Genomic DNA, 141,181 nt, shown 5'->3' with positions numbered 1-141,181 from the left:
CTTAACTAAACACAAACAATTTATTCGGGTATATTGAATCACAATATAAAAGTAGAAGAATGCATTCATTCACTCATTCATTATTTTTAAGCTCTCACCCAAGGACATGTGCTTTTATAGATTAGAGAGAGAGAGAGGAAGGAAGAGGGGGATGGGGGAGGAGAGGGAAAAGGAGTGGGAAAAGGAGTGGGAGTGGGAGAGGTGGGGTGGGGGTGGGGTGGGCGGGGGAGAGAGAGAGAGACATCAGTTGGTTGCCTCCCATATGCGCTTGTACTGGGGATTGAACCTATAATCTGGATATGTGCCCTGACTGGAAATCGAATCCGAGACCCTTTGGTGCATGGGATGACACTCCAACCAAGCCACACCGCTCAGGGTTAAAAGTAGAATTTAAAATTAGTGATTGCATTCTACTCAAGAGCATGAGAAAAGAAGTTAGTTCTTTACCTATCAAGCCTTCTGACATACGATTTGGTGATCTCATTTTTTGGGCAAGTATCCAAAGGGAAGTTTTTTTAAAGGAAATCCTCTAGCCACCTGAAAATTAACTCAAACTGTAGCAAAGACTGAAACCAAGGGAATCTGAATTGGGAGGCAACATTAGAAAAATAAAGTTCATATTAAATATGACGGTTATCTTGGGTGTTCCACATGTGGGAATTTCTTTACCAGGGTGGTATGATACAAATTTAGTATGTTTGCTCAGCATGGCCTCTGATGTCTAGGAAAGACATTTAAATACTATTTTTATGCTGATTCTTATGACTCATAACTTTCATGTTCTCTCTACACATTTCCTTTTAGGTCCCTGAAATCCAATTTCTAATCCCAATTCCCTATTGATCTTATGTCTTGAAAGTCAGGGATGACTTCCTCCTAACTAAAATCAATAGTCTTTTTGTTGTTGTTGTTGTTAATCCTCACCTGAGAATAGTTTTTCCATTGATTTTTTTAGAGAGTGTGGAAGGGAGGAAGTGAGGGGGAAGAGGTGTGGGGAGAGAAAGAGAGAGAGGAAGGGAGGAAAGGAGGGAAGGAGGGAGAGAGAACAACAACAAAAAAACCCCCACCTCACATCGAAGGGAGACATCATCTGGTTACCTTCTACATGCACTCCAATCACGGCCAGTAATTGAACCTGCAACCCAGGTACATGCCCTTGACCAGGAATTGAACTTGCAACCCTTTAGTGCTTGGGCTGACACTCTAACCACTGACACACTGGTCAGGGCAATAGTCTTTTAAAAAATATGTTCTTACTTATTTTATTTTTTAAAATGTTTTTATTGATTTTAGAGAGAGAGAAAGGGAGGAGAGATAGAAACACTGATAAGAAACATCAATATTGATCAGCTGCTTCTTGCACACCCCCTGCTGGGGACTAAGCTTACAACCTGGGCATGGGTCCTGACCAGGAATTGGTGCATGGGTTGACATTCAACTACAGCGCCACAGTAGCCAGGCAGGGCAATAGTCTTTTTATTGCTCCCCAAATTTACTCATGGTATTTGATGTCAGTGGTTACCCTATCTTGAAAATATTCTTTTGGTTTCTGTGATCTTGTACTTTCCTAGTACTAACCAGAACCAGGACTAGGGTGAAGTGAGTGAGGTCCTTAGGGTGCAAAATTTAAGGAGGTGCTCATTTTCAGGGTTATGGGAGTGCAAGGTATTCAGACTAAACATGTCTCTGAATATCAAGACTAACTATATTTATTAGAACAAAGAAAAGAATAAAAGCATTCTGTCTCATTACACTTACTGTTTTTCCATGGCAGAACATACGGCAGAGATTTGGGAACGCGCATGCCTGAAGCCAGGTTACTCTTATGTTCCATAACTATGTTGCTTGCAGGGCTACAAAAAGAAAGATAAATCTGACTATGCCAGCATATCTGTATTCTTCAGGCAAGCACACACAAGACAATCAAAATGTGTTTTTTTTTGTAATTTGGGGAAAAACAAAACAGCCTACATTATGAAATGTAAACACATTTCCATCAAAACATTCTTGCAATTAGAATGATTACCATTTCTCTGGAAAGCCCACTGTTCTGTACAGGCATTAAGATGGGTCTAAGTATTTTCATTTCTTAGAAATTGAGATAAACAGTAATGCCATCTACTGTTCAGTTGTATGACAAACACATCAACTCACTCAATAAACATGAGATAAAATAAAATGCCAAGACAATTATACCAAGGGCAACAAATCTCAAAGAACTGAGAAAAAATTAAAATTGTACCAATGAAATTCATTTTTAAGTTTTTCTATCTTAGTGAACACACTTACAAAATAAGGTACACTTACAATTACTAGCTGACCTCAGGAGCCAAGAAATAAAAATGGATAAGTATTCAATTGGGGGGAAAAATGAAGTCTAGCATTTCATTCCTTTATTTTCTAATCCATAAATATTCTCATTTGGATTTGAAATGTGATCTAAGGGTTAAAGATCAAATAATAATGAGAAATCTTATAGACTTCAAAATTATATGCAAAATCAGTGGGAAGAAGAGATGCAATTTTTCCCCCTACCCAACAGGTGTTTTGGATTCTCCACTCTTAAACAAACAACTTTTAAGATTACTTTTTCCTTAAACACTAGTTACCAAGAGTAAAAATGATCCACGTAGTATAGCTGGGGATTTTTTTTAAGCATTAAAATAATATGAACCTAGTAAAAAACTCAACTAAGACATAATATCTGGCACCACTGTCTCCTTTGCTAGACTATAAGCTAGTATTTCTGTGTTCCCACAGTGATTAACACAAAGCATGTAACCCTTTTATGAATCAAGGAAGAAATAAGAAAAATAATCCACCAAAACAATATCTAGACTAAGTTACTACCAAGTAACGTCATCAAGGAAAGAGATCAATTCATGCTTCGGTGGCTGTTTTTGGTAACAAAGCACTCTGATTTGGGGAGACAATGCTGGGAATGAGACAATTTCATTTACCTGTTCTTGCCACAGTAGTTGGCTGTGCCCCAGACAAATGGGGTGCTGGTCTGTTCCCACAAATCTGCCAAAGGAAGCAAAACATAGTTTGTGGTCTTATAAGACACCAGTTTATGCTAGTTTAATTTGTAAGATGGGAAATAACACACCTAAGTTTAGAGAAGGAAGTAAAAATTGATCAAGTACCTTGCCTAAGTGACACAGTAGCAGGAATTTAATTGAAGAATATAAACACAAACGACATAAATAATAATAAACGTGCCTAGTAACAGCCAAACACAGATGGCATAGCACAATTTATGGAAAAAAACAGATGTAAAGAAGTGCTTTTTCCAATCAAGAAGGGAGAGGCTGTTCCACGTGTCTGCACAAACATACAAATGTGCTCGTTTTGGGGCCCAATAAAAATAACAAAGCATTCTGAACAACATGGCATGTTCATAAAAAAGGAAAATCTTCCTTCTGTCTAAAGCAAATGACTTGAGATTTAGATATTGTGCAGAAAAAGATGCAGAAGCACTTACCTTTATCCCAGTCTTCATCACAAGGAGGGCACTGCCATGTGCTCTCAACCAGAGTCTCTTGTCCAAGGTTCCGGGTTTGGTTGACTGAAAGACAATAGAGATTTTGACATGAGAACGGGACATTGCTAACTTATGTTTAAAGGGGTTAGTGGCCAAAGATGTTGCAGGGTAGCCCAATGGGTCTTTGTTTCTCAAAGATATACAGAGTGGTCTTATCCCCTTGCTGAGAGAGCACATGAAAGAAACAGCAGAAACAAATATATTTATCATATCTGTGGTAAAAGGATTTTTTTAGTTAGATGAATTATTGGTAAAGTGAATCAGGCTGTTTAGAAGAGAAAGCATTCTGACAAAAACAACCTGACATCCTTTTCCTGCTGAAAGTGTTCTTCAATATGGAAAGCCAAAAATCAAGGTGACAATGTAGGATAACACAAATTTAAAGGGGCTAACCTCTAGTACCAAAACATTTTAGCTAGTCTGTCTTACCAATGTCTTGCTCTATACAACTCTTGTCATCACAGCTTGAAATATGATGACTGATTTCGGTCCGAGGAACCTGATGGCGAGCATTGAAGGGACAAGTAGCCAATTTGTTTGCGACATCAGGATGATTCTGTGGAACAAAAATTAAGGGGTCTATCAATTCTCTGGACCTCTTAAAAGTCCAAGGGGCATGGCTCAGCTTTATCTATAAATGGCTCCCCTAAAATCTCTCAATAAACTTGTAGCTTATCTATGATAGGTAAATTCATAGTAGAAAATTAAGAGGAAATTTTTTATCACTCATACAGACCATAAAGTATCTCAAAATCATCAAAACGTAAGTCTCTTTGTTATGACTATAGAGACTGACAGCACAGATTTTGGGTTAAAGCGGCTTATATGGAGGTAAAGAGCAAATTTAGAATTGGGTATTAGAACTACATCTTCTCTCCCTGTGTCTCAGAGTCATGAGATTCAAGTGGCACAGCATGTAATGGTAGAGCTCTTTGGATGTCTTTGAAAGCTGGTATTGAGGATACACAGTAATGCTAAAACACATTCCCAGTCTGCATTGCAGTAGTGTCCCTGTTACTGCAATACAATAGGGCTGGAAAATAATTGTTGGAAGGGAGCTGCAGAAGAAGCAAACCAATGATTTTTCAGATTAACTTGGGAACACTTATTTAAAGTAATGATGCCTAAAATGAGGCTCTGCACAATTTGACCTTTATTTCAGTTATTTCACTAAGGAAAAGCCCAAATGATAAGAGTCTACTCTGCTGACCAAGTTTCTTATTAAAACAAAGTATTTAATGTTACTCAAATCTTATGGTAATAAAGCAGCAATTAAGAAATTTACTTACTAGGAGAAGAAAAAGATATATCACACAATACTAAAAAGAAGTAAAAATAATGCGAAATGGGGAGAAGGCTGGAAAAAAAAAATAGAGGACGGAGAAAATTGTGAGGGCATTTGTCTCCATGATTTTTCTAAGGGATATCAGGTATTCCAATGCAAAGGTTTTGTGGCCAAAGATTAAGAGCATTAGAAGAGGACATTGTGGTGGTATCTTCAGATGCATATGGTCCATGTTCAACTTTAAGGGATATTTGCTCAAAAGATTAAAAAAAGCTGGAGAAATAAAAATCGGCATTATAATCATATCTCCAGGACTACAAGAGAAACACTCATGAAAGGATGTTAATACATACATAAATTGTATACAGTTTGGATTAAGTACCAAAACTGTTTTCCAAGCATCAGTCCTGGCAGAACTTTGGCCTCTGTATCTGACATCAGCACTCTAACAATCTTTCAAAGTGCCTCAGTTAATATACCAGCATCAAAGTCATTTACATCAGCTAAGTATACAAAAGAATGACCAGAGAAGAAACTCTAATAAGTTGGTTTCCCCCCAGCCCTCAAAGATGCTGTTGAAATTTGGAAAAAGAGTTATTTTTAGGAATAAGTTTTTATTGGTCTAACTAATCTCTAACTTCTCTAAAATTTATAACCAAAAATATCAGAAATCAATGTATTATTGACTCAATCCTTATCAGGACAATGAACGCATCAAATTCACAAGGCAGAAGGGATTTTCTCATTGCTAGCAAAAATTAGTTTTTCTTCTTTTTACAAAGGGAGAAAGATTCCAGAGAAGCCATTTATCACTATGGGTGCTTATCACTAGTTGGGGGGGAAAAAACCAAAATAGGAAAAAACTTATGTACCCAAGAAGTAAACAAACTCCTTTCTATAAATGTTGGTATTTAATACAAAGGTAGATTCCCAAAACAATTCTGGCAATTTAACACTTATGTTAAAATTATCTGATATTTACAGAATTTGTTTTTTTAAAAAAGAACTGAGGGCATCACAGGGCAAATTATGAAAATATCCTACCTTTCTGCACTTGATAAGATGATAAGGAAACCTGCAGGCTCTGATCTGGTGGTTTCTATCATAGGGACATGGTAATAGCTTTTCAGGGTCCAGGGAATCTACTGAGATAGAGAGAAAAACAGGATATGTATAAAGCTTAATAGGTCTTTGGATAACTACAGGATTATAGGCACAATGTATTTTCTTTCTTTTAAAGCATTTTATTTATTTAAAAATATTTTTATTGATTTCAGAGAGGAAGGGAAGGGAGATAGAAACATCAATGATGAGAGAGAATCATTGATTGGCTGCCTCCTGCATGCCCTCTACTGGGGATCCAGCCCGAAACAAATGCAAGTGCCCTTGTCCGGAATCAAACCTGGGACCCACAGGCCGAACTGGCTAGGGCAGGCACAATGTATTTTCATGTTTTTAAAAGGCACAATGTATTTTCTAACAGAATCTGCAACAATAGAATAAGACAGTCAGAAAACAACTTGAAATTTAAATAAAAGGGTAATTAAACATTTAACTCTGATAAGATAAAATTGTGTTAAGTCCAGCAAAACCAGTGATCAAAGGATAAGGTTTTAATTCATATTTGGTTGTACTTAAATATTGCTGTTTTCACCCAGCTGGTATGGCTCAGTGGTTGAGCATCAATCTATGATTTTTGGTCATTTGATTTTTGGTCAGGGCACATGCCCAGGTTGTGGGCTTAATCCCCAGTGTGGGGCATGTAGGAGGCAGCCGATCAATGATTCTCTCTCATCCATGTTTCAATCTCTCCCTCTTCCTTCCTCTTTGAAATCAATACAAATGTAAAAAAGAAAAAAATACTGACGTTTTCTTTGTTGGTCACCCTTACTATTAAACAAAGTTACATGACATGACATTCTCTTTTCCATTCCTAAAGGTGCTAATTCAGGGTCATTTATATTCTAGCTAGCTAACCAGAGCTTCCAAACCAGTATGCTGAAGGTTGGAATGAATGGTGTGCCAATATTTCAATGTAGGGGTCCACACACAAGTGTTCCCATACCCCAACAGTCCCAGAGCAAGTTGAGGATAGTTACTCCCACTCAAAAGCATCTGTCTATTTGCTAGTATGCCATGACATGAAAAAAGCACTGTTCTATATCAGTGATATGTTCTATGGAAGACTGAGAAATATTCGTTGATAGATTACTTCTTTTTCACCTGTCTGCTTTAATTCACTACTACTTTAAGTAGTTCCTGATCTTGGTTACTCAAGTTACCTCTCAAATGAAACCAATACCTTTATAAGATTAGTTTTACCTTTCATATTTTAATGCATGAGAAAAAACCAGAATTCTTTAATTTAGGGATTATCAAATTCGCCATATTAAAAACAGAATAATCTGCAAACACAGAGCCTCCTGAGGTTAAGAAACCTGCAGACATATGAAGCCATTATGTGAAAGAAAGCCCCTAACCTATATCATGCTATTTAAAACTACCCTTAGAAGGCTATACTTTCAGGGATTATTTCCATAGTTTGGAATTGTGGAAATTTCTCTGAACATGTCTCTCAGAGAAGTTTCTCTGAACATGTAACTACCCTTAGGCTTTACAAGTTGCCCAGGCTGAGCCCCAAATTTTAATAGATTGGTTAAGGACAGGAAATTAAATGGTTAAGCACATTCTCAGTATATTATGATGAGAAGCAACCTAATAAAATGCTTTGTCCCCACTGAAGGCAATGATAAAAGTGAAATAAGATAAACAATTTACATTTGATAAAAGGCGTATAAACCAGTAGACTGCTATGAAAATCAGAAGCTAGTGGGGAATTGAAACAGACAGTTTCACTGGAAGAGTGGTAAACATGGAATAAATTGCTAACCATGACCATGATGTAAATGAGCCAGAAAGGTGACGTGAAGGACAGAATGAATAGGAAGAAAAAAATCTTAGAGGACAGGCAGGCTTATTATGCCAACCAGGCATATCCTGACCAGCAATCTTTTCATCTGAAGCTTCAGGATACTCAGGGTGAGTTCACAGATGAAATTCGTATTAAATCCTTTCATTTAGTCCATTCCATCACTAGCAAATGTTAAGCCATGTCAGCAGCAGACAGACTGGACGTACCTTATGATTCATACACACTTTACTGCCCACACAGTGGCATACGTCAGACTTGATAATGATAGTTTTCTACCATAATGCTTTACTTTTTGGTCTCTAGTAATTTAGGTTAGCTCTAACCTGTTTTAGATTTAAAATTTTTATTTTCTTTTTAATTAAAAAATTTTAAATGGCTATAAAATATATGCAACATAAAATTTACCATCTTAACCATTTTTAAGTGTACAGTTCAACAGAGTTAAGTATATTCACATTGTTGTGCAACCAGTCTCCAGAATTTTTAAAAAATAAATCTTTATTGTTCAGATTATTACAGGTGTTCTTTTTTCCCCGCCCCCATAGATTCCCCCTCCACCTGATTCCGCTACCCACCCCATGCCCTTACCCCCCGCCACTGTCTTCATCCATAGGTGTAAGACTTTTGTCCAATCTCTTCCCACACCCCTTAGACCCCCTTCCCCCTGAGAATTGTCAGTTCACTCCCTTTCTATGTCCCTGTTTCCATTATATTCACCAGTCCATTCTGTTCTTCAGACTTTTTATTCACTTGATTTTTATTCACTTTTTATTCACTTGTTGGTAGGTATGTATTTGATGTCTTTTTGTTGTTCATAATTTTTACCTTTACCTTTTTGTTCTTTTTAAAATTTCTTTATTGATTAAGGTGTCACATATTTGTCCTTATCCCCCCATTCCCATCCCACACCCCTCCCCACGGATGCCCCAACCCCCTGTTGAACTTAACCATTGGATAGGCTCATATGCATGCACACAAGTCCTTTGGTTGATCTCTCCCCCCTCCCCCCACCCTCCCCTATCCTCCCTCTGAGGCCTGATAGTACGATCGATGCCTCCTTGTTTCTGGTTCTGTTCTTGTTCATCAGTCTATGTTGTTCCTCATTTCCCCTAGATGAGCGAGATCATGTGTCACGAGAGATATACTTATAAGAACTGAATGTGAGACGAGCAATAATAGTTATGCTGACAGGCAAATGAATCAGTCTGTAGTGAGTTTCTTTCTGGATCAACAGTTCTTTAGAGACCCAATTTCAATGTCTACCAGTTCCTTATGTGTACATGTCAGCACTGACCACTCAGCTCTGGATGGTGGACAAATGGTGGTAACGGAGGTCCGACTCCCTCTGGTTTGGTCTCGGCCGGACCCAGGGGCACGGCTTCACCCGGACTCAGGGGCACGTGGCCTCACCCAGACCCAAGGGGCGCGTGGCCTCACCCAGGCCCGGGGCCCAGCCTCACCCAGATCCAGGGGCACACGGCCTCACCCAGACCCGGGATCCGGCTTCACCCGGACCCAGGGGCGCGTGACCTCCCCCGGACCCAGGGGTGCGTGGCCTCTCCCAGACCCAGGGGCGCATGGCCTCACCCGGACCTAGGTGCGCGTGGCCTCACCCGGATCCAGGGACACATGGTCTCACCCGGACCCGGGGGCACGTGGCCTCTCCCAGACCCAGGGGCGCGTGGCCTCACCTGGAGCTAGGTGCGCGAGGCCTCACCCGGACCCGGGACTGTTCTTCCTCTTCTTAAAGAATACACTTCAGCATTTCATGTAATCCTGGTTTGGTGGTGGTGAACTCTTTTAGCTTTTTCTTATCTGTGAAGCTCTTTATCTGACCTTCAATTCTGATTGATAGCTTTGCTGGGTAAAGTAATCTTGGTTGTAGGTTCTTCTGTTCATCACTTTGAATATTTCTTGCCACTTCCTTCTGGCCTGCATAGTTTCTGTTGAGAAATCAGCTGACAGTCGTATGGGTACTCCCTTGTAGGTAACTAACTGATTTTCTCTTGCTGCTTTCATGATTCTCTGTCTTTTGCCCTTGGCATTTTAATTATGATGTGTCTTGGTGTGGTCCTCTTTGGATTCCTCTTGTTTGGGGTTCTGTGTGCTTCCTGAACTTATAAGTCTATTTCTTTCACTAGGTAGGGAAAGTTTTATGTCATTATTTCTTCTAATAGGTTTTCAATATTTTGCTCTCTCTCTTCTTCTGGCACCCCAAAAATTCGGATATTGGTATGCTTAAAGTTGTCCTAGAGGCTCCTTACACTATCTTCATATTTTTGGATCCTTTTTTCTTTTTCTGGTTGGGTGTTTTTTGTTTCTTCATATTTCAGATCTTTGGTTTGATTCTTGGGGTACGTTGATCTACAGTTGAGTTTCTGTATATTCTTTATTTCAGACAGTGTATGCTTAATTTCTGACTGGTCCTTTTCCATTTTTTTGGCATTCTCATTAAGGTCCTTGAAGGTCTCATCAAGTTTCTCAGCAGTTTTTAGAAGATTCTTGAGTAACCTTATAAATGTGGTTTTGAACTCTATCTTGTCCTGTAGCTTGCTTTCCTCCATTTCTTTCATTTGTGACATGTTTCTGTGTCTCCGCATTTTGGCTGCTTCCCTGTGTTGATGGAGCAGCTTTGTGTGGTAGGTGACCTATAGGGGCCAGTAGCTCAGCTTCCCCAATCACCTGAGGTGGACGCTACTGGTACACCCCTTTGTGGGCTGAATGGAAAGTCTTGGTGTAGTTAAGCCTTGATTGCTGTTGGTACACTGGGAGGAATTGTCCTCCAGGCCAATTGGCTGTGGGGACCCGCTGTGTTTATAATGGAAGAACTGCTGCGCTGGAGACACACTTATGGTGCAGGCCTTGTTTCAGTGGGGCTTTGGTGCTCACTGAGTCTGCCTCTTAAATGTGTCACTTATGGATGTGAGGAGTTGAAATCTGTGTCTCACACTGACCACTAGGTACACTGGCTTCTGGATCTCCAATGAGGTGCAGGTCAGCTACTGTCTGATGCCACCCTGCAGGAGCTACAGCGAGAACTACAGTTTTCTCCTCTTTGCTTGGGATTTGGAGGTTTTGGAGCTGTCTGAACCGGATTGCAAGTTTGCTAGGTTAAGCTGCAATAGTGAAGGCCATTCATATGCAAAAGCTGCTGCTTGGAGCTTGGGTGTGTTTGTAGGTATGCGGGATGGGGTCTCAGGTCGTCACTAGGCTAGGGCGTGGCAAGCAGCGATGGCTGGCAGCCAGCCATCCCGCGCCTCCGACCGCGTCCCTGCGTCTCGCGCCCCAGCGCAGCAAACAATCATTCCCGCGCGCAGCTCTGCAAGGAAGCCACCCTCACTTTCCGACCTGATGGCAGACAGTCCAGCTTCTCCCCGTAGGAGTTTGGGTCCCATGCGTCTCCCCAGAAACTGGATTTCAGAGAAATCGGGAGCTTGTTTCCCTTTGGGTTGAAGAAAGCAACACCCGCTGCCAGCCGGGATCTGCCGCCAGCCCGGATCGCACGTGCTCCATACCTCAGCTTTTCAGCATTTGTGCACTGAATGCTCTTTTCTCTTTCTTTCTAGTTGTAGAACTCCCACTCAGCCAGCCCTCCCGTGGCTCTGGGTGATAGATATTTTGTCTTTTAGTTGTAGTTTTGAAATTGTTGTGTGAGGCAGCAGGTTAGGTATTTACCTATGCTGCCATCTGGGGTTCCCTCTGTCAGAATTTTTTTCATCTTGCAAGACTGAAACTCTATATCCATTAAACAACTTCCCATTCCCTTTTCCACCCAACCATGGCAAACACTGTTTTGTTTCTGAGTTTGACTAGTCTAGATATTTCATCATAGTATTTGTCTTTTTGTGACACTTATTCCACTTAGCATAATGTCCAAGTTTCCTCCATACTGTGGTGTGTGGTGGGATTTCCTGTACCTATTTTTACTTAAAAAAAAACAAACAAAAAGAAACAACAACATCACCTGAGGATATGTTTATTGATTTTATTTTTTTTATATATGTATTTTATTGATTTTTTACAGAGAGGAAGGGAGAGGGATAGAGAGCCAGAAACATCGATGAGAGCGAGACATCGATCAGCTGCCTCCTGCACACCCCCTACTGAGGATGTGCCTGCAACTAAGGCACATGCTCTTGACCGGAATCGAACCTGGGACCCTTCAGTCCACAGGCCAACGATCCATCCATTGAGCCAAACCGGTCAGGGCTGTTTATTGATTTTAGAGAGAAAGAAAGGGGAAGAGTGGGAGGGAGGGAGGAAGAATAAGAGAGAGGAAGCGAGAGACAGAAACATTCCTTGGCTGTCCCCAACCTAGGTATGTGTCCTGACCTGGAATTGAATCTGTAACCTTTTGGTGTATGGAACAACACTCTAATCAACTGAGCCACCTGGCTAGGGCTGCCTTTGTTTTTTTTTTTTTTTTTACTTAACGTATCTTTGTGCTCCTTCTATGTGAATCCATATAAGGAATATTTCATTACTGCAAAGGAATGTCCTGTAAATTATTTTATTTTTAAAAAATATATTTTATTGATTATTTACAGAGAGGAAGGGAGAGGGATAGAGAGCTAGAAATATCAATGAGAGAGAAACATCGACCAGCTGCCTCCTGCACACCCTCTACCGGGTAGGTGCCTGCAACCAATGTACATGCCCTTGACCGGAATTGAACCTGGGACCTTTCAGTCCGCAGACCGACACTCTATCCACTGAGCCAAACCAGTTTCGGCAAATTTTTTTTTTTTAATCCTCACCCAAGGATATTTTTTCCATTGATTTTTAAAAAGAGTGAAAGGGAGGTGGGACTGGAGAAACATTGACTGGTGGCCTCCCGTACACACCCTGGCTAGGGGAGGGGCTGGGAGTGAACCCGAAACTGAGGTACATGCCCTTGACTGGGAATCGAACCTATAACCCTTAACTCTAACCACTGAGAAAAACTGGCCAGGGCTCATAGATTCTTAATCATTTCTCTTACTGATGGACATCTATGTTGTTTCCAGTTTTTACTATTATCTACAACTAGAGGCCCAGTGCACAAAATTCGTGCATGGGGTGGGGTCCCTCAGCCCGGCCTGCACCCTTTCCAATCCAGGACCCCTCGGGGGATGTCTGACTGCTGGTTTAGGCCCGACCCCGCACCAGCAATCGGACATCCCTCTTGCAATCTGGCACTGCTGGCTCCTAACCGCTCACCTGCCAGCCTGCTTGATTGCCCCTAACCACCTCTGCCTGCCAGCCTGATACCCCTAAGTGCTCCCCTGCCAGCCTGACCGCCCCCTAACTGCTCCCCCCTACTGGCCTGATTACCCCTAAACACTTCTGCCTTGGCCCCTGCCACCGTGGTTTTGTCTGGAAGGACATCCAGAAGATGTCCAGTCTAATTAGCATATTACCCTTTTATTAGTATAGATGCTGTGACTAACGATCTATTATATACTTCTTTGCGCATTGTATGAGTATTTGTGTTTGGCAGATACCTAAGAGTGAAATATTGATGTATATGCCTGGGCAAATAAATTATTCTAGGTTTTGTTTTCTCAGTGCAAAATTTGAGTGTTAAATAAAGTCATTTTCAGGTCTCTTTTGGTTCTACACTTGTGTGATTCTAGTGCTGGCTCCCTCTTGATTTCCTTGGCTATCTAAGAATCCTAGATTGCTTGGGAAATAAGAATATTCCCTAGGATTTCTTTAATCCTAAAACTCAATCTACATCAACAATATTATGTATACCATATTACTCCTCAAAATAGAAAGGAAACACAGGTGTCCCAACTGCAGCCTTTTCAAAGCTTGATGATGTCTCATACCTCTTTAATTATTTAAATTTTAAATATTTTATTTCAAATTTGGGCACTTCTCTACATTACTATCACATAGACTGTTTCTCTTCAGCAGTTTAGGAGAAATATGAATCTTTGCCACACATTAGAAGTCCTGTCAGACATAAAATTGCATGCAAGTTAACTTATTTTCTAAAAGCAAGAAGTACATACTGTAAGTTTCTTCCATGTTGGAAATGAAGGAGCCGAATCCAAGTGCTGGGGAGGGGGAAAAAAGCAGTGGTTCAGTGAATCAGAAATGAAATGTACATAAAGGTGGCCCCAAGAGGTTGAGTCAAACTGGGATTGAAGCTACCCAAATTCAATATGAGAAACCTTTAGTGCCCTCCTCCCTCACATATTTCCTCCCCTTTAAAGCATTCTTTGTTACTTTAAAGCATTTCAATATCATTGCTTAATTCACACTCTTGGAATAAATTATAGGGCTCCCAAATAGTTAAGAAAAACCACATCTGACTACTAACTTAAAATGTATTGAGGTGATGTCAGTCTCCTTTAAGTGCCATTACAGTAGCCAATCACCATTTACCATCTGTTAGGGTTTGATGCTGTTTGACATGAGAGGGCAAATCAAGACCACAAAAATACTATTGTTTTAAAAAAATACGGGATGGAAAGGCTGCCAGTCTTGCTCCCTCCCCGCTGACAGTTGGGAATGCTGGAAGCCTGTTAAGACAGTCTGTACACTCAATCCATCCAATATGCTCAGAGACATAATCGCTTACTATTTCAATGACTTTTCTTAAACATGATCAGGAAGTGCCACACGTTTTCCACTGATGCTTTACCTCCCCTCTGTCCCCCAATCTCCTATGCCAGTGGTCGGCAAACTGCGGCTCGCGAGCCACATGCGGTTCTTTGGCCCCTTGAGTGTGGCTCTTCCCCAAAATACCACGGCCTGGGCGAGTCTATTTTGAAGAAGTGGCGTCAGAAGAAGTTTAAGTTTAAAAAACTTGGCTCTCAGAAGAAATTTCAATCGTTGTACTGTTGATATTTGGCTCTGTTGACTAATGAGTTTGCCGAGCACTGTCCTATATTAAAACGAGTAGACTTGGTTATTTAATCTCTCCAGTTAACATTCATTCCCTCCATGCTTTGAGGTAAAACTTCTGAATGTTAGGACTTAAGAACTTCCCATTTTATGGATAACAGAACCATAAAAGAACAGGTCTGTAACAGAAATGTGGGAGATTAAAAGACAAGAATTGGTTTTGCAGTTTGAATTCTCTTCTACTAGAGATCCCTCCTACTGCGCACTGGGATTAAATAAACTTATCATTATGGAGGGAAAAACCTAAATGTATATAAAACCATCCTGTAAGAAACGTCTGAAAATTGGCCAGATTTACAGTTATTGCCTCTGGAGCAAGCTCTCCTATAATTCCATACCCCTTCCCCCCATTCTATGACATAGGCAGCCTTGGAATCCATGAAAAGAAATACCAGTGATCAGCTGGAACCCTAGTTTAGTAATTGGCTGCAGAGCCCAGTTGTTAATTATAACCATTAGTGAAAATGTCGTAAACATGTTAGTTAGTCTGGATTAGGAAATTCTGACCTTTCTTTCGACATGTTTTACTTGTACATGGTCACTCTAGACTTTTAAAATCAAAATAAAAGCGGTTTGGAAGGAAGAACCAAGTATTATATTCCTTGATTTTAAGGCATTTAAAGGAATGATCACCAGATTCAACCACTTGTAGGATGCCATCCTATCCTTTGGGGGCCAAAAGGCTAATCACAGCAGGTAAAGGCCACTGGAATCCATAGCGGCATCATCAGCCTTGTCCATTTTAGTATCTTCAACTGTTAACCGGCCCTTTGTGTCTTTTCCCTGGTACTGGACGCGGTGAAACGGGCAAATGACACAAAGGAGTTCTAGTTTGGGGGTGAACGTAGTCTGAGGTAACCGGTTAAACCCAACAGAGCTGGGGGCTCAGGAACATAGCTTTTCCTTCTTTAAACAGAACATTCCGAGTAGGTTTAAGAAGCAATGGGACGGCACAGGAGAGGGGAAGGTGGCTAACTTGTTTGTGGACAAGGGAGCTCGGGCGGCCCTCGAGGGGACGAAGCCGGGAACCGCCGGTGGCCGAACAGCGGCGCGGAGAACCGCCAGGCGGAGGGCAAATGACACAAAGTAGTTCTAGTTTGGGGTGAAGGTAGTCTGAGGTAACCGGTTCCATTCAACAGAGCTGGGGCTCAGGAACGTCGTTTTTCCTTCTTTAAACAGAACATTCCGAGTAGATTTAAGCAATGGGACGGAACAGGAGAAGAGGGGAAGGTGGTTAACTTGTTTGTAGACAAAGGAGCTCGGGTGGTGGGCGGCCCTCGGCCCTAGGCCTTCGGCCCTCGAGGGGACAAAACGGGGGAACCGCCTGCAGCCGAACAGCTGCGCGGAGAACCCGCCAGGCGGAGGCTTGGGCGTGAAAGGGGAGAGAACAGATGGAGAAGGCGCCCCGGCACCCAAATTGAGTGGTTTGGGGGCCCAAAGCCAGGGCCGCGACGACGTCCTCCTTACCTGAGTCAAGACACCCTCTCCACACAGTCGTCTCCACCCCGCGCCCTAGCAACGCTCCCTTCCGGCGCCTGACGTTAGGGGTGGGGCCTCACTTCCGGTGACGTAGCCTCACTTCCGGTGACGTAGTCTCAGCGCTGGCTTGGGCTGGCGGCGCAGCCATTGTTTTCCTTGGTGCTCCCTCCTCTGGCCCTTCCCAGTCTTCAGATGACCCCCTTCCCTTCAGGTCCGTCCAGCTGGACTCCGGGAGGATGGCGGCCTTGCGTGGGTGGAATGCGCTTCTTCCTGGGTTTTGCGGTGGCCATCTTAGAGAAGAGAACGAGGGCTTAGAAATGGGCCTCTGAGGAGGGAATGGGGCAGGTTGGAAGTGGGATGCTGGTTGGAAAGAAGCATTGCTTATGGAAATGGTCTAGATAGAAAGGTAATTGAGATTTCGAGGGGAGAAATGAGGAACATTGTAAAGGCGATAAGCAGGCAGATCAGCCAGAAAACCCTTTACCGAGGACAGGAATCTAATTGGTTTTGTATGGCACAAGTTGTAGAACCTCAAAAGTCAGAAAATTAGTAAAATCTACCTGAGAATGCTTGGTAGGACGATGCCCTAGTCTCATTAAAGCGAGTTTTAGAGTTGAGGCGAGAGCCCTAGCTGGTTTGTCTAGGTGGATAGGGCATCAGGGTCCCAGGTTCATTCCCAGTCAGGGCACATGCCTGGGTTGCTGCTAGATCCCCAGTAGGGGGCGTGCAGGAGGCAGCTAATAAAAACAAAACATCATTGATGTTTCTCTCTCTCCCTTCCTCTCTGAAATCAATAAAAATATATTTAAGAAAAAAAAATTGGAGAGGTATAGAGGGTCAGAAAGTTATGACTTGATAGTGGGCATCCAAACATTTATATTTTGTGAGCCTTTGTTCTGGAAACTGATCCAATTATTTAAAAAAAAATAGTTCTTGTCTCTAAGGTGGTTAGGCAAACAGGCCCCAAAGTGGGTTAAAGTTTAAATGGAAGTACAACAAAAGCCAAGAAGTGGTCGAGACTATAAATTCGTACTAGGAAGAAATCAGTGGGGCCTAAAGTGACCAGGGAAGGCTTTATGGAGAAAAGGGACTTGTGGCCTTTGAAGATTAGACAGGAAAAAAAAAAAAAAAGTGTTGACACTACAGGTAGATCTGGTGATGCTATTTTGCAAAACCAAGAAATAGAAGTGTGATATGACAAAAATTTGTGTATGGTCCGAGGTGTAGGTGGCAGTCTGGGAGATCAGTTTGAATGCTGAAATATTGTATTTTTGGAACATTTGCCTGGTTTATAGAGCTTAAATGTGACTTAGGAGAATCTATCCTGACGGCAAGGAACTGAATATGGCTTCAGTGAAAAGAATCATGGAAGGGAAGCGTTTTATTTTTACATGAATAATTTGTAAACAAATGATCAGTTGTTTTTTTTTTAAATTATCAGCCCTTAGGCTGAAGAGAGTGTGCTCTACAGCCTTTGATTCATATTAAGATCCTAAAAAGAAATGTGTTAATGGAAGTTGGGCCAAGCCATTCTTGTCAGCAGATGATTCTTAATCTTGTCTGTGTATTAGAATCTGGGGAGCTTTTAAGACATAGTATGCCAGTTTCCCATCCTGGACCAATTAATCAGAAAGAGCTGGGCATAGCTATTTTTAAAAGGCTGCCCAGATAATTTTAATGTGCAGTTAGTGCTGAAAACCACTGACCTAGGCACTGTTTTGAATTTATAAAAGCTATTCTTTCACCTGGGTGCCCAGGATGATTTCTATGAAGAAGCAGCAAGCTGTTAAAGTGCTTCTTAAAACATAATTGCTAAGAGTAAAAGCTTCATTTCAGGCTCAGCACAAAGCATTTTAGAAAAAGCTGCTGTTTTGGCAAATCAGTTTTAGATTGTTAGGAATATCTTAAAGTAATCTTTATGAAATCCTCAACCTCTGAATTTATCTCAACATCATTCATGCAGATTGGTGGGGCCAGAGTGATTTTAAGTGAAATGTGATTTTTTAAAAGGCTTTAAATTGCAGGAATCTGGTGAAATTGTTGACACTGTTACTGTGACCCATAAGTACTTTTCATTCAGACACCTGCAGATCGAAATTTCAGAGGAAGAAAAAGCTAAAGGGTTTGAAAGGATGGCGAATGGGTACCAAATCAGCATCTAAAGTCAGGCTTCACTGCATTCAGTAATGCCTTGTCCAGGTGACAGGATCCTCAACTGGTAAAGCTGTTCTATGTAGCACTGCCGGAAACCATTCAGTTTCACTAAAAGAGAGATGTTGACAGGAAGCCAGGAAGGCTGGTCAACAACCTTAATTGCTCTAACCACTCACCCTTTAGTTGAGACATTGTTAGCTGAAGCAGCCCCCACCTCTGTTTGTCCTATGTAAATTTCTGTTATTTCCTGCCTAAGGGCTATGAGTAAATTTCTGTTATTTCCTGCCTAAGGTGTTTTTCCCAAAGCCTCAATAAAAGGGATAGCAGGGCCAGAGCAGAGGAGTAGTTCTCCCACTAGAGTTGGACTACCGCCTGGCCCCCCATATCGCCAAATTGAATTTCTTCAAGTCTCCTTTCATTTGTGTGTGACCCTTCTCCAGAACTCGAACCCTGAACTAGAACCCTGAACCACTCAGGACGTGGAAAAGGGATTCCTACATAGCACCAGTAAACAAGCCCACCAACTTAAAAAAAAATAAGCAAAAAACCCAAACTGCCTTTTAGTGGAGATTTTGAAATAAAAATGCACCACACATTTATTCTTTCTATTTTTAAATGCTTTGTTCATTTCTTTCCAACCCAGAAAGTTCCTGCTTTATCTGAGATCCCTGCTGAGCTTTTTCAGACTTTTTTTTTTTTAAAAAAGCCAAGTTGAATGTCTTTGAAAAGGAAAATACAACGAGAAACCAAGGCATTTACACAGGGTCATTCTAGGAGTTAGCTGGGATTAATACCCTAAATTGAATCTCATCTGTGCTGGTTCTGTCTGGTGATATATGATATTTTATTATATACTAGTGGCCCAGTGCACAAAATTCGTGCACACTAAAAGGGAATTAATTAGAGGAAATATTTTAATATTGCTATTTGCCCTTTCTCTATAATAGAAGTGTCAGAGATGAAAGAAAATTAGTAAAATGTATATGAAAATCTCCCTCCTGTCAGAGTCTGGGGCATGCCTTGGGATCTAGAGTCAGGTCCCCGCCCACCACCTGCATGTGCTTCAAAAATGCAGGAGACCCAGCCCCAGCCAGCCCCACCCACATTGGGTGAGACCCAGACCCAGCCGACCCCACCCCCATCAAGCCCCTCTGGGTGGGGGGTGCAGCCTCAGGTCCCCCGTCAAGTCCCACTGGGTGGGGGGCGCAGCCTCAGGTCCCCTGGCCTGGCGCTTGGGCGAGGGGCACGGCCTGAGTTCCCCATCAAGGCCCGCCAGGCAAGGGGTGCGGCCTTAGGTCTCTTGCCCTGGCCAGGCACCATGCAGCCTCAGGTCCCTGCTGTTTGGCCATGATGTTACAGTGTCCCAGCTAATTTGCATATTCCTCTCTTATATAGATAGACTAGAGGCCTGATGCACAAAATTCGTGCATGGGTGGGGTGTCCGTCAGCCCAACCTTCACCCTCTCTAATCTGGGACCCCTCGGGGGATGTCCGACTGCTGATTTAGGCCCGATCCTAAATGGGCAGTCAGACATCCCTCTCACAATCCAGGACTTCGGGCTCCTAACCACTCGCCTGCCTGGTTGCCCCTAACCACTCTGCCTGCCAGCTTGATAGCCCCCTAATTGCTCCCCTGCCAGCCTGATTGAGGCCTAACTGCTTACCTGCCACCCGATCACCTCCAACTACCCTCCCCTGCTGGCCCGATTGCCCCCAACTGCCTTCCCCTGTGGGGCTGAGGGGACTGGGGGACTCTGGCTGGATGAGGCAGGGCTGAGGGGACTGGGGGACTGAGGCTGGATTAGGTGGGGTTGAGGGGACTGGGGGACTGAGGCTGAATGAGGCGGTGCTGAGGGGACTGGGGGACTCCAGCTGGATGAGGTGGGGTTGAGGGGACTGGGGGACTCCAGCTGGATGAGGCGGGGTTGAGGGGACTAGTTGCTGCCATCTTGTGGCTGTGGGTGCTGCCATCTTGTGAGGATGTGGCAGTTAATTAGCATATCCTCGCTTTATTGGCTGTGATTGACACCATCTTGTGAGGGTGTGATGGTCAATTAGCATATATCCTCTTTATTAGATAGGATTATATAGTCTTATATTTTGGAATTAATAATTATTAGTTAAAAACAAACACTCTGGACTAATGAGTTAAAGTACATATCTCTAGTGATTGGAAAAAATATTTGTTAGAAAATCAGTTTTCTCGGCTTTTATTTATTTTTATTTTTTTAAATTTAAATTTTTTATTGTTTTAAGTATTACATGAGTCTCCTTTCCCCCCCATTGGCTTATCCCTGGCTGCTCCCACTCCCCAGCACGTGCCCTCACCCCCCTATTGTCTGTGTTCATTGGTTATGCTCATATGCATGCATGCAAGTCCTTTGGTTGATCTCTTACCCTCCCCCCCCCCCCCCCACACACACACCTTCCCTCATAGGTTGGACAGTCTGTTCAATGCTTCTGTGTCTCTGGTTCTGTTTTTGTTTACCAGTTTATATTAATTATATTCCACAAATGAGTGAGATCATATAATATTTATCTTTCTATGGCTTATTTTGCTTAGCAGACTGCTCTCCAGGTCCATCCATGCTGTTGCAAATGGTAATTTCTCCTCCCCCTCCCCCTCCCCCTTCTCCTCCCCCTCCCCCTCCCCCTCCCCTTCCTCCTCCTCCTCCTCCTCCTCCTCCTCCAACAGCAGTGTAGTATTCCATTGTGTAGATGTACCACAGTTTTCTAATCCACTCATCTGCTGGTGGGTACTTAGGCTGTTTCCAAATCTTAGCTATTGTAAATTGTGCTGCTATGAACACAGGGGTGCATATATTCTTTCTGATTGGTGTTTCTGTTTTCTTGGGATATATTCCTAGAAGTGGAATTACTGGGTCAAATGGAAGTTCCATTTTTAATTTTTTGAGGAAACTCCATACTATTTTCCACAGTGGCTGCACCAGTCTGCATTCCCAGCAGTGTACGAGGGTTCCTTTTTCTCCACATCCTTGCCAGCACTTGTCAGTTTGTTGATGATAGCTATTCTGACAGGTGTGAGATGGTACCTCATTGTTGTTTTGATTTGCATGTCTCGGACTCAGCTTTTATTAATGAAGGAATTTGAGTAGTCCTTGAGATTCTTTAGACACTTTCAGTCTTTTAGAAAAACCCTATGAAACTTAAACTTTAACCCATCAGAAGACTAAAATATTAAATTTCTTTGTTTCTGGTTCGAGTGTTGTCAACAAAGTCCTGGTTTTCTCATCTAATTATGGTTTCTGGTTGGTAGTTAAGTATATAATTAAAAATAGGAAAATTATTCAATAAATTGCAGTTGCAAAAGATTTCAAAATAAACGATCTATGGGGGAAGCATTGCTTTACAGGAGGGTGAAAAGTTGGGGCTGGTTACAACTTTTTAGGCAAAGTAGCAGGGAGCCATTCTTCCTTAATATTTCTATGATATAGGATGTCCCAAAAAAAGTATATACACACTTTGAATAATTATTAAGGCAGTGGTTATTAAAATACATTTTATTTTCAAAATTAAGTAAATAAAAATATGTTAAGATGCCAACAATGACACAAATTGTTACCTAAAAACATGACAATTAAAATTTCTCTAAAGTTTGTTTGTTTATTTATTTACTAGAGGCCCGGTGCATGAAATTTGTGCATGGGAGGGGGGGGTTCCTCAGCCCAGCCTGCACCCTCTCTAATCTGGGACCCCTTGGGGGATGTCCAACTGCCAGTTTAGGCCCAATCCATGGGCAATCTGACATCCCTCTCACAATCTGGGACTGCTGGCTCCTAACCACTCGCCTGCCTGCCTGCCTGATTGCCCTTAACTGCTTCTGCCTGCCAGCCTGATCACCCCCTAACCACTTCCCTGCTGGCCTGATTGATGCCTAACTGCTCCCCTGCAGGCCTGATTGCCCCCAACTGCTCTCCCCTGCCAGCCTGGTTGCCCCCAACTGCCCTCCCCTGCCAGCCATCTTGTGGTGGCCATCTTGTGATGACGTCATGTGTGACGCCACCTAGGCTTTCATTATGTAGGATTTGAGATAGGGAGGGTGGGAGAGAAAAACATTGCTTTATTGTTACACTTTTTAAAAAATATATATTTTATTGATTTTTCACAGAGAGGAAGGGAGAGGGACAGAGAGTTAGAAACATCGATGAGAGAGACACATTGATCAGCTGCCTCTTGCACACCCCCTACTGGGGATGTACCCGCAACCAAGGTACATGCCCTTGACCGGAATCGAACCTGGGACCCTTGAGTCCGCAGGCTGACGCTCTATCCACTGAGCCAAACCGGTTAGGGCTACACTTATTTATGCATTCATAGGTTGCTCCTTTTTTTTTTTAGTTTCCTTTTTCTTTTTAATTTTGTTCATCATTTATCTATGCATACCCTCTTCCACCACCACACACCGTCCCTCCCCACAGCAATCCCCACAGCATTTTCCTGGTCAATAAGTTCTCTCTCTCTTTTTTTCTTTCTTGCTCAACCCTCCCAACCCCCTGACTTAATCTTCTTTTTAAAACAATCTAGGTTTAAAGATGAGCTGAGGTTAGGAGAGAAGAAGGAACATGAAACCTTCTAATGAACAGACAGACAGGAGGGCAGGTGGGCACAGGGTGGGGACCTCCAGGTCAGATCTTCTCTAGCTTGGCAATGAGGTCGACATAGATTCTGACCAGCTCATCAGTTTCTTTAGTCTTTTGTTCCATGGCCTTCTCCAGCGAGAGGACACACATCTGCTCCTTCCTCAATCTCTCCTGGAGGGCCAGGGCCTCTGCCTGAGCATAGGTTGCTTCTTATATGTGCCCTCACCAGAGATCAGACCCACACCCTTGGCGTATTCAGACGACGCTCTAACCAACTGTGCTACCTGGCCAGGGCCAAGATTTTACCAAAGTTTAAAAAAAGATTTAATAAACCTTCTATCTGTTGTTCTTTTTGCTGTTGTTAATTTTCACTTGAGGATATTTTTAGACAGAGTGGAAGGGAGAGGGAGAGACAGAGAAATATCCCTGTGAGAGTGAAACATTGATGTGAGAGAGACACATCGATTGGTTGCCTCCTGCACATGCCCCTACCAGGGCCAGGTATCCAGCCTGAAACTGAGGTACGTGCCCTTGACCAGAATCAAACCCTGATCTTCATTCCACTTGCTTATGTTCCAACCACTGAGCAAAACTGGCTAGGGCTATATGTTGTCTTTTTAATCCACAACTTCTCTGTCAGTTTTTCTGACCTATGGGTAGAAAGAGTACATTGAGGTGGTGTCATTTTGATAGCAAGTTTTTCCCCCCGTTAATCCTTACCCAAGGATGTTTTTACTGTTGATTTTTTAGAGTGAGTGGAATGGAGAAAGGGAAGGGGCGAGAGAGAAAAAGAAACATTGATGTGAGAGACACACATCAATTGGTTGCCTTCTACCCAGGGCAGGGGAACGAACCCGCAACCTTTAGGTTTGTGGGCCGATGCTCTAACCACTGAGTTATGCCAGGGCATGATAGCAAGTGTTTTTATGGAAGGCATATATTTGATGTGTTGTGAGTAGCATTTCAAGTAGAGTTCTAGACAGTTCTTTCTCCAAAGTCTGATTTAAAGCTATCAGGACTTGCCCTGCATTCTGTTATAAGGGGAGGAGGACTTAGAATAGAAAATATGCTTAAAAAAATCCTCACTCGAGAATACGTGTTGTCTTATTTTTGAGAAAGAGGAAGAGAGAGAGAGAGAGAGGGAGAATAATTAATGTGAGATAAAAAATTGTCTTTCATATGTGCCCTGACCAGGGATTGATTGAACCTGCATATTTTTGGTGTACAGGATGACTCTACAACCAACTGAGCACCCTGGCCAGTGCAATATGGTTTATTTTTTTAAAGAGTAAAAGCTTGTATAAGAATCTTTGAAGATTTAGAGTACAACGTTAGTAATATTACTTAAAACTATGTTCATATGTTAAATATTATGTTAATGTATGTTAAAACTATGGTATTAGTTAAAAAGTTACTCTACCTTTTCTGTAGGATTTATACTAGTAGTTGTTAGGATGTTGATCAACCATAGTCTCTTTTTTCTTTGTCTCTTGAGTCACTTGATAAAAACAGAGGAAGGAGATGACCAAAAGAGGAAAGTTAGTTGGAAACCAGAACTAGAGAATTAGTCTAGATAACCAATTCTAGGAGATTAAATACTTTATAAAAAATAGTTGATATTGCCCTAGCTGGTTTTGCTCAGTGGTTAGAGCGTCAGCCTGTGGACTGAAGGGTCTTGGGTTTGATTCCAGTCAAGAGCACGTACCTCTGGTGCAGGCTCGGTACCCAGCCCTGGTCAGGGTACGTGAGGCAACCAATCGATGTGTCTCTCTCACATTGATGTTTCTCTCTCTCTGTCTCTCCCCTTCCTTTCCATTCTCAATAAAAACATCAATGGAAAAAACATCCCTGGGTGAGGATTAAAACAAAACAAAACAAACAAACAAAAAAGAGTTGATATTACTAAATGTTAGAGTAGGACTTACTGATTTTGTGCTAGCTTGTTTTATATAGTTCCTCTACACCTTCCCTTCTCTCTGTGAATGTGGTAGGTAACTCCATTGATAGCTCCTCTAACTCTTGGATGTGCCCTTCAAGCTTGTTTGGTTGGGGATCCTCACCTGGTTCATGTATAGTACACTGAACTATAATTTTTCCCCTTCATCATTTTAAAAATTGGTTTTTTATACCTTGAAAATCTTACATAGAATTCCCCTATGTAATCAAGTCCTTGATGGATTAAAGTCCTAAGTGGAGCCTTAGAAGAAGGAATGGAAGTACTCAGAGCCCATGAATACAGTTCTTTTAAAATTTGTAATTGAAGCTGAGGCATCTGCCATGTCTATGACTTAGTGGCTATTTCACTTTGAGTGTCCAACTTAAAGATATTCTGTTTTCTATTCCAATACCTTCTGTATGATGATTTCTCTTACTTTTCACAAACCAGTATTTTAGAAGCAAATGTCTTAAGAACAAATGAAGGAGAATGATGTTATTAGAAAGAAGAACAGAGGAAGAAGTAACACATGTACTAAGCATTTTTATATTGTTGCATAGAAGGCTAGATGGCAACAGAGATTTGCGTGTCCCTGAAAAGTGGCTGATCTGCTAAGGACAACATTTCCACTTCATTTATATTCAGGTATGGTCATGTGACTAGTTTTTGCCAATGGAATGTGAGTGAAGTATTCTCTTCCGGGCTGAGGTGGTTAAGAGACAGCTGCACCTCCTCCATTTCTTTAAAAAAATTTTTTTTTGGTAATGTATTTTTAATTTCAGAGAAGAAGGTAGAGGGAGAGAGAGATAGAAACATCAATGATGAGAGGGAATCATTGATTGGCTGCCTCCTGCACTCCCCCTATAGGGGATTGAGCCTGCAACCTGGGCATGTGCCCTTGGCCAGAGTCAAACCTGGGACCCTTCTGTTCACAGGCCGACGCTCTATCCACTGAGCCAAACCGGCTAGGGCTCCAATCTCCTTTTGTGGCAGTTTGTGAAGCTAAGTGTGGAAAGTGACAGTTACAAGATGAAAAGAGCCCGTGTTCTTGAATTACTACCAATACTTGCACAGGGATTGTATACAAAGATACTTCTGTTGTATTAAACCATGATATGAACACGGTTTGTGCTTTATCTGTTAAAGGAGCTTGTATTGCTCTAACATCTTAATTTAATATTAATCTACCTTGTGAAGTAGATATTATTTCTTTCATAGATGAGGAAGAGAAGTAACTTCCATTTAGGACAGAGCAGATTTGATTGAAAAACAAAGGAATTCTCCATTATAACATGTTGAATCTTCAAGAAAAGACATTAGTTGAGATAGAATAAATCCCAACCTTTCAGATTACAAATTTTAGTTTATACCAGTAATTTTTCTATGGACACTGACAAGATATTGATAAGGTAAGAAAACTCTTTTTTTTTCTTTTTCTTTTTCTTTTTTAAAAAAATATATTTTATTGATTTTTTAGAGAGGAAGGGAGAGGGATGGAGAGCTAGAAACATCGATGAGAGAGAAACAACCAGCTGCCTCCTGCACACCCCCCACCAGGGATGTGCCTGCAATCAATGTACATGCCCTTGACCGGAATCGAACCTGGGACCTTTCAGTCCGCAGACCGACGCTCTATCCACTGAGCCAAACCGGTTTCGGCAAGAAAACTCTTAATTGTTGTAAGTGAATTTAGATTTTAATGAGGCTCCTTTTTAAAAAAAATCCTCACCCAAGGATAGTTTTCCATTCATTTTTAGAGAGAGTGGGAGGGAAGGAGGGAGAAGAAGAGAGAGAGAGGGAGAGAGAGAGAAAGAGAGAGAGAGAGAAGCACTGATGTGAGAGAGATACATTGATTGGTTGCCTCCTGCATGTGCCCTTATTGATCTGGGGCTTGAGCCTGCAACCCAGGTACATGCCCTGGACTGGAAATCAAACCCAGGACCCTTTGGTCCACAGGCTAATGGTCTAACCACTGAGCAAACAGGCCAGGCTAGACTCCTTTTTACTGGGTTGCCTATCTCAGATTTACTATTTTGATGTTTTGGGAGAAGGATTTTGTGGGAGGAGTAGTAAGACAATTATTCAGGGATGCAATACTTATTAGCTATGAAGGCCTTAAGATCTAAGCCTTCATTTATGTCTGTGTTCACTGTTTCATCCTTGCTCACCTGTAATCCAGATGTCAGGGTCAGGAATCTGATTGTCAGCATTAAAAAGTTTTTCACTTGGTTCCAAACTCAGAGAAATCACTTTTGGCAGATTAAATGGCTCTAAAATAAAGCAGAACAGAAGTTGTAGAAACAGTAGGATGTTCCTTCTGTGTTTTATTCCTCTCACTCAGCTAAGACTTCTATAGCTATGAAATATGGAGGGCAGGGAGCAATAGAATTTGATACCACTTATCTGCCCCCCAAATGAAAATGTTACGTTTACCATTGGCAATTCTATGGACAGTTAGCTTCATGTTCCTTGAGCCTTTTGATTAGGACAACATGACAAGCATTATATTTGCCATTAGCCATCTTTCTAGATACATTTGGATTTTTCTAAAAGGCAAAAGTTCTTGTTAAACGGCTATCAGGTTTTGCCTGTATTCCACCCTCCATTCCTTTCTGGAAATGCTGAAGACATTAAGAACTGAGAACTGCTAGATGCTATGTATGGTCAGAAACCTTTTTTTTTTTTTAAGTATTTAATCTTGTGTATTTTGAGTTTATTTTCCCCCCTCCAGTGAATTAACAGTTCTTATGAGGAAAACTCACCTTTCTACATGAGGCCAGATGATATTGTAACCTGCTTGCTTGTAGCCCATTGTTTAGGTCATAAGGACATATTTCTAAGGCTTTTGGTTCCATGATGCCTAAATAGCAGGGACCATGGATTGGCAAAGAAAATATTGACATTTGAGATCAGGTGGCCTATTTTCTGTTCTCAAAAGAAGAATGGTATGAAAGATATGGGTATCTTGAGTCCTACTTATGAACCTTTTGGATAACTCAAAGCAATAACCTAGCCAGTTAGATAATAGGAGAAATTCACTGCTTATATGCCTTGGAAGACCAAAAACTAACATTTATACATCTTTTTTAGTCTTATAGGTTGTTTTAAGTAGAGCACTTTAAATAGAGTATTAAACAGGCATAAGATGAAGTTTAACACCATAAGCTTGAGTGCTGGAGAAAGCAACCTGAGGCAGCTTGTTCATTTACCTGTTTAACATTGCCCTCTTCCACCTCTTCTCCAAACGTATCTAAATTAAGGTCTTTGCCAGAGGAGAATGCTACTTGTCAGATAATTCAGCATAACTACTTTTGGGGAGAGAGGATTGGAAGAATGAACAATATCATGTTCAAGTTCAGGCTACTTCATACTTATCTAAGAAATAGAGGCCTGGTGCACAAAATTTGTGTGGGGGGGAGGGGTGTCCCTCAACCTGGCCTGCACCCTCTCACAATCTGGGACCCCTTGGGGGATGTCCGACTGCCATTTTAGGCCCCATCCCACTGGCAGTCGGACATCCCTCTTGCAATCTGGGACCGCTGGCTCCTAATCGCTTGCCTGCCTGTCTGCCTGCCTGCCTGCCTGATTGCCCCTAACTGCTTGCCTGCCTGTCTGATCGCCCCTAACCACCTCTGCCTGCCTGATCACCCCTAACCACTCACCTGCCTGCCTGATTGTCCCTAACCACTCACCTGCCTGCTTGATTGTCCCTAACTGCTCATCTGCCTGCTTGATCACCCCTAACCACCTCTGCCTTGGCCCCTGCTGCCGTGGCTTCATCTGGAAGGTCATCCAGAATGACATCTAGAAGGTTGTTCTGCTGTCCGGTCTAATTAGCATATTACACTTTTATTATTATAGATGCCAGTCTGAAATCTCTAAAGTTGCAGGTATTATCAGATGAAGACTCCCAGAAGTGAACTAAGAACACACCATCTAAAATCTGTTGCATTTTACTGCCTATAGGAGGTCTACCTTCCCTTATGGCTAGCTGTCTATAGCTATTCCAGCAGACATTCACTTCAAGGACTCCCAAGTTTCTAGGCAACAGCTATAGCTGAGAATTCTGCAAAGCAGGGATAGCATAGTCTGATAAGGGGGAAAAAAAGATCAAGGCAGACTGGCATAAGCAGCAAGGATAGAAAAGTGCCTAGAATAGCCCATTTCAATTCTGCTTTGTATCATGCCTTAGGCATAGACAAAGGGCACAGAACTAGACTGTTAAATGTCAGTTTTCCTGAGGGGATTTAGGTGATTAAGTCCAGGGATTTAGATTCAGGTACCTTTCAGGAACACAAACCAGGGTGGTTATTTAAAGCTTACACTGCATTTTAACGATTATATTAGAGCCATGAACACTTATTATGAAGTAAATTGGATCTCTGGAAAATAAAGACTACAGTGCAGCTTCTGGTCAAGATGGGGGTAGTAGATAAATGTGATACACAGATCCTCCCATGATCACATCAGAATTACAACTAAACTACAGAACAATCATCATTTAGAATGACCAGACTTCTAGCTGAATAAAAGTCCTAGGGACATAAAGAAGAAGCCACATTGAGACTGGTAGGAGGGGCAGAGATATGGAACAGGCTGGTTCCACACCCAAGTGTGATGGATAAAAATTGGGAGAGATTTCTTGGTTGCAGAGGTCTCCCCTGAGGAGTGAGGGGTACCATCCCCACACTAGATCCGTCAGTTCAGGGTTCCAGTGCCAGGAAGAGAAGTCCCCATAACTTCTGGTTGTAAAACTCAGCAGGGATTGAGGCTGAGTGAGACGGAGGGCAGCGGGAATTGCAAGAGTTCCTCTTAAAGGGCCCATGCATGGAATTACTCAGATTTTCTTGCTCTTAGTGCAGCACTGGGGCAATAGCTCAAAAGACACCAGGGACGAACAGGGAGGAACTAAATTGTCTGGCATTAGGGCAAGAGCTGGAGGGGTAGCTTTCTCCTAGACAGAAGTGCTGGCAGAGGCCATTGTTCCTTTTCTGAGCCCTCCCTACACAGACCCAGAAGACTGATGTCATATCTGAGCCTCCATCAACCTGCCTACCACTATTAGCCCAACCATTGGTGATTCCCTGAGACTCTGACCCACCCAACCTTCAAGCTCAACCAAGCTGTTTCTAGTGACTTTTCCAATGGCCTGTCTTGGCTCATGCTTCAAACTTTCCTAAAAATCTCTCAAACAAGCAGCATCTGGCCTCGGTGTGCCCAGTATCTCATGCTATGTGGCCTCAGGTTTGGCACGAGTGGCAGCCAGCTTTGGTCCACAGCTTGGCTTTGCTTGGGAACTTCCAAGCCCAATACAAGTAGCAGCCATCTGCAGATCACTTTATAGCTCATGCTGGGCAACCCTGGGCAGAACACATGTGGTGGCTGACCTTGGCCTGCACCTCATGGGAGGCCCCAGAGATAGCGCACCTGATGAACAGCTTCAGACCACATAAAAGCACCATTTCAACAAGCAACAAAATCAAGAGGCAGATTAAGCAGGCACCAGAACCCTGCTGAAGTAAGTCCTGCTTTAGGGGTTGGGCCCCTGCACAGTTGGTCTCCATGGTGGTTGCAGCAAGTCCTTGCAGCTGAATGGCCTTGGGTTAAGTCCCTTCCATTGACATGCCAACAACAATTAAGTATAAACTACAACAGGAGGGTATACATAGCCCACATGGTGGGGTAAGGATGTACCTGGAGTGCCCAGCTTGGGTGACTGGGGAGGCTGTGCCACTGTACCCTACAGAACATCTACTGCATAAGACCACTCTACCAAGCCCAGGAGATGTAGCAGCTCTACCTAATACATAGAAACAAACACTGGGAGGCTGCCAAAATTAGGAGACAAGAAACATGTCCCAAATGAAAGAACAGAACAAAACCCCAGAAAAAGAGCTACTAGTAAACAAAATGGAGACAAGTAATATAGTACATGCAGAGATCAAAAACACTGTAAGAACGTAGGGGAGGAGTAGTTGAGCTTAGTAAGAACTTCAACAAAGAGATAGGAAACATAAAAATGGAACTGGAAAACATAAAAAAGAACCAGTCAGAAATGAAGAATACATAGTGGAGTAGATGAAGCAGAGGATCAAATCAGAGATTTTGAAGAAGCAGAAATCACCCAATCAGAACAGAATAAAGAATCCAAAAAGTGAGTATAGTATAAGGAGCCTCTAGGACAACTTCAACATACCAACATTTGTATCATGGAGGTGCTGGAAGGCAGAAGAGAGAGAACAAGAAATTGAAAACCTATCTGAAAAAATAATTTTTAAAACCTTCCCTAACCTGGTGAAAGAAATAGACACATACAAGTCTAGAGAATTCCAAACAAGATCAACCCAAAGAGGCTCACACCAAGACACATAAAAGCAGCAATAGAAAAGCAGTTGGTTACCTACAAGGGAACTCTCATAAGACTGTCAGTGGATTTCTCAACTGAAACATTGCAGGCCAGGAGGGATTGGCAAGAAATATTCAAAATGCTGAAAAGAACCTACAACCAAGATTACCCAGCAAAGCTATCATTTAGAATTGAAGGACAGATAAAGAGCTTCCCAGACAAGAAAAAGCTGAAGGAGTTCATCACCACCAAATCAGTATTACATAAAATGTTAAGTGGCCTTCTTTAAAAAGAAGAAAAACATTTAAAAAATGAATAATAAAATGACAATAAATACATCTCTATCAACAAATCTAAAAGATAAATGAACAAGCCGAATAGAAACAGACTCATAGATACAGAGACCATTTTGATGGTTGCCAGATGGGAAGGGCATTAGGGGGATGAGTGAAAAAGGTGAAGGGAATAAGAAGTACAAATTGGTAGTTACAAAATAGTCACAGGAATGTAAAGTACAGCATAGGGAATATCGCTAATAATTTTGTAATAACTATGTATGGTGTCAGATGGGTACTGGATTTATTGAGATGATCACTTAGTAAGTTATATACTGTCTAACCCTGGGTTACACACCTGAAACTAATATAATATTGTATGTCAGTTTTAATTGAAAAAAGGAAATAAAAAAAGGGCTAGCCCTAGCTGATTTGGCTCAGTGAATTGAGCGTTGGCCTGCGGACTAAAGGGTCCCAGATTTGATTCTAGTCAAGGGCACATGCTCGATCCCCAGTGGGGGGCATGTAGGAGGCAGCTGATCAATGATTCTCTCTTATCATTGATGTTTCTATCTCTCTCTCCCTCTCCCTTTCTCTCTGAAATCAAAAAAAATATATTTCAAAATAATAAAGGCTACACTATAATATAATACTGTATATAGTTATCTTTAGATTTTTAAAGATAATGGGAAAAGAGCTTTAATACTTAAATATTACCATCAGATAACTCCAAACCTTTATTTTAGTCAACAGCCTAGTTTGACCACACTGATAAGACTGGTCTCAATAAACAAAGAGTGCTTCAGAATAGTCAGTGAGAATCGGCAACTTTGAATTATTCACCTAATCCTATATAATAGAACCCTAATATGCAAATAGACCAAATGATAGAACGAACACTCCCTATGATGCGCACTAGCCACCAGGGGGCAGATGCTCAACGCAGGAGCTGACCCCTGGTGGTCAGTGTGCTTCCACAGGGGGAGTGCCACTCATCCAGAAGCTGGGCTCATGGCTGGTGAGTGCAGCGGCAGTGGTGGGAGCCTCTCCTACCTCTGCGGCAGCGCTAAGGACCCCTTGGGGGATGTCCAACTGCTGGCTTAGGCAGTTGGACATCCCCCGAGGGGTCCCGGACTGCGAGAGGGCACAGGCTGGGCTGAAGGAACCCTCCAGTGCATGAATGTCGTGCACCAGGCCTCTAGTTATTAATAGTTGAATATTGAATTAGGGAGGCCAACATTATAATGGATGCCATTTGGTTTAATATACGTAGTTGGTGAAACCTTGATGTATCTTGACACTAAAAGATCTTGAGACCTACCTTATTCTTGAAGCATTTATCTCAAGAGTCCAAAGGGAAGTGTCATTCGAAGAGGGAAACAATTCTCTGTAAGGCAAATAGCTGAAATTTGAGGAGAGGGAAAGCACAGTACCTCTCATTCAAGTTAGATGAATAAGTTTTCTGTTCAGGCTACTCAATTCCTCTTTTTACACCATATGTTCTATGGCTTCTCAGAGGTTTGGAAGTTTTTGATATTATATTTAAGTCTTGGAGAAGTGGTTCTTAATCCTGCTTGTGTATGAGAAGCACTGAATAGTTTTAAAACAACAGATCCTTTGGCCCCACTCCAGAATGATTGGGTTAGAATCTTCACAAATGGGGTCTGGCTAACTGTGGCTTTAAAAGAGTCCCACAGGGGGTTCTGATTTGTATCTAGAGTTACGAGGCGCTGCTCCGGTGTACTGAAACTACCTTTGGATGGGCTCCTTTAGTTTCTAGGAGGAACTCCAATAGTGTTTCTCTAAAGACTACCAATTGGCATGATTAATCCCATTTTATTTTTGTCCATTTTCCCAAACGTTATTAAAGAAAAAGCAACGATGGTAAATCTCTAAAACATAGTCAATTTTCTGGGATTCTTCTCTTGAAAATGTGATGTTTGATTTTGAAACACACACCACAGTGTGCATGGTTCCCAACTGTATTAAATAGGTGAGAGGCTGAAATCCTAAAAGGTTCATCTTCCAACTTTCCCCAGTCTGTGGTCTGATCAGCAATAATTGCCTGAACAGCTACTATGTCTTCATTAATTTTTGTCTGTAGCTCTCTGAGCTCTTCTATATGCAGCAATCACAGAATTTGAGCAGCTCCTCAAAATTCATTAAGAACTGCATCTTCTGTGTCAAAACCAAGAATATGCTTGTGTAAAGCAACAGGCAACCCCTCTTTTGCTTGATTTGCTTTAGCAACTGCATCCTGTGTCAGGTGTTCCTGGACCAAAATGCAAATTGCCTTAAGCATTACCAGGTAATTATCATGACATTGAATCTGAAGAAGGTTAGCCAAAGCTATTACACCAGCCTTAAAATCAGGATTATTAACATCAAAATTGATTAATGGCTCTGCATTTTTAGCTGCATTGTCAGCATTTTTTGTATTATCAGATACCAAGTCCTTATATTTGTCATTGTTATCTCCATATTCAAGTCTAATGGCTAAACCAAGAAGTCAGTCAATTACTTCTTGTGGATCTTGAATCTTCAAAGGACAGTTAACATCTGTGAGATACTTTTCAAAGAACTTGGGCCAGTCACTGCTGTGGATGTTTCTTAAATTACCTCTGTCTTCAATCTTGTAGTGTCTGATTTTTTCTGGTCTTCAAGCCAAACAACAAAGTTTCTAAATTCTGTTTCATCTTTGCAATTGAAGCCAGAGGGGTTGTGGTAGTCGAGGGCTGTCAGCTTGCGGCGGAACATGGTCCTGGCTTCCCGCTCCGTTCCCCGGGCTTCGGCCCAATTAATCCCATTTTAAAACCTGGACTTTTTCTTTCTGGGGTGCCAAGTAGAATTCCACAGAAAGTGATAAGCTCATGCATACTCAGAAATCAAAATTTTATGTTTTTGTTGGCATTCCTAATTTAATGTACAGGTATTGAGCCAAATGTTTATATATACCATATTATTTAATCACTTCCACAGTTGTGTGAGGGATGACTACCAATTTACAGGTTAGGAAACTGGCTCAGTGGTGATAGATAGCCTAAAGTTACAGAGCTAGTACATGTTTGAATACCATTATTGTTATTTGAGGCAATACATTTAAAGCACTTAAAGTACCTGGTTCATAGTAAATAGCTAGGTCATCACTTTACGTGTAGTAACTTATTTAATACTAGAGGCCCGGTGCATGAAATTTGTGCATGGGGGGGCGTCCCCTCAGCCCAGCCTGCACCCTCTAAACTGGCAGTCAGACATCCCTATCACAATCCTGGACTGCTGGCTCCTAATTGCTCACCTGCCTGCCTGTCTGGTTGCCCCTAACTGTTTCCCCCCCCCGCCCCACCCGCCAGCCTGGTCGCCTCTTACTGCCCCCTCCTGCTGGCCTGGTCACCCCTCATGGCCCCCTACCAGCCTGGTCGCCCCACGCAGCCGGCTTGTTCAGTCGTTTGGTTGTCCCTCACTAACCCCCCTGCCAGCCTGGTCATAGGCAGCCATCTTGTGAGGGTGTGAGGGTTAATTTGCATATTACCTCTTTATTATATAGGATTTTCCCCAAGTTAGGAAATATTAGCAATATCATTCCCATTTTATAGGGAGGGAAACTGGTTTGTAAAACTGAGCTGGTGAGAGTTGGGATGTGAATTCAAGCTCTCTGGCTTCAGAACCTAAATCATAAGGCTTAGCTTAGTGTATTCAACTACATTTGAACCCAAAATTCTGTCTGATGATGAAATGTAGGCTTTTCTTATATCAAGTACAGGTAAGTAAGGGTTTCCAGGCCCAGCAATCTTACAGTTCAGCTGGGTGGCAGTATAATATGAAATGGACAATTAAAGGTGGACCTGAATTTAGTAAAGGCTGGACTTGGGTCTATTTGTGCTAAATCCAGGAGATTGACTAAGATTTAGGTCAGCCAGAGGGAAAAGCATACATAAGGGAGAAAGGTAGAATGAATATAGCATATTCACAGTACACTGAGAACATGGTTCCCACTACGTTGAGAAGTTCATATTAGGATACAGCAGAAAATAAGATTATCTTGGTATGGAAAGTCTTCAAGACAATTTTCGGATAAGGATAAGAAATGCAAGTGAGAAAGACCCAAAAGAACTATATTAACTTGCAAGAAGGCTATTGTTACACTGCTGCTCAGCTTCCTAGATGTTGGTATCTTACTACCTTCTCTTTATTCTTCCCCATCAAGGTGAAAGACCAATAGAAATCCTACAAACCTACCTGGGTTTCTTTGATAACAACAGGTGATTCAAATATTCAGGCCTAGTATTCCTAATGCCATGCTCATAGCTTTCCAGGGACACACCAGTAAATAAACTGGAAGGCAGATTCTATTTTCCAAAAATGCATTTTCCCTTGGAGATGTTTGAAATTTCACGTGTTAAGCATTACCATCTTCATGTTTATTTGAAAAATACATTCTCTTGGAAGCAAACCTATTACACATTCCTTAAATAATAATGCTAATCAGTTTCCCTCTCCCTTGGTCCCAGGATCCATTGGGACGATGTGAGCATCCTGGATATGGAAAGTGGCAATGATTGAAAAGTGTGGAAAAGGTATTAGAAAGGAGGTGGATATGAAGATAACTCTTGTTTGATTTAGAGTTTTTCTGAGGACCTCTGCCTTGAAAGATGCTTGAAAGTGAGTTAGTTTTCTTGAATTAGGGTGTTATAGCCTGGTTGGAATGGCAAGAATATTTTAGTGCCAAAATTCACCCAGTCTTCTAAGATTTAAAGTTTATTATTAATCTCAGTTAATTTGGTTCTTCTTCATGGGGCCTATTTCCCAATTCAATATTAATAATTCAACAAATAAATCAGCATATTTATTGAGTGGCAGTTGTGTCCAGGAGGTGGTATCAGTGTTTCTCAATATGTGTCTGATGGAACATTTGTATCCAAACCTCCTAGTATTCTTATAAATGCAGGATTCTAGGCCCCACTGCATATTTACCAATCCTGAATCTCCAGAGATAGGGATTGATCTCTGTTTCCTAACTACCTTTATTTATTTATTTTTTAAAATATTTTATTGATTTCAGAGAGGAAGGGAGAGGGAGAGAGAGAGAGAAACATCAATGACAAGAGAGAATCGTTAATCGGCTGCCTCCTGCAAGCCTCCTACTGGGGATCGAGCTGCAATCTGGGCATGTGCTCGTGACCTGAATTGAACCCGGAACCCTTCATTCTGCAGGCTGACACTCTATCCAATGAGCCAAACCAGCTAGGGCCATAACTACCTTTAAAAACCATTGTAGTCCTAGTTGGTTTGGCTCAGTGGATAGAGCATCAGCTTGCAGACTGAAGGTCCTGGGTTCAAGTCCAGTCAAGGGCATGTACCTAGGTTGCAGGCTCGATCCCTGGCCCTGGTCAGGGCATGTGCAGGAGGTAACCAATTGATGTGACTCTCTCACATCAATGTTTCTCTCTGTCTTTCGCCCTCCCTTCCACTCTCTAAAAATCAAGTGAGAATTAATAAAAAATACACACACCAAAAATACCACCATTGTATTAGAGCAGTGTTCTCAAACTTGAGAGTGCATTGGGGTCACCTGGAGGACTTGTTATACCAGAGTACTGGACCCTACCCCAGAGTTTTGGATTTAGCCTCAGAATGTGTACTTCTAATAAGTTTCCAGGTGATGTTTGTGTGACCACATTTTGAGAATCACTGTACTACAGCATTTCGAGGAGTATAAAGAAGTATAAGATACAATGCTTATCGTTAAAGAGCTTATAATGTAATTGGGGGAGATAATACATACATTTAAAAATATAACAAAAAATTCAATGTTATATATATAATATTTGACATTGGATGGGATAATTTTTCCCCATTTTTTAAAAAGTATATTTTTATTGATTTTTTACAGAGAGGAATGGAGAGGGAGAGAGATAGAGTCAGAAACATCAATGAGAGAGAAACATTGATTCAGCTGCCCCCTACACATTCCCCACTGGGGATGTGCCAGCAACCAAGGTACATGCCCTTGACTGGAATCGAACCTGGGACCCTTCAGTCCACAGGCCGATGCTCTATCCACTGAGCCAAACCGATCAGGGCTGGATGGGATTATTAAGAGGAGTTGGGACTTAATCTGGGCCATAAAGGATGGATGGGCCTAGGGTTCATGAGAGAATCACATAGGCATTCTTGATGGGGATATAAAAAAAGGAAATATAAAGGTGCACGGGAGTGGGGTGGTCAGTATTTGTTTATCTGATATAGAGCTTTATATAGGACACTAGCGGAGGAGTAAGGCCGAAAAGGTTGATGCCAGACTCTGAAGAGCCTTGAAAGCCTGTCTCTTTCCCCTGTCTCCGCCCATTTCACAGCCTGAGCTGCACAGCTAGAAAGAGGAAGTCTCCTCTGCTGAATGTGCAAGAGGAAGCACAAGAGGGTTCTGAGGGCCTGTGAGCCGCACTGACGGCTTTTACCCATAAGCCAATTGTAGAGGCAACAGGAAGACCAGCACACGAAAAGGGCTGGGTGCCTCCGCCCAGCGGGTGTCACCACCCAAGCTGAAAGTGTCTGGGGAGATCAGGCATTGCTGTCCCATGTTCCGCTCTCTCGGTGGCCACCATGTCTTTGACCTCTGCCTACCAGCATAAATTAGCAGAAAAGCTCACTATCCTGAATGATCGTGGTCAGGGGGTTCTCATTCGTATGTATAACATCAAGAAGGTAAGCATGAGCAACTGGACTAGCACTAATTATTCTAGCGGTAATAGGGCTGGGAACCCTGAGGCCAGCAGGTCCAGTGGTTAGACTTTCTCCTCTTTCCCACTGGCTTCACTGGCCTTCAGTCACTTGGATTTATATAGGCGAAGTGGACAGGGAGGCTTTTTTCAGGGCTTCCCCTTTCTAGGTATGATTCTCACCCCAATGGGAGTGTTTGTTTTCTGCTGGGTATGGGGTAGGGGTGGTGTGGTAAATAATTGTGTTATGAGTCACTTGGGTAACAGTCTGGGGTCTAGAATTCTGGGTTGTATTGTTTATTGCTGATCCCTCAGCCTCTGAAGATATCCAAAGTTGGGTCTCAGCAAAAACATCTGAAGAAGTACTTCCCAAAGAGGAAAAAAAAAAAATTTGTTGTGATATTTACATTAAAACGAAAAGAGTAGTTGCTTTCTGAGGTACTTAGAGTCTGAGACAGCTCATGCTGTGGTTGTATATTTGTGTGTTTAGGATAGGAACTGTGGCATCGAGAGAAGCTGGTGGCAAGGGAAGTAAAGAGATAAAGACGGGTGGGAGTGGGGTGTTTCTCAAAGAGAGAATAGTGGACCTGGGGAGGGAACTTACGTGCATTTTTAAAATAAAGCAAATCTCCAGGAACATGGTTTCTCTGTCCCCACGTCTCCTTTAATAGCTCTTTGGGATGATTTACTTATATAGTGGACATAATTGTGACACTGAGTCTCCCGCAAAGTGTAACTCCTGAGCAGCTGCTTTTCTCACTACTTCCGGCTTCAGCTGAAGGGTGGGGAGAGCTTCCTCTTTGTGCTGGGGCCAAGCAGACATTAAACTTTACACAGCAAGACAAGATGCCAGGTTATTTAGCTCTTCTGATAGTTGGCTTAATGTCCTTGAACTTGTTCCTGACCTGCTCATGCTTTTATAATGAATCCCCAGATTCCCTTTCCCTAAGAAGAGATTTTTGTGAGAATGAATGATGAAGGAAGAGGTATGTTTATGGGGGGCAGGAGAAAGGGTTGAGATACAGTGTGGTTTTTCTGTGCAGACTTGTTCAGACCCCAAATCCAAGCCACCTTTCTTACTGGAAAAGTCCATGGAATCATCTCTCAAGTACATCAACAAGAAATTTCCCAACATAGATGTCCGAAACAGCACGGTGAGGATGCGATCCCTCTTCTCTCCTTTCTCTGAAATAACTCTATGCTTGGGTGGCAGGAGATAGCATAATCTTCTCTTAGTTTTCCTAGGCTCAATCACAGGGCTTCAGGTTATTGTAGTTTTGAGAATTCTGAGAAAGATAGAATTTTCCCAGGGTAAGTTGGAACAGAGCATTGCCCTTTTCTCCATCGCAAAATTCATGAGAACACATTTTTTTGTGGAGGAAGACAGCTCTACTAACCCAGCAGGGTGCATATGTTTTATTGTTGTTCCTGTTTCCCACTCAGTGTTTCCTTGCAAATTATCTTAGAATTATGCATCTGGTGGGATATCCCTTATGAATGTTAGCACTAGATTCCTTATCATCTCACCTGTAGCATCTTCTCATTCTGCTTCTTTTGACTTTGATAAACCTCTAGGACCTTGCATTTTCCTCTCACTTAGCACTCTATATTTAGTCAGAATCACATGCAACTATCCTACCTCCTAGGTAGGAAACCTCCTCTGTTTAAAGACCCTCAGAGAGTTGGAAATTTCCCAAGTTCCTTTGTCAGTGTATTTCAAGTCTCTTCAAGAATGTTTTAGGTATAACCCCTATTCTTCTTGGGTTACTTTGAACACTTGTCTTCTTACTTTAAAAAACAATTTGTTTTGTATTTCTCTCAGCAACATTTAGGACCAGTACATCGGGAAAAAACTGAGATAATTAGATTCCTCACCAACTACTACCAGTCATTTGTGGATGTCATGGAATTTCGGGTGAGCTCCCTTTAACTCAGGTCCCAGGGTGGGCATTGTCTTTCTGAGGCTATTCCTTCTTTAATAAATCTTCATTTATGTTGCTTAATACGATTTCTTTAAAAAATAAGATGTACTAATATGGAAGGGTATCTAAGTTGTTAAATGAGCATGAGTTACAGAATAGTGTATGATACAATTATATTTTTATTTTAAAAGATACTAAGCTTATACACTACACATAGTGCTAGTATATACATAGGAAAGATTTGGAATATTATACATTAAACTAAAAAATAACTAATTTATTAAACTTTACATTTTGTATTATTTGAGTTAAAAATTTTAAAGTGTTATTCCCCAATATTTTATTACAAATATACCTCTCCTGGATTTCCTAATTGTTAGTATTTTGCCATGTTTGCTTATCTTAATTTTTTTTTCCTGAACCATTGAGTTAATTGCAGACATCATGACATTTCCCTCCTAAATACTTTAGCATTCAGCTGCTAAGGATGAGATATTTTCTTACATAACCCAAATACAATGATCATACTCAGGAAGTGTAAAATTTCTACAATATTATTAGTTAATATATAGCCCATATTCACATTCCTCTAGTTGTTTAGGGATCATACATTGATTTTAGTTGTCATGTCTCTTTAGTTTATTTTCTTTTAATCCTCACTGGAAGATGTTTTTCATTGATTCTAGAGAGAGAAAGAGAGGAGGGGAGAGGGGGAGAGAGAATGAGAGAGTGTAAGAGAGAAACATTGATGTGAGAAACATAAATAGGTTGCCTCTCACATGTGCCCCAACTGGGGATCGAACCTGCAACCTAGGTATGTGACCTGACTGGAAATTGAGCCCACGACCCTTCAGCATGGAATGGTGCATAGGTTGATGTTCTAAAAAACTGAGCTACCCATTCAGGGCATGTCTCTTCAGTTTTTAATCTAGAATAGTTGCCAGATATTTTTTTTGTCTTTCTTGACACTGACCTTTTTGAAGAGTCCAGACTAGTTATTTTTGAGAATACCCCTCAATTTGGATTTGTCTGATTGTTAACAGTGTTTCGTAGCAATACTACACGAATGATATTTTATTTGAACTTTAAACCATGAGCATGTATTATTTTTGTCAATGTAAACAAACTAAACATTATTTAGTACAATATTTTTGAAAGGCAAATTGATAATGTGTTTCAAATGCTTAAAATACACACTTTAAAAATATTTTTATTGATTTCAGAGAGCAAGAGAGGGAGAGTTAGAAACATCAATGATGAGAGAAAATCATTGATCAGCTGCCTCTTGCATGCCCCACACTGGGGATTGATCCCACAACCTGGGACAATACTATAGTATTTCTTCAGATAGCACCATAACATGGGACTCTGCCTCATGACCTGTGTCTACCCTAGGGAGATAATTCAGGCCATTGATCAGATCACATAATAAAGAGGGAAGTGGGGACATGAAAAACTAAGATCTGAAGGAGGGTCAGGTCAGAGGTTATTAATCTTGGAATTAAGAGTAGTGATTAAGAAGGAGGAAAATATTGGTAGAGGTAGTGGAAAGCATGCTGGAAGCACTGGGATGATAAGATCAGGAAGAGTATATGTGACTTGTGCTTGTGGAAATATGGCATTTGGCAGGGTAAAGCCCTATAGGGGCCCACTGACAACTTACTGGGGAGGAACTCCCTCTATTCAGCAATGCCTCTCTTATGTTACTCAGTGGTTTCCTAAGACTTATAAGGGAGAGAACCCTTCTCTTCAAATTCTGGTAGTAGAAGTCATATTCTCTTTATTCTTTACTCATTCTCATCTCCAATTCTACCCTCAGGATCATGTATATGAACTTCTCAACACCATGGATGCCTGCCAGTGCCATTTTGATATTGTAAGATTCTGTGCAATTCTCATTTATCCACAGAAAATGTCTCAGTTGGGACTGTGTGAAGTGGGAGGGAGTAGAGGAATAGCGATTCCTCCAGGACTATATAATATATAATATATAATCCTATCTAATAAAGAGGGAATATGGTAATTGACCCTCACACCCTCACAAAGATGGTGGCACCCACAGCCAATAAGAAGGGAATATGCTAATTGACTGCCCCACCCTCAAAGATGGCAGTGCTCACAGCCACAAGATGGCGGTGCCCAGTCCCCTCAGCCCTGCCGGGGCGACAGGTGGGCGACAGGCGGGCGGCATGGCCAGGCCCGCCCCCAGGCAGGTCCGGCTGCTCCGTGCACCTTCCTCCGGAGTCCCCCAGTCCCCTCAGTCCCCCCAGCCACCCAGGGCTGGCCCGAGGTGCAGGCAAGCCTCGAATGGTGGCTGCCCAGCCGCCCAGGGCTGCCCAAGGCTCAGGTAACCAGGGCCAGCCGAGGCTTATGCTGCTGGCAATGGCAGCAGCAAAGGTGTGATGGGGGTGTTGCTTTCCCCTGATCACCGGGTCGCCTCCCGCCCCTGAGGGCTCCCGGACTGTGAGGCGGGCAGGCTGGGCTGAGGGACCACCCCCACTCCAGTGCATGAATTTTCATGCACCGGGCCTCTAATATATAATAATGTATATACAAAAGTGGGCAAAAATAGGTTTATAGTTGTGAGTATGTGAAACACAGAGTTTATTCTTTTTAAAAAATATATATTTTATTGATTTTTTTACAGAGAGGAAGGGAGAGGGAGAGAGAGTCAGAAACATCAATGAGAGAGAAACATTAATCCGCTGCCTCCTGCACACCCCCCACCGGGGATGTGCCCGCAACCAAGGTACATGCCCTTGACTGGAACCGAGCCTGGGACCCTTGAGTCCGCAGGCTGACACTCTATCCACTGAGCCAAACCGGCTAGGGCGAGTTTATTCTTTTTTAAATATATATTTTTATTGATTTCAGAGAGGAAGGGAGTGGGAGAGAGAGATAGAAACATCAATGGTGAGAGAGAAACATCGACCAGCTGCCTCCTGCATGCCCCACACGGGGGATGGAGCCTGCATGTGCCCCGACTGGGAATTGAACCATGACCTCCTCATTCATAGGTTGACACTTAACCACTGAGCCACACAGGCTGGGCCAGAGTTTATTCTTGTATTATTATTTATTATTGTATTATTTATTTGTATTACAACTATACACCTACTTTTGTCCACCCCTATATATAGTATACTATGTAATGAATGAATAGCTATTCATTCCAGGACTATAGTTCTTTCATAAAAAGTGTTAAGTTAAAATGTGTTTACATGTGAAGCAGATTAGCAATGTGATTTATTTAATATAGAAATTACACACACAGTGTAATTTAGAGGTTGGAGGAAGTCCTTATTCCACTTCCTCCAACCTCTAAATTTACCTTATTTCCTGGCCTTCTTGTATCCTGATCTCACTTTTGGCCCCTGACTTATTCCAATTTTCTCTTGAAGTTTTAGTCCTGTGAATTCCTCCTTCTAAATAGATCCTTTGAGGGTTTATTTGGCACTGTCTGGAATAGTTGGGGTAGTAGGGATAAATTGGCCTTGCTCTTCCTATGTGTCTTTCTTATAGAGTCTCAACTTTGACTTCACTCAAAGTTATCTGGACTTGATTGTGACTTACACCTCAGTTATTTTGCTTCTGTCACGGATTGAGGATCGACGGTTACTAATTGGTGTGTACAACTGTGCCCATGAGATGCTGCACGGGCATAGGTGAGCTAAGGAGATATAGATGGTGAAGAATCTCATACATGGTGCTATGAGGTAGGGGGTGGACACAAAGGAAATGATGCCATGCTTCCTCATATGAGAACTTGTAATCTACGTGATGACCCAGGTAAAATCAGGCAACTTAGAATACTTATAAGTGCACATACCAACAAGTGCACTTTTACATGTAGTTAACTCTTAATAATCTGGTAGTGGGTTAACCAGTTTCCATTGTTTCTGATTGTTAAAAAGTTTTTTAAAAAAAGAATTCTTTTTTATATATATTTTCATTGATTTCAGAAAGGAACAGAGAGGGAGAGAGATAGAAATATCAATAATGAGAAAGAATCATTGATTGGCTGCCTCCTGCACGCCCTACACTGGGGATTGAGCCTGCAACCTGAGCATGTGCCCTGACCAGGAATTGCACCATGACCTCCTGGATTCATAAGTCAATTGGTCAACTACTTAGCCACGAAGGCCAGGCTCTGATCAATTTTTAATCCTGGGCTGGCTTCCCTTCTGCTCTTCAGGCTATTGTAAAAGTCAAAGAAAAATTTTTTTGTAGTATTGATTGGAATAATATTAGCAAGGTAAAGCCATTAGAAGTAAGCACTGTATGATATTACATTTGAAGCAAAATAGAAATGGATTTTGGAATATCTGTAATTCTGTGCTCCTTCGTTAGTACAAATAAAAGTATTTCAAGGCTGAAAAATGAAGACCAGAGGGATCAGAGTAGCCTGTGGCACATTGTTCTATGCATGGTGTGTGTTTCCATGTGTCTACATGAATACCTAGGCATATGCTGAATGTGTCTGTATCCTTTTGGGATGTTACAAATTTAGGTCCAGATATATTACTTGATTTACAACTAATTGACATAAATTTATAGAGTATTTATCATGTCTCCAACCCTATTTTGGGTGCTTATATGGAAGACATTTTCATGGACCTGCTCAAAAATATGTAGTTCTACCTAATCATAGCTTCATATAGCTGAGCCTGGAGTGGATTTTCCATATATGTAATTCAAAGTTTTTAGTATGTATTTCTTTGGAGGTGGTGGAGAATGCCAGCCAGCCTATGCATGTGTCTTTATCCTATAGCAAACATGAGAGTTTATGTCATGGTTAAGGGAGGCCTGAAACTCCTCATTCCTTGGTTTTCTTTCAGTGATCCCAGCTTCCCCCGTCTAAGTCAGATGGTCTTGGAGTATGATCACCCTCTGAAGAAGCTGACAGAGGAGTTTGGGCCTCACACAAAGGCAAGTTCCCAAGATAGTAGAGAATTCCTCAGGCAGAAGTATATTTTCCCCATTGTTGACATTAAGGATTCATTTGTTTTTCCCCACAGGCTGTGAGTGGTGCCCTCCTCTCTTTGCACTTCCTCTTCGTTAGAAGGAACCAGGGAGCTGAGCAGTGGCGCAGTGCCCAGCTTCTAAGTCTCATCAGCAGCCCCCCTACCATGATTAACCCTGCTACTTCAGACACAGTAAGTTCTCCTTTCCTCTTGTCAGTGGAGGCGTTCTCTCTGCCAAGGCCATCTCTGTAGAGGGTGTTTCTTTCAGGAAATATCAGCCCTGAGAGTACTTTAGCCCTCTTCTAGGACATCCTCAAAGTTGATCACCTCTTGTAGCTTAAAAAAAAATTGTGATTGGGTTGGATCATTTGTTTGGAACAGGATTAGTGTGTGCCTGCCCATAGAAGGAACTTAGTAAATATTCACAGAATGAATGAATGAATAGATGGGTGAAACTGAGTCATTAGGCACCTATTCAACCCAGTAGGAACTTGAGCATAGGCATAAATTATTTAACAAATGTTTTTATTCAACTACTGTGGACCTAATGTCCTTGCTTCAAAGAACTTATTGTCTAGTAGGAAAGATATGACAAGTAGTCATAAAAATAAACTTATTGCACAAGATGAATGAGAAGTACCAAATGAATGATTTATACTTTACATGGTAAAAGAATCCAAAGGAGGGAGAAATCATGAGAAGATTTTGAGTCTTGCTCTCCTGTTATTAAAAATATTTGAACTGTTAAAGACAAGTTATGTTAAACTTTTTGTTTGTCCTGACTTCTATCCCAAGCTCCTTTTCTTTTTCTCAACTATATTTTCCCCGCTTACTTCACTCCCATGATTAACCCTGCTAATTCAGACACAGTAAGTTCTTGCCAGGTTTCCTAGCTATTGGTTTATCAGAGTGCTGTAATCCAATCTGGTGAAATAAAAGTTGATTTTGGTACTCACATTTTAGCTTGACTGCATTAGTCCTTAGGGGAAGACCAAGTTAAATAACTGCTTGACTACCTCTGCTTCTCTTCCCGCAGATGGCCTGTGAATACCTGTCTGTGGAAGTGATGGAGCGCTGGATTATCAGTAAATTTTGTGGGATTAGGTGGGAGGAGACATAGCAGCATGTTACATGGAAGCAAGCTCTGAAATCTTCCTCTGCACTGTTTTACCCACCTGCAGTTGGGTTTCTTCTTTGTCATGGGTGCCTCAACTCCAATAGCCAGTGCCAGAAGCTGTGGAAGCTGTGTCTGCAGGGCTCCCTGTACATCACCCTCATCCGGGACGAAGTGCTACAGGTGCACAAGGTCACCGAGGACCTGTTTAGCAGTTTTAAAGGGTGAGACATGAGAACCAAACTCTTCTTTTGGGACTTTTAGCCCCTGCTCACATGCTTTTCAGTCTCTACGAGTGTCCCGAGTATGGGTGGTAAGGATTAATTCTCATTATTGAAAAAATACTTATTGAATACCTACTATTTACTAGTCACTTCAGTGGATTTTAGGGATACATTAATTACTAAGATAGGATAGAAGTTAAGAAGATGGACCCTGGAAATAGGCTACCTGGGTTTGAATTTTAGCTCTACAACTTACTGGCTTTGTGATCTTGGGCAAGTTACTTAACTTCTCCTTGCCATACCTCAATGTCCTCATCTATAAAATGGGAATAATAATAGTACTTCCTTGTGACCTACCTCATAGGGTTGTTATGAAGAATGAAATAATTGGTACTTATAAAGCACATAGAAAATTGCCTGGTACATTTTAAGTGCTATATATGTGCTTATTAAATAAAAAAAAGACAGAATCTCTGCTCTTAAGGAGATTACAAATTGGTGAAAAATAGACAAGTTGTTGTGATATGGTAAAGGATTATGATGTATGAACACAAAGTACAATAGAAGCATTTAGAAGGACACCTAAACTGGCTTTGGAGGATCCAGAAAAACCTGGAGACAGATAGACCTGAAGAGTTAAACAGGTGAAGTGGTGTGTGTGTGTGTGTGTGTGTGTGTGTGTGTGTGTGTGTGTGTGTGTATAAAGGCAGGGAGTTGCTCCAGGCAGAGAAAGATATTCTAGGCAGGGAAACTATCAAGATTTTGAGGCAAGAGGGAGTATGTCAAGTTCTAAGAAATACAAGTAGTTCAGTGCATGAGCAGCTGGGTTACAAAGGTATGGATGTCAAGAGACTGATTTAGCCCTAGCCGGGTGGCTCGGTTGGTTGGAGCATCATCCCATACACCAAAAGGTTGCAGGTTCGATTCCTGGCCAGGGCACATACCTAGTTTATGGTTTGATTCCCAGTGGTGCCTATGGGGGGCAACTGATTGATATTTCTCTCTCATATCGATGTTTCTCTCTCCCTTCTGCTCTCTCTCTCTCTCTCTCTCTCACTCTCTCTCTCTCTCTCATATCCTCAGGTGAGGATTGAAAAGAGAGAGAGAGAGAGAGATTGAGAGAGAGAGAGAGAAAGGTGATTATTTCTGGCTTTGTATGTCCTGTCACAGATTTTGAACCTGTCCTAAAAAGGATAGGGAGTCACTGAATGATTTCAAACTTTCACAGGGGAGTGACATGACCATATTTGTATTTTAGAAGAAATCACTCTGGCTGCAGGGAAGAAAACTAGAGGGCAAAAGTAGAAGCAGAGATTAATTAAGTAAATTAGTAGAATTTGAGGACGAAGTCAGGATTTCTGGTATAGATACTTGATATTCCTTAAGATAAAGAATATGTGAATAAAAGCAAGTTTGTGGGGGAAAGATTGTGAATTCAGTTTTGAGCAGGTTGAATTTGAAGCATCTATAGGACACTGAACTCTTAATCCTGTCTCTCTCTCTCTCTCTTTTTTTTCTTTATATATATATATTTTTATTGATTTCAGAGAGGAAGGGAGAGGGATAGAGAGATAGAAACATCAATGATGAGAGAGAATCATTGATCAGCTGCCTCCTGCACGCTCCCTATTGGGGATCGAGCCTACAACCCAGGCATATGCCCTTGGCCGGAATCGAACCTGGGACCCTTCAGTCCGCAGGCCAATGCTCTATCCACTGTGCCAAACAGGCTAGGGCTAATCCTGTCTCTTTACATCACACTGTGTAGAGGGTAAAATAATTATTTGCTAGTGGAGTTGAATCCTGATTTAGTTAAGATACTTTCCAGCTCTAAATTCTTTGTGTGCTAAATTCAATAAGGGTGTAGTTTGGAGAAGGGAAATGAAAGGTTATGAAGTTCGACTAATGTGGTGGCAACAGTGATAGAGGACAAGAAAAGACAGATATGAGGAACATAGAGAGCAAAGAGCCTAATGTAATGTAGGATTTTGGAGCACAGGTCACTCATAGAAAAAAAGAGATGTTGTGCGGAAAGTAAAATATTACCTACAGACTGAGGACAATGAAAAGACCATTTAATTTGGTGATTCCAGAGTTCACCTTGACCTTAGAGCAATTTGTTTAGTGTCAAAGGTTTGTGGGGTTCAAGGGTGAAAGGTAAAGAAGTAAAAAGAGCATAGATGTCCCTTTGGATGAGTTTGGTGGTGTGGGAGAACAGCCAAAGTTTAGTAGATTGTCATGGTCAAGCGAGGGATTTTTTAGAATAAGGGAGGCTTTGAACTTATTTGTTGGGGTAAGAGAATAAGCCAGTGGAGAGATTTAAGTGACAAAGGGATAACTGATAAAGTTAAATTCTAAGAGGTGAGGGTTGGGGTAGGAATGGGATCCAAGGTAGAGCTAGAGTAACTGTTTTACTTGAGAGCAGGGTCTGTGTCATATTTGTGTACTGCTGTTTTTATCTCCCTCAAACCTGGAAGAGTACTTTGTCTTGAAAGTGTCAAGGCAGGAGCATAGGACAAGGAGTCTACTCCCAGCTTTGTCATTAAAACCCTATTTGATCTTGGGCAAGTCATCCCCCCTCCCCCCAGGTATTATTTTATTCATCTGCAAAATAATGAAGGGAAATGAATGGTCTGTAAGCCCTATAAATCTCTTATTAATTAACTAGAGGCCTGGTGCACAAAATTTGTGCATAGGTGGGCTCCCTAGGCCTGGCCGGCAATCAGGGCTGGGCTGGAGAGGAGGCGATGGTTGCCAGGTTGGGTGCGGAAGGAACAGACACTGACGCCACCATTGTCGGCGCCCCACCACCACACAGTTCCCCGCCTCTCCCCTCCTCCTTCCCTTGCCACCACGCCACCACCGTGACGGGTGGGTGGCGGGCCGATCGGGGCCTGCTGGCAGGGGGAAGAGACAGAGCACAGGAGGTTGGCTGCTGGCCCCAAGGAGGGAGCCAGCCCTTGGCCCTCCTGGGAAAGGGGCCACGTCCGCTGCCACCCACTCCCAATTCCCCATCCCAGCCCAGGGGCCGGCCCCAATCAGACCATCAGGGCCTTCTGGCCGGGGAGAGAAACCACGGGAGGTTGGCTGGCTGGGGGAGGTTGGCTGTGGGAGCACACTGATCACCAGGGGGAAGCTCCTGTGTTAAGTGTTAGCCCCCTGGTGGTCAGTGAGCATCATAGCAACCGGTTGTTCCGGTTGCTTAGGCTTTTATATATATAGGTGGGCCAGGGTTAAAGTAGGGTTTGGAAAGATTCTGACAGTAAGGCTGCCCATGCACCCCAGGCTGTAGTTTGGCATCTCTGGGGAGGACTGGAAAGGTGGGACAAGGCCTCTAACCAGTGGTATGGTCAACCCTTCTGTGCTTGTGTCAATCCTCAGGTATGGCAAGCGAGTGGCAGACATAAAGGAAAGCAAGGAACATGTAATTGCGAACAGGTAAAGGTGGGTGGTGGATTCTTCAAGAGGGGATGGAATAGGAATCTCTTCTAGTCTTTGTTCTTACCCCCAGTTTCTGAACAGTCGTATTGCCTCAACCTAAGAACTTGCTGCTACTCTCAGATTCTTGTGTTTTCTTACAAAGTCTAACTGTAACATTGAGCCTTCCTCTGCCTTTGGAGAGGTTTTAAGGGTGGGAGAGGCCATGTTCTCATGTCCACTTTTGTTTCCCAGTGGCCAGTTTCACTGTCAACGACGCCAATTTCTGCGGATGGCAGTGAAGGAGCTAGAGACTGTGTTAATTGATGAACCAGGACTACTGGGTCCCAAGGTAAAAGAAAGAAATGTTGGGAGGGAAATGATGATAAAGTTGCTATGTGGGAAGTGACTTTGCATTCATGAATTTTTATATTTCTAAGTCTTCTGATATCTATTTATATTTGTATATGCTAATTCCATCGAATCTTCTTGGAGTACCCCAGACTTCTTGTATCTCTTTTTTGAGCACTATCATAGTACATCATTTATTTTAGTATTTGTGTACTTATCCTCTATTTGAGTATGAACTAATTGAACTAATTGTGTACTTATCCTCTATTTGAGTATGAACTAATAGAGCTTGCTTTTTAAAAATCACATAATGTCTAATAAATTTTCTAAAATTTAATTTGATAGGGAGGAAAGAGGATTGACTGTGAGCTAATGTCAGTATATGTACACTAGAGACCGGTGCATGAAATTCATGCATGGAGGGGGTGTCCCTCAGCCCGGCCTGCATCCTCTTGCAATGCAGGACCCCTCAGGGGATGTCCAACTGCCGGTTTAGGCCCGGAATCAGGCCTAAACCGGCGGTTGGACATCCCTCTCACAATCTGGGACCCGTGGATCCTAACTGCTTGCCTGCCTGCCTTCCTGATCCACCCTAACCACTCTGCCTGCCTGCCTGATCACTCCTAACTACTTGCCTGCCTGCCTGATTGCCCCTAATCACTTGCCTGCCTGCCTGCCTGATCACCCCTAACCACTCTGCTTGCCTGCCTGATTGCCTGTAACTGCTCGCCTGCCTGCCTGATTGCCCCTAACCGCCTCTGCCTTGGCCCCTGCCGCAACAGCTTTGTCTGGAACGACGTCTGGAATGACGTCCAGAATGACGTCCGGAAGGTCGTTCGGCTGTCTGTCTAATTAGGCTATTACACTTTTATTATATATGTACATGTCTGATTCTGTGCCACATAGTTTTTTGTGGGTCTCTGTGTTTATTGGGCACTATTGTTGATGTGGCTACACAATTGTAACCTTATACATATTATGATAGTTTTCTCCATGCTTTGAAATCCATTTTTAAAGTTGGAAATTCTCATAGTCCCTGTCCTCTCCTTAGGCCCTTTATATTTTCATGGCCCTGTCCTTCATTCGTGATGAGGTCACTTGGCTGGTTCGCCACACGGAAAATGTCACCAAGACAAAGACACCTGAGGACTACACTGACTCGTTAGTACTTGACATGGTTAAACATTTTGACCTTAAATGGACTGGGAAAAGGGACAGGGAGGCATCAAATGACCTTAGGAGACTTCTGTTTCTGCCCTGTTATCACTGTCTTTTCTCAGTTCATATTTCTAGTCTCATACAGCTTTCTGTTCTCATCATTGACTTTGTAGGAGCATTGCAGAACTGCTTTTCTTGTTGGAGGAGATTAGGGCGCTGGTCCGAAGACACAGCAAAGTGCTACAGCAATACCACCTCCAGTATCTGGCCAGATTTGATGCTCTTGTGCTCAGTGACATCATTCAAGTATGTTTAATTGATTATGCTTTGGAAATTTCAGGGTTATCCCTAGTCATTTCCCCTGGGGAACACCCTGGCTGAATCTCAAAAAGTGAGATTTCCCCCTCTACATTTGTTAAAAGAAAAAAGAAAGACTAATAATCTCAGCAGTCTTCCCTCTCCCCTTACTGCCCCCAAGGTGAAGCTACACAGAAATAGGAGAGAAAAATAAAGAGAAATTAGGTGTTAGCATGGCAGGGAACCCAGGAAGTTTCCACCTTTTTGCTTGGTTCTTTCTGTTTGTGGTACTTAATAATTCTTTCTACCTTCATACACTGACTGAACCCTGTGGTCCTCATTTCTATCCTCGTAAAACCTCTGTGCATTTGATGGTAACTCCAACTTCTCTCTTAGAACCTGTCGGTGTGTCCTGAGGAGGAGTCCATTATCATGTCCTCATTCGTCAGTACTCTCTCTTCTCTGAATCTCAAACAAGGTAACTGAAGGGAAGTGGAGGAGGCAGGATATATGTGAGGGTGAACATCTTTTTTTCCCTCTAGAAATACTGATCTCTTGAGCCAGGGAATGGGACAAGATGACTTCAAAGAGCATTCAATATAGTTGGATGTAGAGTGCTGCTTTATTATTTCCTTTTGAACTTCTTTTATTTTTCTGGCAGTTGATAATGGAGAAAAATTTGAATTCTCTGGATTGAGACTGGACTGGTTTCGCCTACAGGTAAATCTGTTCCTGTTAATGATCCCCCATTCTCAGGTTCTCCCTCCCCCATAATCCCTTCTCTTTTTATCTTCTAAGATCTGCTATATGGAGTGATTCAACATTGAAAACTGTTAATTGGACAGGAAAAACCACAGCCAAACTGTAGCTCCAAGGCTGTTTTTTTCCCCTTTTTTTTAATCTTGTTTATCTCCACCCCTTTCCCAACTCCCACCATAGGCATACACCAGTGTGGCTAAGGCTCCCCTGCACTTGCATGAGAACCCTGATTTAGCCAAGGTGATGAACCTTATTGTTTTTCACTCCCGAATGCTGGATTCAGTAGAGAAAATGCTGGTGGAAACATCTGACTTGTCTACTTTCTGGTATGTCCTGATTCAGAGCTCTTTGTTAGTTCACCTGATCTCTTGTATGGCTTCTATAATTGCCCTAGACAGATGGGAAAGTCTTGTTTTCTTTGAGATTTCTTTAAATGCAGATGCTCAAACTCCTCAGCTTGCTCATTCCAGCTTCTACTAAGTAATAGGAATGTAAAGCTAATTCCCTTTTGTTCTGGCTTTCTTTAGGAAAACCATTTGGACTTTACACAGCCTTCCTTTTTTTTATTATTATTCTTAGGTTATTGGGATTTAGTAGAGACATGCAAAACTTGGGCGTTTAGTGGGGAGAACTGAAAATAACCAAAAGGGCTGGAGAATAAGGCATTTGGAGAATAAACACTAGTTTGTATTTCTTAGTATCATTTATTAAGTGACCACCCTTGTACATAATTTTACCCATTGAGCTGATCAAACAATACAGTATGTTGTCTCTTCTCTCTGCATTGAATATAGATGGAGATATATAACACCCATGTGTGAAAGGGACATCATAATATTTGCAAATGTAAGAAAGTGTAAAAAGTGTGTATGATATTCAGAGAATGTAGGTTGAGGAAAGATCAGTCTCATGGAATTAATCTGAGGAAGTTTTTTGGAGCATGAGTGTCCAATTTGGGAGTAATTTGAATCAGTAATACTGAAAGACTTCTAAATTAGGGGCAATGGCCCAAATTATGCAGAGGTTCTGAGGGAGGAATAGCAAATTTTGTACAAAGAAAGGGAAGAAAATTAGCACTAAACTGCTCTTGAGTCCAGTACAAGAGTCTGAAAGGGCTGTTTCTTGAGTTCCTGTCTACCTTAAGGGTAGGAAAAGGGAGTGATGAATATCAACAGATATTTGTTGAAAGAATGAATACTGTCTCCACTTCAAAGTGACCTAAACCTTGATTTAAGTCACCTTCCTTTTTTTCTGCAGCTTTCATCTCCGTACCTTTGAAAAGATGTTTGCTATGACCCTGGAGGAACCTACCATGTTGCGTTATGCCATTGCCTTTCCCCTAATTTGTGCTCATTTTGTTCACTGCACTCATGAGATGTGCCCAGAGGAGGTGGGTACCCTGAAATCCAAACCCTGTCATCTCTCCAATCACATCTCATTCGTATTCCCTCAAAACACAATTCCAGGGGTTGATTTTGGTTCCAAGAAGGGCACAAACATAGGCATGTGATATGAGTGTCTCAGCTTTATGTAGACTACGTTCTCTCTTGGGTTTCAGATTCCTTTTCTGTAGAAGGAGTAGGTAGCTCTGGCCAGAGGAGCAGAGCAGTATTATGAGGAAGAAGTGACTCTCCTGGTGATATTTTTTTCTGGGGTTCCTCTTTCCCCAAGTACCCCCACCTGAAGAACCATGGCCTCCATCACTGCAACTCCTTCCTGGAAGAGCTGGCCAAGCAGACCAGTAACTGTGTCCTGGAGATCTGTGCTGAGCAGCGAAACTTGAGTGAGCAGGTAGGTTCAGTCCTCTGTAGGAATTTCCCCTTTGCCATCCTCTGTGCCTTTCCCTCTACCTACCTTTTTCTTCTCATCAATTGTCAAGTTCTCTAGACCCTTTCTTTCAAGTAGAGCTAGAGCTTCAGTGGACTTGAGTTTATGGTAGGAATATTTTCTTAGTGTAGTCCCTTAAGTCTTTACTCCTGTAGGACTAGATAGAGGTATCTAAAAATACTTATTTGAACAGCTGCACTCCAACAAAATCTGTGCTGTCATTTGTAGAGTTCTGAGAGATGAGTTAACGTTCTAATTTACTTCCCTTCTCCCTGCCTTGTGTACATACACTACTTGGACAGTGGGCTCTAGATCACCTGTTTCGTCTCACCGTTCTATCTATGGGCACTCTAATCTGTGGCTGTCTGAACATTTTTAAGCACCTCCTCTGTGTTTATCCTCAGGGCTGCTTTCTTGTTTTTGTCTGCTTGTTTTTCTCTTCCCTCCCCTTCCTTCACTGACTCATAGCACCTGGTCATGATTAGCTCAACCTAAATTTCAGAAAACTTGAGAATGAGGAACTTGTTTTACTGTTGTCCTGGAGTCTTTTAGGTTGCCCAGACTACCCACCCTTCATGGGTTTGAGTCAGGCTTTGAAGCAACTTTGGCAGAAAGGGAGCCAGGTGTGTGTATGTGTGTGTGTGTGTGTGTGTGTGTGTGTGTGTGTGTGTATACATATGCACAGTTATATTATTACATAACCTTTATATTTTCTTATTTGTAAAATGGGGATAAAATAGTTTCTTCATAAAGGTATCATAAAGATTAAATGAAATAAAGTATGTTACATATTTGGTATATAACTCTCAATAGATGTTAGCTGTTAGAGAGAGAAAGGCAGAAAGATAAAAGGAAAGACAATCATGGAGGAACCTTTTTATAATTTGGTACTTATTGGGTACTTTTTGGGATGGGGTCCTGGAAGGAAGGTATACAGTACCTGCCCTAGGGTAATGTCCAAGTTTAAGGAAAAAAGAGGGAAAACAAATGTTTAAAAGACATTTAAGTAATTAATGCAAGGAAGATATGCAAGCAAGTACATTTATGTATACATTCATCACTCAATTTGAATATTTACTGCATGCAAGGGACAGAGTTTTGCTCAGTGCTGAATCAAGATGACTAAAACATGTGAGCAGTGGTTTTCACACCCCCCAGAACTTTTGCAATCAAATGAATATTGGTCCTTCCAAAGTTACAAATTTGAATGAGTAATTAGTGATATTGCCATTACTAATGGAATTACATTTTTTTGGCATTACTTTTGGAATGTATCACAGACACTTTCACATGATTTTAAGGTTGACACATCTTTGTCTATCAAGGTGGACTTGGATTTTTTTGGAACAGTAAGGTCTATCTTAGATTTTCTATATGGGTAACTGGGGTGTCTATCTGAAGAAAAGAGATCCAGAATTGATGTTTAAACTAGCTAGCAATAAATATGATATCTTATTAAAAAAACACAAAAGAAAGAAAATAAGTAGGAAGAGAGAGCTGGCCACATTGTGAGCTCTGAGTTTCTGGTGGGCTGTGGTAGTGTGGGTTACTGTCTCCACTGGACGGTATGTGAAGGAATGCAGCAGGTGAGATGGTTGTTCCATAACAGCAAAAAGCCAACTATCTTCTAGGTTGGAAGACCCTAGAAAGTGCAGTTGAGTGGAGCTCTTCGATTGTATTATTTTTACTTGAATTTTTCCATTAGGAAAGACTCTCTTTCAGAATGTGGCTAGGGGATTGATGATCTGATCCCTGAAAGACATGGCCATGTTAAGACTTTGAGCTGAAACATGGGGAGATATTTAATAAAAACGAAAAGAGGTGAGCACTTTGTAAATAGGCCCCCATTAGAAAAAGAAATGCTGGGAGGAAAGAGAGAGAAAGGCAGAAAGATAAAAGGACAGATGATCATGGAGGAACCTTTTTATAATTGTTAGATGGGCTACTTGGCAGGTTTATGAACTAATCTCATTTTTTTATTCACTGGTGTGTTTTCTAAAGCTTCTGCCTAAGCACTCTGCTACTACCATCAGCAAGGCCAAGAACAAGAAAACCATGAAGCAGAGGCAGACTCCCAGAAAAGGAGAGCCTGAGAGGGAAAAGCCAGGAGCTGAGAGTCACCGGAAGAACCGCAGCGTTGTCACCAAGTGAGGATCTGGGCCCTAGAGGACCATATGGGCACTGCATCAAAGAAGGGAGAGCTGGGAAGAGGGAAGGTGATACAGCAAAAGAATGCAGGCGTGGTGGTGAGGAATGACATATGGAAAAGCACTGAAATGTGAATTTTCTAGTTTGCCTTTGTAGCTGGTATCAATGTGTACTGTTCTAGGCTGAGTGTTCCTAGAAGATGAAAGGGGTCTGAAGGTCATGGCCCGACAGATCCTTTCCAGATAAAAGCAGGCAGAGCCAGACCATAATCAAGGCTCATTATACTTTCTCAATTTTACACAGCATGGACAAGCTACATGTAAACTTGACAGAACTGGCACTGACAATGAATCATGTACACAGCTTCTCTGTATTTGAACACACTATATTCCCTTCTGAGTATCTCAGCAGCCATCTGGAGGCCAGACTCAACAGGTATTACTCTTTGCTTGTCTTCTAAGTTTGTATAGTATGGTCATTTTCAAAGTTGGGTTCCATTAGATTCATCTTGGTGGTCATGCTACACCTCGAGATTTTGATGCCGTCAATCTGGCATAAGTTCGCAAGAATCTATATTAAAAGGGAATAAACAAAAAAGAACCCCAAACTTCTACAGGTGGGTTTGATGAACAGCCAGAGTTGATCACCACTGGTTTAATAGAATGAGCAGAGCCTTTGCAGTCAGCAGAACTGTGTTGAGATCCTGGTTATTAGCTAAGACAGTCGAGTAGGTTATTCAACTTGTTTGGGCCTTAGTTTCCTACCCTGTGAAGTAAGGATAATGATATTTATTTTATAGACAGATAATTGAGAATTACCTGTAATTGAGAATTAGTAGAGATTATAATGAGTGCAAAGTTCCTGACATACATATGTATAATAGGCCTCCATAAAATTGATTCTTTCCCCTCCACTTTGCCCCTCATTCCTTTGCCCCCAAAGTAGGAGGAACATTCCTTATATTGGAATTGGGCACTATAGTCAGCAATTAGTGGAATGAGGAGAAGAGTTATTGTGAACAATCTCCTAATATTCTATGTTTTCTTTGGGAATATGTAGTATATTTAGTCATTCATTCAACAAATTTTTATTGAACAAGCAGTGTTCAAGAAGCTGTTAATACAGCAGTATCTATACTAATAAAAGGGTAATATGCTAATTAGACCAGACATCTTCTGGATATCCTTCCGGACATCCTTCTGGAAAAAGCCACAGTGGGCCAAGGCAGAGGCGGTTAGGGGTGACCAGGCCAGCTGGGGAGGGCAGTTAGGGGCAACCCGGCCAGTAGGGGAGGGCAGTTAGGAGCAACCAGGCCGGTAGGGGAGGGCAGTTGGGGGCAACCAGACTGGTGGAGGAGGGCAGTTAGGGGCAACCAGGCAGGCAGATAAGTGAGTGGTTAGGAGCCAGCGGTCCCAGATTATGAGAGGGATGTCCGACTGCCGGTTTAGGCCCGATCCTAGGGATCGGGCCTAAACCGGCAGTCGGACATCCCCTGAGGGGTCCCGGAATGAAGAGGGTGCAGGCTGGGCTGAGGGAGCCCCCACCCATGCACAAATTTCATGCACCGGGCCTCTAGTACAGAACATAAAATTTTTTGCTCCCCAAAACTTGCCTTTTAGTGGGGGAGCTTGCCTGGTATGTTCAGGGGACATGGAGGAGATCAGTGTGGCCAGCTCATGGAATAGAATGAGCTCCCTAGCTGCTAGGGGGAGATGGATAGGACGTGAGGTTAGAGAGGCTGGAGGAGTGGCATACTGTGCAGATGCTTCTGTGTCAATGTAAGGACTTTGGCTTTTATTCTGAGTGAGATGGGGAGCCATGGCAGGGTTTGAGCAGAGCAACACAAGATTTCACTCAATATTTCAATAGGATCACTGTGGCTGCACTAAGAGAACAAGAACAGAAGGAGAACGAATAGTTAGGAGTCTGTGTTTTTATTGTAGGGGATGCAAATTTATTTTTCAATTAGATTTTGCTGGTGTGACAGCAAATTTAGTGTTTGTTTGTTTGTTTTCTATACACTAGCTATATGGAAAGAAGTATCTCAGGTGCATAAACAACACCAAGAAGATGACAAGTCAATAGTTGTCCATGTATAAACCTGGAAAAGCTGGCAGTGGTTTCTAGGCCTTGGAGCAGCATGGTGTGATAGTCTAGTTTTCCTTGAATATCTCAAATACTTTCTTTACTGACATCACTGTTCCTAAAGCGCCAACATTGGCCTGGAGGTTTGGCATCAATGAAAATTCTAAAATAGATTAGGCTTGCCCCCAGTCTGTCCCTTCTGTATTTCCCCCCTCAAGTTGTTTCTCTGGGGAGCAGGCCCTCCTGTTCCCTTCTTCTTCCCTACCATAAATATTTTTCCCAAAACAAAAACAAAAACAAAAAGCTCCCCAAATATCTGTGGCTTTTGGAAGAATCTGACTAACTCATTCATGTTGAGGTGCAAATGACTGACAAAGGCTTCAGCAAAGTGCTATACTTCTCCTTTCCCTACCTTTTAACAAGGAAAAAAGCCTTAGGACTGAATTCTCAGGTTCTAGGGGAAGGTATTTTGGAAGGAAATGGTGGTGCAATGGGAAGGGGTGTTCCTGTGTGCCCCTAAAATAATACAGTAAGTCCTCATTTAACATAGTTGGCAGGTTCTGTGACTTCAAGTGAAACAACATATAAGAACCAATCTATGTATATAAAAGCCAAGCGACTGGAACAACCGGTCGTTATGACGTGCACAGGGGAGGCCAACCGGCCCAACAGGGGCCCTGATTGGCCTCCCAACGGCCCACGGCCCCTTCCCCCAGCCTGGCCCCCGATCAGCCCCCCCACCCCAATAGGGGTTGAGGCTGGCAGGCCAACCTCCTGCAGCCCCTCCCCCTGGCTGGCCCTGCCCTGATCGACCTCCCCACCCCCATCGGGAGCGGGGCCAGCTGGCCTGCGTGCTCCCCTCCCTTGCCAGCCAGCCCGATCGGCCTACATTGGGGCGGGCTGGCCCCCACCCGTGCACAAATTTGTGACCGGGCCTCTAGTTTTATCATATAAACAGGAGTTAAGTTCCTATGGCATCTCATCAATTTTTCAATGAAAAGATCAATGCTAAAACAAAAATATATTCTTCAAGGACCTGCAGCACAGTGTGAACAGTTATCCTACCTTCTCTAGGGTTGGCTATAGCTGCATGCCAGCCAAGTGTGCTCCTCATCCAGCTCTGGCATCCTATTTGACCACAAGGAATAGCACTGCACTCCCAAGGATTGCTAGGTGTGGTTTTTCCATTTCTGACAGTGATTGGTCCTGAGAATGCAGGTGGTATGAGCCCTCAGGTAAGAGTTAGATGATATTTGGGAGCCCAGGTCTTTTGCCACCTGACCTAATTTCTCCAGAGAAGGCAGAAGAGCATAGTTAGGAATCAAATGTTATTGGATTCAAGTCCCAGCTCTGCCATTTACCAGCTGTGTGGTCTTCACAGATAGTAAGTGACTTACTATCTCTGTGTCTTAGTTTATTCCTCTGTAAAATGGGGATAATAATTGTGTCTATGTTATTGGGTTGTTATGAGGTTTAAATGAGATAATGTATGTAGTGAAATCATAGCACAGCACCTGGACCACAGTGTAAATGTGATAACTGTTACTATGTTTATTATTTTGATTGTAATTATGATTTTTGTCACCTAGAGCCATAGTGTCTTTGGCTGGCTACAATGCCACGACCCAGGAGATTGCAAGGCCTTCGGAGCTATTGGCAGGAGTCAAAGCATATATCAGTTTCATACAGTCACTGGCCCAGATTTTGGGTGCAGATGTTTCCAGAGTCATCCGCAATGCCCTCCTACAGCAGACACAGCCCCTGGACTCATGTGGGGAGCAGACGATCACCACTCTCTACACAAACTGGTCAGTGTTGCTCACCCTCTCTCTGCCTTACCTCTTTGTTACACTTTTTCCTTACAGCAGGACCCGATCCAAGTATTTTAGCTCCTAGGGTCACAAACCCTTAAATGAAAGCTTGTTTCTGTTTGAGGACTGAAGCTGAGGCAGCCCAGATTCCCTTCTGTCCACCATGAGGTTTCTCTCTAATCTTCCAGGTAACATCCACTGACCTACTCTGTAACAGTTGGACCTTTTCCTCTTAATTTCCAGTTCCTGACCTTCCTTTTCTGAACTCTGTTTTAATTTTAAATGATCTTTCGTCCTCTTTCTGAAGTTCTCTTGTTCCTCTTTTCACCCAGCTTCTTCCTCTGAAAACCATTCTAACATTATCTCTCTGGAACACTAGCTTTTCAATCCCAGACATGACCATTTCCCTAGTTCTTAATAGGAAGGGGGTCTCCTCCCCCAAACAAGAGGTAGGAGCAAAATGTCCTTTGAGATGTAAGGTTGGAAAGGAGCTGGATTTCTACCTCCCCAAGCCACTGGGTGGTGCTCGTACTCCAATATCAGCTCAGCAATAAGGCTGTAAAGAACCCTTTGAGTAGGGGGAAAGACAGATTAGGTTTGCAAATACAAATGCCAACAGGGAGCCAGGAGGGAAGGGACCTGGGTGTTGTGGGTTAGGTGGGAACTTTGGGTAGTTGGGGAAGGCATACCTCTCTAAAGGGGGCAGTGGCCACTTAGCTCCTCCTGCTCGCTGCCCCACTAAATCTTTATTTTTAATGTAACATCATCAGTTTCAAACTTTTGAACAACTAGTTTAAATTTTAAAAACAGATCACATTTAGTGAGTGAGTTTGGTCCACCGTGGTTAGCTTGAGACATAAACCCAGAGCTAGTGCCTGGGTGAGTGGCATGGGTTGTCCAGGCACCTCCTCTGCTGACAATGGCTGGAGGCCTTCTCAGCTTACCCTGAGGTCAGGAGGGTATATTTGGAGACTGGATGACTAATGTTCCTGGGGCTTCTCTCTGTCCAGGAGGTTTGACTTGAGATCTACTTCCAAGATCCTAGGTTTTCAGTCCAACATTCTTACTGGAGAGATTGAGGCTAAGTATATTTCAGAGGAGCCCAATTAGTAGGAACTTTTTTCTTGTCATCTTGGGCTTGCCTTACCTGATGAAGGAAGGCCAAGGGTGAGGGGAGTGCAGTAACTGGAAAAAAGCTGGGGCGGGGTGGGGGGAGGGGGAAGAGTGCATTTGATAGCCCTGCAGATTAGAGGCAAGGTGGAATTACATTACTGCCAGTTGTTTTTGCACCAGTGGTTTGGGATGTTAATTAGGGTGTTTTACTGTCTTTTTTGAATCTCTTCTCTCCACCCCAGCCTTTGGTGGAGTTTCTCTTCCTGAGCCCAGTGGTAGTGTAGGGAGCAATGGTAGGGAGCAGGGATTGAACACTAATTTTTGTGCTTTCTTGGCCAACCCTTTAGGTACCTAGAAAGTCTGCTTAGACAGGCGAGCAGTGGGACCATCATTCTCTCCCCAGCCATGCAGGCCTTCATCAGCCTACCCAGAGAGGAGGAGCAACACTTCAGCGCAGAGGAGTTCTCTGACATCTCTGGTAAGCCCAAGCCTAGTTGCCTCATCCAGGAGCTGAGTCTTTCCCCTCAATACAGTATCTCAGCCTGTGGACCTTATCTAAATTCTCTCATCTTTCCTGAAGCTCATTCTAAACTCTCAGCATCTCTGCTCAATTCCACTTTAGGGGCAATAAAAAAAATTCTAAGCAAGACCCAGAATTGAGGAGTGGCTTGGTGGTTGAAGGTGGAGAGGGAAAATTAGGGAAGGCCTGGCCAGCATGGCTCAGTGGTTGGGCATTTACCTATGAACCAGGAGGTCACGGTTTGATTCCCAGTGAGGGCACAGGCCCAGGTTGTGGGCTCCATCCCCAGTGTGGGGCATGCAGGAGGCAGCCAATCAATGATTCTTTCTTATCATTGATGTTTCTATCTCTCTCTCCCTCTCCTTTCCTCTCTGAAATAAATAAAAATATATTAAAAAGAGAAAAAAAGAAAAAGAAAATGTGGGGAGTCGGGAATGAGGCAGAGGTACTCCAGTCCCTGAAAGGATTTATTTTTGAAGGGTTCTAAATAGTTATTTTTCCGTCTCCCCAAAGAATAAAATAGTAGGACATATAATGAAGAGTAAAAGATAAATGTAAGGAGGATATTCTCATGGTTGGAATTATTATTATTTTTTAATATATTTTTATTGATTTCAGAGAGGAAGGGAGAGGGAGAGAGAGATAGAAACATCAATGATGAGAGAGGATCATTTATCATCTGCCTCCTGCACACCCCCTACTGGGGTTCGAGCCCATAACCCAAGCATGTGCCCTTGACCAGAGTCAAACCAGGGACCCCTTCAGTTCACAGGCTGACGCTCTATCCACTGAGCCAAACCAGCAAGGGTATGTTTGGAATTATTAAACACTGGTCTGATGTTAAGTTATCTTCTTTCTTAGGGATAAATTTTAGAGCCTTAATGAGTGCTTAGATTATTGATGTTTAATAATGATGATGAAATAATGGGTGGCATTTATTGTGGGCTAAGTTGTCAGTGTTCTTGTGTATAAACTCAATTCTCACAAGAGCCTTCAGGTAGATACTCTTATTATGCCCATTTTACAGATGAGGACACTGAGACACAGAGAGGTTAAGGAGCTTACCACAAGTCACACATTCATAAATGGTAGAACTGGATTTTTAACTCAAGGCAGTCAGATTTCAGAAACGGGTGCTTAATCACTTATAGTGCTGCTTCCCAGTGTATAGAAGTGCTTTTGTGTCTCAAGGGGAGCCAGGTAATGAATGTGTAGTGACTGAGTTGGGAAGTCATTCTCTTTTTAAAGAGGGCTTTGAGCCATACAGATCCTTTTTCATAGATTTGTTTTACTGACTGGCTGATTGATGAACTCTTCTCCTTCCTCTCACCTCCATATAAATCATGGCTCCTGCATGGTATCTGGTATAGGTAGGAGATGTTTCAGTGACCTGCCCTTTCCATTCTTCCCCTTCCTTGGGATGTTATGAGAGTCAGAGTACGCAGTTCTGCTTTTCCAGCTCTGCCTTCTTCCTATGCTCATTCTGACTCCATCCGTACTCTTCATCTGCCGGAGGCTTCAGGTGTCCCCTTCTCATCAACTCCACCCACAAACTGTAGGCAGCATCTAAAATCAGTTTTAGGTCTTGCTGACAACTGACAAGCAGCAGGAGATAATGCCGATTCCCCAATCTACCACCCCCACCCCAATTTCCCTGAGTTACCATGGTAATGGGACAATGCTACTCCAAAAATAGATAGATGGAAAGAGGAGGATGCCCTAGGGTTACTAGCCTGAAGTAGAAGAGACTAGAGTAAGGAGGTTTGGCAGATCCAATCTGTCTCCATCTGCTCCAGAGAAGACAATTCAGCCCCTTTTCCCTTTGTCAACCATTTTAGCATTATTTAAGTTGACTGGTTAGGAAATCCTTTTCTAGTTCTCAACTTAATCTTCCTGCTGTAAATCTGTGACTCTAGAAATGTATTTTCTTTGGACAAGGCTCTGTGTCAGCTGCTGTGACCAGTTCCATGTCCTCAATCATTGGTAAGGTGGAGGTCAACCGGTCCTGCTGGAGGTCAAGACTGGAGTGTGGAGCCTTGATTTTCTTTTTCTCTGAACTTGTATTAACTATGTTAAACTCACTTTTTTTTTTTTTTCTACTGGTCTCTTGTTACTTCTGGTCTTTTATAGTTTTCTTTGCTTGGATAGTCCACACCCAAAGATCACAACTAGAGCTCCTCCCTATCTGAATTTGTCTCTGGTGTTTCTAACATGGGATTTCCCAGGCAGTTTTATTTGATTAACAAAGAGCCAAAAGCAGGCTGGGTATGCAGGGATAAAGCATTGGGGCAGACTAGAGGGAAGAAGGATTTAGAGGGGAAAACAGTTGGAATTCTGTGGATATGTGTTGATTATGAAAAAAGAAAAGGAGAGGAAAACTTGGACAGTGAGGTGTTAAATAAGGGAAGTAGAGGGAGGAACATAGAAAAAGCCAAACCTTAGGTAAGGAACTAGTTGTGGTATCTGCTGGGACACAGGAAGGGGCAGTAAGGCAATGTGCTAGGTTTCTAGTACCAGCTCTTGACTTGGTTAAGTGACCTTGGACAACCACTTAACCCCACCTTGTTTGTTAAATACTTACCTCAGAGAGCTGCTAATAATGATCATAAAAGCCCTTTTTCTATATATCTTTATAGTGTTCTAAGGTTTTTATACTGTATCTTATTATGAAATTTATCTTATTTATTCTAATATAAACTTTATGATGTATTAGGGCAGATTTTAATTTCTTCATTGTACATAAAAGTAAACTGAGTCTCAGAGAGGGTCAGTGACCTGTTTAAGGTCTTACATTTAGTAAAGCTACAACAGCTGGTCCAGCAAGAGTGAAATCCAGGTGCCACATAAAGGGACTTGGGAAAGTATAGATTCTTATAAGAATGTAAAGTAAATAGTTATCATGTGTGGTAAGTCTTGGTGTGAGTACCCATGGGAAGAGGGTAAATTGTCCCACAGGCAGGCCAGACCTGTCACTTTAATGCAGGATATCAGGTCACTTTTGCTCCTCAACTTCCTACTTCCTTTCCTTGCTGAAAACATTTTAAATGTTCAAATTGCCCTATAGCTATTATGCAAACGCTCCAGGGCCCTCGGAGCCTCACCTGGGACCTCTGAAACTCTTTTCCAGAGATGCGGGCCTTGGCTGAACTCCTGGGCCCCTATGGCATGAAGTTCCTGAGTGAAAACCTGATGTGGCACGTGACCTCTCAGATTGTGGAGCTGAAGGTACTGTGAAACCAAGCCCCGGGTGGAAAGCTTAGCCGCAGTGGAAGAGGGTCAGGAGTAGGAGACTGGGGGGGAATGTACCATGGCTCTTGTCTTTTCCTGCTTAATGTTTCTGTGTCCCCACTGCAGAAGCTAGTGGTAGAAAACATGGATGTACTTGTTCAGATCAGATCTAACTTTAGCAAGGCGGACTTGATGGCTTCTCTGCTGCCCCAGCTAACGGGTGAGCACCTCCCCTAAAGGGAAAAGGAATTGTGGGAAAAGCATTGTGGATGACAGGGGTTTTGGGGGATCTGGAGCTAGCTTGGTCTGAAAGAAGCAAAACCATCACTATTCTGTGTTCTCTTCTCTAATACTCTTCTTTCCCCTCAGGGGCTGATAATGTGCTGAAGCGCATGACCATCATTGGAGTTATCCTCAGTTTTCGGGCCATGGCCCAAGAGGGACTTCGGGAGGTGTGTTGGGGGAGTGAGGGCTGCCACAGAATCTCAGACACCTCCGTGGGTAGGGCTTGTATGAGAAGTTGTGGAAAGGGTTGGTGAGCATTGAGGAGAAAGGAGCTTACTTTGGTAGAGGCCCTGGAAAATCTCCGGGGATTGATGAGCTGAGGAAACCTAGAGGCATGAGGGGAGGGGTGGGGAGTTTATTTATTTAAGCTGAGACCTCCCCCCCTTTTTTGTTTGTTTTCACCTGTTTTTGAAGGCACTGGACGCTGTTCTGTTAATTCCTCTATGTTCTCTTTCCTCCAGGTTTTCTCCTCCCACTGCCCATTCCTTATGGGTCCCATCGAGTGCCTGAAAGAGTTTGTCACTCCAGACACAGACATCAAGGTAGAGTGGAGTACAAAGTGGACTCCAATGGGGAGATACGTTATTGAAAAAGGATGTAGCTAGGATCTTATAAGGGAGAGAGGGCTCTGAGGAAATACTGTAGAGAGATGAGCCAGGCTTTGAATAGGAAAACACTGGAGGAGATTTTATGAATAGAGAGAGGGGCATTGGTCAGATGAATATTCTTGGAGAGAGAGGGCAGAGCTGGGGAGGCATGGGGAGATGGAGAGAAGTGGGAGCCTGTTGAGGCTGGGGAAACATTACAGGAGGGAGAGGGGTATGCTTTAGGACAATATCTGTAGATTTTCACTTAAGATGTGCACACAAGTTCTCTCTTTAGTTATGAGCTTAGGTACTTCTTATAAAAAGATTTGTTCCTTCCATTCCCACCCACCCTGCCTGCTGTCAGACTTTCCTTTCTTTTTCTGGCCTATTCTTCCTACTAGTTCCGAAACTTTCTGGTTCCTCTATCTGTGTCATCTGCCTCAGGCCCCATTCACTACTGAGATGGAGAAAGAAAGAGGGGCTTCTGTAGACACCCCAAGTTAAACAATCCCCCACCCCTCCCTCCCCTACTTGCATTATCTTATCTTCTGAATCACTTGGAACAAACAAGTATATTATGCAGGAAATACAGCTGAAGGTTGGGAACAAGGGCCTTCAAAACACATAGGGCAGGCTACTCTCTTGTTGATTCCTTTAAGGGAGGGAAATATATGCTAAGAGGAAATTGGTCAACAGGAAGAATTAAAGTTAGATGTTAAGAAAAACATCTAGAGGTAACTCTAGATCAAAATAGTTGGGAAATATCTCTCTGTCTGTGTAAAATCAGGTAAGGGTCAAATGGTTATGGGGGCCGTTAGAGGGCGATGTTTCACTGGATGGCTGTGCATTTTGACCAGTCTTTGATTTTATGGTGAGGCTGGATTTCTGGCAGCTGCTGATGTTGGGGCCAAATGCTCTAGCCTGTCAGGAGCTTGTCTAGGTGAAATCTCCCAGGGAGCCCTGAGGCTTGAGGCTCTACCTGCTTGTGAAAATAAGCAGGTAGAGGTGGAGAGGGGGATGACCTGTCCATCAGAGATTCTGCTACTGCCTCAGCGGGTAAAAAGATTAGGAGAAGAGAAAATAAGATCCCTTCAATCATCTCTTTCTTTATCCAGAAAACCACGACTCATGGTCCAGGTCCCTGATCTCAGGCCATGGTTGTCATAAGCAGGGTCATCTAGTTAGTAGGAAATTTAAATAAAGGACAAAGCAGAATGTGGCTAAGGTTTGCCTTCTGTGTCGAGTACCATAAGCAAAGTGTGTATATATTGTTGTTTGTGGGGTTCTTTGCATATGATACTCTACTTAGTTGTCTACAATTATCCTTGTTCTCTCAGAACATTTTAAAGGTTTTTTGTTTTTTTGTTTTTTTTCAATGTCAAGAGGCGTATAAGTATTTGGTGTGGGAGTCGGGGGTTTGGGACTAGATCCTGGGAACCTGATTCTAAATACATTGAGGGATTCGGGTATCTATACTAATTAAAGGATAATATGCTAATTAGACTGGGAGACCTTCTGGACATCCTTCCAGACAAAGCCATGGTGGTGGGGCTGAGGCAGAGGCAGTTAGGGGCGATCAGACCAGGAGGGGAGGGCAGTTGGGGGCGATCAGGCCAGCAGGAGGAGCAGTTGGGGGCGAGCAGGTCGGCAGGGGGGGCAGTTGGGGGCAAGAAGGCCGGCGGGGGGGGGGGGGGAGTTGAGGGCCAGCGGACCAGCAGGCAGAGTGGTTAGGGGCAATCAGGCAGGCAAGCAGGTGAGCGGTTAGGAGCCAGCAGTCATGGATTGAGAGAGGGATGTCTGACTGCTGGTTTAGACCTAATCCCTGGATCGGGCCTAAACTGGCAGTCGGACATCCCCTGAGGGGTCCCAGATTGGCGAGGGTGCAAGCCGGGCTGAGGGACACCCCCCCTGCACAAATTTCGTGCACCCAGCCACTAGTCAATCAATAAATATTAATTGAGTGCCTTCTATGTGCTTAGCATTGTGTTAAAAACTAGAAAGGATAAAAAGAAATGTTCCTAGCTTTGAGATAAAGGAAGAAGGGAAAGGAATAATTTTTATTAGTTTATTTGTGACTCCATCAGTCCCTAGGGTAGACAGAGACTTTACATGTGTGGTCTAATTTAATCTTCACAAGAATTCTGAGGTGAGTACTAGTACCCCAGTCTTACAGATGAGAAAACTAAGGCTCAAAGAGGTTAAGTAACTTTTAGCTAAGATCACACATTTAATAAGTTCAGAACTTGAACCAGATCTTCTTACTCCAAAGCCTTTTTTCTCTCTTCTCTATACTATAAAGTTTAAAAAAGAATTATAATCTAATTGGTGAGATAAGTCATATGTTCCTATCTGAAAAGACAACTGAAATTACCAGGTGCTGTGTATGACCAGGGCTAAGTCACTGGTACCAATTTAAGGAGGGAGACATGCATTTGGGCTGAAGTACTCAGGGAGACCTTCACAGCAAATATGAAATTTGAGTTAAGCCTCAAGGAATGGGTGTCACCTAGATATAAGTAGGGGAGAGGAAAGGACACTGTGGAAGAGGGAAGCATATGAACCAAAGTATGGAAGTAAGGAAGTAAATTGTAGTTTGGAGAGTGGATAAATTACCCTTGCTATATTGACTGTAGGAAGTGTTTGGGGAAATAAGGTTGTCAACATAAGGAACATTCAAACCTGTAAAGAATTTTTGTGAGTTTATTTGAGCCAAACTGTTGACAAATGCCAGGAATCAGACTCTCAACGGATTGAGATGATGCTCAGAGAACGGCAGTTTTGCACCTTGTTTTATATAATACAATCAAAAGAGAAGACGTAAGTGGGTTACTTGAAATCCATTGGTGATAGAATATGGAGGCGGGAAAAAGCAAAGTGGAAAAACCTCTGGGATTGGATAAAAAGTAAAATGATAGACACAAGCTTAGGTGGGTGCAGGATAGTTAATGTAAACAATTAATAACAATGAAGGGATCTGTGGTCTCCACAGAGCAGTGCCTGTGCTTTGAGGGGTTCAGAAAAAAGAAAATTTATTTGACATTCTAAAATGACATGTTATTGTAGATGCAAAAGACAATAGACAGGCTCAGGCAAGGTAAAGATTGACCTTTGCCAGGGAAGATACCTGCCTAGGACATGACTACTCACCATAAACTGCTTTTAGTTTAAAAGTTTTTTTAATTTTAATTTTTTAAAATTGATTTCAGAGAGGAAGGAAGAGGGAGAGAGAGAGAGAAACATCAATGATGAGAGAGAACCATTAATTGGCTGCCTCCTGTATGGCCCACACTGGGGATCAAGCCCGGAATCGAACTGTGACCTCATAGGTCGACGCTCAATCACTGAGACATGCTGGCTGGGCTAAAAATGTTTCAATTTCAGACCATCCTTTGTGCTTACTTTAGGCCTCTGAATTTGCAAGGCTGCCATGTAGCCTGTCCCTGAGCTAGTCAGGTTAGCATGTGGCTCCTTTTTGTCCACAAGGTCGAGACAGTAAATTTGTACTATGGCGTATGTGAATGACAAGCTAAAACATTTGGGTTTTCCCCTCGTAAGTTAGGGAGAGCTATGAAGGAATACCTAGAAAAAGTGATAGTACACCAAAAGTTTAAAACCTGTCATCTAGGAATCCTTACTTCCTGTAGCTTTTGCCAAGCACTTCTCTCCTGGGAATTGTCTCCAGAATGTTGTTTTCTTCTCTATCAGGTGACCCTGAGTATCTTTGAGCTGGCATCTGCTGCAGGAGTGGGCTGTGACATCGACCCAGCCCTGGTGACTGCCATTGCTAATCTGAAAGCTGGTAAAATTGGGGAAAGGGAGGGCTTGGGCCATATTTTGGTGTGGGAAAATGGCAATGTCAATGCAGCCTTTTGTTTGGGATTGTGAATTCAGGGAATATAAACTGGTAACTAAGAAAAGACTTAAAGTGTGGTCCCTAATCCCCACAAAATATTTACACAGGCAATTTAGATTTCTAGTCAGAATTCAATCAGTTGACCTGTCAATCAGCTAAAAAGTATTGAGAGTCTGTTTGATGCTTAGCAAGTGCTCAAAGGAATTTATAATCTGGTTGGGGAAATAAGATGAATGCAAATGAAACAAGGAGAGAACAGTACACAGTAGTATATAATTTCATGCTGAGTTGAGTGGTATAGCATCTAGTTCCCCAGAGTGATCTTGTGCTCTCCTCCCACGTAATCACCACGACACTGCTCACTTCTTCCCCAGGTTTCCCACTTGTTCCTCATATTTTCCATTTCACATTTCCCGTGATTAGCACATTCATACTTACACACACTCAGGACCAAGGGACTGGTATTAAGCCCTTTTATAATTTCTAGGTTGGTCCTCCTTCTCTCCTGGTTTTGATGAGACTCTTACCTTTCCCTCCTGCCTCTGTACCTCATCACAGGTGACAGAGTGTCTCCAGACTGCTTGTCAGCAGAGCCCTTTGCTAAGAGCTCTGCTCAGTCACCAGAGGAGGCCTCCAAGGACTCAGGCCCCTCACTAGAAGTGCAGGCTAATCCTGTCCCCTTCAGCAATAAATGACCTGCCTTTAGTGCTTTATAAAGCAACGGTCACCAACCAGTGGTCTGCGGACCACTGTGGTCCGTGAGGTCCGAAAGGTTGGCGACTGCTGTTACAAAGTACTAGAGGCCCGGTGCACAGATTTGTGCACCAGTGGGGTCACTCGGCCTGGCCTGTACCCTCTCGCAATCTGGGACCCCTCAGTGGATGTCGGACTGCTGGTTTCGGCCCTATCCCCATAGGCACTGAGCCTCTAGTATGTATCTAAGATCTTTGGTTAATCTCTTCCTGCCCTCCCCCCTCCCCGCTTCCCTCTGAGATTCATCAGTCTGTTCCATGTTTCCATGCCTGTGTGTTGAGCATCTGCCCCCTGGTGGTCAGTGCGCATCATAGCTACTGGTCAAATAGTTGAACGGTCGAATGGTTTCTTAAGCTTTTATATATATAGATGCTCATAGATATTTCTTATGTGATCCTCAGTAACTCTGTGAAGCAGGACCCCTATAGAGGATGATTCCTGTTGGCCGACCTTACTTCTATTCTTTTCCTTCTTACCAGATACTTCATCCCTTGAAGAAGAATATAAGGTGGCCTGCCTACTCTTGATCTTCCTTGCAGTTTCCCTCCCACTCCTTGCCACAGACCCTTCTTCCTTCTATAGCATTGAGAAGGATGGTAAGTAAGGAGTAGGGTTGAGAAACCAGTGCTGTTTAGGTTACTGTCCTAGGGCAGGGAGATGAGATGGAGACAGGTATCTATCTGGAAAATACAGACTTCTGACTCAGGTGTAAAGTTCTATTTCAAAAAGCACTTGAGAATGGACTATCCATAAAAGTCAATTCCAGTGAAATTTCATAGGAATATCCTTCTCCTAATCTCCAAATGCCTCCTATAGGTGTTAAATAGGGGTGGCCCAGACTGAAAAAATGAAAACTTCTCAGCTGGGTCAGCCTGGGGTGACTCACTTTGTTACCTACTTCTGTTTCTCTCTCCCTCTATCAATAATAACCTAGGTTACAACAACAATATTCACTGCCTGACCAAAGCCATCATCCAGGTGTCTGCTGCACTCTTCACACTCTACAACAAGAACATTGAAACTCACCTCAAGGAATTTCTGGTGGTGAGTGGGTCTAGGTGATAAGGAATGGAAGGTTGCAAAGTCTGGTGAGAATTGGTTTGACTTAAATCCATAGACGGTTATTGTTGAGCAGGCCTTGGAGTCTAATCTCCCATCTAATTCATTCAGTAAGTAATGAGAGGCCACTTTGTGAAAGTTCCCTAACAGCTAGTGTTTCAGCCTCTGCCCCAATGCTTGGAAAGAGCATTGGTCTAAGAGTCAGAAAAATCTGAGTTCGGGTTCTGGATCTGCCAGTAAGAAGTTGTATGACCTCTGAAGAGCCAAACTTTTGGGGCCTCAGTCTTTTCATTTATTAAATAGGGCAGTTAAACTAAATCCACCACTCACTACCTGATCATTAGGATCCTGAGGAGCTTGTTCAAATACAGATTCCTAACCCTTATACAGTTATACTGAATCAGGATATCCTAGGGTGAGTCCAGGTCTCTGTTTTTATTTTTCTCTCTCTTTTTAATAAAAAAATATACTTTTATTGATTTCAGCAAGAAAGGGAGAGGGAGAAAGGAATAGAAACATCAATGAAGAGAGGGATCATTGATGGCTGCCTCCTGCATACTTCCCTACTGGGGATTGAGCCTGCAACTGGGCATATGCCCTGATCAGGAATTGAACTGTGACCTCCTGGTTCATAGGTCGATGCTCACCCACTGCCACACCAGCCAGGCCATGTGTATGTATCTGGTTTAAGTTGCTCTGGTGAAAGAGAGAGGAGAGCTAGAGGGTTTTTTGATTCCTGGTATTGTCATCACTCAAAAGAGAGGAGAGCTAGAGGGTTTTTTGATTCCTGGTATTGTCATCACTCAAAAGCCAGGTCTCTGTTTTTAATAAGATCTCTAGGAGATCTGAAGCACAATAAAGTTGGAGAGACACTGAGTTTTATAAGGTCCTTTCCAACTCTAATACTGACAAAAAACCAAACATTTTTCAAATTCTCAAACTTTATCATAAATCAGAACCACCTAGAAAATTTCTGAATCAGTGAATTAGAGGCAGGGCTGGAAAATTCCCATTTTCAACAAGTTCCCAGGTTATGTTGATGCTGCTCATCCTGGGATCTCACTTTGAGAACCACTGGTCTAGATTATTACTAGGGTTTGGTGCTTACAACCTTAGGCTATGTCCAATTTGTTAAAAAATTGTTTTAAAACAAATTTTAGCCAAAGTTAGACTCCCTGTAACTATCATCATTGATATTAGCTTTGCCTCTGGAAAAACACAGAATAAGTATAATCTCTTTCCATTATTAAAAAAGGTCTGGAGTTTTCCATTCTCAATCCTTCATGGAGGAATCACATCCATACACTTCAGATACAGTGAAATTTCATAGGAATATCCTTCTCCTAATCTCCAAATGCCTCCTATAGGTGTTAAATAGGGGTGGCCCAGACTGAAAAAATGAAAACTCCCACTTGTCTCTCATATTTTCCATTACACATGTCCTGTGATCAGCACATTCGTACTTATACACACTCAGAACCAAGGGACTGGTATTAAGCCCTTTTATAATTTCTAGATTGATCCTCCTTTACCCACAGGGTCCATTACCCACTGTCTCCTTGAGCATTCTTAGCAATAGGGAGCTTATTCATTTGCAAAACATGGTCCTGACTTAAGAGCCAGGGCCTCATCTGCCTCTTTTCAAGAGGAAACACAGTAGGTCATCTTCTCTCAAGAATCATACCATTGTCTTGAGAAGCACATGTTGGGGACTTGGAAGCTTAGTGAGTGGGTCTCTATTTAAACTGAAACAGCCAGTCAGACAGATGGACTCTGAGCATATTAGACATAAAGAGGACTCACACCAGATCTCTCTGCTTCCCTTTACCCTTCTTGTTTGCTAAATTCAGGAAATCTGAATCTGGGATACAATTAATCATGTTTATTCCCCCCTCTTTGACTTGCTGGGGACCTGGAGGTGAATGGAGAGGACGGGTGGATATTCGGGAGTTGACAGAAGGAGAATAACAAGCGGACTGTGTCTGAATCAGAGGCCAGGCTCTGTCTCTAGTCCGGTGGGGAGTCAGCTGTAAACAGCCCGATGACAGTGGTGTCTGGAGGCTGCCTAGGAAAAGAGATGAATCTCCTGGCATAAAGCATTACCTGCCTTTGTTCGAAATTCTTCCCTCCCCCTTGCAATCTCTCCCCCAGCCCCCCAGGCAACCTCCTGTTGTCCACACTGGCTGGCTTACAGGCCACGTGAATCTCTGAAACCTAGGGAATTTGCCGCTTTTCCACCCTGAGTCTCCAGGAACATCCCAGTCCTTCTTTTCTCCTTGATCTTTTAACTTCCTGTAGCCTGAGGCTGTCCTACTCTGACCTCCATAAAAAACTGCTTCCCTTACAAACTCTTCCCTTACAGGTGGCCTCCGTCAGCCTCCTGCAGCTGGGCCAGGAGACTGACAAGATTAAAACCAGAAATCGGGAATCCATTTCTCTGCTCATGCGCTTGGTATGTATCTGGTTTAAGTTGCTCTGGTGAAAGAGAGAGGAGAGCTAGAGGGTTTTTTGATTCCTGGTATTGTCATCACTCAAAAGCATTAACTAAGAATTTAATTCTGCCCGATCCTCTGGGTCTAGTCTTCATATCCGGTTGACATTCTAGACGTGTTCTGTAATCTCAAGGTAGCGTCTTCAAGGATTTCTCTGCAGGACAGGGCCTTCCTGGCCCTTAGCTGACTGGGTCCCTTTTCCTGCAATGTTCTGGAGCCTGACCTGGTGGGGCAGCTGTGTCCCTTCGCCATAACTACTTCCCCAGTGCACATTTGGCTTTACTTGACCACTTCCTACCACCTTATTTCTTGTCCTTAAAGAGTATTATGAAGAGGATGCTGAATAGCACAGAGCTGAACTGGGGGAGAGGGAGGAGGGCTCTGATGAGAAAGGGCTCTTAGATGAAAAGCTATAAGGTGGGGAGCGAGGTGAGCCAGGCATCAGGCAGCTCCTGCTAGCTCTTCTTTCTTCACAAGCTGTGGGCTTTTCCCTGCTTTGGCAGAAAGTTCTGGGAACTCTGACTCAGTTAATTTTTTGAAAATCTTTTCCCCATGATCCTGTTTCCCTCCTCAACACACTTACTCATTGTTTTGCTCTAAAAGTCCAATTCTCCAGGTTAGTACTGCACTTAGCTGTGGTGGAGGGGTTCCTGCCCTGGGTCCTGTGTGTAAGAGGCCCTCCTCTGGCCTATGGGGAGAGGATATGCACACCTGGAGGTTGAAATATAGACTAGTATAGCTTATTTGATTTATTTAGTCATATGGTATGTGGCCTTCCATTTGGACTGTTGGCCCAGGACCACAAATGTTAGGAGCAGGCATACCTGGGACTGCCCCTGGTTTCCTTTAAATATATGGGCACTGTGGTATCCATGTCTCAGTTCCTCCTGCTAGAAAAAGGCCTAGGTTGGGCTGATGAAGGATTATGGTGGGGAAAAGAATGGACATGAAGGTATGTGTGTGGCGGTGTGTGGGTGAGGGGTGAGAGGACAGAGGAGGCAAATGAGGGCAAATGCTAGTATTGTGCTAGAGAGAGCACAATTTTTGGATCAAGTTAATTAACCTTTTGAGACTGATTCTTTGTCCATAAAAGTGGACAATAATTTTTAGGATAGGGTGGTTAGTATTCATGAAATAACACTAGTATATGTGAAAGTGCTTAGTATATAATAGATGCTCAGGAAATGTTAGTTCCCTCTCTCTGCTGTTCATTTTAGTTTCTGGATGGTTAAGCATGTCTTCATTTTCTTGGGCAGTTTTCAGCTCTGTAGGGTTGGAGGTGATTCTGTATTGCCACCCAGCCTGTCCTCTTCCTTCCGCTTTGCTCCCTCCTCCCCCCCATCCCCAGAGTATGAGGAGGCAGCTGCCCCTTGTGGCACTGCAGTGAGGCCTGCAGAGTGGCTGGAACAGAGAGCTAGGTCCTAACCAGGCGCTTTTTATTGGAGGGAGTGACAGAGGGACTAGCTGCTACAAAGCAATTTAAATGCAAATGTTTCCACAGAGCAATTGGAAATTACTGAAGGGGAAGGAGCTGTGTTCTGATATAAGAGGCTACTCATGTGGCCCCAAATCCTAGTCAGGCACTTCTCTCCCGCCCCCGGGGTCTTTCTATCTTGGCTGTCAAGCCCAGTATTGCCAACGTGTTCCTGGGTTTCACAGGGGAAAGAGATGACTCAGTCATAGAATCGTGGAATCTTAGATGTCAGAATGTGGCCAGATCCTGGCAAGTAGTCCTGTCCTTACAATTCATAGGTGAGGAAACCGAGGACAGGAAGAGAAAGATGACATTCAAGGTCTCCCCCAAGATATATGGGCAGATTTGGGACTACAAGTTTCTTAGCCTTCATTCTAGGGCTGTTTCCACTACTATGAACCTCTTCAGTCAGGAGCCCTGTTATCTTCTGTGCTTAATGGAGCAAAGAATAGGAAGTCTTGGGCCAGTGAATCCTTCTTGAAGCTGTCACTCATTTCCCTGTACCCGAGGGTTGTATCCTGGAAAAGAGATCTGATCTCTGTCTGGCTTAAGGTTTCAAAGTCTTGCCTAGCAAAAAATTCTTTCCTTTATCCAACCTAAGACCAGAGCCACCGTGTTACTGGCAGATTTCCTCCCCTCAGCCTGTAATGTCTGCTCTTCTGGGGCTGTTGTGTGTATTGTGTGTGCATGTGCTTGAGAATAGCAGGACCTTACACATTTTAAAGCCTGAAAAGGACTTCAGAGAGAGAAACATGTTAGAGTAGATATGGTAAGTTCTCTTTTCTGAGTGAATTTTCAGGACTTGAAACACCAGCCATATTGGGGAGGCCCCATCTGTGTGAATTGCCAGAGGATATGGGACACTTCTCTCCAGAGTGTGTCTTTGAGTCCCAAACCTCTTGATGAGGAGAGTACTGAAGGAAATACACCCTGTTCCTTCCTCAGAGGCGGGGACCCTCCAGCCAAGGCTAGGTGGCACAGCTCTTTGCTAATATGCCCTCCTACCCCGTCTTATCCAGGCATCTTGATCTGTCTTTCTGCTTGGCTGTGGGGGCTGCTGGGATTATTACCACAGTACATGAGCTTCTAATTAAACTAATTAATCATGCCTGCTCCTTTATGCAGCATCCTTACTGCTCCACAAGCACTGCACTGAGGGAGGGAGGGCACCGAGGCCCAGCACAAGAGGACTGTTGGGGATTCCAGGCCCCCCTTTCTTGGCCTGAAACAGCCATTATTTCTTTCCCTGCCAAGCTTTGTCATTATCACTTTTACTCATCCTTACCTGCATCTGTGCTGCCCACCTACCTATGTTTTAGCCTCCAGAACAGGAGAGAATGGGTTTTTCTGCCACAAGGGAAGCGTTTCTTTCCTGCCTTCTGCTTCGGAGCCTTTCATATAACCTTGAGGAGGAGGACAGGGGCCATTATAATGGAGGTGAAGAGGCCACATTACTTTCCTAGAGCTGAACCAAGTGGGGGGAAACAGGAAGTGTGACTTGGAACCCTGTTCACTGTAACTGGGAGGGCCTCAGAGGGCCCAGGGGACTGAATGAAGAGGAACGGGTGTCACAGAGGTATGCCCTATCTGAGGTTCTCATCTCTTGGCCCCTTCTCTTCCAGGTGGTGGAGGAGTCCTCCTTTCTGACCCTGGACATGCTGGAGTCCTGTTTCCCTTACGTCCTGCTTCGAAATGCCTATCGGGAGGTGTCTCGGACCTACCACCTGAACCGAGTGTTAGCCAGTGCCCACTGAAGGGCCCTTTGGACCTGCCTACACCCATGCCATACTGGAAGCTGTGGGCATTTTCTCAAGGGGTGGGGAAGGGGTGGGGTCTGGAGCCAGAGCAGATGAACAGGCATATGGACGAATAGTCCAGGGCTGAGAAATCATCGAGAAGTGGGGCGGGCTGGGGGAATGGAGGACAGTTAGTAGGGGCATGGGGCCAAGAGTGTGGATTTTTACAATGAAAAAACCGAGTACAAAATATGTTTCTGTTTCCTGGTGAGTAGAGCTTGAGCTCTGACTGGCATGGGTTTCTCCGACGACCTTCATCACTATTGTAGGATAATGCAGGCGGACGGAGATGATCAATCATCATATTAAACCATAACGAGCTTATAATCCTCCCACTGGAGCTGCTATTGTCTCCTGCACATTCATTAGGACGATTATCTCCTCTCTTCCTTTTCCAAAAGTGTTCAGCAAATATTCAGCCTGTTCCTACTGCAAAGTCACAGCAAAGGAACCCCTCTTTTCCTTTGTGGGGTCACTTTTAGGAGTCATAGGCCTCTTCCTCTGCCTCCAGCTCCCCTGCCTACATGGGCAATGAGAGATATTCACTACCCCAAAACTTTTCACCTGCCCCACACACTTTGTGGGTAACAAGTAAGTTCTCCCATCTGCTTAATTTTCACCCCTCCTGACATCACCAAAACCCAGAGCAGAGGGTCAGTCTAGGTCACATGACAACAAATTGGATCAGAGTCATGTGGTTTCCTTCCTGGACCATTTTGGATACTCTTCCTTATATCTGGAGGGACTGATTTAACCCAAATCCCCTTGTTGTCTTGGGTACAGCTGTTGCTCCAGGCAGGGATTTCTCTTCTAGATCTTAAATTTCACAGACCTCATTAGGTTATAGAGCCCTGAGAGTGGGTATACTTGAGGGAGTACAAGCTGTTTCAACTTAGCCCTTTTCTGCACTAATTAGAATTTCAAGTGTCACAAAGCCTGGGGCGTTCAAGATAGCACTAAACTAGATTTAGTTAACCCCTTGGCAGGAAACAGTGGCCTTCATTGCATCACTTCTGCGCACCACTGCCAGGGAGGCTGGAGCAACAGATAATAGATGTCACAGGTATAGAGAGGTTGGAATGGCAAATAACTAGTTGATTAATCAGGGTCATGTTAGGACTTCCACGATAAAAAGGAAGCAATTATTGATTTTCAGCAAAACCATCTGGCTTTTATTAAAGCTATTTAATAGCTGTTTTTGGACTTTATATGCATGTTTGATTTTTATTTCTCGAGACCCAGGCTTAGTCCATACTTTTAAAACTTGGCACCCATAACCAGTACCCAAGTTTTTCTTAGCAACAACTGTCTGCTCTTTAGGATAGAAGCAACAGAGGATCCTGCTTCGTGCCTCAGCAAGTTGTCCTTCCTTGCAGCGGAAAGGACATTATGTTCTAAGGAGTGATTCAGGGTCAGGCCTACTGAGACTGAGGGCAAAGTTGATGAGGAAGAGGAGGCTCAAAAGTATCTGAACAACCTCTCTTAAACACATGTCTCTGCTGGGATCATCATTTTGAGGAGATGGAGACCCCTTTTTCATCTACATGTGGAACTGCTTAAAAGGAGCCTCCCAGAGGACCGAAGACAAGTTGCTGCAGGGGAATAGAGGGTAGACATAATATCTATTTTTTAAATTAAAAATTATATTGAGCCCAGCCGGCGTGGCTCAGTGTTAAGCATCAACCTATGTACCAGGAGGTCGCAGTTCGATATTCTGTCGGGGGGAGAAGGGGCGCCCGTGCAGGAGGCAGCCAATCAATGGTCCTCTCTCATCATTGATGCTTCTATCTCTCTCTCTCCCTCTCCCTTCCTCTCTGAAATCAATAAAAACATATTTTAAAAAATTATATTGAAATAGTTAATCCAATGAACTAATGCAGAGAGATACTGTGTATCTTTACCAGTTTCCCTCAATGGTAACATCTTGCAGAAGCGATAGTATACTATCATAACCAGGATATTGGCAGTGACACCATCCACTGAGCTTATTCAGATCTCCCCAGCTTTACTTAGAGTCATTTCTCTGTGTATGTATTTAGTTCTGTGCAGCTGTCTCACATGTAGGTTTGTGTATCCACCACTTCGATCAAGATGCAGACCAGTTCCAACACCACAAGGATCCCTCATGTTGCTCTTTTATAACAACACCCACTTCCCTCCTGCAGCCTCTTCCCCTTCCCAAACCCTTGGCAACACAAATCTTTCCTCTTTTCAAAAATGTCATTTGTCATAATATTTCTTTATAAACATATAATTACACATACATTTCTCTACCACATACACTTTTTTCAAAGTGTTCTTGCATCCTTATGATATTTCTGCAAGGTAGCCAGGGGAGGCTTCCTTATTTCAGGCCAGTGAACAGATTTTGGACGTTAAATGACTTAATGAAGGTCATGGTTAGCAGTACATGTAGACCTGGGAGCTGAGTCTGATACTCAGTCCTAGACCTTTTCTCCCTGTCCAGATGGCCTCTTATTCTGGGAAGACTTAGTTGTCAGCATCCAGAGACCCTAGAACAAGCAAACATAGGAGAAGGTTAGGACAAGATGGCCTTACCCTCTTGAAACAAAATATGAATGCCTAGATGTAACAGGACCTATCAGCACTTTAGGCAATTTGCTTTCTAGGCCAGGATGGTCTCTGACCCCTTGCAACCCAGGACACAATCAACTGTGAACTTCTTTCTGCTCTCAGATCCCCAACTTGCTTTGTTCAGGCCTAAAAGGATCTGAGACATGAGTATCAGGGAGAAATTCTGACCTTGAATGCTTGTCTTGCAGGCAGAGTAGGCTGTAGCCTCAGCGATTTCATTAGTGCAGTGTTTTCATTACAATCTCCATTAACTTGTTTGCAGCAATGAGATGGAATTATCCTCCCTACCAGGCCTGTGGCGAGATGCTTGCAGAGGAGCTCCCAATCCTTTGGGCAATAAAGACACGATGGTGTTCAGTCCAGTGGGCAGGTGAGGGCAGCCTCTAAATGCAGTGGGTCTGCGGCCTGGACAAGGGGGTGTATCTTTGGCACTTTGCCCAGCTGCGGTTTGAGCTGTACCTGGGAGAGGGAGATCCCAGCTCAAGTCAAGACTTCCTTAACCTTAGGCCCTCATGCCTGTATCAGTTCTTCTCCAACGAAGTTTCACTTTGAGAAGAAGCTGGCACATGGCTGAGATGCACTCAGGAGGTGGGGGGGGAAGAGTGTTCTTCCAGTCCTCCTCCCCACAGGGCCTCCTGCTCCTCCTAAGTACCTGTCATCAAAGGAGATGAAGATGAACCCCCCTGCAGCCCCCACACTTCAAGGAGTTGTCAAGCACTCTCCCTCCCACCTGCATAGGAAGCTGGAGCAGCAGGCCACGTTGCAGGTTGAGGAAGTCAGAAGTTAACTTGAGCTGAGTTTGCAGCTCTGGAGAGGCTGAGGAGCAGGCTTTTCTTTTGTCACTTTGGAAGGAGAGGATTGTGAGGCCTCCCCTTGAAATAGCATTCCCGTAGGAGGCAGATCACATCCATCCGTCACCACTGCCAACATGTCATTTTTGGTCTCCATCAAACTCAAAGCTTGTTGGGAAGGATTGTGGGGTTAGGGGAGTGAGGAGGCACGGTCTCCAAGGAGCAGGGGCAGTTTGTAAGCTGAAAAGGAGAGGAAGGAGGTTGGGCAGAGGAGCCTGGGAAAAGTGGGGGCAGGGGACAGGAGGAGAAGACAGGGAGAGAAGAATAGCAGGTTTTTTAAGCCTATGAATGGAACAAATATACCTTGTCTAAAGGGAGGGTAAGACAGAAATGGGATTGGATTGTAAGAGGAATGGGGTTGAGGTTAGACACCAGGAATGGTGACTAGAGAAAAAGAAAGAAAGAGAGCACAGAATGGAAAAGCACTAGAAAAAAGGTTGGGAGACTTGGCCCAGGCTTTGTTGCTTACTCTCTGTGGGACCACATAATTATTCTGGGCTTAGTTTTCCCATTTGTTAAATGAAGGGGGTTAGACTAGATCCGTGGTCGTCAAACTGCGGCTCACGAGCCACATGCGGCTCTTTGGCCCGTTGAGTGTGGCTCTTCCACAAACTACCACGGCCTGGGTGAGTCTATTTTGAAGAAGTGGCGTTAGAAGAAGTTTAAGTTTAAAAAATTTGGCTCTCAAAAGAAATTTCAATCGTTGTACTGTTGGTATTTGGCTCTGTTGACTAATGAGTTTGCCGACCACTGGACTAGATGGAGTCTAAAGTCTCCTTTACAAGTGACTTTTAAAATAAATATATTTTTATTGATTTAAGGGAGAGGGAGAGATAGATAGGAACAGCAATGATGAGAGAGTCATTGATCAGCTTCTCCTGCATTCCCCACACTGGGGATCAAGCCCCCTAACCCCCACCCCAGTCATGTGCCCTGACCAGGAGTCGAACCGTGACCTCCTGGTTCATGGGTCGATGCTCAACCACTGAGCCATGCTGGCAGGGCTACAAATAACTTTTGGGGGTGTGTGAATTTTTCTTTTCTTAAAATGGGTTAGAAGATGGGGGCCTGGGAGAGCAGGGGTGGGATATACCACTGTGTTGACGTGAAAATACCTGCTTAATTTGGGAATCTCTTTAGTTCTAATCCTAATTTTCTTTTCTTGTTAATCCTCACCCAAGGATATTTCTTCCATTGATTTTTAGAGAGAGTGGGACGGAGGGAGGAAGAGAGAGAGAGAAACATCCATGTGAGAGAGACACATGGATTGATTGCCTTCCACACGCGCCCCGACTAGGGCCGGGTATTCAACCTGCAACCCAGGTAGTGCCCCTTGACCAGGAATCGAACCCGAGACCCTTCAGTGTGCCGGCCGATGCTGTAACTACTGAAACACACTGGCCAGGGCTCTAGCTCATTCTTTTTCAATTGATAAGGACTGCAATTACTCTCAAATGTTGAGAATTGGATTGTGTAGGAGTCTGACTGGGATCTCAGATGCAGCTATGTCTTGGCTGGCACTGTTCCTGGCAAGAGGGGAAGGGTGTGTGTGATGAAGTTAGATGGACAGAGACGGGGGAGTCCCAGTATTCTTCCAGAGTTTTCTCCATCTCTGCCTCTGCCATCTCCTGCTGTCTCTGTACTTCTGGGAGCTGGTTCTGCTGATACTTTCCAGTCCTGCTGGTCTGCAGGCCCGGCCTAACCTAGCTGCCTAAAAGGCAGTTCTCGAATGTTGGGAGTCTTCACCCTGTCACTTCACTTCTGTGTGTTTTTTTTCTTTTCTTTTTTTTTTTTTTCATACTCCAGTGCTTGGGAAGGGGGGAGCCTCCCCCTGATATTTAGAACGGAGTAAATATCTTCTCCTGACCACCCCTCCTTCCAATCGCCACAGTTCTTGGAATTAAAACTCACACCCTGGGATCCTGGACGAGTTAGGGCACACATCTCCACCTTCTGTGTACACAGGATTTCCCCAATGCCAGAGCAGGTGGTCATTAAGGGGAACAATTCTAAGGAATGCTGAGGTGGTTCCTGCCAGAGTCCAAAGTAGGACTCAGTTTGATGGAAGAGGCTTTGTCCTGTTACAAAGTCTTGAGTTCAGTTCCAGGTCCTGCATTCTAAAAGTGTTTTGAGCAGCTAGGCTGTTTTGTGCTGGGCCCCCAGCCACCAGATTTCTTTCACCGAAGACAGACTAAGAGGAAATAATCTGGAAAGGCTGCAGGAGGGGCTGAGATGAACGATTGGGAATGATTTCCTGGCCCTTAGGGAGTTATATTTAACCAAAAGAAGACGTGGTGCTGCCTGCTCTGGTGGATTCTCTCTGGAAAGCTTTAAACTTTGGAGAAACTTCCGCGGCCAGGAGGGAAGTTAGACACCAGCAGGAAGGCCACAGCGAGGAGGACATGTCAGGAAGACCAAGCAAGTGGAAAAAAGCTAACCGCAAAAAGGAGTGGGATACCATGCAACTCAGAGCAGACCCTGAACTTTTCAAAGGCCGGAGCCCACTGGGAGCCTGGTCCGGGGCTGGGTTCTGATGGTGGTGGCTTCCCTCGGCCAGAGCGCCAGGCCACACCCCCCTCCCAAGGCAGAGAGGGGCGGACTCCCGTCCCTACCCGCCTCTCACACGGGACCCTAGGCACATGCGAATACATGAAACCCACACGCGCGTACACAGAAACTCAAAACGCACAACAAGAGAACCCACGCAACACCCACAGCGAAGTCCTGCCGCCGCCGCCTGCGATGCGCCGGGTAAACACGCACTTACATCCCCCCGCGGCGGCACGCACAGCCTCTCATCCCGGGCGCGGGGTGCGCGCGCCCGCCCTCGGGCGCTTTTGTCTCTGTGAGCCCCCGGCTTCCAATCGTTCCCCTGGGAGGAGTGGCTGCCAGGAGTGAGAGACGAGCGGGCAGGCCGACGAGAAGGGAGAGGAGCGGAGGGCGGGGGAACCGGCCGGGGGAGGAGGGGAGACGGAGGAGGCGGCTCCGGCTGCGCGCGGCAGCGGCGGCGCGGAGAGCTTGGACCGGGAGCCCAGAGCTCGGCTGGGCAGCGGGAGAGGAGGAGCCGCAGGAACTGCAGCTCTGCCAGCTTGGGCCGAGCCTAGAGATACCGGCCTGGCTGGTCCACGCCAGCCGCAGGTGGGAAGGGGCCGGGATGGGGGTGAGGGTCTTCCGGTTAGGGGCTGAGGCTGAGCCGCGGCGCTGTCTCCCCGCTCTGTTCCATAGAAAGAGGCTGAGCATGGAGCTGTCCCCTCGCAGCCCTCCCGAGATGCTGGAGTCGGATTGCCCGTCACCCCTGGAGCTGAAGTCAGCCCCCAGCAAGAAGATGTGGATCAAGCTTCGGTCGCTGTGAGTCCCCGGCCCGGAGTTGGGGGGAAGGGATCTCAGGGCGCCTGGAAAAGGTGGGGGGGGGGGGGTGCAGGAGTCGGGCTGGTGGATTTTTCCCCCGGCACACATGTTGGCAGGTGCAAGGAAATAAGCTGCTCTGACACGAGTGGCCAGGCCACATGTGCAAGGCATGTGCTGGCCGGGTAGAGCAGGTTTAGGAGTTGCAAAGCTAGCGATGTGGCCCCCCGGTGACACTCAGCGTGGAGAGGCGGCACAGGATGTGCGGTGCAGTGTGGCAGGGCTGCAGACCGGCAGCATTCAGGAGGCGCCAGGCTGACTCACACGTATCCCTGTGCAGGGTTGTGCAGATGTGAGACACATCACATGTATGTGCATGAGTGTCTGAGGATCACCGAGATGTTTGTAGAATGGTTGCACACAGCTGCAGATGCCGTGCATGGGGATTCTAGTGCCAACCTGTGGGTCATATGTACCTCTGCTGGGATTGGTGGCTTCTGCCTCCTGCATCCTACATGGGGTGGGGGTTGGGGACCCCCATACCTGAGCTGCTCCGTTCTCTTGAGGCCTGGAGCCCCACTCTGCACTTCTCCTGGGATCTGGAGAAGTGGTGGAACCCCTACCTAGGATCTGGAGGAGGAGAGTAGGGTCCCTACCTGGGAGCAGGGAGGTGAAGAATGATCGATAGGGGCAAGGTAACTGTCAAAGCCTTGTTGTTGCTGTTGGGTCTCCCCTAGGATCTCCAAGCTCATTTAGGCATCTTTTCTCATTGTTGCAGGATGAGGGCAGGTGGGAAGGAATAAGTGAGGACTAAATGAGGAAAGTCCCAAGGGAGGAGAGGAACTTTTCTTCTTGTTCCTCAGAGAAAGAGAGGATCTGGTCAGATACAAGCCACGCACCGACCTCCCAGTCAGCCGTGAGTGGGGAACCCCCGCAGTCTGTTGATTCTTACGCAGAGAACACGGAAGGTGCTCCTCTCCCTAATATGACCCCCCATGGGCCCAGGAAAGAGGCTGTAGATGTTTAACGAGGAAATACAGGTAACACAGCCCCTAAACCCAGTTCCTCCCCAGTATCCTCAGTAGTGAGCACCGAAGCTTCCATTTCTGGGCTCTGGCCGAGAGGGAGAGATGAGGTAGGAGATGGCTAGAGGCTTATGATTGTGTTGTTTTAAAAAATACTTCAATGCGGCAATAAGATGATGCCTTTTTACTGGGCGGTGGGTCCGGTTTATATACTAGCTGCTTAGGGGCCCGAGGGAGAACTGAGGCATGGTGGTAACAGGGCTTGGAATCCAAATGTGCTTCGCCGTTCACCCCCTTTGCTGCCTCCAGCCAATGCAATTTGCGGGCTCTCTGAAGCGCAGCCTTGGAATGAGCGCCGGGATGAAGAATGGAAGACCGGATTGAATTGATTTTTGTTGGGAGGAGCGCTGGTTGATTCTTGTTAGAAAACTGTGCTAGTCACTGTTAATAGTAACTCAGGTTGGAAGAGGGACAGGTAAGGAAGTGGTTGAAAGGCAAAAAAGGGGCCTCAGGGTCCATAAATGGGAGAATTCTAGGTATCCTGGGATGCCTCCCCTATAGCTCTAGTGGTCATCATATACTTCCCCAGCCTCTATTCCAGGTAACAGGTCCTGCAAAAGAGCAGGTTTTACCATCTCCCTTTCTAACCAAAAGTCTTTCCTGGAGGCAAATTGCTATTTCTTCTGAGGTGAGAAGCTCTCAATGGCGAGAGAAGAGGATCCCCGGAGCAGGCATCGGAACCTGGGGAAAGAAGGGAGCCGAGGCGCTGCCCCTACCAAGTGTGTTAGTTGACATGTCCTTACCGGAGATGATGGTGGACAAGGATCACTAATTATATTGATTAGATTATTCTGGTCTTCACTCACTGTAGCAATCTGGACCTTAAGGGTGCTAGCTATGTGTAATAACGTACCCAGAAAAGTACCATCTTTAACCACCAAGACAGATTCCCAATCTCACGTCCTCAAAGCAGAGAAAGATCTTGGTATCAAGGGAGATCCCAAGTTGATGGGTGACTGGATTTGGCCCTGTTTGAATATTGGGGAGGCTTTGACAATCAGAGGAAGGGAAATAAAAGGACTTAGGACTAGGGTAGGAGAGAGAAACTCTCTATCTCTCAGGGTTGAGAGCTGATCAAAAAGGCATTCTTTCTTTTAGGTGGAAATAGAACACACCTTCCCCCAACCCCAATCACCACCTGTTCCCAAATGGGCTTGAGTGGGAAGGGGTTGTTTAGTCTGGAAATGGGGGGTGGGGGGTGGGATGAACATAATTATCTCAGGACTGGATACTGAATAGAAATGAAAGCAGATGGAGTATATCTCTATATCTATATATCTATATCTATATCTATATCTATATCTATATCTATATCTATATCTATATCTATATCTATATCTATATCTATATCTATATCTATATCTATATCTATATCTATATATCTATCTATAAAGGCTTTGATTCCCCTACTCAACATATCCTGTATCCATTATGCCCTCCCCTCCCCCCTATACCCTTTTAATTTCTAATATAGAACATCTAGACTCTCTTCAGGGAGTCCAGGCCTGATGTTTTTGCCTCTGGTTAAAAGCGATATAATATAATTGTGCAGGGAAATTTCTTTCTGGGAAGGGCATCCAGGAATTTTGTTCCCACACTAGCATTCTGCCAAAGATAAATCCAGAATCTGGAGCATATGAGCTGGAGAGTCCCTAACTGTGGGGTTTCACCTCTACCTAGCAGGAAAATGTTCCTAACTAAGCAGACTCAAGCTGAGACGTGAGAGAGGCTGGGGCAGGCAATCTGGAGATGATGGGTTGACCAGGATGGTTTTTAGCATCTCTCACCCTAAGATGAAGGAATGGACTTCTCTGAGACCAGAGGGCTTTCAGGAGTGAGGGGGAAGGTCAATAGGAGTAGAAGGGGTTTTCTATGTCTTTTTGGGAACCAGGAAAAACTATGAGCGGAGATTGGTTTGCTACCCTGAGCTCATTCATTCAACAACTATTAATTTCCTCCTGTGTGCCATGTGATGTGCTGGATGCTGGGGATATAGTGCTGGATAAAATGAACACAATCCCTGTTCCTGTGGAGCTTGTAATTTGGGTCAACGCCAACATTTTGATACACCTGTTCCTCATTTTGATACACCCACCCAGGCGGTAAAATTCTACCACTCTGGTTTCTGCTTAATCTTTTCCTTTGGGGGTTACAGGAAAGGACAAATATCACTCTCTTCTCTCTGCTTCAGTTTATCCTGGAATTTTACAGACATAACCTTCCTCTTCCTTTGGGATAGTACAGACACAACCCCTTTCTCTTCTTTCTCCACATGGTACACACACAGGACTCTCAAGGTCTAGGCTCAATGTCAGAAACTGTTGTTCAAGGTCATTAAGGTGAGCTGGAGCAAGGACCTAGTTGGGGATTATTTTTGCCCATCTTGTTTCGTCAGAGTCTAGTGTGGTACCTGAAATATGATAGGCACTCAATAAATAAAAGAAGGAACACATGAACGAATGATTATATTTGAATATGTCACAGAGCCCAGGTCTGACTGATTCTGTGGTGCGTGTGTTCCTGCGTGCAGAGGGGGGAGTAGGAAATGGGGGTGGCAGAAAGGGAGCTGTTGTTGTTTGAGAAGGTGATGTTTAAAAGGTGTGGGTTTGAGTGCCTCAGAACAGAGCCTGGGAATGAAGGAGTTACAGAGAGGATACATAAACGACGTTATTTGGATGTGTGAACGAGATGTATCCGAACGATTGTGAATGCTCGACATGTTTACGTATGATTCTGGGTAAAGGTTGATATACGTGCTGGGGAGTTTGTGGAGTCGGAATTCTGTGACGATGTCTCTTTGTTTTTATGTTTATAAATGGCATGTGTGATAATAAATATGTTGGGAAGGTATGCTGAATTGGGGAACGCTGAATGCCTGAAATTGTTCTAGGTATGAATGGGATGTATGAGTGTATGTGAGTTCGTGTGTAGGTAATGGGGTAATACGTATGTGTGATTTTGTGTATGTGTTTGTGACACTCACATTTTTTGACAGTCCTGGGGCGATCAAATGGGTAGGAGGAGGAAGCTGAGGGACTGAACTGGGCGTCTCACTGATTTATCCCACCTTTTGTCCTCATTTTGTGTGTGCCCCATGAGTGATCTTCTGTGGCTCTTACCAATTTTGAAAACTGTGCTGCTGCCCTCCTTTTTCTGCATATGGCTGTGGAGCTGTTGTGAAGATGGCAGGGTAAACTATAGCTCCCTGGATTGCTGGAGAAAAAAGAGCATCATTTCTCCCAGGCCTCAGTGAGATGATTTTCAGTGCCTTCCTCCCCGGATCAGCCCTTCCTCCTTTATTTCCAACCATAGCAAAGGGACTTTCTCTTTCTTGGATTTATATCTCTCCCACCCCCACCCCCCATCAGATGGCTTCCATCTCTCTATTTCCCCCATCAGCTTTGTCTGAATGAGGCATCCCGGATGGTAGAGGGTGGAACATTTCTGCAGTAAGCTGAGGGGAGGTGCAAAGACAGGGAAAATTAATTCAGACCAAAGGAAGCACTCCACAAACTTTTGGTCCAAATAGGTGGCTGGAGGGCATCAGGGAGGCAGGGTTGTAGAAGATCATTGGGAATATTGGGAGATTAGAGTTGGAGTTCATGTTTCCACTCCGCATGATCTTGAAGTCTCTGAATCTCAGTTCTTCATTTGTTGTCATTCTTGGAGATATAAATCCAAGAAAGAGAAAGTCCCTTTGCTATGGTTGGAAATAAAGGAGGAAGGGCTGATCCGGGGAGGAAGGCACTAAAAATCATCTCCCCTGTTTTTTGGCCACCGCCATCGTATGAAAGTGACTTCTGAATGATACAGACTGTAGTTCTTTCAGCATGAGGGTAAGAATAAATGGGTGCATCCATATGAGCCTAACCAGCGGTCAAGGACAACAGGGGGGTGGGGGCATGCGTGGGGAGGGGTTTGGGATGGGAATGGAGGGATGAGGACAAATATGTGATACCTTAATCAATAAAGAAATTTAAACAAAACAAAACAAAAAAGAATAAATGGGTGATCATTGGCTTGGATGGGGAGAAAATAAAGATTCAAGAGGCAGAAATATGAATTACTTAGTAGGTCTGAGTCCCCGTGTCTGGGACATGATTTGGAAGAGTCTTGTTGATGAATGGTAGTCTGGAGCAGGCGAGGCAGGTGTCTGAGTTTAGGAATAGGAGGCTGGGTGGGGCTGAGGAAGGGCTGACCTAGATAGAGTGTGGGCCACTGAAGTCAAAAGAAAGAGATGATACGCCTTACCATCTCCTTTCCCCGTGGAAAAACTACAAGTAAACAGAGCAATTGCCGTTCTCAGCCATGGTGTGTGTGGGGAGCCCAGGGACGGCCACAGGTGAGTTCTGTGAGCACTGGAGGAATTCCCCGCTGGCGTTTATCCTCAGTCCCTAGGCCTGGGTGTGATGTGACCAGGTATGCCACATCCTATTTTAGAGAATCTCTCAAGTCCCTTAGAACCCAAATATCACTCTGCCTGCTCAGGAGCCCCAGGCGGCCAGTTGGAAAGACTGAGAGAGATCCCACGTTTGAGGTGGCATTTATCACTTTTGCCAGGAGGCGGGTGAAGTAGCCTGGGGATGCTATTGGACTGGAAGGCCAGGTGGGACGCAGGAGGAGAGAGGCCTGGATGTCTCCAGATCCTTTCCACCTGCCCGCTGCCCAGGGGATTCCTGAAGTCAGTGAAGCGAGTGTTTGTTTTCCATCCTCCCCTGCTTTTTGGCCGCCGCCATCAGACTTTGAAGGAGGAGCCTGAAGCCTTTCCTCTCTTAGGGATCATTGAGGATTTGTTTCCCACTTCTCTGCCCCCTCTGTTTTCCTCTTCTTTGATTCTTCCTGCATCCGTTCCTCTGTCCCTTCCCTCCTTTGTGCACATCTTTCTTGGTTCCTCTTTCTCTGCAAGGTCCATTTCGCTCTCTCTGGTCCCACTTCCTCTCTTCCTGTTCCCTTTGACTTACCCTCCTGCTCTCACCGTCAGTGCTCCTGCTCCTCTCTCACCTTGGCTAAGAGTCGGAAACCCTGGGGCTTCCCCCATCCAGGTGTGGTGATGGTGCAGGCACCCTTTGGGGCCACCTTAGGAGTCCAGCTTCAACCCCTGTATTCAGCAAGGCCTTTCTTTTGCCTTCTCAGTGACCTCATCCTCCCAGCGCCTCTGGGAAAGAAGCCAAGTAATTGCCTTTGGATCTCAGGGGGCTGATTTTTCTCAGGTACGGAATTTCCAACTCTTCAGGACAGCAGCAGAGAAAGAGGGACAAAACCAGGGCAGCAGGTGGGGTGCAGGTGAGACAACTGGGAGACTGGAAGTTGTTAGATCATGAGATTGTCCCCCAAGGGAGGAAGACTTAATGGTCTGAGAGAAGTGGGAGAGAATCCAAGGAATGCTGAGTTGGGGCAAAGATGGGAACCTAGGGGAAAGAAAGGTGACTGAGAAGGGAAAAGGAAAAAAACAGATGTTACCTATTCAATGCGGGGAGACCCCTAATGCCAGTGCTCTTGCCCCTCGAGTACCCCCACCCCCAGGCCTGCAGTGCCTGCTACATCTATGGAGCTTACCCCTTTCTGGGAAGAAAAGATGAGGTTTGCCTTTACTTCAGCATCCCAGACCTGGCAAAAGTCCACTGAGGGAATCGGGGGGAGTGGGGTTTTGGAGGAGAAACAGGCTTGGTGGGTAAAGGGCCAGGGCATATCGGGGGAGGCCTGGCGGCATGGGCAGGGAGAAGAGCTAGAAAGGGGGGCTTCAGGTGGTGCTGTGGATACAGCCAGGCTCCCAGGTCAGTTGATTCCACAGCTGCAATGAGTAGTCAGATTTGCAAATAATTATGGCTGCAGTGGAATGAATAGGCTGCCAGCTGCTGACGGCACCATTTAGGTTGGGAAGGGAGCTTGGCTTCCTGGGGGCTTAGTGATTCTCTGGCAGGCAGGACCTGGGGGCCGGAGAAGCTTCTCCTTTCATTCCTATTGTCTGGCTTCCTTGCTCCCCTGTCGGTGCGCTCTTTTGGATCTAACTTGGCACCATCTCCCTGGTTCTCGCCTCTATGCCCACCTTGTTTGGAAACTTCTTGGGGCCCGGACTGAGTGAGCTCAGTGAGCTCACGTGCCAGCAGTGTTGCCAAGTTCCCTAAGCCCAGACTGTCTCTCTACCAAGCAGTAGCTTTAGAAGTTCCAATCTGAAAGAAATAAAATAAATCAAATTGTACCAGACTCACCCCCAAAGCCTTCTCTGTCCTGTCTGTTCTCTTCCTTTCTGTTTTTCTTTGAAATGTCAAGAAAATGTGCTGGTTTTTAAAATTTTTTTTTTTTAATTTTAGCAAGATATTTTAATGACAGGTATTCAGGAGAACTTCCTGGAAAGTTCATGGAGGTTAGAATGTGACCTTTCTATGATAAAGAAGAAAGCTACTTTCCTCCTTTAAGAACCAGGTTAGGGATGAGTTGGGGGAAGCGTTGATGCACTTGAACTCAGGATGAATCGAGACCCAGGCATCCTACTTCCCTAGTGTCTCCAGTGCAGGCACTGCATCTGAGAACCATAGCGTATTACAGAGGAGGAAGCTGATGCCCATAGATCGTTGGTAAGGTGAGGGCAGGGCTGGGACCAGACACAAATTCCACTGACCCCCAATTTAGTGCTGTTCCTGTCACACCTGCAGTCAGTCCCTTGCCAAGTTTCCAACTCACTTTCCCACCTCAGGCTGATTTTAACATCTGTTAGGCCCCTGGGAGCTGGACATCTGCTGGCAACATCTGTTGGGATGTGGTTTGGAGGGTCGTGGGGTGGTCCATGTGGAGGTGGTTAATGAGCAGAATTAAATAGTGCAGGGAGGGAGAAGAGGGGCGGACAGCTGAAGCAGAGAGAGTTCTTCTGGACTGCGCCTTGGGAGCCCCCTCTCTGACTCCTCTTCCTCTTGCCACCCCTCCCAGTTCCCCCCTCTCTCAAGGGCTAAAGACTGAGGGAGAAGGGACTCATTTGTGTGCTGGGCTGGGAGTCAGGATATTGGGTCTTTTTGGTCTGGACCAAGGCTCAAGCCGCTTAGATTACCCGCTTCCTCATCTGACCTGAGCTGTGCTGGGCTGTTGCTGGGAAGACCTGGCAGAAAGGGCTTGGTCAGGAGGCAGAGGGGGCCTCGCCTTCAGACACAGGCAGGGGTGAGCTGGCTCCTTTCCCTCTTCTTCGGTGTTTCTCAGACCCTCTTTCAGCACCTTTCAATCTCCCTTCCTTCCCTCCCTGCGCCTTAGTACCTCCTGCTCCTTTCCCTCCACTCACCTGGTTTCTGTCCTTCCCCACTAACCCCCAGTCTTCCACAGGCTCTGCCCCATTCTCCCCCACCCTCCCTCCACCCAGCTTCTCTGGCCAGTGCCTAGAGACCGCTGCCATGTCAACCTGCCACCTGCCACCTCTCAGGATGGCACCCCAGCTCTGCCACTAGGGGGGCTATTTTTATCTCTAGAGCCACCCCCGCCACTGTGCCCAGCCAGCTGCAAGAACCAGGCTGCTCGTATAGCAATGGGAAGCCAGGGGTGAGGGGAGCACCAGTGCTTGGATAAGGTAGAGATCTGCTGTTCTTGGCTTCTGGAGCTCCACGCTCCATATATTCTCCAGCTTCTGCTTCCACTGCCTCCTGACCCCTTTGTCAGGAGTAAGGAGCCAGGGAGAAGTCCCAGACATCTGGAGTGGTGGGAGCAGGCTTTTCCACATCAGGGGTCCTGGGTACAGGGGTGGGCCTAGGGAACTTTGTTCATGGAGGACTCTTACTAAACATTTGCCAAACTAATGAAATAAAGGATTGGATTAAATAATCTTTTGCTTTCATGCATCAATTTATAGTTCCCAAGGTGCTCTTCTGTGGGCTCATTTGATCCTTGTGAGAATTCTGTGAAGCATGTATTATTTACCCACTAGAGGCCTGGTGCACGAAATTCGTGCATGAGGGGGGGTGTTCCCTCAGCCCAGCCTGCACCTTCTCCAATCTGGGACCCCTCGAGGGATGTCCAACTGCCCTGGTAGGATCGGGCCTAAACGGGCAGTCGGACATCCCTGTCACAATCCAGGACTGCTGGCTCCCAACCGCTCACCTGCCTGCCTTCCTGATTGCCCCTAATTACTTCTGCCTGCCAGCCTGATCACCCCCTAACCACTCCCCTGTCAGCCTGATTGATGCCTAACTGCTCCCCTGCCAGCCTGATTGCCCCTAACTGCCCTACCCTTCAGGCCTGGTCCCCCCTAACTGCTCTACCCTGCAGGCCTGGGTTACAACCCCCCCCCCCCCCCAACTGTCCTTCCCTGCAGGCCCGATCGTCCCCAACTTCCTTCCTCTGCTGGCCTGGTCACCCCTAACTGTCCTGTCTTGCAGGCCTGGTCCCTCCCAACTGCCCTCCCCTGCTGGCCATCTTGTGGCAGGTATCTTGTGTCCACATGGGGCATCCATCTTTGACCACATGGGGGCAGTCATCTTGTGTGTTGGAGTGATGGTCAATTTGCATATTACTCTTATTAGATAGGATTATACAGACAAGGAAGCTGGAGCTCAGAGTATCTTGCCCAAGGTCACACACAGTGATTAAAGTCTAGGCAAAAGGCTCCTAATTTTAATTCATGTCCTCTTCCTATTGGATTTATTTAATTTCCTTCATTCTTTCAATTTCTGAGATTTTGGAGCCTTGGGGCGAGTTAATGTCTTCTCCAATAACTGTCCCACCCTACCTCCTTTCCTCTCCCTCTCCCCACCCCTCCCTTAGACCCCTCTTCTCTGACCAGAGGCAGTATCTCCCATCCTTTGTTCATCCCATCCCAAGTCCAATCCTTCAGTGCAGGTGGGGAAAGCTGGGGGTGGGCCAGGAAGGAGGCATTATCCTTGGGCTCCTTGTTATTTTAAAGCTAAATTTAAGGGCTAAAAGAAAATCCATGCTGGACTGTTTGTTGGAGTCATTATAGATATGCCCTGCCTACCACCCAGGGGACAGTTTTCTTAGCTTGGGCAGAGGTAGAATGTGGCGTGTGTGTATATCTGTGGGTGAGTGGATATGTGTCATTTTTTTTTTCCATCAGGAAAGGATGGTGGTTTACTGATATCTTTCCTTATTAGGAACAATTATAATAATAACTGTTATAACAGTTAAAATAATAATAATAATAATAATAATAATAATAATAATAATAAACAATCTGGGTTGGGTGATACAGCACATATGTCTGTGGGGGTGAATGGTAAATAGTCATTTAATAGTCATTTGTCCAACCAGCTTTGGTTCTCCTGGGCAAGAGAGCAGAGGGGTGGGTATCGTCTCCAAAGCTTTTCTAGTCTAAGAAATCTCTACTTCCAGTAGGAGGGCTGAGGTTAGTGCCTACTTGGTTAGGGTGACAGGGCCTGGAGGGAGGGCCTGGAGGGAGGGGAGGGCGGGAGTTGCCTGGCTTGGTGTGTGTGCTGTACCAGGCTGTGTGCAGCTGCCCCCACTCCCACCTCCATCCTATCCCTCCAAGCAAGCATGGCCACAGAATAGGCTAGATGACCGACTGTCCCTCATCTCCTGGGTAGCAGTTCTGGGTCTCGGACTCTGGGTCTAGTCCTTTCTTTCTAAAAACACTAACCAGCGTGTGTGTGTGTGTGTGTGTGTGTGTGTGTGTGTGTGTGTGTGTGTTGGGAGCACAGAGGAATGAGATGGACGCACAGAGTGTGGGTTTCAATTTTTCCCAACTTGGAAGCAGCCCTGCCTCAGGGCTACCGGGAGTTCACTGGAAAACAACTTGTAGATATTTAACCTCTATTCCTCTCCTTGCTGTTGAATCCCACTTTTACTTGTCCCATTACTCAGTGGAGCTAAGAAACAGCGGGTTCCCAAACTTCATTTGTTTATAATCTTTCAAGGCTTTGGCACAGAGACATGGTATTTTAATTTCTCCCTGCTTTTTGGGGGCAGGGGAAGGAGGGGGAAGACTTCCTGTCAGAAAATCCTGGCGCGTGGCCTGTTCTCCTTTCTCCTTTTCCTGTCCTACTCATCCCCACCGGTCCCCTGTCCTCATTTCCACATGGCCCCAGCCCTAGACCCTAGATTAAGGAAATGGTAGTAGCGCAGAACTCTCTTCCCTGCATGTGTTGGGCTGCACTCCCGGCTTTCATCCTTAGCCCCGCCCAGCCCCTCAGCTGACCAATCGTAGCCCCAATGCACTTGTGTTGGTGATGTCATCTCTCAGCCCACCCGGAGGCGGGCTGGGGCTGTGTGCGCACGTCCACTTCGCCCGAGGCCAGGTTTTCTTCCCAACCTGAGCGAGAGCAAAGAGAGCCTGGAGGAGCAAGAGGGGTTCTCTCTTTGGCCATCCCATCACTTCTCTTCTCTTCCAGTTAACTCAGTTATCCCCCAATCCCTGTTTTACAGATGAAAAAAACGGGGACTGGGAGTGTTAATGTAACTTGCCCAACCCCTTGGTGTCTGTGAGCAAGTCCTCCTGATTGTCACACACTGCTTGGGGGTGGGGATAGGGGTTTCTCTCCTGGTTGAAAGGTCACTGGGTAAGGATCCCCTGATCCCTAGCTTCAGCAAGCCCCTCCCCTGCAATTTCTAATTCTCCTCCTGCCTTGCTGCCATTCTTTCAGGTGGGTTAAAGCTCAGCTTGAAGAATGGCCATGGAAAAGGTTCCTGGGAGGGGGCTGAGTCTCGGCCCCTCTGGTGGGCTCTTGCAGAGTCCCTTCCCCTCCCACTACAGACTTTCTCTTAGGACAGATTCAGGATGGTCCCTGTCCCTCACCCTTAAGCCTCCTACTAACCCCTTCTCCTCAAAGAGAAGCCCCACCTCCTCAGAGCAGGGGCCTGGCCTGTGCTATTTCTGTCCTTTCTGGGATTTTTCTGAGAACAGATTCTTGTTCTCAGTTTGTTTCAGATGTGAAACTTTTCCCGTGGCCTCTCACCCAGTTGCTGTGGGCTGGGTCTCTGCCTCATCATTGCCTTCTTCCTCCAGCCAGGCTCCTCCTGTCCCCCCTGCCCCCACCCCCACCCCCACTCCAAAGTTCTCTCTGGTCGGTCAGTCACTCAATTCTGCCGAGGCCTGGAGGAGGAAGTTAGGGGCCCAAGAGGGCGCCATTCCCTTCAGGGGCCCCAGGGGCCCGGGGGCAGCACATTGAAGCTCTGAAGTAGGAGACTTTGATTCCCATGGCAAATCCTGTTCCTGTGCAGAGGAGCCACCTCCAGGGCCCCATCCTCCGGTAGGTGGTAGGCGTAGACGCCAGCGATGAGGAAGGGAGAGGGGAGGAGGGTGGCAGGTTGCTGTGGGTCCACCAGTTGTAATTTGGTGGAGGGGAGCGATTAAGACTTGACATTTATTTAATGAATATGTTGTGTGTGTGTGTGTGTGTGTGTGTGTGTGTGTGTACCTCTCCTCCATCTTTTACCCCATCCATCTTGCCCTTTACCTCATACTCTTCCTTACCCACCTCCCCTTCCTTTCTATCACTTCTTCTTGACTACGGCAAGTAGTCTTTGTAGAATTTCCCTCCTTTCTCTGCTTCCTGACCCCCAGCATCCTTAGGACCTCTCATTCCTCTAAGATCTCCTCATCTGGTGTCTTAAGAACCCAAAAGGAAAATAAGATTCTTCTCACAACTCTCAGCCCCTTGGCTTAAGGCTGCCCTGTGCTGAGCCCCCTACTTACAGTGATCTTTTGGGGAATGTAGATTCTGGAAGTAGTGCAGGGATATTTGGAAATCACCGGATCATCAGCCATATGGTGATTCAAAGAAATGGACTGGTGGGGGCTGAGGGAGCTGAGCTCTTTTGGGGTTTAAGGACTATTACTGCCTAGAACCTTCTTTTCCAGCCGGATGCCCAGAGCTGGAAGACACTGGGGCTTCCAAGGGTTAGGATCTGAGGCGTTTCCCATGGTGCAGGGACTGCAGGTAAAGGAGAAGAAGTGGTGGTGAAACAGAGTTAGGGGTGGCGGTGGAAGGAATGTTGGGGAATGTTAGGTCTGGTTGAGGATTGGACAGGGTTGAGCATCCCGTTTTGCAGGGAAAGGGACCCTTCCCTGACAGATTCCCCGAGGACTGAATCAGAGGGGTCTGATTAAAACTGATGTAGGGGTGGGAGTAGGATTTCCTGCAGAAGAATGGTGAGGTGAGGACTTTGGGCGGGTCAAGGGAGACCTTAACTCTGAAGGACTTTAGAATCAGAGAGGCCCCTGCCAGGCCAGAAAGTGCCCTGTGGGGGCTATAGAAGTTCAGGAAGGTGAAGTTCAGCTGGATCCTTCCAGCTGCCTGAGTCCAGGTTCCCCTCCTGGGACTCCCCCTTTGACAAATATATCCTTTACTCTTCCTTTCCCTCTCGCTTTGGGAGTATGCGCTGGTGGTGTCTGGATTGTGTTGAGTTCAGATTTCAACAGGAGCTATTGAGGAGCTTCTGGACAGGATCAGAGGTGGAGGCTGGAGGAGCTTGGAGGGAGGGTGTGTGGGAAGGCAGCCCACGATCTCCCTCTTCTCCCCAGGCTCTCCATCACAGAGAGACCCGGCTCAGAGAGCACCATTGTGAGTTCTGGCAGCTGGCTCTTCACCTAATGAATCTGCCTTCTTTCCCATTTATTTACTTAATGAACATTTACTGAGCACGTATTGTGTGCTCTGCGCACAGCAGCCGGGATAAACAAGTCACTGTCAGTGCCATCAAGACACGCTCAGTCTACTATGGGTTGACGGACACTAACACTTCATGACGGGTAGATGGCTGGCCCGGCTGGTGTGGCTCAGTGGTTGAACGTCGACCTATGAACCAGAAGAGCACGGTTCAATTCCTGGTTAGGGCACATGCTCGGGTTGTGGGCTCGATCCCCAGTGTGGGGCATGCAGGAGGCAGCCAATCAATGATTCTCTCTCATCATTGATCTCTTTCTCTCTCTTTCCCTCTCCCTTCCTCTCTGAAATCAATAATGTATATATTTAAAAAAAGGATGATGACTGAGATTCAAGGAACTATGATGGAATCAGTTCCAGCCTCTCTTCAATCTAATTACAAGATTGCACTCCCTCGTGTTTGAGGCACCGTTAAAGCTCCAATAGTGTGAGTTATAGGCTTGCCGACCTGACTGAGATTGACAAGTTTTGTGACCTTGAACGAGTCACTCAACCTCCTCATCACGTGATTGGGAGGCTCAAATGAGGGTTGTAATTGTAAAGGAGAGATCACGACCATTTTCAGATCACGACCATTTTCATTCTCCCATTTCCTCTGTTAGGGGACTTCTTAAGTACCAGTCTCCGTCCAAACTAGACTCTCTTCTGGACTTGGGATAGAGAAGTCAGGTGCTGCTGGATTTGAAGGCAGTGAGCCATGAGCTGGGGAGGGCCAGCGTGATGCTGGTCAGTTAATTCCGATTCAAATCACATTTACAAAGACCCGGAGTATATGCCAGGCCATTTGCATACATTATTTCATTTAATCCTCTTATTAACAGCCCTTCACAGGTAGTTTATTATCCTCCTCACTATTTTATAGGTGAAGGAATTGAGGCTCTAAAATAAAAGTTCTCAAACTTTAGTGTGCATGGGAATCATCTGGAATGTTTGCTAATTGCAGATCCCTGAACCATACCCTCAGCTATTCTGGTTCAAATAGGTGTGTAATGAGACCCAGAATCTCAGATGTTCCTAAGTATCCCAGGTGGTTCTGATGCCAGTGGTCTCCAGGCCACATCTTGATAGATACTGATTAAGAATTAGTGACTTGCCCAAGGGCTCAGAGTCACGTTTGAATCCAGGATTGCTGCCCCCCCACCGCCCCCACGCTCATTGTGAGGGTAAATGAGATAATGTAGGAGAAAGCGCCTTTAAAATGTAGAGCTGGCAGCATTGTTAGCAATTATGCGAATACATGCAAATGAGCACCTGTGGGCTTGACTGTTCACTTTGGGAGTCTGCGCTGAGATGATGTGTTTTGAGAGGCAGGTGGAGGGAAAAACTTGGGCGGAGGGCATTGACCCCTAGGGGCAGAGTTTTTGGTTGTAAGGGGGGCTGACCAAAGTGGAAAATTAAGGCTAGGACAGGCATGGGGGGGCGGGGCGGGTTGGGAGGTGAAACCAGAGGCCTTTCTTCCTAGGTTATGTGTCCCCAGATTTGGGGGCCCCCGGACCACAGGGACTGACCAGGAGCGGGAAGCCTGGCTTGAGCCTGGGCCCCAAAGGCAGAGCGTACCTTTTTGTTCTGCGATGGCTGGGGCGCACTCTGGGAGATGCTGGCTCAGGTCCCCCTTTCTAGCTCATTGGCTGCAAAGCCTTTTCTGCTTCTAGCCTCTATTCCCTCTACCTCCTGAACTCCCAGCTGGGTCGGAGCTTTACTGACCTCAGCCTCTGTCAGTGACTCACTGTTTGCACATGGAGGGGTGCAGCAGGAAGGCTGGGAGTGGGATTTGAAGCAGCCCTCCCAGGAGGCTGCAGTGTCACCCTCCCATCTCCCTGCTTTCCCTCTGCCCCGTGTGCATTCAGACAGGTCTTCAGCCAGGTGAGAGCTGGCCTGTGATGCTTCCTGGGGCTAGCTATGTTGGGCACCCCTCTTCCAAAGCTGCTGAGACCCCAGGATTCCAGAGCTGCTGTTCCTTCAGGAATGCCATTGTTCTCCCTCCCCCGGCATCCCTGGGAATTGATGCTAATTTCAGCCTCTGGTCCCTGACTCATTCTCTTCTGCTCCCTGACTCAGAGGGTGACCTTGGGTTTCTGAAGCCCCTCTCAGTGGGGAATTGTGGTGGCCACCGTTTGACCCCCATTCTGGTGGGGCTGGCAGGGCAGGGCTGGAGGAAGGAGCAAAGGGGAAAGTTTAATCGCTTTTTTAAACATCTCCATCTAAAGCCAGAAAGCATTGTTTGCTTTGTGACTGCCTGGGCTGGACTCACCAGACTTCTAAGAAGCCTCCCAGTTAATCACCAACCCCCAGAATTCATGAGTGCGAACTATGGGGGATTGTCCCTCAGGCAACACATTCAGTAAGTGAGACCCCTGGCCCCATACCCACCGCTCTTAACTCTGGGGAAGCTGCTGCAGGGCTGTGGTAGGGGATGGGTCACCCTGGTACTGTCCTGGGCAGGCAGGGGTTAATCCCGCTTTGTCCTGGTTGATGGATTCTGGGATCATAATCCATTAGCTCTGCCTGGATGGAGTGAGGCCAGGAGAAAGCATTCAGATTGCTCTTTGTTCTGTGTCTTTGCCATCCTGCCAGGGACAGAGGGGCTATGGACACGCACCTCCCTCCCCATCATGACCTAGAGACATAGTGAGAGAATCTTGGGTCCTCTTTTGGTCTCTGTTGATCCCAGAGCCCTCTCTCGTGGGGGAAATAAGCAGTTTCGGTTCTTGGTTATTCAGACTATGAAACAGACCATCCCAAAAACATCCCCCAGGGCCTTGTACCTGTCTCATTCTGCTGAGCCCCGGCAGTCTGAACAAGAATGTTCAGGAAACACTGATTAAAGGGGAGTGTTAAGAGGTCAGAGATGGATGGGGACAATGGAGTCAGGAAAAGCCTGGAATTCCACCTGGGTGGGGGGTTGGGGGTGTAGATACATTTACTACGGTCAGTGGCAGTAGCCTGAGATGAAAAACATTAGCTGCTATTAGTCTTCCTGTTAGAACGATCAATGATTTATGGGAGACGAAAGGTATCCTGCCCGCATGACAAGGGAGCAGTGCCTAAGCAGGGTGTCTGTGTTCCCCGCCCTTCCCAGGCTCCGCTACATGGTGAAGCAGTTGGAGAACGGGGAGGTCAACATTGAGGAGCTGAAGAAAAACCTGGAGTACACAGCTTCCCTGCTGGAGGCCGTCTACATAGACGAGACGCGGTGAGCGTGGGGACAGTGAGATGCTGGGCAGGGAGAGACCTACCCCCGGAGGAGGAGGACACCAGACAGACGCAGTAGCCCAGACCCTGGGGGTCACAGGAAGCTGGGGACAGAGACCTGTGCTGGGGTCAGAGTAGGAAGGAAGAGTGAGGTGGGCAGAGAGGAAGAGCTAGAGGTGGAAATCCTGGCAGAGAGAAAGAGGCAGAGGAACAGACGCAGAGTGGTAGAGACAGAGGCAAACAGGTGTCAAGAAGGAGAGAAGACTGTTGCCTTAAAGCCTTAACCCTTTGCACTCACTTGCTTTTTTCTCGATTCCTTTATTGTACTCGGGATTTAAGTTTTTAAATACCCCAGATTTTACAAAGCGCGGCAGTAGAATAAAAAACTGGAGTTTCTTTTCATACAAACTTATTTATTTGGATTTTTTTATATTTCAAATTATTGATACATTCATTCAATTCCTTTATTGTACTCGGGATTTAATTTTTTAAATACCCCAGATTTTACAAAGCACAGCAGTAGAATAAAAAACTGGAGTTTCTTTTCATGCAAACTTATTTATTTGGATTTTTTTATATTTCAAATTATTGAGTATAAAAAGAGTATAAAAAGAACTGCTACCGATGCTAACCGTGTCGAGTCACACTCGACATCCGAGTGCAAAAGGTTAAAGCTCACCTGGGCCCAGCCTCCCTCCCGGTGTGGAATCCCTCAGGCCCTGCACTGCCCAGTGTGGGAGCCACTGGCCTCCTGTGGCCATTGAGGCTTGAAATGTGGCAACTGTGCACTGAGACGCGTATGTATTTGTAAAATACATGCTGGATTTCCAAGACTTAGAAAACAGAATGTAAAATATCTAATCAGTATACGTTATATTGGTTCCACATTGAAATGACGATATTTTGGGTGTATTAGGTTAAAGACAATTTATCATTAAAATTAATTTCATGGTTTTTTTTGCATTTTAAATGTGGCACCTGGAACATTTAAAGTTACTTATATGCGGCTAGCATTTTATCCTGCGGGACAGCGCTGCTGGTCGGCAGCATCCCTGGTAGGCGGTATTCCAGTGTCTGCTCGGACACTGCCAGAGCTGGGATGCTCACTACCTCACATGGTGACCGGTTTTATGATTGGGGACATGGGATAGAGAAACAGAAATAAAAAGACGCAGAGAGAAAAGCAAGAGAAGGGAGAGAGCTGGCCTCGGAGTTGCTGAGGCGTGGGGTGTGGCTGGGCCCGGGTCCCTGGGCTGGGGAAGCGCTTCTTGTCTTTCCTCTGTGACGCCCTCTGGTGCCACAGGCAAATCTTGGACACAGAGGATGAGCTTCAGGAGCTGCGGTCCGACGCTGTGCCTTCGGAGGTGCGGGACTGGCTGGCCTCCACCTTCACGCAGCAGACCCGAGCCAAAGGCCGCCGAGCGGAGGAGAAGCCCAAGTTCCGCAGCATCGTGCACGCCGTGCAGGCGGGGATCTTCGTGGAGCGGTGAGGCTCGCCCGCGCTCGGCCTCCCTCTGCCTCTAGTCCTGTCCCCTGTCCCCGGCCACCCTGGTCCTCCGGTGGCACTGGCCCCACATGTCCAACGGATCAGACCCCGCTCCGCAGCCCTTCACACCGGGCCTCTTTTCCCTGTTTTCCCGTAGGATGTTCCGGAGATCGTACACCTCTGTGGGCCCCTCCTACTCCACTGCGGTCCTCAACTGTCTCAAGGTGATGCTGGGCTTCCGGGAAAGGGGAAAAGGCCGGGGTGAGGAGGTGGAAATAGTCGTTGGGACTTCCAGACTCTGTTTCGGGGGTGATTTTGCCTTCCCTTTTAAGTGTTGTTCTCATGTTCCTCCAAGCAACGTGTGCCCACTCCAGAGGCAAACTCCTGCCTCTCTGTCTGTGTAACACCGAGCGATGTCTGGGAAGAAAGAAGCCCGCTTCACCACCTCCTTGCTTACCGCTTCCCAAGACTCTGTAACCGCGGGAAAGCCCTCTCTGCTGCTGCGAGGAGCCCCCGGCGCTCCCTCCTAGCCTGTTGTTTCTCCACAGAACCTGGACCTCTGGTGCTTTGATGTCTTTTCCTTGAACCGGGCAGCCGATGACCACGCTCTGAGGACCATTGCATTTGAGCTGCTGACTCGGCATAACCTCATCAGCCGCTTTAAGGTTGGGTCACATCCCATTCCCGCCTTTGGGCATGATTCTCCATTCCCATTACTCCTGTTCTAGAAGATTCCCAACCAGTAGATTCCATAGGATCCCTCACTTAGGCCCACCGGCAGGGGAGTCTCCTCATGCCCACTCCAGTCTAGCCTTTCTTTCACTTGCTGCAGTCCCAGCCTCTGATCTGATTTTGCTTCCTGGGCTAAGATTCCAGGCCTATAACTGGGGAGCCCAGGATTCTGTTCTCTCCCCTTTGCTTTCCCTCTCACTGGACCTCTCCAGGCTGGTTCGACGTTCACCTCCTCCTTTCAGCTGTCCTGCCTCCTGCCTGTGGACTCCAGAGGCCTAAAGTCCAGATGCTGTCAGTCCTTTGGGACTAGAGTCTCTCCATGTGCTTGGGGGGCGGGGGAGGGAAGAAAATTGGCCACCCTGCTCTCCCACCGAGTGCTAATCTCTGTCCCAGGCATTTCATGGAGAGGATCAGCTCTTGGCAGTGCTGGGTAGGACTGTGTGAGGGGAGGGAGGGTGTGTGAACTCCATTTGCTCCTCAGCTTGGCTGGCCAAGAAGAATATAGGATTCAAGTCCTCTCCAGATCCTGTGCCAGGAGGAAATGTCTTTTGGGAATAGAGGCTGGAAAAAAACATTTCCACGTGGAAAACCACAGTTGGAAGTAGAGGGTGAAGGGTGTTGAAGAGTCGCAGTGGGGACTTAGGCGGGGTGGGGTGGGCAATAGATGTCAGCCCAAAGGAAACCGTGTGTTCTGAGGGGCCCATGTTGGGGTGGGATGGGTGAAAGGAGTGTGTGGTTGGAGGGGCCCCTCCAGAGGACTTTGAAAGGTCACCTGCCATCCTGTGCCCCATTTCACCCTAACGGACCACTGGACCGCTGTGCACGTCTGCCTGTCTTTCCTCCGCCGACTCCGCCTTTTATGAGGACCCCAGGACGGCTTCCAGACCTTTCCCGAGGTGCTCAGTCTTGTTCAGGGCCTTCCTGAGGCCTGTCCTTCTGCAGATTTATTTTCTTCCCTTTGATCCTGCGCAGAGAATAGCAGGGCCCTCTTTTCCTCCAGGCTTTTCCCAGCTCATGTTTCTCCAAACTGGTTCTCAGGCATATTCCAGGCACCAGCTTCCTTTAAACTCTGCTTCCTTACCTGGAAGGACTGGTTTTGGGGGGACCCTAAGAGTAATTGCATCAGGTTAGGATTGGCCCAACCCCAGTCCACCTTGCTCCAAGGCAGAGAGGGGGGAGCGCTTATTGCTTTAGTGTTCACTCATGGTAGATCCCCCAGTTGGAGCTATCCTTCTCAAACTCCACATTCCCTTCCTGGACACCCAGCCCTCCTCTGCTCCTTCCCTTCCCTTCCCTTCCCCTTCCCCTTCCCCTTCCCCTCCGCTTTCCCCTTCTCTTCCCCCTTCCTCTCCCCTTCCCCATCCCCCTCCCCCTTCCCTTTCCTTCCCTTCCCCTCCCTTCCCTTCCCCTCCCCTCCCTCCTTCCCTCCTCTCCCTTCCCCCTTCTCCCTTCCCTTCTGTTTCCTTCCCTTTCCCCTCCTCTTCCCTCCCCCTTCTCCCTTCCTTTCCTTCCCCTTCCCCTCCCCCTCCCCCTCCATCCTCCTATTCATCCCCTCCCCATCCATCCTCCTCCCCTTTCCCTCCCCCTCCCCCTCCCCTCCCTCTTTCCTTCCCCTTCCCCTTCCCTTCTCTTCCCCTTCTCTTTCCCTTTCCCTTTCCCCTTCCCCTCCCGTCCCCCTCCCGTCGCCCTCTCCCTCTCCCTCCCCTCCCCTCCCCTCCCCTTCTCTTCCCTTCCCTCTTTCCCGTCCCTTTTCTCCAGGGACACCATGGCAATGTAAAAGTAAGGGCAGTTGTTATGGAAACAGTCCTTTAAAATTCCCTGAATTTGGGGCACAGCCCTCCAGGGGTGGGGGTGGGGGACATTAGGGTCTGATTGATGAGTGGCACATCCTCTGTGTCTAGTCACTTTCACTCATCTCTACAGAAGCTTCCTCAGGCCTGAACCTTGCTCTCCTCCTAGCCTCGGGAGATCCAGAGACAGGTGCAGACACCAGCCCCGCCCTCTAGGAGCCTTGAGCCTTTGACGGAGGCAGGCATACCCCAAGGGCATATGCTGGACAGGGACAGAATTGGTTAGCTTGTGTGTGTATGGGTGGGGGGAGCTTCTCAGAGGAGGGGGTAATCTACATGTGGCTGGAAGGGTCCTCTGTACATCATCCTATCGTGTACCCTGCTTCTGAGCCCTTATCCATGGTATTGGATTGGGTTGGGGTGGGTGGTTGAAAGGTAGGAGGGAAACTGTCTTTCCTTTTAAGAAAAATCTCCAGGGAAATAATAATAACTATAGCTACTCTTTAGAGAGCACTTACTAAGTGCCTTGCACTTATCTCGTTAAATTCAAGGTAGGAGGTGGTATCTTCATTCTGCAATTAAGTATCTGAGGCTCAGGGAGGCATGTGACTTGCCCAAGGTCGCATAGCCAGCAGGTGGTAGAGCCAGGATGTGCCCTAGGTTCCCCTGACTGCTGAGCCAGTGCTCTCTCCCGGTGCCACACTGCCTTCTACAGAAAATGGCATTGCTGAGCTCAGACCTGGGCCGCCTGCCATTCCTGCAGATCCTCCACCGAGCTCTGTTTCCTCCCTCCTACGGCAGATTCCCACTGTGTTTTTGATGACTTTCCTGGATGCTTTGGAGACAGGCTATGGGAAATACAAGAACCCTTACCACAACCAGATCCACGCAGCTGACGTTACTCAGACAGTCCACTGCTTCTTGCTTCGCACAGGGATGGTGGTAGGTGCCCTGGAGATCACTCTGCTGTGATGTAGGGCTTCATGACTGCATAACTGGGATGTGTACTCCCATTTCCCTCCTCCTCTCTTTGGTTCCTCCTTTGGCATCCCACAGTTTTCAGAGTCAAATTGGACTTACTCTATAGCATTCCTGGGTGGACCACAATTTCACGGGATGTGTGCTGGGATGTACTGGGAATGTTGCAGGTTGGAATGGAGGAGGGTCTTTGGTCATTCCCTGAGCTGAGAAACCCGGCTGCATTAGCCCAGCAGCTGGCCTTGAAGAATGGAAAGGTGGTGTGAGTGGTCCAGCCTGTATGTGGAGATTTGGGGGCAGTGACTCAGAGAGGGCTGGCCCCCTCTCATCCTCTCTCTCTTTCTCCCAGCACTGCCTGTCAGAGATTGAAGTCTTGGCCATCATCTTTGCAGCAGCCATCCATGACTATGAGCACACAGGCACTACCAACAGCTTCCACATCCAGACTAAGTGAGGGGTGGGGTGTGGCAGGGCAGGAGGGGCTGAATGGAAGTGGGGAGGTTGCCAGAATTTCCATTTAACAGGGGGCTGACCATGATGACCTTTGGCTTTGCAGGTCAGAATGTGCCATCCTGTACAATGACCGCTCAGTGCTGGAGAATCACCACATCAGCTCTGTTTTCCGAATGATGCAGGACGATGAGATGAACATTTTCATCAACCTCACCAAGGATGAGTTTGTGTGAGCAGAAGCCAGGAGTGGGCCTCCCTATAAGACCCCCTCACCCATCCCTCTCTCTCTACTATTTGGACCTCCTGCCACCAGTGCTGTGGGGCTTATCACTCTTCTGGTTCTGTCCATTCAGAGAGCTGCGGGCCCTGGTCATCGAGATGGTCTTGGCCACAGACATGTCTTGCCATTTCCAGCAAGTGAAGTCCATGAAGACAGCCTTGCAGCAGCTGGAGAGGTGGCATCTGGTGGGGTGTGGCCGGGGCTAGGCCAGAGCAAGGGGTGTGTGAATCAGGGGGCATACACATGGGTGATTGGTGTGCCAAGTCTTTACCTGGATGTAGAAGCTCTCCTGGCTCCCGATAGCTGAGTGTATCTCTCTCTCTCTCTCTCTCTCTCTCTGACATGTATGTGCACATGGCCCTGGGTTTAGGTACAGTCTAGGCAGCTGGTGTACTGGAGAGTACTTTGGGGTGGGAGTCTGAGATGGGCATTATCATCTCAGCTTCAGGACAGACTTACTCTGGAATGCTGGGAAAATCATTCAATCCTTCTGGACTCATTCCCTTATCTGTGAAATGTGAAAATGATATGCCTCCCTCCTCAACAGCTTGCCACCAGTTCCTACTGTAAGCATGCTATTGAGAGAGTCATGTGAGGTTAAAGACAAAAACACAGAATAAAGGCCATAATTACATCTAATGTTGCTTAAAAGTGGGAGTATCTAAATGTGTGGGAGTTGCTAAATGTGTGTAGGAGAGAACGGACTATGTGTGTGTCCTGAAGGTGTGTGTTAATGTGCCTATGTGTGGGAGAATGTGCTGTGTCAGAGCATATCATTGTTAGAAAATAATAATTATAATAATAATAATTATAGATAACATCTACTGAGTACTTACTATGTGCCAGACACTTTTCTAAATACTTTTATGTTGCATGCCATTTACTTCTCAGAAAAATTCTATGTGGCAGATTCTGCTATTATTTCCACTTAGGATTGAGGAAAATGAAATACAGAAATTTAAGTAACTTGCTCTATGTCACACAGCTAGTGTGTGATGTAGGTGTAGTGAGGACTGAACCCAGACTCCTGCTTCTAAGAGCCTGGGCTGCTTGGTGTGTGTGTGTGTGTGTGTGTGTGTGTGTGTGTGTGTGTGTGTGTGTCTATCCTCAGAAGAGTGTTTGAAGTTACCTGAGAGGACCCGAGAGAGGGCATGCGATGGGGAGTTAGGAATGGTCCACATTTACTTTTCCTAAAAGCTCAGGTCCCTTCTCTTGCCATCTGCCTTGACCAGGATTGACAAGTCCAAGGCCCTGTCTCTACTGCTCCATGCTGCAGACATCAGCCATCCAACCAAGCAGTGGTCAGTTCACAGCCGCTGGACCAAGGCTCTCATGGAAGAATTCTTCCGCCAGGTACCATGGCATCTTTGCCCACCCCCTGCCCATGGGCCTTCTCTCGCTTGGTTTTCCATACTCCTACTCCAGACCTTCATTTAGCAACCTGCGGCTCCTGACCTGACCCCAAACCTGTGGGATAAACTGTCATCGTCCTAAGAGCTGACAATGATTGATAAGAGGTGCATCCCATTTGCCCATCACTCATTTCCAGGTCATAGGCACGGAAATTCCTTTTCTCCCACAACAACCTCCTACCAACCCAGCTTCACCCTGGATCTGGTAGTCTGAGGCATCCTCTCCAGCTTTCCCACCTGTCTTCTCCCCCAGGGTGACAAGGAGGCAGAGCTGGGGCTGCCCTTCTCTCCGCTGTGTGATCGCACTTCCACTCTCGTGGCACAGTCCCAGATTGGTGAGCATCCTTTCTCACAGGGAGGAGAAGATTGCAAAGGGGAAAGAACGCTGTGTGGGGCCTGGGCCAGGACTTCCCCAAGTCCCCAACCTCAAAGCCATTCTTCCTATAGAGGCAAGCCTGCTGTGCTAGGGCATGGGGTCCTGGGTGGAAGGCCAGGGGCATGCAATGGTGGGGAAGAGTTCTCTGAGGTCACAAATGCATCATTCCAAAGGCTGCCTTCACTGGGAACTTTTCAGCCACAGGTTGCTCTGTTTTACATGCAGAGAAGGGTCACAGCCATGCTGGCCATATCCACTACCCAGTCCTCCAGGTCAAACATCATCATGGTGTTACCCTCTGCACTGCAGGTTTCATCGACTTCATTGTGGAGCCCACATTCTCTGTGCTGACCGACGTGGCTGAGAAGAGTGTCCAGCCCCTGGTGGATGAGGACTCCAAGTCTAAAAACCAGCCCAGGTGAGGATGACTGGGGTAGCCTGGCCTTCTGGTTCTGGGAGAATGGAGTCAGGCTCACAGAGGGCGGACCCCTAGGGAGGAGGCACAGCCATGGGAGGGGTGGCGGAGGAGCAGGCTACTCCCAACAGGAGAGCCCCTGTGCTGTGTGTCACACACAGGGGCGGAAGGAAGGGGGCCATGTGATCCAAAGCGTGTGCCCACACCTGTATTCCCTCCACCATATTTTTGTCTCTTCCATTAGCTCTGTTTATTGCCTTTCTGCTAATCTTGTTTTTATTTTCCTTCTAGTAAGAGGGAAGGTGTGGAGAGGGAGGGGTGAAATCTGGGAGGAGGGGGACAGGGACTTGGAAGGTACCTAGCAGAGGGAAGAGGAGAAGAAGGAGGCCCCCTAAGCCTCCTGCTGGTCTTCCATCCCCTCCACACTGAGGGCTGGGAAGGTGGTTCTGGAGTGGGCTGGGTCCCACCTCTGAAGTTGGTGGGGGCGCTGCTTCTAGCTTTCAGTGGCGCCAGCCTTCTCTGGATGTGGAAGTAGGAGACCCTAACCCTGATGTGATCAGCTTCCGCTCCACCTGGACCAAATACATTCAGGAGAACAAGCAGAAATGGAAGGAACAGGCAGCAAGTGGTGGGTACCATTGTGGGCATGAAGCCATGGGAGGAGGTGGCTAATGGAGTAGTAGCAGGTCCATTTTCCTCAAGCCCCTGGAGCAGCCGTTGAGTCCTGGAGTTGGGAATAGAGCTGATCAGACTAAAGTTAGATTACAGGAAAGACTGACCAGCTGATTGGCCTGTTCTAGAATGAGAACTGGAGAGCGAACAGGGACAACCATATTCCACAACCAAGGGGCCTTATGCACATTGCGGCCTGTGAGTGGTGCTCCTGTAGATTAGGGTCACTTGATGGCCCTGGCTGGGAAGTCTTTTCCTTTATTTGGGAGTTGAGATTGTGATTAGCAATTTCAAGGCCTGAGAGGCTCTCCACAAGTGGCCGAGGGTTGAAGGTAGGAAGATGCATGAGAATCTCTTACTTTTCTCCACATACTCCTTGGTTCTGGGGAAAACTACTTCTTGGTCTGGTCTCAGCTTCCTTCATGCCCCTCTGCAGGCATCACCAACCAGATGTCCATTGATGAGCTGTCCCCCTGTGAGGAGGAGGCCCCGCCCTCCCCTGCCCAAGATGAACACAACCAGAATGGGAATCTGGACTAGCCTGGGGCTGGCCCAGGTGAGCCTGTCATGGTGGAGTGGGGGGCGGGGGTCTTGGTGTTGGGCGGGGAGTAGGGAGAGCTGGGCGTCCAACATGGCATTTTGAAGAGTCATCTCTGGGGTTCAATGGATGTGAGGTTCTCCCTCCCTCCTTCCAGGCAGGAAAGTGGTGGAGTGAACACATAGAACTGAGTCAGGGCGTGAATGTGAAGCGAGGAAATCCTTCCAGCTCTTCTGTCCCAGTCCCTGCATTTGGAAAGCAGGTAGCTCTTCAGAGCAGGGTGGGGCCTGAGCAAGGCTAGAGCCATCCATGTAGCACCTTTGTGAGGGCTCGGGAAAAGGAACCAGCCAGGGCACAGGCTCTGTGAGGTCGGTTGGCATGACTTCGATCGCAGCTCCTGCTCCCACCTTGGCTGAGTACCCTTCTGCAAGGCATTTTTTTGGCACATTATTTGTGGGACCGAGTGGGGATCTGGGCGGGACTTGGAGAAGGTAAGTCAGGCTGGAAATAAAGGCAAAGGTCCGAGCACTGAAACTTCCCCCTCTTTCCCCAGGTCCTCATTGAGTCCCAGTGTTAGATGTCATCAGCACCATCCATCGGGACTAGCTCCCCCATCTGCTCCAAGGGAGCATGGAGGTCGAGGAAGAGACAACCCACCCGAAGGCCAAATGCCGGAGATGGTGGGGTTGGGCAAGGGCCCCTCCCCACCCGACACCCATTGGGCCATACTTTAATCTCCCGGCAGCAAGACTGGGGAACTTCAGGCTCCCAACGGTCCCTGTGCCCATCCCCCTTCCTCTGGACTCCCCCCGTGGCCAGATGGATGTCTGGGAAAGGGGAGCTTCCTGCAGGCTTCCCAGGGCTTGGGGGGAGGGTCAGAGATGCCAGCCCCCTTGACCCTCCCCCGTCCTTTTTGCCTCCAAGTTTCTAAGCAATACATTTTGGGGGTTCCCTCAGCCCCCCACCCCAGATCTTAGCTGGAAGGTCTGGGTCCCCTTTTCCTCCCCTGGGAGGGGCTGGAATAGGATAGAAAGCTGGGGGTTTCAGAGCCCTATGCATGGGGAGGGGAGTGGGCTCCTTCAGGGCATGGTATCTTTTTAGGGCCTGGGAAGCGGTGGGTGGGGGGGGGGGGCGGGGAGAGCCTCTTTACTCCAGACCTGCACTGCTTCAGCCCCATCCCCAGCTCGACCCCTTGCAGTCTTCCCTCTCTCCCATTCTGCAATGGCAACTGGAGAAGAGGACCAGGGGCTGAGAGCAGGTCTTAGTCCTTAAAAGCTTGGGACTAGTCTAGGCCCTGGGACATGGAACCTGCCCTGGCTGATGCCTGAGCCCTTTGCCTCCTTCCTCTCCCCTGGGCTGGAGGCTCCCATCCGACCAATGTCTGTAACGTGCTTTGAGTCTCCTCAGAAAAGCACCTTCAGGATGCATCTTACGAGCACAGGCAGGAGAGACCAGCTGGGTCAGGGTCAAGGGTGCATGATGGGGGTGAGGTATAATCCAGCAATACTGTGTTACCAACAAAGGATCCCTCCCCTTCTCCATTCCAGCACTGGCCCAGCTGCGGGCACCAAGAGGCCCCTCCTCTGTGACAGTGGGGAGGGTTGGGAGGAAGGCAGATGGGGAGGGGCTCAGGGTATTGCTATAATGCCCTCTGAAGAGAGCCCACCAGGCCCCCTGTCCCTTCCTCTCCTCAGGCTCTTCTCGCCCCACCTTGTCCCAGGAAAGGCCCAAGTCCAGGTGACTGCCCTCCTTCTTTCTCATAAATATCAACCATGCATTTGTACAGTGGGCCCTGTTCATGTGAAGTCCATATCCATGGTCTCTTAGACCTGCCACCCTGCCACCCGTCCCCCTTACCCACCCCGAGTAGGGCAGAGATGCATGTGACTCACCCCTGCCCTTGGTCTCCCAGAACCTTGCTATATAGTCAGAGATCAATAAAGAAGGGAGACCAGGCTTGGCTGTGTTTGGTGTTCATTGGGTGGAAGTCCACCACGCATCTTCAGGTACACTGTCCCTTTAAGCTTGATAAAATCCCGGTGCGGTCGGTGTTCTCCCTGATATATATATAGTGGGCAAGCTGAGGCCCAGAAAGGTGAGATGTTGCATGAGGGCACACAGTAGGGAGGGCAGAAGTGGGACCTTACACGTCTGAGGTTCTTTTTCTCTCCATTAAACTGCTCCTTAAGGAGGGACAAACCTTCCCTCCCTTCCTTCCTTCCCCCCTACACTACCTGGAAAAATCAAAAGCAGTGGGCAGGAGAGGCCTGGCTTTGGGGTCTGAGGAAGTTTCCTCACTTATGCTCAGCTTTTGTCTTTTACCCTGGCCCCTTGGTGTCTAGGACAAGGGGCAGGGTGACCTTCCCAGTTCCCAGTTCCCAGCAAGGGCCTCTTAGTTAATAGGCACTGTATTCTCAATACACCTTTGCTAATAGGTTGGAATAGGGGTGGTGGTCTCCTCACAGGTGGCAGTTTCAGAATCACCGAAGCTTGGGGGGCAGGCAAGGAGGCACCATACAACACACCACCCACTCTTTCCCATGGGCCGCGCCAGGCTGCAGTTCTCCATTTTGTCCAGCAGATGATGCTCACACAAAGTCACAGTTAGATGGCCTTAGAGCTCCAAGGTTCGCAGCTGCAGGGCAGCCCCCGCCAGGCAGCAGTGACTTTTCTTCAATAGGAAAAGAGAAACTGGGGCCATTCTTTCCTCTTGGTACCCTGGGATTTAGTCCTCCCATCTATCTGACGCCCCGCTTCTCTTCCCGCAGACAGTAAGGCAGGGATGGAGAAGAACCCCCTTCTCAAGTCTCCTGCCCATTGGCAACTGGGCGCAGGGTAGGGGACTGTAGAGAGGGCAGGACAAGAGGGGAGAGAGAAAAGATTCTCCAAGTTGAGGAAGAAAGAAAATACCAAGGATCTAACACCAAATTTATCACTTTTTAAAAACGAGATTTTCCCCAAAGTGAAGAAATAAGAAACAAATCCAGTGTCCACGCACTCCCAGCTGCAGGCTTGTACCCAGGATCTCTCCTTCACTCTCAGACCTGCTGTGGGGAAAGGGGGCAGAAAGAGAGGGTGAGTGAGAGGCCACAAGGCCTGTGCCGCCTCCCGAGCTGGCCTGCCAACCAGCCCATTAGCCAAGTATCTAATTTCTGATGTCTGACACCAGTTCCTGCCCCTGTCCAGTCTACGCAGGGGAGGGAGGACTGGAACATCGAAGCTCACGAGGTTGTTCCATCAGTGCCTCCACTCCAGGCGGGACCACTGCTCATCAGCCTGGACAGCTGAGGGTTCCAAATGCCCTTTATCAGAAAACCCATGGTCTGTTTCCATCACCTGCTCCAGGAGCTGGAAGCCCTAATTCAGAGTCCAACCTCAGTCCCTTCTGCTGCAGCTTCTCATTTGTCCATCCTCTTGCCATAGAGAATAGCTCTTCAGGGACTAAAGCTGGTGCTCTGTTCCCCCTTCCCTGAGTCCAGATCTCAGCCCGCGCCTTTATCCACACAGTGGCTCTCCTGTAGACCCACAGCCCGGCCTTGGCAGCTTACCGAGTTGGCTCCCTGGGAACCCAGTGGTGGTGTATGGGTTGAGAGTTCGTCTGTGATGGGTTTCTCACGGCCCCTCTCCTGAGTTTTTGGGGTGGATTCTGCAAGCTCTGAGGAGGGAAAATGAGCGTGGGAGGAGAGGTGGTATTCCCGAGGGCTGGTAGAGAGGGCAGTGCTCCCCCACCCCATACTCCAATGACCCGAGAGGAGTCAAGACCAAGCTGGGGCAATCAGGCAAGAACAACAGGGGTTTCTCTGATTACAACTCCTACGACAGAACCATTATGTTTAAAAATATTTTTCAGAAATAAAAAAGAAAGATAAGAAAAAACCCTCCAAAAAAGGTTTTCAAATTTGGATACAATCTCCATGTGTGGCTAAGTCTGAACTGAACTGATATGAAGCAATTTACAGTCCACTTATCCCACTTAGTGGGAAAGTTCATTTCACTGTAGAAATATTAATGTGTTTGATTACAGGGTGCTCTGCTGGGGATACTATATAATATACAGTATACATACTGTAGCACCTTCATAAAATTAGAAAAAATTCTGACTTCTGGAATAATTGGGTTAAGGGACTATGGACATGTATTAACTGTACCCCCAGCAGTTTCCATTTATTGCATGCTTTGTACGTGCCAGCTTTTGGGCAGGTTCATTTAATTTTCACAAACAACCAGTGAAACAGGCACCATCATTATCATTTTATAGACTGAGGTTAAGTTGCTCGAGGCCTCTGGGCTGGGAAAGAGGCAGAGCTGGGATTCTAGCCTGTGAGTGCTATTCTCATCATCACGGGCTCCCCACATTCAGCCACAACAGGGAGCTCTGACGGCCAGTTGGGAGGGGCTGGGGTCATTTGGTAAGGAAAGGTGAAGAGGTGCAAATACATGCAATACGTGCAGATATATCCATATTCTGAAGATGGTTCTGGCTACTACTAGACTCCTCCCCACAATAGGCTTGCCTCCTCCTGGCTGGAACGTTCTTTGTGCTGTCCCAGAGGCGCCCAGCCTTGACTCCGCTTGTGTGTCTGTGGTCTCAGGTGGGCAGGTCTCCTGGGTCCCTGTGCTCTCAGCGGCTCCCTCAGGCTCCTCTCCCTGCTGCTGTTGCCCCAGGTGATGTTCAACCATCATCTGAAGCTCTGGGGGTGCAGAGAAAGGGAGGGAACATTGGACATGACTGCTCAGAGCCTCCTCTGTGAACACTCAGCTTCAACAACCACACTAAACAGCTATCACACACTGCCATCCCCTGAGATCTGAACATGGAGGGACATTCGCTAGGCAATTAGGAGGGACTGAAGCTAGACAATAAGACGTATTTCCTTCAAAGGTAAGAAAGGTGCCCTGGCCGGCATGGCTCAGTTGGTTGAGCGTTGTCCTGAAGGCTGCTGGTTCAATTCCAGGTCGGTCAGTGCACATACCCTGGTTTTAAGTTTGATCTCTAGTAGGGGTGCGTATGGGAGGCAACTGATTGATGTTTCTTTCTTGCATTGATGTTTCTCTCTCTCTCTCTTTCTCCCTATCCCTTCCTCTCTCTCTAAAAACAATAAAAACATTTTTTTTTTTAAACAGCAAGAAAGGTGTAGGGAAGAGCCTTTAAGAACAAAAGGCTCGCTGAAACCGGTTTGGCTCAGTGGATAGAGCCTCGGCCTGCGGACTCAAGGGTCCCAGGTTCGATTCCGGTCAAGGGCATGTACCTTGGTTGTGGGCACATCCCCAGTAGGGGGTGTGCAAGAGGCAGCTGATTGATGTTTCTCTCTCATCGATGTTTCTAACTCTCTATCCTCTCTCTTCCTCTCTGTAAAAAATCAATAAAATATATTAAAAAAAAAAAGAACAAAAGGCTCTAACTTGTTGGGATACTTGGTCTCCCTTGGGGGCAGGAGAAAAGACTCAAGTTAGAGTAAAAAATATTTGAAATCAAAACAACATGGTGCTGGCATAAAAAGAGACACACAGACCAATGGAACAGAATAGAGGCCAGAAATAAACTCACACCTATGACAAAGAGGGCAAGAACATATAGTGGGGTAAAATTAGCCTATTCAATAAATGGTGCTGGGAAAACTGGACAGATACACGCAACACCCACCCCCCCATACAAAACTAGATCACTTTCTTACACCATATAAAATAATAAACTCAAAATAGATCAAAGACTTAAATGTAAGACCCAAAACCATAAAACTAGAAGAAAACATAGGCATAAACTCTCTAACATTGCTCTTAGTAATATTTTTTTTCTGATATATCTACTTAGGCAAGAGAAACAAAAGCAAAAACAAACAAATGGGACTACAAACTAAAAAGTTTTGGCACAGCAAAGGAAACCATCAACAAAATGAAAAGACAACCTACTGAATGGGAGAAGACGTTCACCAATGATATATCCGATAAGGGGTTACTATCCAAAATTTACAAAGAACTCATACAACTAAACACCAAAAACAACCCCCAAACAATCCAATAAAAAAATGGGCAGAGGACCTGAATAGACATTTCTTCAAAGAGGACATACAGATGGCCAATAGATACATGAGAAGATGCTCAATGTCACTAATAATCAGAAAAATGCAAATTAAAACCACAATGAAATATCACCTCACACCTGTCAGAATGGCTATCATCAATAAATCAACCAACAATGAGTATTGTTGAGGATGTGGAGAAAAGAGAACCTTCTTGCACTATTGGTGGGAATGCAGATTAGTGCAGCTACTGTGGAAAACAGTATGGAGGGTCCTCAAAAAATTAAATGTGAAACTGCCTTATGACCCAGAGATTTTATTTCTGGGAACTTATCTGAAGAAATCCAAAACACTAATTTAAAAGATACATGCACCCCTTTGTTCATTGCAGCACTATTTACAACTAGAGGCCTGGTGCACGAAAATTTGTGCACTCAGGGGTTGGGGGGGGGGTCCCTCAGCCCAGCCTGTGCCCTCTTGCAGTCTGGGACCCCTCGGGGGATGTCCACCTGCCAGCTTAGGCCTGGGGGATTGGGCCTAAGCTGGCAGTCAGACATCCCTCTGGCAGCTGGGACCTCTTGGGGGATGTCCACCTGCCAGCTTAGGCCTGCTCCCTGGGGGATTGGGCCTAAGCCATCAGTCGGACATCCTTAGTGCTGCTGCGGAGGCGGGAGAGGCTCCTGTGAGCCGGCTTCTGGCTGAGCGGTGCTCCCCCTGTGGAAGTGCACTGATCACCAGGGGGCAGCTCCTGTGTTGCGCGTCTGCCCCCTGGTGGTTAGTGTGTGTTATAGTGACTGGTCATTCTCGGTAGTTCCACCGCTAGGGTCAATTTGCATATTACTCTTTTATTATATACTAGAGGTCTGGTGCACGAAATTTGTGCACCATGGGGAGGGTCTCTCAGCCCGACCTGCACCCTCTCCAATCTGGGAGCCCTCAGAGGATGTCCTACTGATGGCTTAGGCCCGCTCCCCGGGGAGCGGGCCTAAGCTGCAGTCTGGCCTCCCTCTGCAGGAGGTGACCGGGCTGATCAGGGGAAGGTGCCACTCCCATCACCCTGCTGCTGCTGCCACTGCCAGCTGCCGCAGCTGCCAAGGTGTTTTCATCAACATGGACTCCAGTTCCTTCACCACAAAAAAATGACAACTTTCTTTAGGCATTTTCAAGATGTCTGTTTCATAGGATATGACATTTCTTTCTTTCTTTCTTTCTTTCTTTCTTTCTTTCTCCTCACCTGAGGATATTTTTCCATTGATTTTTAGAGAGCATAGAAGAGAGAGGGAAAGATAGAGAGAAACATCATTGTGAGAGGGACACTTCGATTGGTTGCCTCCTGCATGAGCCCTGACCTAGGCCCTGGCCAGGGAGGAGCCTGCAACCTAAGTACATGCCCTTGATCAGAATTGAACCCGGACCCTGTGGTCGGCAGGCCGAGGCTCTATCCACTGAGCCAAACCGGCTAGGGCAGGCTATGACATTTCTTAGCCCCTCCAGCAGTGGGCCTTTGTTTTTTCTTCCAGGAATGAGGTGGAAAAACCCTAGATCACCTTCTTGGATTCTCATTACCCAAGTTACCAAGAACACTGCGAGTGGCATACAGGGAGCTTAGCCAATGAGTGGTCAGAAAAGGTGTTTGCTCTGCAGCTCACGTGCGGAGGTGGGACAGCTGGAGCGCTGTGGCTGGCAGGCCCCATTCTCTGCGGGCCTGCGCCATCCGTGGCGTGCCTCACCATGCACGCAGTCCCCTCCCACCTGCATGCGCAGCCTCCTCCTGAGCGGTCATGACGTTACAGCGTCCTGGCTATTTTGCATATTACCTCTTTACATATATATATAGATGATAGCCAAGATATGGAAGCAATTTAAGTGCCCAGCAATAGATGATTAGATAAAGATGTGGTATAAATACACAATGGAACATTAGTTGGCCATAAAAAAGAATGAAATTTTATCATTTGTGACAACATGGATGGACCTAAAGGATATTATACTAAATGAAATAAGTCAGATAAAGACAAATATCATATGATTTCACTTACATGAGGAATTGAAATAAATAAATAAACAAACAAAACAGAAACAGACTCTTAGATACAGAGAATAAAGTGATGGTTGCCAAATGGGAAGGGATTGGGGGGGCCAGGTGAAAAAGGTGAAGTGATAAAAAAGTACAAATTGGTAGTTACAAAATAGTCACGGAGATGTAAAATACAGCATAGGAAATAGTCAATAATATTGTAATAACTATGCATGGTGACAGGTGGGTATTGAAATTATCATGGGGATCACTTCGTAAATTATATAAATGTTTAACCACTATGCTATATACCTGAAACCTATCCTATCTAATAAAAGGGTGATATGCAAATTAACCATCACTTCGTCATAAAAGATGGCGGTGCCCATAGTGGCTGGGGCGCTGGACGCTGGCAGTGTCGCCCTGGCCATGAGCCCCAGTGTCCCGCGCACCCCGGCCTGCGGAGGGAGGGTGGGTGGGCAGGTGGGCCTCTGGCCAGAGGCCGGCCAGGGCGCGGGATTCTGGCGTCATTGCAGGCTGAGCTGAGGGACGCACCACCCCCCCCCCCCCCGTGCACGAATTTCGTGCACTGGCCTCTAGCATAAAATAATACTGAATGTCAACTGTAATTGAAAAAAATGTGAGTAACTTCTATGTCTTACACCCTATGCAGGGTGAGTTCACATATTTTCTTTAGCTTAACTGCTATAGAGAGGTCGTATTTGGGGCTTAGTAGGTTAAGAAGGCCACTCAGCTAGTTGGGAAATAGAGCTGGAAGCCAACTCCAGTTTCTCTAGCAACAACCCCACTACAATAAAGACAGGCTTAATGACTTCTCAAGGATTCTTTCCAAAGGGGCATTAGGTCAACTGCACAATCTCAGGCACAGAGGGGAAGAAAGAGATGGGAGGAATTGGGGGTGGGCAGAGGTGAAAGAGGATGTATGGGGGATAAATGGTGATGGGGAAAAAAAAAAGAGATGGGAAGGATCTTCCAAACCTTTCATTGTAGGTGTGGTCCTCGTCACCTTCTTCCGTTGCCGTGGAGACATGGCCAAAGTGGACTGTGAATGACAGAACACAGTGGGTGACGGCCCTCTCACCTGCCTCCTCTGCCTTGTCATGCTTTTGGATTGCAATTGGGGGTGGGGGTGGACCTTAGAAAGTGGAGAAAGAAAATTCCTGCTTCTCCAGCCCCCACAATGGTGAGCAAGGAGGCATGTTGGGTGTGTGTGTGTACATGCACAATTGTGGGGTGCAGGGAAGAGGAACTCAAAGGTTCTGTAGATGGAGTGTTCTCCTTAGTGAGTCTGTGGGTTCCCTGGGCTGGGCTGAGTGGGAGGGGCCAGCTCACCTTGAGAAGGGGGTTGGGGATCCGGTCTTCATCTATCTCTGAGGGGAACAGAGAAAGGAGAAAGTGATGAGGATGGGAGACTCAGAGGGACCCCACGGAGCTGACTTCCAAGGGGAAGAGCCTCTGCAGTCACCTCCTTCCTGATGTGTCCCTCACATCTGCCCCTAGGCAGTTAGCCCTGGAGGCTGCCCCAGGCCTTCTCCTTCCAGCTTCCTCCTGCTCTGCTGGCTGGCTTTACTCCTGCATCTAATCCTGTCCTTGACCCTATGGGTTTATCTGTGTCTACATCCTTGCATCAGACCTGGAGGTTCCAGGATTTGTGGTCCCTTTGCTGCACACGAGGGAACATTGGAAAAAGAATAGCAAATTGATCCCGTGCAGGGGCCCGGAAGGTGCAATCATTCTCACTAGTTGGAGGCAAGGAGAGACTCAGGCATCCTGAATTCCCCGCTAGCTTATAAGCATGACCACTTCTCTTCCACTCTCCTGTCAAGCTCCCCATGACATTCCCCGAGACCTTGCTCTCTCCCCAGACCTTGATGGGGACACTGGTGACCAGAATGCCAGCTGCTCCCTGAGCTTTTTCTAACTTCCCCTTTCCCCTCTGGGGGCTGTGGAGATAGCTGATGGAGGCGGTCCCTCCCCCTCACAGCTGTCACAGCCTCTGGGGGTGGGGGCAGAGTATCTCAGTTGCTGGAGAAACCTGGAAGGCTGTTGCGAAGCAACCAGCACTCAGTTGACCACCCCAATTCCTGAGGGCTTAGGAACCAGGTGGTCTCCCTCCCCTTCCTAGCATTGCTCCATCTTCCCAGAGCAAAGGAAATCCTCCTGCTAATCCAGCCACCACTTTTCTGCCTCCAGGATTGAGGAGATCTCTGACTTCTCAGACCTGCCCTTCTATCTAGCACCCACCTTCCCTCACCGGACCCAGCTGTCTTCAGCAGCCCCCACTCCCTTCAGTGACCCATTCCTGGGGTTACCTGGGGATGACTGGTCACTGGTCAGCACAAGTGTAGCAGGGGTGGGCCGGCGCCTCCGAATCTGAAGGAAGAGGTCAAGTACATGTGGAGGCATCAAAGCCCCACCCAATACCCCTCAGCAATGTAATCAGGTCAGCCAGTTAGCACACCTCAAAAAATATTGTTACACAGCACCCGTTGCCTCAGGGTGGACTTTCCTGTGGTCATCCCTCTCTGTTGGGGACCCAAAAGACCACTCCCCTTTCTGCATCCCCTACCCCTTTTCTGTCTCTGAATCCCCCCTCCCCCCCCCCCAGCTCCAGTCCTGGACCTAGCTATCCATCTCAGCAGTTATATCTGCTCTGTGCATCGATCTCTGGCCCACTGTCTTTCCGTCCATCCTGGATCAATGGTCAGAAATAACCCAGGAGGTGCAAGGCTCTTCCTCTGTCTCCCAGCCCACCCCCTAAACAGACATTAACCCTTCGTGGATCAGCACCTGCAGAGAGCACCCCTCAATCCCCACCCAGCCTGGGGGACAGCGCAGAACAGGTAGGTCTGAATGTGCATTTCCCTGGCTTGTGCTCCTCAGTCCCTAATGTTTTCCCTATTCTTGGACAGATTGCCTTCCTGGTTTGTCAGGAAATGTATCTGTGAAAATCCTTGTCATGGTAAATATAAATGAGGAATCCTAGGCAGGACCCTGGTCAGCTGGAAAAGCTTATCCTGAGCTCCATGTCTCATTCTAAGAAATTAACATGTAAGAGCTGATTGCTGGGCCTCTGAGCCCCTTTCCCAGTTGCTGTTCTTTTGTCATGCTGCCAATAAAGTTGATTGTTGTTGAAGTTGGTTCAAGGACTCTTGGGACATGTAGTTTTTTTCCGTTTCTTTGGAGGGTTTAGGGGCTTGGAAGCGAGGGTAAAGGTGGGGTTGGAGTCCCTGGAGTTCCCTCCAGGGCAGCAGAAGGGAGGGAAGGCCAATGGGACTGGGAAAGGGGCTAAAATTATTCAGAGCTAAGAGGAGGAGGGTGAGGACACTGAATGATCAAATCCCCATCTTTGTGTGTCCATTATTTAGTATTATTACCATTGGGGGTGAAGGTGGTAAGATGCCTGCCCTTCTCTGTGCCCCCAAATTGGGAATCAGCCACAGCAAGAGGGGCAGTGTCAGTCTGAGAGGCAGACTCTCCCCAAAGAAGAAATGGGATGCACAGAATGGGGTATGTTGAGGCAGGGCAGTGTTTCTCAGGATAATCCCGTGGCATCTGTTCTGGTGACATTTCAAGGTCCCTGCCACTACCAGTCCCACGTGTGTGCACGCCACGCCGCATATACGCGTGCACCGCACAAACGTTAGCTGAGTCCATCTCTAGCTATTCCTGGTGCAAATGTGCAGGGTGCCAGCAGGCAGGCATGTGTGCTTCGTGTATGTGGGTGGGGGCCATCCTTCCCCTAGGAGGGGACTCCTCTCCAGTTCTCTCTGCTCTGAGGGAGGGGGCTGGCTGGGAGAGAGACAGGGAGAGGGAGGGTGCGGATTAGGGGGAGCTGGGAACCTGAGAGGGAGACTTTGAAAGGGCAGCAGGGTTCTGTGATCCCTTCCTTAGCCAATTCCCTCGCCTTGGACAAGATTTCTAAGTACTCAGTGTCCTTGAGAATTGCGAGGGAACAAAGTCAGACTTTCCGAAGCACCTCCCAGGCACCTGAGCTATGTATGCTCTTTGCTCTCTTCCACACGTCCCAGACCTTAGCTCTCAAGGACGCTGGCGCCTTTGCCTCCGATTTATCTTCAAACCTGTCATGCCAACGACCTGGTAGTTGTGGGCACCCCCCCACCCCCTACCACCCTGTGCTCCCTAATGCAGATCTTCGGAGCGTTTTGTGTTTTTTCCCCCTCTCTTGTCAGTCTGGGATAGGAGCTCCTGCCAAACCTGGAGCTTGTAGCCTGCACACTTGGATAACACAGCAGGAGGGGCTGAGGCTAGGCTGCAGGTAACATTTCAGGCTTGGCAGACAGCTTTCTGAAGATCAGAGAAAAGCAGGCTCAAGGCCCAGCTCTCTTTTCCCCTCTGGCTCCTTAGCACCGACTTCTCCTTCTCCCCTGCCCCTACACCCCTGAGCCAGCTGGCCTCCCCCTCAACTCCCAACACACACCTACACCTGCCTCCTCTCACACCACACGGAGGCAGGTGTCAGGTAGTGATACCTGTTTGTGCCAATGGAAGGCCTATCTGCTTGAAACCTCACCCCTAACCCCCTAACCCCCACGTTCCACACTCTTGGGCCCTTTCTTCCTGGCTCTGAGGTTATCTGTGCCAGTCCCCCGTGTGCAGGCACAATAGCCTTTCTCCTGACCCCAGCGAACACTCCCCTTGCTCCTGGCTCCCCACCCTCCTCATCCTCAGGAGCTTGGAGGTCTCCCCATAGTCCCTCCCTCTACTGTCCCACCTCAGAGATCTGGAGATGTGGCTCCCCCAGCCAGAGAGAGGATGGGGACCCAGGGACCTCACCCCTACCCACACTTGGGAAGCTGAAGTTACAGGGAGAGAGTGTGTACCTTCCCTTCCCCTTCCCATCCAGACCTTGTTCTACCAACCAGCTGGGTCAACAGAAAGAACTCTGTCAGCCCCTCCGGAGAGGCCAGTGTTTTTTCAGGTGGGAGGCCAGCAGAGCCCTGGCAGCCAGTCCGGGGAAGTAGAGAACCGACCTTGTGGGAATGGATATTCCTTAGGGAGAGCGATGCCCAGGCAAACGGACAGAGGACACAGAGGAGATGGAGAAATGGACAAATACCTGGCCAACAGGCTGTAGTAGTGACCACGGGTGGTCACCCTCTCCACTCACGCTCTGTCCCCGAGACACACACTTGCTCACACACTCTCGCAGGAGGCCGCCGCCTCTGCCAGGCTGCTCTGAGCTAAAAATAGGCCAGGCCCGGAGGCTGGGCCGGGCTCTGGACTCCCACCCCTCGAGCCAAGGCCAGCACAGTGCTTCTCCCCTGCCTGCCGCTCAACTTGAACCCCGGTCCCTCGAAAGCCCCTCCCGTGGCTCCCCAGCGCCGTTCTCTCCATGCCACCCCCGCTGCCCGCTCCAAAGGGCAGTAGTTGGGAAAAAAGGACCCACGTGTCCAGACTTGCAGGAAGGGGAGCCTCAGCCTGCAGACGGGACCACCCCTCTCCCCAAAGCCCCAGCCCCCTCCGTGCTCCCCAGCCCCTTCGCGTTCTCACTCTCTGGGATGCAGTAGGCTCGCTCCCGGTTAGGAGAGGACTGGGCGGGCTATGGCTCTTCTTTCCACTCCTGCACCTACAGCACCGGGCTCCCTCCATGACCTCCCCGCTCCCCTGACCCCTCCCCAGCGGCAGCGGGGACCCTTGGGCGCGGCGCCCCCCGCAGAGCTCAGAAACCGGCGGGGATGGCTGCGCGGAGGACCCCAGACTGGCGAAGGCCGGAGGGGTCGTGTCCTCAGGCAGCCCCCTCCCCCGGGGCTGGGGAGGCAGGGAGCGACCCTTGTGGGGACGAGCTTCCAGGGGAGGCGCTCGTCCTTCTGTCCGTCTCGAAGAAGCCAGGATAGGGACGTGTGGCTCCCACGGTGGGGGAGGGGATGGAAGACCCCCAAACTGAGCGCCTCCGCCCTTAGAGGCGCGCTGCTCGGGGAGGACCACGCAGGGATCTCGGATCAGACACTCCTGGGGTCCCGCGTCCTTGGCTGGGCGAGTCCCCTGCCGCCCCGCCCTGCTCCGCACCTGCTCGGCCGCCTCGGGGTCAAGGTGCGGCTCCAGCAGCGGGACCGTGAACTGGATCTTCCGGGGGCTGTTGTCCGGCTCCATGGCTGGGCGGTGGCCGCTGGCCCGCGCTGCGGCGGGGACGGCGGCGGGACTCGGGGCTGGGGCGGGCGCGCTCCCTCTCGGCTCCGCTCCGCTCCGGCCCGGCCCCAGCCCGGCGCGCTCAGCTCCGGCTCCCGGCTCCGCGCTCCCAGCTCGCGGCCTCCGGGACTCTGCAGCCGCCTATTGGCTCCGCACCGCCCCCCACGGCCCCCTCCCTCCCCCCGGCCCCTAGCCTTAACCCCGTCGTGGCTGCGCCGCTGGCTGCGGGGGTCCCCACCCCCGAGGGCGGGCGAGCGAGGTGTGGCCGGCGCCAGTCCCGGCGGACAGCCCAGGCGCGTGTGCAGGTGTCCCCGGAATTCTGGGCAGGGAGGGGCGCGGGTGGCGAGCAGCCGCCGAGAACTTCTCCCAGCCCGGCAGGTTTTCGGGCTGGGGAGGTGGAGGCGCCCTGCCAAAGAGAGGAGGCAGCAAACGCGAAAGATTTCATTTCCTTTCGTAGAGAAAGGGGGTTGTCTCCTAAGAAAAGAAGGAAAGGGGACTTAGGGATGCAGCAGGAAGGATTGAGGCTAGACGTGGAGAGGGACTTTCCCTGGAGAGAAGACACTAGGGCGGAGGTGGAAACTTGGAGCGGAGGGGTGGGTCTGGGCACAGGTCCTGTGCTCCCTGGGCGGCAGGGAGGGGGCCTGAACACCTTCTCCAGAGACCAGAGCCCCTTCTCCAAGTGCTGATGGTAGTGGGTGCAGGGCCCAGGGAGAGAGGACCATCTGGGACTCAGCAGAAGGAGTAACGGGGGTGGTGAGCCAAGAGTGCTTGTGAAACAGATTTCTGTTTCTGCTTGCTAAATTATGGGGATGGGAAAGCAGGTGAAAGGCCTGCGAGAAGAGGATGCTGGGGGATGGAGAGGGAAACTCCTGGGGTGGGGTGGCTCGCTTACAGATGGCCTGGGTTTCCACTGTCACTAGTGGCAGAATATGAAATAATCTGCTGTAACTGAAGGGATGGGGGTTAAACTATGTGAAGAACTTACTAGTTTGATGTAGGACCCGGGTGTCAATCAATACGAGAGGGTAAAGGAGATAAAATATTCATAGGAGCTGTGGGCACTGTGCCAGGACTGGGGGCCACTGGATAGATAGAGGAGAGGTGCTGGGACACTGGGGAGGGGAGGGGAGGGCTGGGCTGGGCATTCTGGGGGAGGAGAAGGACCGAGGTGGGGAGGAGTGGGACAGGGAGCTCTGAGGGAAGGTCCCAGCAGGGACCAGGGCCAGAGATCTGTTTCTTTCGCTTTAAACTGAGTTACTGGAAAACACCATGCAATCCATGCCTGCTTCTCTGGGGACCCCATGGTTATCCTCTCCGGTAAAGGGTCAGCCGTAACCCTCAGTTGCCTCTTCTCCCAGGCAGCCCTTCTTTGGCCTGGATTTCACATGGTCCCTTCCCCTGTTACCTCCCAAAATAACCTCCTCTGCCCCCACCCCCCGCCACTCCCCCAGCCATATCACTTTACACATGCCAGGCCCAGCTCAGTTTTCTCAGGGCAATGCTGGGGTTATAGGGGCCCAGTGGGCCAGCCAGACCTCCATTTGCTGTTAACTAGCTCTGTTTTGCTGTCATTCGGATGCCAGGACCCCTACACCCAGCCTGCATTTGCAGGGTTCCCTTGCTCTCTGTTTGATGTAGCAGGGCGGGCCTGGGAAACGGCTGATTGGAGTCCTTAGCCCCTCTTCTGGTCAATTGCTACCCACTCCCTAGAAGTGAGAGCAGAGGGAGGGGGTGTGAGGCAAGAAGCCAAGAGGAAGATGGAGTGGGAGATACAGGTGCTCGCTCTGACTTCCTTTCCACTCACCCACCTCCTAAGCACACATGCACAGAGCAGGGTCCAAAGTATCCTTTAAACAAACGACTTGTCTATTCCCTTCCCCTTCTTCCATCAGGACCCTGGAACTTGAATTCCCACAGCCTTATCTCTGGGGCCTCGATGTCCTCACTGGTGCAGTGGGCAGAAGAGTCCCGACCTGTTAGGGTTGAGTATGCTCTGAGGTAAGGTGTCTGGCACACGGAGCCCTCAATACATGGATAGCTGCTGTTTCTCTTGTCTTGTTATCTCCTAGAGGGGCAGGGGAGTTAGGAGAGACCTTGCCAGGCTCTCATAAGACCTTCCGCTCCCGCCACAGTCATCCAGTTTGCCCAGGCCTCTCTCATAGTCCCTTCTTCCTCTCAATTTCGGCCTGGCCATGGAAATTCCTCCCAGAATCTCACACCATTCTTCATGTTGCTTTCTCAAGCTCCAGAGTCTCAAACTCTCTGCTCCAAAAGCTGTAGGTCGGGAGAGCGGCCCAGAGAGCTCGGGCTTTGGGAGAGATGGCTGATGGAGGACTGCGTGGAAAGAGGGGTCCCTGGAGCAGCTGGTGCTGGGGTGGAAGCGGAGGAGGAGAGAGCAGGGAGCCGGAGGAGAGAGCTCTTGGCGCTGGCTTCCGGAGGAGGCTGGGGGTGGGTGGCAAAGCGTTTATGGGTAGCGGGGAGGTGGCATGTGACTGGTTTGCAGCCTTTGGTGCTGGGGTCTCCACGTGAGCTGTCATGGGTCTGTCTGTGAAGGTGTGAGTACGTCGGTTTGACTTTTTTATGCCAAGAGCTGAGTGAGTGACTGAGTGTCTGTTGGGCTTGTGGGTGGAAAAGGTGTGGGTTGCTCATGCGCAGGGTCGGGGAGTTGCAGAGCACACCATGCCTGCTCCCGGAGCCCTTCCTGGAATGAGTAAGAGTTGGAGCCCCCCTGTCCCAGCCCCTTCCCCCGGTGTGCATGAGCCTGTGCAAGGGGTGACGTCCCCGCTGCCGCCACAGCCCCTGCCGGGGAGCAGTAGCCGTTCTGTATGGCACACTTCTGGATCCACTCAATATTCAAGGTTACAGGGATGTGACTCAGTGGTGCGGTCACTTTGCAGCTCCCACCTGCCGCTCCCCTGGGAGCCGGACCCCGGGTTAATAGGCCGCTCCTGTTGCTCTCAGCACTTACTGCTTTTATTTATCTATCCTCCCCACCCCCGCAGCCTTCTCAAGCATTATCACTAATCCTCACAACCCACCAGGAAGGAGGGCAGGTAGTATGAGCTTTATTTTGCTTTTCAAGGGCAGAGTCCTGGAGAAAGGTGATACTGGATGGGCCGCCTGGATTGGGATTTGGGAGGTCAGAGTTCAATTTCTCCCTCTGCTACCAACTGCCTGGGCCACTCTGGGGTGATCACTCCCTCCCGCCCCCAACGCGCACACACACTGGTCTCAGTTTCCTCTCCTGTAAAAAGTGGGAGCCAGATGACTGCACGGGTTTCTTCCTGTTCTAATATTTTGCATTCTGAGTGGGGAGCTCCAGTCTCATAGGTAGGACGTCTCAGAACCAGGGTGAGACCCCAGGAGTCTGGGCCCTTACCTCCACCTTTGCATTTCTGCCTGCCTGGCTCCCGGGGCAGGGGTGCGCTCCTGCGTGTTGAATACAAGATGCACACACTTTCCGCCTGCACAGCTCCGAGGAGGGGAGGCTACAGACGGGTTTCATCCACCCATAGGAGCAGTGGCCCGTCCAAGCGGTTCCCCTGAGGACCACGTGTTCATACCAATTTGCTGCTGTTTTTCCAGCATTTTTGGAAACTCTTGGAATCATCTCAGAGCCTGTGGCATGTGCTGTGAGTCCTCGTGGGAAGCGCATGTCTGTCCTTCCTTCGGGTGGTTTGGCTCTTCTGGAAACCAGTGAGTCTTTTGGGGCCATGTCCTGTGAAGGAAGGAGGCCAGGTGGGGAGCAGGACCTGATCTGAAGGAGGGGGGTGGGCACCCTGCAGGGATGCTCCGTGTCCCCGGGGCCTCCAAGGCCCACCTAGAAGGCCTCTGTGCCAGAGTGTCCAGAGCTTCTTGTGGGCCCAGCAGCACCATTAGCCTAGATGTGTGCCTCTCAGGGGCTGACTTGGGAGGCCCGGCCTCCTCTGACTGTGTACGTCCTGGTTTGCCTGATAAAAAGCCCATCGTGGAATCCTGCCAGGCTTGGGTGTGCACCCTCCTGCAGCTGGCGCTCTCGGGAATGGGTCCAGAGCTGGTGAGTCAAACAGAGGAGATGCTCATTTCCAAAGTGCTTTGCCTCTTCTCGAACCACAAACTGGTAGAGGTGGAAGAGACTTAAAAATCAGCCAATCCAACCAGTTTGAGAGGGGTAACTGAGGCCATGAGAGAGAAAGCAGCTCTCCCAAGGACTCGAGCCCATGTTAACACTTTCCCACCAGATTTGGTGGCTATGGCAGGGCAGTGGCTGAACTGAAGCAGGGGCATGGGCCAGAGGACCTCTGGAGATGCATTTTAACCCTATGATCATCACCAGTCTAGAAGACCCAATCCCCTAGCTAGCCTCTAGCTAGCCCCTCCCACCCCAAGCTTCCTAAGAGGTTGAATTTACTCTTCTAACCAGTGCCTGTTGGGTAGCCACATGCGCCAGGCTTTGTGCTAAGCACTGGGGATTCAGTGGAGCACAAAACAGGTACAGTCTCTGTCCACTAGCATCTTACAGACTAGTAGGGGTCAGTGTGGAATAGGATGACTAAGTAATTATAACTGATGACTAAGCAATTATAAATTATTAAAAAGTGGAAGTGTAAGAATGAGGCACATCGAGGAAGAAGGTCAGCATGACCTCTGACTGCTTGGATGCATACTTTCTCCCCGCCAGCTCCTTCCAGCCTGGCAACCTAGGCTCTGGAACAGTCTGCTTGGGTTCCAATCCCAGCTCTGCCACTTGGTAGCTCTGTGATCTTGGGCAAGTCACTTAACACCTCTGCGCCTCAGTTTCCTCACTTGTAAATAACAGGCCCACCTACCAACTATTATCGTAGTGAGGGGTGGAATGCGGTAATGTCCATAAAGAACCTAGCTCAGTGCCTAGCACCCATTAAACACTTGAGAAATAGACATGAATAGGGAGGAATTCATCTTGGCAAATGTTCCTTTTGACTCTGGAAAAATCAGGGATGGAGAAATGGGGATTTCAAAGCTTCCAGAGTTGGGGGCAGACACTCCTGCCTCTTTCCAGCCAGATTCAGTTCCTCCCACCCTTGTTTGAGCAGCTGTTCTTGATGTCCAGCTGTGTCCTCAGCAGCATGGATGATCACCCTGCCCTGCTAATTAACACCCGCCCTGTTAATGATTAAATCTAATGACTTTGACTTGGGGGTGGGATGGAAAATTCCCCAGCCACAGGACAGGACGAAGGTAAGCTACGGGGAGTTTGAGGGCAGGGCCCCCTGGGTGCAGGACATAGGCGGCTGGGGGAGCTGATGCCAGGTTTTCTCCCCAGGCTGCTCAGCAGGGGAGTGTGGGTGGAGAGGGGGTCATTTGAAAGTTACAGCCCACCTCCTCCCCCACTCCTCCTAGGCTTGGCAGAGGCCACTGGGCCCCAGCCCAAGCCTTGGCATTCCTCCTGCCAGGGATCTGCCATTGATTGCTGCTGGGGCTGGAAGGACCGGGTGAGATGCTGTATTAGTTTCCTAGGGCTGCTATAACAAAGGATCTCCAACTGGGTGGCTTAAAACAACAGGATTTATTCTCTCGAAGTTCTGGAGGCTAGGAGCCTGCAATTAAAGGGTCAGCAGGGCCGTGCTCCCTCTGAAGGCTCCAGGGAAGAAATCTTCCTTGCCTCTCTCAGCCCCTGGTGGCCCCAGGTTTGTGGCAGGATAACGTCAATCTCTGCCTCTGTCGCCCCGTGGCCTTCTTTCCTCTGTGTGTCCCTCTGTGTGTCCTCTCTTCCTGTGAAGACATCAGTCATGGGATTTAGGGCCCACCCTGAGTCCAGGATAATTTCAGCTCAATATCCTTAATTAATTACGTTGTCAAAGACCCTCTTTCTAAATAAGGCCACGTTTTGCGGTCCTGGGTGGACATGAATTTCTTGGAGAGACTACTGAACCCACCAGAGATGGTGAGAGTGCCCGAGGGGCCGTGAGGATTGTTGGAAGCTGGGGCTAGCACTGGAGGCCAGAGGCCTGTGTCTCCTCCTCCCCCAAAAGTGGAGGAAGTGCTCAGGACCCCTGGGAGGGGTTGGACCTCGTCTCAAGAGGCCTATAAAAGGAGGCTACTGATGATAAAGAGATGAAGTAACAGGAGTTGGGGGTGTTTTTGATTGGGGAAAAGAAGGCCGAGAGAACTTGGAAGGGAAAATCCTGGTCCCTGTAATTTAGACCTGTTGGAGGGGAAAGTATAGCCTGCATTATATTATATTTCATACATATTATCATATATGTTATTTATTGTATAGTATATATTACATGCTATATGACAACCATGACTTGCCATATAATGAAAAAAATAAAGTTGCATTTGGATTACACAACGAGTATGGTGTCATGAGATGACCCTTTATCCTTTATTGGGTCAGTGGGCAGAAGTAATTATTTCCCTTGCTTCCGGGGGAAAACTCAGGAAAACCTTTAACTGTTCTGCTCACTCTCAGGTGAGACCGGCTCAATTCAGAAATTAGAACGACCAGGCCAATATATGAATCAAAACCTTAACTGTTTAATGTCACCCTTTGCAGCCCGTGGGCTCCTGCTGCAGTTGGAGCCGTGGAAAGGGGTGAGTGGCTGACTTCTGTTCTGTCTGTCACGTTCTCCTTCCTCCCTCCCCCCCCGCCCTGCCCTTCACCCACTCTCACGCTCTGTAGATGCTGTTTCTGAGTGAGGTGTGTTGGTGAGGAGGTTGGGTGGTGCAGAGCAGATAGGAAGGGGTAGGCGAGTTTTTACATCAGCTGTGACTCAGCTTCCTCCTCCATCAGCTGGTAGTGTCCTCGTCCCTTCCTCTCTGATGTCCTCTGGTGACTGTTCTCTCCTGGGCATTTTCCTAGCCCCTCAGAGTTCCATTCACCTGCATTTATTTATCCCAGAGACTCGAGCCTCCTCCCTCAGCTGCTGGGATCCTTCAGTCCCTTGAGGTAGCCCTATTGGACAACACCCAAGATAGATGCATGGGGATACACCTGTTTCTCTCCCCGACACATAGCCAGTTCTACAGTTGCCAGGCAAGCTTTGGCAGCCCAGGGCATTCCAGACCACCGGCTCTGCTGGCCTGCCCTGCCCACACAGCCCTTCCATGGTCCTTCTCTCTCTGTCTACATATATGGGTGGCACCCAGGCTCCACTAGCTCTGCCAGGCTCCAGGACACTCTGCCACTAGCTCTAAGGATTACCTATTCAGCTCTCGGGGTCAAGCATCCAGAATGTTTGCTATAAGGGGGTAGTCCCCTCTCCCATCCTTGGGAGAGAGGGGATGGGGCTCACTACACAGCTTTGTCCATACATTTCCTCCTCACAAAATCTTCCCTTCTCTCCATACTATGGTGCCATTTTATATCTTCAACCTGGCTGTGGGGGTCAGGGACTAGTTCTTAACATTTTTCTTTGACATTCTTCACAGGACGATTTGGCACCTTACTCTGAAATGTCACCGATGTTGCCTTGGTGCTTGGTTTAAATTCTAATTTTAGGATTCTGCTATATAAGCATCTGGGACAGTTAAGGTTGTGCCAGGAGAGGGGCATCAGGTTCTAAGTCCATTTGGTCGACTTCTCTAATGGCCACCAGAGGGCAGCAGATCCTGCTTCAAACTCTTTCCTTCCTTGAACTCATTGGAACTAGATTATTTCATTCAACTCCCAGACACCAGGTGTTGTCCAGGTGCTGGGCCATGAGGGGGGCCCCTGGCTCCCTAATGTTGGCCGTGCTTTCTGACTTTCTGCAGTCAAGCCACTGTTCTTCCAGTTGCAGTATCAAAAATGTCAGTCTGCATCGACAGTAACAGCCATTTACTAAACACCTACATTGTAATGGGCCTGGAAATGAAATCTACACTTTCTGCCCTGGACAAGCCCAGCCAGGGAGGGAGGCCTGTGAACAGACACAATGAAAGCAAAATAGCAACAGCTGTTGTAGAGGCAGAACTAAGGGCTGTGTACCGAACCCTTTGTTCTAGAAACAGAGAGGAGGCTGGTGGTTGCCAGGGGCGGAGGGTGACGGTGGGGAAATGGGTGACGGTGTTCAGAAGGTGCAGACTTGCAGTTATAATAATGTGCAGCATGGTGACTATAGTCAACAATATTATTTGTGCATTTGAAAGTTTCTAAGAGAGTTGATTTTAAATGTTCTCATCACACACACATTTGTAACTATGTGAGGTGATGCGTGTGCTAACTAAACTAATTGTGGTAATTATTTCATAATCTATATATATATCCAATCATTATGTTGCACACCTTAGACGTATATAATGTTATATGCCAATTATATCTTAATAAAGCTGAAAAAAAAAAGAAATAAGGGCTTTGGGAGCACTGAGGAAGGAGCAGGAGCTGGAGAAGGCTTCATGGAGGATGGAGAATTGGAGTTAGTTTTCTTAAGGATGAGTAGGATTTTGGGAAAGAAGAGGCATGAGACTAAGGGAGGGTAGATTGACAAATCCTGGTGGGTAAGAGAGTTGCCAGATGACAAGGAAGGTGGAGGGTAGCGGAAAGTGGGGGGTTGTTAGGGGAGACTGGGGCCTAGTAGGGGAACTTTGGGAAGACTATTTTCTGCTATTAGCAGAAGCAAAGCTTCCTTCTCAATTTCCCAGTTTCCAGGAAGTTGGTCTCAGGCTAGATGACTGCAAAGATTTTATTGAATTTAGAGGTTCTCTGAGAAAGTGGGGAAAGGCTCCTTGTGCTTCTCAGGGAAGAAATGCTTGAGGGCTTTGATGTTTAGCCAGGATTAAACAAGACTCAGTCAGGGGTGGGGAGATCTTGGCATAACAGGGGAGGTGAGGGCATGGAGTCAGAATAACCTTGGAATGAATCCTGATTCTTCCAATACCTGAGTGAGCCTGGGCTGATTGCTTTACTTCTCCTGCTTATTTCCTAATCTACAGAATGGGAATAATAATTCCGACATGCTAGGGATGTTGCATCCCTAAATGCTTAGCGCAGTGCCTGGTAAGCATTCGTGAAATGGTACCATTTATTATCTATATATATAAAACCCCAATATGCAAATAGACCGAATGGTGGAACAACCGAACAACCGAACAACCAAACAACCAAACAATCATCTGCTATGATATGCGCTGACCACCAGGGCGTGTGCATGGAACATGGCTTGCATTGGCAGCAGGTGGCAGAGCATGGAACATGGCGGGCTTCTGCTGCGGCAGGATGGTGGAGCAGGTGAGTCGGGGCGCCAGACCAAGGCTGTCATTGGGGCGAGCCTCTGATGGTTACTGAAAAATTCTTTGCTCCCACATGCCACCGTCCAGCCCGGTGCTCGCACCTGCTGCTGACGCTGGAGCTGCTGCTTACATCTGCTACTGGTGCCCAGCGCGGGCCCTGATTGCTCGGCGCCATCAGTGAGTGTGAGCAGTGGCTGCTGGCCCCAATTGCCCCTCAGGGCTTCTCCATCTCCTCCTGCTCCTGAGGGGCAATCAGGGCTTGCAGCTGCCTCTTGCACCCTCTGCTAGCGCTGGAGCTGCCGCTCGCACCCGCAGCCAGTGCCAGAGCCTCTGCTTGCACCTGCTGCCGGCGCTGGCCCTAATCACTCTGCGCCATCAGCGAGTGCGAGCGGGGCTGGCGGGAGCTGGGTTGCCAACAGACAGGGGACTGGGGGCCACGGCAGGAGGGGCCGGGTGGGGGCACAGAGGATGGCCAAGACCTGCCCCTGTGCCCATCGCAGCCTTGTGGCCCACAGTTCCTTTCAAGGTGCACAAATTTGTGCACTGGGCCCCTAATTACAATGATAATTGCCTTCAGATGTTTCAAAGGTTGTCACATGGAAACCACCAACTTATCTGTTCTGCTCCATCAGGCTGAATGAGTGGTGCAAGTGCAAGGGGGACAGAGACAGGCTGCTGGGAGGAAGAATGCTCTTACAGTGAGAGCCACCCACACCTGGAAGAGGCTGCACTGTGTGTAAGGAGATCATGTCATTGGAAGTACTCAAGAAGCTATCTGGGGGATCCTTACATTGGACCCAAAGCTGGACCTTCCAGGGCCCTTTCTAACTCAATTCACTGGGATCCTTTGCATTGCTCTGAAACTGTGCAGTAGAGTCCATGAATGGACGATTCTGATTCCCTTGGAGAAGAAGGTCCCCTGGGACAGGGGAGATGGAACTGGCAGTGGAAAGAATCAGTGTCTTTTCTGTTCTAGGGCTAATCACCCGAGGCTTTAGCTATCTGGTCTCCTCGGGTGAGAAAAGGCCATGCAGGAGGCTCTGTGGGGGTTGTCCTGTCCCTCCTCCTGCTTTCAAGTGATATAACTGCATATTCTGGGTAGGAATTTTGGGATTGATGAGGGATATTCTTCTTTAAGACACTTCCCTCACACCCAATAAAAGAAAGTCCCCATTCTAGGGTCTTCCTATCCATAAATGGGTAGAGAAGCCCTTCCTGAGACATCACCTCAGGCTTCCTCACTGCAGGGTCTGGGCCCCTGATATTTCACCTTGTTCTTGGAGAGTGTGGTCTTCTCCTCACCTCTGCAATAAATCTGAAGAGGCCGGGGAAGGAAGTACTGGGACTTTGAGCAAAGACTTTCCAGTCCTTTCCAGAATCTTTTCTTCCCAACCACTTTGAGAGAGGGAGACCCTCATCTGCCACCCCTTCCCTGTGCCCTTTCCATTAGAGGAGAGGACTCTGCTCCTTCTTCACCAGAGTGTCAGTGTGAAACCCTCTAGTTTCTCTCTGTCCCTTACTTGCTCCTTCCTAGGAAAGGAGTAGCTAATTTCACCAACTCTTCATTCATTCATCCATCCATCCATCCATCCATTCATTCATTCAATTTACTCATGTGAATTCAATTCAGATTTTTCACTGACCTCCAACTGTTTGTGTAATAATTACTGTTCAAGGTATCAGAGAGAAATGGTGAATAATAATAATCAGCAAGTTCCCAGGTTTCATGGAGCTTACATTTTGTGAGGCAGAAAGTATATACACCACTAAACAAGTGTGTAAATAAGATAATCTCAAAGCATGGTCAGCGCAATGAGGGACTAAACAGGTGAGGTGACCGAAGTAATTGGTGGGAGGGCAGGTGGGATGGCCAGGAAGCTCTCTCTGGGAAGAGACATTTGAGCTGAGACCTGAGGGAGAGGGAGTCAGCTGTGCAAAGAAAGCAGCTTCCATGTGAGAGCCTTATAGAGGCTGTGGAATTCTTAGGATATCTTAAAATGTCTTTTAAGAATAGGCAATAGAGGGAGCATTCAAAACAAGACACAGGCCAGGAATTCTCGAGGGCACAAGAAAAGGGCTTGGGAGAACGAGGCTGGGCAGAGGACTGGGTTGGTTGGGGGAGGGGTGGACAGAGCTACATGAAGATGGGAGTCTGGTTAACAGAGTCCTGGAGGCTTTGACTTGGTCCTGGTGATGATTCGGGGAAACAGAACAGAGTGACAAGAGGGATTTGGTTGCCCACCTTCCTCTAAGAGCAACCGAGACAGGGTATACCTAGACCTCAGTACCTAGTTTGGGGCCTTTGGCAACTGATTCCTGTGGTACCAAGGACTGAGGGGGCGTGGGTGGTGGCTGATTCCATGGCAGCAGGAGGTGTGTGGTAGCAGAATGATGGGCCCTAAAGATGTCCATGTTCTAATCTCTAGAACCTGTGAATATGTTAGATTACCTGGCAAAGGGGAAATGAGGCTGCAGATGGAATTATAGCTGCGAATCGAATGGCTTTCAAAGAGGGAGGTTATCTTAGATTTTCCAAGTGGATCCAATATAATCCCAAGGGTCCTTAAATATGAAGGAGGGATTCAGAAGAGAGAACAGGATTGATGGCAAAGGGAGAAGAACTTGGCTTGATGCTGCTAGCTTTAAAAATGGGAGAATGGGGCCGTGAGCCAAGGAATGTGGGCGGCCTCTAGATGCTGGAAGGAGCACGGGAATGGATCCTCCCTCGAGGCTCCAAGAGTACTGTGGTCCTGCTGACACCTTGCTTTTAGCCTAGGGAGACCCATCTTGGACTTCTCACCTCCAGGATTATTAAAAAATACGTTCGTGTTCCTTGAAGCCAGTACATGGGAGGTAATTTGTAATTAGAAATTGTTATTAGAAAACAAATACAAGAGGAAAGAACCCGCTCTTCCCGGTGACTGCTTCCTCCTGCAGGGTGAGCGGCTATGGCAGCTGGAGAGACAGGGTTTATCTGACATGTTTCAGCAGGAGTGGAGTTAATGCATTAGCAGGAATTTAACAGACGAGCATTGTCTCTTTTAATGCTGTGCTCCCCTGATACGAATGCACACACTTGGACAGGGCTTCCTGCCCCTGCTCCCCTGGGGGTGTCTGCTGTTTCCCTCTGCTGAGTGGCTCAGGCCGGGCGGAAGCAGAGGAGGCTCCCTTCGGACTCGCGTCCGATTGCATTCTCCAGCTCGGCTTGCCAGACAGGTCAGAGTGCTGTTTGCTGTCTGGCACTTGTCTGGTCATTAATAAAACGAATACTTGGGTCTCCTTTTGCCCTCTGTTCGGGGTGCCTTCTCCATTGGCCGGATTCAGTGGGGTGAAGGGATGGCATGCTGGTGGGCTTCCCTGGAGCCAGGATGGTAAAATCAAGGACTGGCCTGGTGGGGACTCCAGTACCGTGGATTTAATCAGGCAAAGGCTCGCAAAAATAATTCTAACCTGCAGCTTTCTAGGTGTAGTTGAAGCTGGAATGGATTACCTCAGTTCCACATGGGTGCAGAACAAAGGAATATTCAATTTTGGATTCAGATTCCTTGTGCTAATCTTTAGTAAGCGATGCTAGATTGGCTGTCCTGGATCCTGATTGTCTACTTTGTTTTGAACTGCATTTAGGGCTGCAGGAGGAGCGATGGAGGGAGGCTATTTATGGCCTGTCCACAGGCTTTGAGAATGATTTCCTACCACACAGTCTCAAGTTGGCTCCGGGTTGTACATTTATTAAGCCCTTATCTCAGATGCCCACTGTGGGGATTAACCACAGGGAGGTGGTGCACTTCCCACAGATCCAAAGGACCAGGACCCCTTATATGGAGGAAATGCCTCGGCGGAGAAACACTCAGTAGAATTATTACGCACTTGGAGGATAAAAGAGTCATGAGCACATCGAGTGCCTGGAACACTCTGGCTCTAGAAATCAGATGTATTCAGGGAATCAAGTCTTAGCTTTGTAGTGAGAAAAGCCAGCAAAAGACAAAGAAAAAGAAAGGAAGTTCTGTTGATTGAGCTGGGGAAAAGGCCATTTTCTTGGGAGAAACGTTGAGTACTTAGAGGCACGCTTGAGCTGCAGTAAGAGAGAAAGGAAAGGTTTCTACACCTAAATGCTTTTAAGGATGGAACTAAAAAAGAGCAGAATATTTACTCATTTCTGGATCAGGGAGGATGAGTGGGGTCTAGAGATTTAATAACGCTGCAAAGTGGAGTGAAGCCGCTAGAGGGAGCGTGGAGCCAGGAAACTAGTGTTGACAGTGGCTTGCTTGGCTTGAGGGAAGACCAGGAGGTTTAGTGGTGAACACTGCAAGTGTGGTTAGGTAAGTCTGAAAGGGACAATCATTTGAGGGGGTGGGGGTGGGGGGGTGGGGCGGGAGGGGGCTCGGAGGCGGGGAAGTATCGTCTATGCCCTGAGGGGACAAGCCGAGACTCCGTGGTCAGGACCCTCCAGTTAGTTACTGAGAAGGTGAAACACACGAATGGGAAGTCATGCAGGAGAGAAATAGATCTAGTCACATCCGAGTTAAACTGGGATGACTGGGAGTATTATTTTAAATTTCTAAATATCACAAGATGACAGAATGTCTTCAGTGCCCCCCTTTGAGAGAAGAGACAGTAGGCATGCCTCCACCTCTAATGGGAAACTTAATGTCCAAGTTCACCCCTCCGTGGGGAATGTCGATGAAAGAACACCCACACTTAGAGAAGAATTTTGTGAGTTTATTTGGGCCTAAATTTTGAGGATATGCCTGGAAGCAAGATCTCAACGGATTGAGAAAATGCTCCGGAGAAGAAAGTCAAGGTTTTCTCTATTCTTTCAGATGCCACCAAGTTTTGCCATGTTTCGTTGCTGGCTTACGTAATCAAACTTAGTAACTTGATTCTGGCTGAGCTCAAAGGCCCCGTGTGTCAGGAGGAGACTGTCACTGAGATGCCTTGTCATTATGTCTTCTGTTTCCACTGCACTTGGCCCTGGCTAAGCCAGCCAAGTTCCAGCCCCTGTGCCGCCCCAGCTGCCCACTGCGGGGACTCTCCGGAGGAGCACAGATGAGATGGGCTCACCCCGCAGCAGCAGCACCACAGCTCTGAGAACCTCCGTGGAGAACGTGCACACGAGGTGGCTGTGGCTTAGTGCCAGTCTCCACAGCATCTTTCCCCTGCCCCTTATATCCTTTCCCCTGCCCCTTATATCTCCATTGGCCGGATTCAGTGGGGTGAAGGGATGGCATGCTGGTGGGCTTCTCTGGAGCCAGGATGGTAAAATCAAGGACTGGCCTGGTGGGGACTCCAGTACCGTGAATTTAATCAGGCAAAGGCTCGCAAAATAATTCTAACCTGCAGCTTTCTAGGTGTAGTTGAAGCTGGAATGTTGAAGCTAGTCTATATATAAAGCCTAAGCAACATCCCAGTAAGTACCCATTTAATACAAATGCCCCCATTTCTTCCCCAAATCCCCACAAAAAAACCATGCACTAGGTTCTGGGCACATACTTGAGAATATGTTTGTGTTTCTAAGTTTTGCTGGTGTGGTATTCTGTGTCCTAGTTACCCTGACTTTGATAAAGAGGGGCCCACAGGCTACTTACGTGTGGATTAAGTCCCCCTTGGAGGGGCTGGAGGAACAGCTCACCTTTCAGAGTGGAAAGACCAGGATATAGCCTTTGGGGTTGAGGCTAGGCTGCAGGTAATATTTCAGGCTTGGCAGACAGATTTCTGAAGATTAGAGAAAAGCAGGCTCAAGGCTCACTGCCTTATCCCTCTCCCCTGCCCCTATACCCCTGAACCAGCTGGCTTCACCTCCCTACCCCACTCCCCACTCCCCAACACACTGCACCTGCCTCCTCTAATACTACACCGAGGCAGGTGTCAGGTACTGATACCTGTTTGTGCCAATGGAAGGCATATCTGCTTGAAACCTTACCCCTAACCCCCTAACCCCCACGTTCCACACTCTTGGGCCCTTTCTTCCTGGCTCTGAGGTTATCTGTGCCAGTACCCCATGTGCAGGCACAATAGCCTTTCTCCTGACCCCAGCGAACATTCCCCTTGCTCCTAGCTCTCCACCCTCCTCATCCTCAGGAGCTTGGAGGTCTCCCCATAGTCCCTCCCTCTACTGTCCCACCTCAGAGATCTGGAGATGTGGCTCCCCCAGCCAGAGAGAGGATGGGGACGCAGGGACCTAACCCCTATCCACACTTGGGAAGCTGAAGTTATAGGGAGAGAGTGTGTACCTTCCCTTCCCCTTCCCATCCAGACCTTGTTCTACCAACCAGCTGGGTCAACAGAAAGAACTCTGTCAGCCCCTCCGGAGAGGCCAGTGTTTTTTCAGGTGGGAGGCCAGCAGAGCCCTGGCAGCCAGTTGGGGGAAGTAGAGAACCGACCTTGTGGGAATGGATATTCCTTAGGAAAAGCGTTGCCCAGGCAAATGGACATAACTAGGGTTTTTGGAGTGAAACCTCCTGGTTAAGAATGAGCAGAATAACAAACTGGGGAAGAATTACAATTATTTTTTTCAATTATAGTTGACATAGAATATTGTATTAGTTTCAGGTGTATAACATAGTGATTAGACATTCATGTAACTTACAAAGTAATCATCCCAGTAAGTACCCATTTAATACAATACATAATTATGACAATACTAGAGGCCCAGTGCACAGATTCGTGTACCGGTGGGGTCCCTCGGCCTGGCCTTCGCCCTCTTGCAATCCGGGACCCCTTGGGGAATGTCAGACTGCCGGTTTTGGACCAATCCCCGTAGGCCAGGCCAAGGGACCCCACCAGTGCATGAATCTGTGCACAGGGTCTCTAGTATGCATATAAGATCTTTGATTAATCTCTTCCAGTCCTCCCCCTCTCCCCTTCCCTCTGAGATTCATCAGTTTGTTCCATGTTTCCATGCCTGTGGTTTCCGCTCCTGCATTGAGCGTCTACCCCCTGATGGTCAGTGCGCATCATAGCTACCAGTCAGCTGGTTGCTTAGGCTTTATATATAGACTAGTAGCTCTGCACACGAATCTCTGTGGGGCCTGGCCACTCCGTGCCCACTGCCCAGAGGCTCTCTGTGGTCCAGAGGCCCATCTGTGGCTGGGTGCAGAATGCTTGCCTCTTCTCTGGGGCGACGACGCAAGCGTTCCCCCCCACCCTTGGCTGCTCTGTGCCTGCTGCCCAGGGGCCCTCCGCAGATGGGGTGGATGCTTGCCTTGTTGCCATGGGTTACAAGAAAGCATTCCGCCAGGCCGCTCATGCTGCCTGCTCTCAGTGGTCGCCCCCACCCTGGGACTGGGGGACTCCGTCTGGGCTGAGAGGACTGGGTGCTGACATCTTGTGGCTATGGGCGCTGCCATCTTTGTGATGGAGTGATGGTTAATTTGCATATTACCCTGTTATTGTATAGGATTATTGACTATATTCCCTATGCTGTAGTTTACATCTCTGGGGAAGGGAATAATTTTGAGCTTTCATTTTATTGCATTCTAATTTAAAAGAAAGTGTTTTTAAATTTCGTTACTTTTTTTTAAATCCTCACCTGAGGATATTTTTCCATTGATTTTTAGAGAGAGTGGAAGAGAGAGGAAAAGACA

The 141,181-nt window shown here is 46.7% G+C and overlaps 4 protein-coding genes, 1 long non-coding RNA gene and 1 pseudogene across 7 annotated transcripts in view; 2 read left to right on the top strand and 4 right to left on the bottom strand.

Moving 5' to 3' along the window:
• The window catches only part of GTSF1 (gametocyte specific factor 1), an 18,321-nt gene extending 2,123 nt beyond the window's left edge, over window positions 1-16,198 (bottom strand). The window contains exons 1-7 of one of the 2 annotated variants that reach the window (XM_028144546.2): window positions 16,126-16,198; window positions 13,761-13,805; window positions 5,874-5,974; window positions 3,974-4,100; window positions 3,485-3,568; window positions 2,961-3,024; window positions 1,759-1,853 (exon numbers count right to left, since the gene is read on the bottom strand). In XM_028144546.2, coding sequence (XP_028000347.1) covers window positions 1,759-1,853; window positions 2,961-3,024; window positions 3,485-3,568; window positions 3,974-4,100; window positions 5,874-5,974; window positions 13,761-13,776 — 487 coding nt within the window. In that variant the 5' untranslated portion in view covers window positions 13,777-13,805; window positions 16,126-16,198. The remainder of the gene's footprint in view (window positions 1-1,758; window positions 1,854-2,960; window positions 3,025-3,484; window positions 3,569-3,973; window positions 4,101-5,873; window positions 5,975-13,760; window positions 13,806-16,125) is intronic. The other variant, XM_028144547.1, reaches the window with a different exon arrangement.
• A 7,317-nt stretch (window positions 16,199-23,515) lies between these two features.
• On the bottom strand, window positions 23,516-27,094 carry LOC114231117 (uncharacterized). Its single transcript, XR_003617090.2, has 3 exons — window positions 26,997-27,094; window positions 24,313-24,390; window positions 23,516-23,542 (listed from the first exon to the last, which is right to left on the bottom strand). It is a non-coding gene; the product is annotated as an uncharacterized LOC114231117 (long non-coding RNA).
• A 6,240-nt stretch (window positions 27,095-33,334) lies between these two features.
• On the bottom strand, window positions 33,335-34,206 carry LOC103285374 (RNA transcription, translation and transport factor protein-like; annotated as a pseudogene).
• Window positions 34,207-37,996: 3,790 nt separating this feature from the next.
• On the top strand, window positions 37,997-79,215 carry NCKAP1L (NCK associated protein 1 like). The gene is made up of 31 exons (XM_008140805.3): window positions 37,997-38,151; window positions 39,209-39,319; window positions 39,988-40,080; window positions 41,907-41,963; window positions 43,610-43,752; window positions 44,926-45,016; window positions 45,106-45,243; window positions 46,088-46,136; window positions 46,233-46,389; window positions 49,771-49,827; window positions 50,062-50,158; window positions 51,209-51,318; window positions 51,489-51,621; window positions 52,009-52,090; window positions 52,274-52,332; window positions 52,552-52,697; window positions 53,629-53,761; window positions 54,043-54,162; window positions 56,200-56,345; window positions 56,650-56,781; window positions 60,021-60,239; window positions 61,703-61,833; window positions 65,003-65,100; window positions 65,230-65,323; window positions 65,473-65,555; window positions 65,850-65,930; window positions 69,681-69,774; window positions 71,061-71,177; window positions 71,516-71,625; window positions 74,003-74,092; window positions 77,229-79,215. Exons 1-31 carry the CDS (start codon window positions 38,050-38,052, stop codon window positions 77,358-77,360), a joined length of 3,405 nt encoding a protein of 1,134 aa, XP_008139027.2. The 5' UTR covers window positions 37,997-38,049; the 3' UTR covers window positions 77,361-79,215.
• Window positions 79,216-83,979: 4,764 nt separating this feature from the next.
• PDE1B (phosphodiesterase 1B) lies at window positions 83,980-111,316 on the top strand. The gene is made up of 16 exons (XM_008140809.3): window positions 83,980-83,986; window positions 84,074-84,196; window positions 100,972-101,085; window positions 102,388-102,570; window positions 102,728-102,794; window positions 103,119-103,235; window positions 105,894-106,034; window positions 106,420-106,520; window positions 106,627-106,752; window positions 106,877-106,978; window positions 108,036-108,156; window positions 108,469-108,550; window positions 108,901-109,009; window positions 109,504-109,634; window positions 110,115-110,234; window positions 110,770-111,316. The coding sequence occupies exons 2-15, from the start codon at window positions 84,087-84,089 to the stop codon at window positions 110,216-110,218; spliced, it is 1,608 nt and encodes a 535-aa protein (XP_008139031.1). The 5' UTR covers window positions 83,980-83,986; window positions 84,074-84,086; the 3' UTR covers window positions 110,219-110,234; window positions 110,770-111,316.
• A 1,816-nt stretch (window positions 111,317-113,132) lies between these two features.
• On the bottom strand, window positions 113,133-124,570 carry PPP1R1A (protein phosphatase 1 regulatory inhibitor subunit 1A). Of its 2 annotated transcripts, none has more exons than XM_028144550.2 (7): window positions 124,305-124,570; window positions 120,587-120,647; window positions 119,607-119,644; window positions 119,253-119,316; window positions 114,752-114,907; window positions 113,765-113,871; window positions 113,133-113,263 (listed from the first exon to the last, which is right to left on the bottom strand). In XM_028144550.2, exons 1-7 carry the CDS (start codon window positions 124,386-124,388, stop codon window positions 113,255-113,257), a joined length of 519 nt encoding a protein of 172 aa, XP_028000351.2. In that variant the 5' UTR covers window positions 124,389-124,570; the 3' UTR covers window positions 113,133-113,254. The 2 variants fall into 2 exon arrangements, with proteins under 2 accessions (XP_028000351.2, XP_008139033.2); XM_008140811.3 differs by having other exon boundaries at window positions 113,133-113,260.
• Window positions 124,571-141,181: the final 16,611 nt, after the last annotated feature.

This window comes from Eptesicus fuscus, chromosome 7 (genome assembly GCF_027574615.1).
Source record: "Eptesicus fuscus isolate TK198812 chromosome 7, DD_ASM_mEF_20220401, whole genome shotgun sequence".
Taxonomy (NCBI): domain Eukaryota; kingdom Metazoa; phylum Chordata; class Mammalia; order Chiroptera; family Vespertilionidae; genus Eptesicus; species Eptesicus fuscus.
The sequence above is the reverse complement of the archived record's forward strand: the minus strand, read 5'-3'. Positions and strand labels throughout refer to the sequence as shown.

Excerpts from the sequence above, each read along its gene's own strand:
- NCKAP1L (XM_008140805.3), top strand. The coding sequence starts at position 38,050 with ATGTCTTTGACCTCTGCCTACCAGCATAAATTAGCAGAAAAGCTCACT. Across the intron at positions 49,828-50,061 it reads GAACATGTAATTGCGAACAG|TGGCCAGTTTCACTGTCAAC; the intron begins GTAAAGGTGGGT and ends TTTGTTTCCCAG. Across the intron at positions 65,556-65,849 it reads CCCAAGAGGGACTTCGGGAG|GTTTTCTCCTCCCACTGCCC; the intron begins GTGTGTTGGGGG and ends TCTTTCCTCCAG.
- PDE1B (XM_008140809.3), top strand. The coding sequence starts at position 84,087 with ATGGAGCTGTCCCCTCGCAGCCCTCCCGAGATGCTGGAGTCGGATTGC. Across the intron at positions 106,979-108,035 it reads GCCTTGCAGCAGCTGGAGAG|GATTGACAAGTCCAAGGCCC; the intron begins GTGGCATCTGGT and ends TGCCTTGACCAG. Across the intron at positions 109,010-109,503 it reads AAGTCTAAAAACCAGCCCAG|CTTTCAGTGGCGCCAGCCTT; the intron begins GTGAGGATGACT and ends CGCTGCTTCTAG.
- PPP1R1A (XM_028144550.2), bottom strand. The coding sequence starts at position 124,388 with ATGGAGCCGGACAACAGCCCCCGGAAGATCCAGTTCACGGTCCCGCTG. Across the intron at positions 119,645-120,586 it reads CAGTGACCAGTCATCCCCAG|AGATAGATGAAGACCGGATC; the intron begins GTAACCCCAGGA and ends TGTTCCCCTCAG. Across the intron at positions 114,908-119,252 it reads GACCACACCTACAATGAAAG|AGCTTCAGATGATGGTTGAA; the intron begins GTTTGGAAGATC and ends CTGCACCCCCAG.